Here is a 144,179-nt window from a genome sequence, read left to right as displayed (position 1 = left end):
TGGATCTTTTGGCTCATAGCATTCAGAAAAAGGGATTCTCTCCTCTCTTGGGAGCCCCTAATGGAGGCTTTTCTGGCCCCAAGAAGAAAAATGGAAGAAAAATAAAAATTAGGAAATACTTCTATACCCTTCTCTTCTTCCTGATCTCGCCTCCTCTTCCTTTTAATAATAATAACCAACCATTTATTAAGCAACTACTATGTTTCAGACATTTTTTTAGATTAATATTGTCTTATTAAGTTTTACAGTAACCCTCCAAGTTATCCCCATTTTAAAGATGAAGAAGCTGAGGTTCAGAGACATGTAAGTGATTTTTCCCCCAAAGATTTTATAGCTACTAGGTGATTGGACCAGGATTCAAACCAAGGCCCCATAACCTGCTATATACCTCCCCAGAGCTGGTTCGGGAAGCGCCGAAGATTTACTGGCAATGTAGATAGTGTCTAGGTGGAAGTGGGTCATAAGAGAGGTAGAAGAAAAATTGACCCAAAGGTTCCCACCAGTGTAATCATTGATAAAGAGCATCTAGATGATTGGCCGCAAACAGAAGTGTTACCTAGGACAAGACTGCTGTTTCTTGTTCAGGGATTGACATGGTCGACTACGTTCCAGTAGAACATTTTTAGGAAAAAGATCTCATTGGCAGCCCTGACCGGTTTGGCTCAGCGGTGGGAACATCCGCCCTCAGACTGAAGGGTCTTGGGTTCGATTCCCAGTCAAGAGCGTGTACCTGGGTTGCAGGTTCGACCCCTGATCCAAGTCTGGGTCTTGCAGAAGACAACCAATCGATGTGTCTCTCTCACATCCATGTTTCTCTCTTCCTCCCTCCCTCCCTCCCTCCCTCCCTCCCTCCCTCCCTCCCTCCCTCCCTCCCTTTCACTCTATCTGAAATCAGTGGGAAAATATCTTCGGGTGAGGATTAACAACAACAAAAAAGATCTCATTGTCATAGATTTTTTAATGCTATAGCTATAATTCTATTAATCAACTAAAAATACTTGTTGAGTGACTGCTGTATGCAAAGTCAGTGGACATCATTAAGAAGCACAAGACATCACCCAACCATCAAGAGTTTTCAGGGGAAGAGACAGTCATAAGGGTAATTGGTAGAGTAGGATAGTAACTGTTTGAACACACGAGTGTGCAGACTGAGGGAAGAAGAGAGGACGGGGTGATCAGGGCTTGAAACCAGGCCTTATGTAGAAGGGAGAGGCTTAGCTAGGGTGTGGGTAGAAGATTCGCCCCTCTGGCCCCAGGAAGACAGGGAAGGATGGAAGGGCAGGAGGTGCTAATGATGAGACATGATGTATGAGCAGAGGTGGTAAACTGAGTGTGAGAAGCGAGAGTGAGGTGGCGCTCCAGCGGGGAGGCTGTGGGGTCTGAGCGGCGCAGCCGCCATCTGTGACTGGCCGTCTGTCTGTGACCGGCCGTCTGTCTGTGACTGGCTGTTTGTCTGTGACCGTCTGTCTGTCTGTGATGGGCTGTGCCTCCAGGCTGTGCCCCAGCCCGTGACCTTTAGGGTGAGCCCAGACAAAGTGGAGAGAAAGGCTGTGTGTACCCAAATCAAGGAAATAGCATGTGTGATTATTGCAAAAGGAACCTTGACTTTGGAATTTCCTGATTTTTGAGAACTCTTGAGTTTAAGGATGGTGTGTTTTCAGCCTCCAAGAATTTTCCAACCACAAAGTGAACCACCAGAAGAGGAGTGTCAGACTGTATTTCAGATTTTCTGTCTTTTGCGCAGAGCTGGTCTGCATTATCCATAGACTGGTTGTTTTTCAAGCCATGACGGGGTGACCGGCTCTCCACCCCGGGCAGAGGCGGGCTGGTCTGTCCCGTGGGAGCTTGGACTGGTGAGACAGCACACAGGGCAAGGGCCTGTTCTGTTTGTCTGGGTAGCTATTGTTTCTTGTTTTTTTGCCTTTCAAATTTGTAATTAGTCAACATTTAGAAATCAGGTAACTTCCCATAAAAGTCCAGATCTCCAGATTCTTTTGAAAACGTGGAAGAGCTGTTATGTGGGGCCTGTACTTCCCCGCGGCAGCAGGTGCTGGAGCGGTCGAGGCTGCCCCTCCCGTGGACATGGGCCCTTGGAGTCTGCATGCCCTGTCGCTCCCGGCCGGTGAGGCAGAGGCCCCTGTGGGCGCCTCCAGGAGCGGGGCCGCGTCTGTCCACCTTTGCATCTCTCCACCTCGTACTGAGTGCTTGCTCAACAAACCGGTGGCCAGCCTCCTAAATACACACCCGAGAAAAATGAAAAATCTAAGTGCCCAGTGTCAGTCAGCTTTTAACGTCTTTAACTAAAAGCAACTGCTCTTGCCTAGCGAATGATCTTGTTTTTAATTTTATAAAAACAGTCTGTGGCAAGCCCAGTAATTTAAATATCCAGATTGAGAGTTATTCATCTTTTTTAAATTAATAGAGCTTCATGGTATGTATTGGTATGAATTCCCTCTTCCAAAATTCCAGCGAAGAGGATTGAATCCATACCCTGTCGAGTAGAACGAATTGTGGGTGCCTCCTCTTTGAGTGCTTCTTAGCCCAGGAGAGACCCTGTTGTCTTTGGAATGGTTTAGGTCCAAGGAGGGAGAGGAACAACCAAAGTACAGCCACTTTGTTGTCAGGATTCCGTGATCAGTTTCTAGCCTTGCCAGGCATTCACTGACCCTGCCATGATCATGGGTTTCCAATATGAGGATCACTTGAACTTGATCCCAGCACAACACACCTCACTAACACCAAGAGTCTTTAGAAAATGATCTTATAGCATCTTTGAGTAAAGAGGTCTTAAACCTTTAACTTCAGGGGTCTGCATAGAGACCGCCCAAGTCTGTTGATGGGAAGAATGAATTTAAGGGTGAAAAAGGAACTTTTCTCAACACACTGCAAAATGCATCACAGCATCTGAAACTTAGTTTTTCTATTAGATTTTAAAATGTGAAATTTCCTCTTTAAAATGCTAAGAAGGGGCCCAGCTGGTGTGGCTCAGTGGTTGAGCGTTGACCCAGGCACCAAGAGGTCTCAAGTTCGATTCCTGGTCAGGGCACATGCTCAGGTTGTGGGCCCGATCCCTAGTGTGGGGGATGCAGGAGGCGGCCAGTTGATGTTCTCTCTCATTGATGTTTCTCTCTCTCTCTCCTCTCCCTTCTTCTCTCTCTAAAATCAATAAAGAAAAAAAATTAAAATGCTAAGAAGGACCTTCTAAATAACTATTGTATATTATCTCTCAGCACCAAGTTATTCATCAGATTATGAACTGTCACTCAGCTAGTCCCCAGTGGGATGGTACATTATATTAGGCAGATATATTTTGGTGAGGAAGATAGTTTGAAATATACATGGGAGAAAGGGGAGCAAGTCTAAGAATTCCATTGTTGACGAAAGAACATCGAAGCCTAGAGCAAAGTTTCACAAGAGTTTACTTGAGCCAAATTCGAGGACATGCCCAGAAGCAAGATCTCCTCAGACGGAGAAAATGCTCCCGAGAATGGCAGCGTTCCAGTCCCGTTTATGCCTTAGAATCAAAGGAGGAAACGGAAGGAAGGTACGTGAAATCCATTGGTGGGAGGTTAAGGCGGCGGGAGAAAGCACAGTGGGAAAATTTCTAGGATTAGATGAAAGCAAAATGGAGTACCATACTTGTTTTACATTAGTGGGTGCAGGATGATTAATGTTAATTATGTTAATGTTAGTAATTAGCATTTATAGCACATAGAGGTGGTATATGGGGGAACAAGGTAACAGTGAGGGTTCTGTGGTGTCTCGCTCTGGTGCCTGCCATTATGCCTTTGAGGGGTCTGGACAAGAAAGTTACTCTGACATTTCAAAGGTATGTTATCTTAGATGCATGAGAACAGTGGACAGGGCTCACTTAAGGTCAAGATTGACCTTGGCTCCCTGGCTGGTTTGGCTCAGCGGTTAGAGCGTTGGCCTGCGGTCCAGAGAGACCCGGGTTCGGTTTCTGCTAAGGGCATGTACCTCAGTTGCAGTTTGTCCCCGGCCCTGGTTGGTCGTGTGGGAGGCAGCCACTCGATGTGTCCCTTTCACGTTGATGTTTCTCTGTCTCTTTTCCTGTCTCTCCCTTCCACTCTACCTGAACAAAAAGTGGAAAAATGTCCTGGGGTGAGGATTAAAAAAAAAAAAAGATGACCTTCACTAAGGAAGCTCCGGGCCTGGGATGTGCCTACCCACCATGGCCTTCCCAGTTAGGAATTTATGATGAGACCATCCTGTGTGGTGCCCTCTGGCCACTGAGCTTGTCGAGTTTACTACATAGCCCTTTTACGTTCACACATCGTTCATGAGTGCATGTTTATTGGATGCTACATTACGTGCTGGGCCTGCAGCTGGGAAAAGGATAGCGTCTCTGTCCTCCGTCTAGTGGGTTCAATTGGAATTCACTGGATAACCACAATAATAAATAAATGTAAAATTGAGATGGGGCCTTTGGCACCCGATGAGAGAAAAGAGAAGGACTGGAGAGACGCTGAAAATAACCGCCTGGAAGCGGAGTGAGTGATGAACATCTCTGGCTGGGTATGCGCTGCACTCCGATGTTTACGTTAGTTACACGAGGGTTGTTCATTTCAGGAATGATGGGGATTACGAGATTTGCAAACAGTTCTGCAAAGCTCTGGCTTAAATAGTTGTAATGCTATTAAGATTCCTGCACCCGTCAGCTTCTCCTGCTGTTTAGAAAACAACATCAAAGCTCACCTCCCTGGCTCTCTTAACAGTAAATTGAACCAAGGTTTGTTTTCAGTTCAGCATTCACTACGCTGCTTTGGTGTTTCAGAAAACAGCTGGGCCAAGGCATGAAATACAAGGTTATTCCACTCCAGCATGTTCCAAGGCTGGGCGAGGAAAAGTGGCCGAGAGCCTGTTCTTTTCCCTGCTGATTAAGGAGGATCAGTGGGAACTGTAGAAAGCAGGGAGCCCCCCGTTACATGTGCAGAAGTAAAACCCTCCCAAACCCAAAGCTCTGTGTGGCCCTTTCCTCGGGTCACGGTCACTGTGCCCTGGCCCAGGTGTGGAAGACCGCGGTGTATGGCGGGCACATCCTTTAAGAACTGCTGAAGGGAACAACACACCTGCTTGAAAGAAAAGTCAGGCCTTTAGAGGTGAGCCTCTGGACAAAAATAAACGGCTTCCCTTCACCACCGCCTCTTCATCCAGAGAAGAGGCAGTAGAACGAACGAATCCTCCAGCGCCTGGGCCCTGAACGAGGCCGGGGACAAGCACAAACGTGTCAGGTTTCAAAATATGGTCTTTTGGTACTTGGACCCCAGTTTCACACAGAAACAATCCTATAAACAATGACTGTAGATCTAAGGAGGTCGCCAGAAGTTTCTTTGGTTCATAGTGTAGACACCAGCTTCGCCTACAGTATTGTGAATTAAATGTGTATTTAAAGAGATTTTATTGACGTACTGTTGCTATAATATTTCTGTAGGAAAGAGAAAAGTACATGCGGGCCTGGCGCCGGGCACACGTCTCCTCATGCCCCAGACCTTTCCGTCCCAGTCCTTGGCCTGACGGGGCACATCCTCCCGGCCCCCTCCCCCGCGCCGAGCGCCTCTCTCTGCCCTCACCCGGAGTGTTAGTCTCCAAGGAGAGGAGATGGCGGTGGTTCAGGGCATTTTCCCACTCTCTGGGGTTGACAGTTGGGTGACGAAGGTGTAGAATTGTTCCCTGTTGCTCAGAAAGCAGAACTTGGACTCACAGAGGAGGTTGAAGAAGCAGCTGTTGGGTCAGTGTGAGGAAGGGCTCCTCCTGGAGGGAGGCGCCAGGGGCCTGGTGCTCCCACGGGTGAGAGGGCCGATGGGCTGGCATCCATGGCTCAGCCCTCGGCAGCGGGGCAGGCGTGCTTTGCCCAGTGGGATGTGCCCTACGGGAGGTCTTCGAGCAGAGGCGGGGAGGCCAGCTGTGAGGGCCAGTGAGGAAGGCACTGCTGCTCGGGGAGGGGACTGCATTGGAAATATTTGACTGCTTGTCCATTATGGCCAAGCAGGGGGTAGTTGCTGCAGGCACAGCCGTCCAAGCCTCGCAGACACTGTTAGACGTGCTCTCCGGTGGTACAGGAAACACTGAATGACGTGCGCGGGACTACACAGCCAATACATGCCTGAGCCCTTATTGGAACTGTTTATTGTTTTTCTAGTCTCGCACTTAGTCCTACACTAAAGCTGGTAAATGGTACAAGTTATGGCCTATGTCAGACTCACCCACATGGGGGGACATTTCTCACTGGGACGATAATGCGCACAGCCTATGTGTGTCATATACGCGGGACCCCAAACAGATGTTAGAACTGTAAAGGCGCCGAGCCAGGGGGCATGTGTGTTGTGCGCGGGTCTAAGGGAGGAACGGGTAGAATCGAAAGGGCTTTCGGCTCCCTGAACATGAGCATGTCGTCGTTGGGGGATCCCCTCCCCATCACAGTCCTTTCCTGGTCGCCCAGCCCAGTCCTCAGAAATACCTTTTGGGAAGGACAGGATTCAGACCGACACCAGACTGTCTACGGAGAAGTTGGAAATAGAAAATGCGCAGACCTTTGGACGTATTGCATTTTAGGCAGGTTGAAGTATTCAGCTCCTCGTCCTCGCACGGTCTTGGTTCCCCCGCAGCGGGTTCCTTGTCAAAGCCCTGACCGTGCTTCTGCTCTGGCGCGGAATCCATGATTCCCCACTAGTATGTTCATCTTAAACATTCCGTTGGTCTCAATGAAACAAAAGGATTCAGATACTGTCACCTTATGATTCTGTTAAGAATTATGGATACTTGGATGATTTCAACCCTCTACAAAAGGCAGCAGGCTGCCCTGTGGAAAGCCCTCCTCTGTGGCTTCCACCAGAGGGCATTAACCGAGGTCGCCGCCGCCTGGGCGGACACGCCGACACGCCACCTTCTTCCCCAGGGAAGGCACCAAAACCACCTCGCAGCCCGCTCCCTCCCACCACATAGCTGAGGTGTACTGTGGACGATCGGGGGGTCCCTGGGCCTGACCTGGAAGTGGGATGAGCGTCCCAGGGGCAGAACGAGGGGCACCCCTCACCCTGCTGTGTGTGGGCGGGCGCCAGGCAGCCTCCTGGCTCTCAGGAGCAGAACGCTGACCTCTTGACGCTTTTGCAGCCTCCTGCTCGGTGGACTTGGAGAGGCCTTGCTCGTCTTCTCAGAGCGGAAGGGCGCCTAAAGGTGACCACAGGAAAAGGAGACCCGCCGCTGCCCGCTGGAGAAGACAGCCCTCGGGCCGCAGAGGTCCTTGCTAAGTGTCAGAAAGAAGAAGCAAGGATGGTGAGACCACCGCTTCTCGCTGTGTCAAGAACGCTTTCCGGGGTGTCTGGGCTGCTGCAGAGATGGACTGTGATGTCTTCCTGTTTGAGAGGTTCACCTGGGTCGTGCCGGTCCCAGTGTGCAGACAGACACGGACGCAGGATGTCCTGTGTGGGGATGGCTCTGCTCGCCTCCACTGACGTGCAGCCTCCTTGTTAAACGCCCTCACCAGGCGCTGCTCTCGCTCTGGGGTAGCGGTCCCGAGGTATTTCGTTGCACTTTTGGTTTGGTTTTGTGTTTTTTACACCTTTGGAGCCTCCTGGGACGCCTTTTCCTCACTCTCCTGCTGGCTTGCCCAGGGCCCTCACTCACCCACTCAGAATTCCTTGCGAGGGCTTCCACTGGGCAGGGGGGTGCTCTGGGCCAGGCAAGAAGCCAGCAGGACACCTCTACTCTAGAGTGAGCGCTGAAGCCTCTCTGCGGTTGTGTTCGGTTGCATTGTGTTGTATTACGTTCTGCACACTTTTTCCCCTCACAATTCAGTGAACTTGATACTTCACGTTCACCAGAGGGAATGGGGCTTATAAGCACCGATGGATGTCCTCCCTGGGCAGGTGGAAAAAAGAAACAGACATTTAACATATGACACGCACACATTACATTCATACCCCTTAGAGCTTTTAATCCATTTAACTCCCAACATCTTAGAGTAGTTTTCAAATCACTGAACCCTGAAGTATATTTTTCAGGCCAGAGTAAAACTCTACCAGGGTAGGGAACCTTTTTTCTGCCAAGGGCCATTTGGATATTTATAACATTATTCTCGGGCCATACAGAATTATCAACTTAAAAATTAGCCTGCTAGCTCTGGCCGGTTTGGCTCAGCGGTCAGAGCATCGGCCTGTGGACCAGAGTCTCGAGTTTGGTTTCCGCTGCAGTGGTTCTCAACCTTCCTAATCCCGCGACCCTTTAATACAGTTCCTCATGTTGTGGTGACCCCCAACTTCATAACTATAATTTTGCTACTGTTATGTCTTAGGTGACCCCTGTGAAAGGGTCGTTTGACCCCCAAAAGGGTTGCAACCCACAGGTTGAGAACCACTGCCTAAGGGCACGTACCTTGGTTGCAGTTTGTCCCCAGCCCTGGTTGGGGTCGTGCGGGTGGCAACCAATCACATCGATATTTATCTCTCTCTTCTTCCCTCTCTCCCTCCCGATAAATGCAAAATGTCCTTGGGTGAGGAGTAAAAAAAAATTACCCTGCTATATTCGGTCAGGCTAATTTGGTGAAGCCTGTGATGTTAGCTGGTATTGATTTCTCGGGCTGTATATGGCCCGCAGGCTGGACATTCCCCACCCCTGCAACCTTGCCCCTGTGGGAGTCAAAAGAAATGAATTTGCATGAAATGGTTATTTGATTCTGAACCCACAGTGAAGGTTTAAGAAAATGTCTAGCCCTGGCTGGTGCTTCTCAGTGGTTAGAACATAGACCCTCTCACCAAAGCGTCTCAGGTTTGATTCCCAGTCAAGGGCATGTACCTGGGTTGCATGTTTGATACCCAACCCCAGCTGGGGCGCGTGCAGGAGGCAACCAATTGATATGTCTGACACATCTCTCTCTCTCTTTCTCCTCCTCCCTCCCTCCCTACCTCACAACTCTGCCAGGTGTCAGTTTTGGTCATTTTGAGATGTAGAAGGTAGTGAAGTACAGTGAGTCTTCTCCAGGCAGGGGGCCAGGCCCTAGAGAGTTGGACACTTGCCACCCAGGTCGTTGATGGTGAGCCCGCTCTGCACCCGGGAGGTGAACCCTGTCCATTCTCGGCCCCGTGAAAAATAGTGTCAGCTCTTTCTGCTGTGGCCATTCTTTCTGCATGTTTTCTCCAACATGTTGAGAAAAAAAAAGGAAACAAATAAGAGTGGATGTGTATATCGGGAATTTGAGTACCATAAGTTCATTTCCTGCTCTCTGCTTATCACTGAGGTGAAGATCTGCAGAGCAACCTTTATACACAGATAGTTTCAGTGTTCCTCACCTGGGATGCCAACCTTCCTTCAGACTGAGCATCAAGTAGAAAATCCGGGTTTAGAATGTTCCTCATTCTTATGCTCCCACAACACTCTCTCTGTATAACTGAGCCACTGAGGCCCGGTTCTTTTCCATTTGTGCAAAGTGGCATCTGTCCAAATGCCATTTATGCCTGTCTTTCCAAGTGGCATTCATGCAAATGGAGATTCCCAAGGCTGGAAAGAGCCCCGTCCCGGGTTCCAGCAGGACTGACCTCAGACGCTTTGCTGAAAAGCTGTAGACATTATTTTTCAAAAGACTCTCTAGCAAGGGTGTTTTTTGTTGTTGTCTTTGTTTGATTTTTTAAAATCATATTCCAGAGTCCCATTTCTTAAAAAAATCTCCAATTTCTTACTTTGACATCAGCAAGAGGCAGCAGATAAGGTGTTTCTTCAACATTTCATCCTGTTTCCTTCAACTTCTGTCTCTTCTTGGGCCTTTTTCAAGCTTCATCCACCACCTCTTATGCGCAAGTTCACACGCTCAGCTCTGAAGCAGGGTGAGCCCGGGGGCTGCAGGACCAGGGCTGGCCCAGGTCAGAGCAGCTCCCGGGCTCTCTTTCCTGCCGCTCTGGCCCAGGGCCCCAGGCGGGCCGTCTCCAGGTCGCCCAGCACTCCCTTCCCCCACGTTGATCCCGCTGGTCATGTCCTCACTGAGTCCTACTGCCTGGGTGAGGCCTTGTTGGCTCAAGTCAAAGCAGTTTTTTTATTTATACAAACAAAGAATATGCTTTCTGTTGAGAGAAGCAAGGTTCTGTATAACTGTGTATTACTAATCTGCTATGGACATAAGGGAAAATGAACCTTTTGGGGGGGTATTTGCCTTTCTCTTCTCTTCCACCCTAGCCGGAGAGTACTGCAGAAAAGGTGGTCCTCCTTGGGGAGGGAGTCCTTATCTCTTAAACGCAGGCCGATTTCTGCCGGTATCCAGGCCACTTACCTCTCAATAGGGAGGCCACCAGCTCCTCCCTCCAGACTGGCGCTGTCCGGTAGGGACACAGGTGGCCACTGAGTGCAGAAACGGAGGGGGGCAAATCCAGATGTGCTGTGAGCATAGGTACACACCAGTTTTGAAGACTTGGTTTTAAATAGGATGTAAAATATACTAATTTTTATACTGATTACATGTTGAAATAATATTTTTGATATATGGGGTTAAATAAAATATATCACCAAAATTAAGTTTTCCCGTTTCTTTGTACCGTGTTTAATGAGACTACCACAAACTTTTGATGTGCATCTTTGACTGTCATGGCGTTTCCACTGGCCAGAGCTCGTCCGGAGCAGCCTTCTACGCTGGGCCCAGGAGTGGCACGGCAGGGGTCGGAGGCAGCTGCTGGGGTTACCAGCCAACAATGATACCCAAGACACTCGTCACTGGGCACTTGTTATGTGCCACGCACTGTGCTAGGTACTTTGGATGCAGTTGTCGTTTATTTTTCCCAATAGTGGGGCAGACAACATTGTTTCCCATTTTACCAAGAAGACTCAGAGCTTTTCCAGGGTGACCCAGCTAGGACTCAAACCCAGCTCTTTCTGATTGAACCTATTCACTTTGGAGACGTCTGTTAAGAAGGAGAAGCGAATGCCCCCACATTTTACAGGGGGTGGTCAGTTCTCCAAGAAGTGCTTCCATGTGGAGTCCTAACATCTGTGAGGTCATTTGGGACTTTCTCCCGGAGGCCACCTTCCCTCCCTTTGCCCTGAGTCCCAGCTGCCTTCCCAGAGTGCCCCTGTCCCTCCCACCAGCCTCTTCCCTCAGGTTGAGTCTGAGATCCACCCTGCATGGGGTTGGAGCAACTAGACGCACTTGGGGAATGGCCCTGTTCTCGCCTGTTTCCAGAACAGTCGGCCACTGCCGAGCTCTCAGGCCCGGTTTCCCGGGCACGTTCAGATGGCTGAGGGCTTTGAAGGTTGAAGGAAGCTGGGCAGTGGTACCAGGAAGAGACCCTTCTCTCACTGCGTCTGCAGGTCTCAAAAAGGAAGTAGTCACAGATCTGGATGAAATAATAAGCGTGTAAGGATACAATATGTGATGAGTAATGCTTGGAACATGGTATCTTTCCTGAGCGTTTGCCTAGGACAAAGTATTGAAATAGAATATATATACACACACACATACATATGTGTGTGTGTATGTGTATTAAATATGTTTTTATTGATTATTTTAGAGAGAGAGAAAGGGAGAGGGGGAGAGAGATAGAAACATTGATGAGAGAGAAACATCGATCAGCTGCCTCCTGCACCCCCCCCACTGGGGATCAAGCCCCCAACCTGGGCCTGTGTCCTGACCCAGAATCGAACTGGCAACCTCTTGGTGCATGGGTCGACACTCAACCACTGAGCCACACCAGCTGGGCTGAAAATAGAATGTTAAATTAGCTGGAGGGTCAAGCGGTTGGAACTTTTTTGGGGGCAGTCAGTGGTGCTTTGATCCTTGTTGCAGGGAAAACCAGTCCAAGGTGTGAGGCTGTTGGGTTTCTCCCAGCACCGTCCAGCATCCTTGACTTGAGGCTGTGTCGCTCAGCCCAGCGCAGAGGGAGGCTGTGGTGGCTTGTCCTCACAGATGCTCCCACCCCACCCCAAGTGCAGCCACGCCCCTGTGTGGTTCCTGTCCCTTTCTCTCGAATCTGGGCTGGCTTTGTGACTTGCTGTGCCACTAGGGCACGGTAGAAGCGATGCTACGTGCCTTCCAAAGCCATTGAAAGCAGCCTTGCCATCGCGTCTGCCTTGGTTTTCTGGACCAGCCTCTGGGAACTCCAAGCTGCCTTGAGAAAGTCTGTCTACCCTGAGGCTGCCAGGCTGGAGAGACCAGCTTCAAGCACTCCAGTAGCCGTCCCTGCTGAGACCACCACACCTGTGAGGGAGGCGCTCCTGCACCCTCAGGGGCAGCCCGCCTGGCAGCTGAATGCCATCAAGTGAACGCAGTCAGGGCCACGTGGGACAGATCACCAGCCACGCAGTGCCTGCACGCATTCCTGTCCATAAAATCACGCACTGCAGTCAACTTGATTTAAGCCATTAGCTTTTGGGGCAATTGTCTCGCAGCAATAGATTAAATAGAGTAGAGGCCCTTGAATGTTGTTTCTCTCAGGCAGATCCAATGTGAATACTCTGAGCCCCTCTCCCGAAGAGCCCCTGGCTCCTGGAGGACCAGTCCGGCCTCTGCCCTGGAGCTCCCCAAGGAGGAGGGACCCAGCTGCCCATCCCGAGCTCACCCAGGCCCCAGTTACATGGCAGGGCCAGAGTACCCCCTTTATTTATTTAAGAGATACTGAGGAGGCCCAGCCGACGTGGCTCAGTGGATTGAGCATCCTCCCATGGACCGAGAGGTCCCGGTTCAATTCCCAGTCAGGGCACACGCCTGGGTTACAGACTCGATCCCCAGTGGGGAGCGTGCAGGAGGCAGCCGATCCATGTTTCGCTCTCACATCGACGTTTCTAGCTCTCTCTCCCTCTCTCTCTAAAAAATCAGTAAAATATATTTTTTAAAAAAGAGAGAGTTACTGAGGAACCCACTGTGGCCAGGCTCTGTTTGAGGCTCTGCGGATATAACCGTGAAGGAGACAGGTCCTCCTGAAGGTGACTTTCCAGTAGTGCAGACACTATGAAGGGCTTTTAAAATACAGCCAAGAAGGGAAACACAGGCTATTCTGAGCATCTGATGAAAGGTAAGCACTTCCTTTTCCAAAATGTAGAGTCACACACACACACACACACACACACACACACAATGTAGCATGTCATTGGGGGGATTTATTCTGCCTGAAGTCTGGTGGACCTCTAGGGGCATGGATTCCAGGTTAAGAACCTTTCTGGGGGACACGAGCTGAAGCCAGTGATCCCCACAGGTGGAATGTGCTCCCCTCTCTCCCCACGGATTCCGAGAGGAGGTCAGGTCAACCAGGTACCAAATCGGCCGTAGAAGTCTTGGCCCTGCCTGTGGGATGACCTTAGTCTGGTGCTGGAGACATGACGTGCAGACTTGAAAATGGGCCCCGGGGATCATTGCACGGGCGGGGCCCACGTGACGCCTCAGGGCCTGAGGAGGTGCCGCAGGGGGAGTTCCCCCAGCTGTGTGGCCGCACAGTCGTGCTGTGGGCTGTCAGTGCCCAGAGTGCTCCTGCATCCGGAGCGTCTCGGTCCTCACAGGGACCTCCTCATGGCGGAAGCGTTGGCCTTGTTCCAGGTGGGGAAGGCAGACAGAAGGTAATTTCTCTGAGGTCTGTGGCTAGAGGAGCAGGAGGGTTTGGAGGAGGCCATCTGACCACGCAGCTCACCCCTCAGCTCCCGTGGTGGTCTGCCCTGCCCAGGTGAGTGGACAGGGGACCCACGTGAGCAGAGCTGGAGGTGGAGAAACCTGGCCATGTTCAGGCCGTGACCACCGCAATGGCTAAGTCAAGGCTTGTGACAGGTAAGGTGGGCCAGCCGGGGCGTGATTTGAACACTGGGATGGGAAAGAACATTTGTGGGTGCCTATGACGCTCCAGACAGGGTGCAAGTGCCTCCCACACAGGACGTTGTCTACTCATCACACCCTGAATGGTCCGACTGATCGATGAGGCCTCTGTGACCCTGGCAGGACAGGAGATGTCCCAAGCTCACACTGCAAGGCCAAGATTGCAGTCGTCACAGCCGTCTGCCCTGGCCCTGCCCAGTGTGATGGGTTGTCTGTGGGCATTGCCTGCCCACCCACCCCCGCACCCTGGAGGAGCCAGGCTCCCCACGGCGGCCTCGCGCAGGGCCCAGGGCAGTGTGCTCACTGCGGGCTGCTGGCTGCCTGCGGGGCAGCTCCCGGCCTTCTGAAACGGGCAACAAGGCCCTGGGCCGGCTGAGTCCGTCTGGAGCTCGCACGAGGTCCCCTCCGTCCTGGAAGCATTTCAGAGACAGCAGACTCCCCGTGCTCCCGGCGAAGTGAGGTATTCTTTGCGCCTGCGGAGAGCTGATTTTCGGTGGTCTGACTGGCAGCAGCTTGCCCTTGATAAAACAAACGGTGGCCTGTAAGCCTTCGTCCAGTTCCATCCAGGAGCCACTGGGGAGGAGCCTGAAGGAACTGTCCTACTCCCACCCCCAGGTCCCCTCCCTGGCCGTGGAGGATGGAATCCCATTTAAATAATAGCCTGAGCCAAGAGGAACATTTGAGTCATTTTTCTCCCCTCTGCTGGGTGAAAAGGCCCTCAGGGCTGCCAAGGCCAGGCTGTCTTCACACCCGTCACTCTGAGTGCACCTCAGGGAGAGCCGTGGAGCCCTTGGAAATTTCAGGGACTTATCCGGACACCATTCCTGGGCCAGTGGATTTGCATGACAAATAGAAGGTAAGGGGAGCTGGTTAGTGAGAAGGGCGTTAAGTCAGTGATAGAACCCCAGGCTCTCTGCCCACTCTGGCAAGTGATGTCAATCATTCCTTCGTTTACCTCCTCGTTCCTGCAACCAGCACAGACACACTGAACGTCCACGGGGCTAGCCCTCATTTTCTCCAGCGGAGATAACCCGCCAATAACCCGCCCTCCTAAAGAAGCCAGCCGCTCTGTTCATGGAGGCTGGACTCCTCGACAGGTGCCTCTGCGCGGGCGCTGCGTCCCAGCGACAGGAGCTGAAGCTGTCCCCGGCAGAACCCCGCCTGCTCCGGCAGGAGCAGCGCTGGCTGGCGCTGGCGGCTTTCTCTGCGATTGTGGAGCTAAAGCAGGTACACATTCCTTGTTCTCAGGAGGGCCTGAGCCTGCAAGAAGATCCATGGATTGAAGATTTTAAAAAGAGTAACAGCTTTATTGAGATATAATTCATGTGCCTTAAAGCACACCCACTAAAAGTATACAATTTGGTGGGTTTTAGTATATCCACAGAATTCTGCAACCATCAACGTTACCTAATTTTAGAACATTTTCATCACGCCCCACCCCCACCCTCACCCCCATACCCACTGTCATTCCTCCCTCCCAGCTCCTGCTGACCAAGGCCATACACTGGCTATCTCTACAGATTCACCTGTTCTGGAGACTTCTAGGTATGGGATCATGAAATGCGTAGCCTTTTGTGTTAGACTCAGGTTTTTAAGTAGTTCATGCACTTCTAGCAAAGGCTGGCTTCCCTAGCAGACACATCTCTGCCTAGGGGTAGGGAGGGGTGGGAGTCCTGAACACAGGGCATGAAAAAACAGGGGGTGAGAATTAGGGACCCTGGCACCTGGAGGTAGGTGAGGGAGCTCTGGAGAGAGGCAGTGGGAGAAAACCTGAAAGTTGGAAGCCGTGGTCTAAGGATAGTGGAGCAGAAGCTGGGAGGAGCCTGGGTCTCTGATGAAACAGAGCCACCATGCCAGCCGTAGGCTACCGACCTCCAACCCTTTTAAATGAGAGAAAATAATCAAGTTCTCCTTGGTTAATGCTCGTCTCTGTTATTAGCCGCGAAAGAAAACCCTAAGAGAAACCACCAAGCAGGAGCCAGTGTGGTGCAGCGGGAAAAGCAGGTACTGATACTTTGGAGCAAGACAGACTGACGGAGTGCCCCTCCTCTGTTCTCCTTGTACACACTGTCCCAGAGCACAGAAACCACCTCCCTGCTTGGCTGCCCTCCCTCCTACATTCTAAGCTCCTCAAAGTCAGGGTCCATGTCTGATTACCGTTGTTTTCTTGGTGCCTTGCACAGAGCCTGTGCTTGAAAGATACTCAGTGAGTGTTGACCTAAATGGATTTTTTTTAAATTCTCACCCAAGGATATTTTTTCTGTTTATTTTCAGACCGAATAGGAGGGAAGGAGGCAGGGAGGGAGGGAGAGTCTTAGTGAGTGAGAAGGGTCTTCTCATGCAGGGAGTGAGGAGTCAGGTGCACAAAGTTCTCTGTGTTCCCCCCTTCCTGTTGCACAAGCCATTGGCAAGTGACGGAGCCATTTCCCCACTGCTTGGGTGGGGACCAGCCTTGCGACTTGTTTTGGCTAACAAAGGCTGTGCAAGTGATGCTAACAATTTTGGGGCCTTAAGATTTGTACACTTCTACTTCTCTGATCCCTCTTCTTCTTTTTTTTAATCCTCACCTGAGGATATATTTTTATTGATTTTTCTTTCTGAGAGAGAGAGAGAGAAAGAAAGAAAGAGAGAGAGAGATTGGTTTCCTCCCATAGGCGTTCTTACTGGGGATGGAACCCACAACCTAGGTATGTGCCCTGATAATAACCCCAATTGCAATAGTCTTGAATAAAGTTTTCTTTGCCTGTTTAACCCTGTCCAGTGCATGTTTGCTGTTGTTCTTGTTTTACAGCTCTTCCACCATAAGAACAAGCCTGAACAAGCCTGCTGGAGGATGAGAGACCGTGTGGAGCAGAGCTAAATCCTCCCTGCAAGGTCATTCTAGACCAGACTGCCCTCAGCGGACTGCAGACACATACGTAAGCCTGGTTGGGATCAGCTAAGCTCAGTTAGGTCAGCAGAACTGCATGGTTCAACCCTGAAGCTCATGAGAAATAATAAATGTCTGTTAGTTTGCTCCACTACAATTTGGGGCGATTTGATTTGCAGAAATATTATGTCAAAGGATAATGCGTACAGAGAAGGAAAGGTAAGAGAAGCAGACCAGAAAGACCTGTTGAAATACCTCATGTCTTGAGCTCCTTAAGTCCAGCAGGGTTTATATTTTATGGTTCCTGTAACATTAGTGAGGGACACACCTGTCTCTTTGGCTGCCACTCCTGGGAAGGGAGCAGCAGGGAAGGGAGCCACAGCTGATCATGTGGGTCCTGGATCCCGCAGCAACTGAAAGTCAAGGAGGGACGGTGCATTTGGCTGGTGTTGGGGTTGTGCCAACTGGGGAACAATGAAGTCCTATAGTCCAAGTCACTACGTGTGAATGCACCAGGACCAAGCATTAATAGCAGGCTGAAGAACTCCGAAATGTTAGTGCCATAGCACCCTGCACCCAGGAGTTCCTTCCTCCAATGTTCTCCCAGGCTGGGCCCCACCCTGCCCTGGGCCTAGTGTTCTCGCACACACGGTTTCTCTACCCTCCTCAACCCTTTTATTTATTGTTTGATTGTGGTCAAATAAATCTAACATAAAATTTACCCTCTTAGCCATTTTTAAATGTACAATTCAGTGGCATTAAGTACATTGACAGTGTTGTGTAACCATTATCACTATCTATTTCTGGAACTTTTGCATCATCCCAAATGGAAATTCAGCACTCATTAAGATAGCTCCCACTCCTTCCCCCCTCAGCCCCGATAACATCCATTCTGCTTTCTGTATCAGTGGATTTGCCTCTTCTAGGTCCCTCACGTAAGTAGAATCATGTATTTGTCTGTGTCTCTAAGCCCTCTATCCTCCCCAAAGTTTTGATTTTATATACCTGAAAAGCGCCCACCAGCGATATGAGGTGTACTTTCTTTAATACCCATCACCTCTACCTCACCCACTGCCACCAGAGTTGGGCTGCCTGACGTTGGCCTTGAGTATGGGTATCCCTGTCCCCATCAAATCTCCGAACCAAACAAATCATGCTTCCTGACCAAGCTCCTGGGCAGGGGCTGTGGACACCCCACTCCGCATTTTCCTTGCTGCCTTTGGGTCCAGCTGCTGTCACACAGGCTGCCCCACCAGCGTGCCCTCCCTCTGGTTCGGTGGGGAAGCCCTGGTGCCCTGAGGGCACTCTGGGCCTCAGGTTTCTCGCCAGCCCCAGAGGGCAGGGCTTCTGCAGTAGCCCCAAGGTGCCCTGCCCAGTTGTAAGTCAAAAGCTTGACAATTAAGCATGGCTTCTAGAGCAGGGGCCTTGGCTTGCGGGAAATTGAAACCAGGCCCAGAAGTGGGGCCAGAACAATGTAGTGGAGCCCGAGGTCTATAGGCAGCCTGTTTGCACGAGTTGATGAGGTAAAAGAAATGATGAGGAAAAGGCAAAATATTACTACATTTTCACCCTCTGCCACCTTCCCTGTACGCTACACACACACACCCACACACGCACGCACACGCACACACATGCACGCACGCATGCGCACACGCTCTCACACACCTGCCTCATGGTTTTAGGGCCTGAGGTGAGGGGCTGCTCCAGACAGGTCAAGGACGATGTCTTCGAGGACCCGGGGGATGTGAGCAATGGAATCTAAAGCGAACTGACAGGAGAGAGGGATTTTTCTCTCACTTCTTTGAGAGCACTGTGCTGCTCTGGCCCTTTGGCACACTGGAGACAGCACCCGGGGGCCAATGGGTGGGGCAGCGGTGGCCCTTGGGGTGGGGAGGTCACCTCAAGAGGCTTCAGAAGGAGAGGGGGAACCAGGTGGGGAGAAGGGAAGTGTCGGGGAGGGGGAAGAACTGTCAGGTGGCCTTTGATCAACTTGGGTAGTAAGTTTCACCTTGTTCTAGGACATGGAATTTACTTTTATTATGTGGCAAAGCTGATCCTTCATTAGCCTCTTCCCTCCACGGCCTTTCCCAGCTCCCTGCTCAAGTGGGCCCATGGCTGCCTCTGCCAAGGTCGCCAGAGCCTGGGCACATGGTTCTGGAGTGGAGGTAGGGATTTGCTGAGCCCCAGTTCTCCTGTATTTAAAATGGGAACAGATGGGAAAAGTTATATATGTGAACTGAATGTGTAGTATTGATGGGGTGCCCTTCACATCCCGACTTGTTGCCAGTGGAAGTGGAATTCTGGGGGTGTCATGGAGCAAAGAATTCCCTGAGGCCTCCACAGGAGGATGAGGTATTATGGAAAGCATTATTGTTGATGTGAGACTAAGGGGGTTCACCTCCAAGGCCCCGTCTCCCTCTGTCTCGCCGTGGAAAAGCCCAGCCGTGCCTTCAGCAGGGCTAAGATCAAAGCCACTGCCCAGAGCTTCTGCTCCATATCAAAGCTCAGTCCAGTCAGGCATCTGGCTCCCTTGGCTCGTGTTCCCAGCTGCAGTCATTGCATGTGGGGTCCACATGGCTGCTAAGGCTCGTGGTGGGCTAGCGCTCAGGGGAGTGTGGGTCACGGAGCGGTGCCAACAGAAGGGTGAGAGGACTCTTTGTCTGGAAATTATAACCAGGAGCTTGACCAATCAAGCCTTCAGGATTTCACGTGCTCTGCCCCTCCAGCCAATTATCTTTTTCCTGGGTTAGACTGACAGGCAAGCGTCCTCCCTAGGTCTCCTGACTTCACTGCGCATGCGCCCATCTCCCTCTGTGTTTGAGTCCTTCCCCCAGTGATCTGCAGGGAGTGGACGGCTGGTCCCATGCGGGGAGTGCAACCTGCGGCTTCAGACAAAGCTGCCCAGACGACTGTGCTTACAATGTCGGCCCCCCTTTGCTTTTTTCCTATTTTAATATTAGCTAGTTAATTACAACAATAACCTATGTGTGCACATGTGTATATGTATGTATACCATATATAGACTATGTATGTATGTACGGTACTCAGCACAGTACCCAGCACAGAAGAAGCCGTAAAAGTACTGTCGATGTCCTTACTGTCATTCAGGGTGGCTTTCCACACTGGCTGGCTTTCTGGGGCAGGAGGCATGCAGCGTGTGAGTAAACGGAATGTGGCAACATGGAAAGTGACTTTAAAATCGATCAGCATTGACATATCCAAGTGAGTGCAGACGACCCCACTCCTTCATTCAGGCTCACAGAGCAGGGCGGACCATCTCGAGTGGCTGGTTACTTTCCCCTTCCCCATAGCTGTTCCAAACACTTTCACTGTCTTCAAAGCCCTTTCTCCTTTTATGCCCTCCCCTGCCCTTTAGATGGGCCGTGCCTCTGACTTAAAAGGAAAATAGAAGCTGTGCTATGAGCACTTTCATTTCCCCTCAACCATACGAATTGCTCCCACTGGCACGACTCTCCCTTCTTTTTACAGCCGGGAGTACTTCCTCTCCACTGCACGTGTATCCCAACCTCTGCCCACTTGGATTCCAGCCCTCCTGCCTGCTCGGGACCCCACCACAGATCCTTTTTGGTTGCCTGACCTTTTCCTCTAGGTGGCAGCCCTGGCGAACTCCGAGGACACTGGAATCGGCCTGTGAGGTTCGGTGTGTGCTCAGGCGGTGTGGGGACAGCAGGAGAGGTGTGGGGAGCACAGGGCGGGGTGACACGCCAGCTCCTCTTTTCCCCCCTGTGGATGGTGGCAGAGTCGTACCAGTTAACATGTGGGGCCACATCTCCTCACAAGACTGCCGGGTTCCTCAGGGTGGACCTGGAGGGAGCCAGCAGGGTTTTGACATGGGCTCTGATGTGGCCACCTTACTGCTGGGTGGTGGTTCCGGCGCCTTTGACTTCCTCAGAGACTGATGTCAGGCCCTGTGCAGACACAGCTGTGGGGCCGAGTGTCGGGCTCTCACGCTCTAGGTCGGTTGTCAGAACGCTCTGCCCCAGAGTGGGGGGCCCAGGCAAGCAGGCCAGGCTCCCGACTCACCCTCCGCAACACTTCCTTACACTCCCTGTCCTGGGAAACCTGCGGAAGGGAGGAGAGTGGAGGGAGAGAAGCCAGCAGGCATCTCTGCCTGCAGGGCTCCACGCTGAGGGCTTCTGCAAGGGCCACCTCAAGGACAGCTGTCCAGGCAAGTTTGAGGGTAATTGGGTTGGGGCAGCAGCAAAGCATCCAAAGCCCATTGGCCACCTCTCCTGGCTCCTGGGTCCGAGCGGAGTGGGGACGAGCGCGGAGCAGCGCTTCCAGGGAACCGCAGCCACTCCCGGGGCTGGGCGCAGTGGGAGTAAGCGAGACTCCACGGGAACCAGGAGACTGCTGGCTGGAGCCTGAGGAATTGCCCGGGAGCAGGAACTAGAATCAGGGCACTTGGCGGTTTGCTGTGGAAAGATATGTCCTTGTCATCTCGCTCCAGATAGCAAAAGCTCCACATCTAGGGTTCCGCGCATGGCCGGCGCCGGGATCTCGGCCCTTCCCAGCCTCCCACCCCACGCTCTGCAGCCCGGGGCTGGTGCAGTCCATCCAGCTGGGGCCAGGCTGGGGGGCGAGGCCCGGAACTCCGCATGCAAGCGATTCAGAGACCGAGTGCAACCCCGACTGTACTTCGGGGGTTCGTTGACAGGATGGCCCTTCTCTTGGAAATGTGAAGACCGGCCATGGAAAGGCCGGCCATGGGACTCGGGTGTCTCAGCCCCGCTAAGCCACCAGTTGTTGTGTGAAGCTCAGTGGGTGAAGTGCTGGCTTCAGGCCCCTGTGACCTTGTGTTTCCCCAGCAGGTCAGCTTGCTTGAACGTAACGTTGTGAGGCAAAGAGGGACAGGAGCTGGGAGAGGGCTCTGGACATCAGTGTGAATGTGACTCCCGGGTGTTAAGTATGTGCCCCTCCAAAACCCTTACCTTGACCCCTTCCAAGAAGTGATCACCTGCCTGGCCTCCACCAGGTAGAGATGGGTGGAGAGCTGGGTCCCCACACCCTCGCTCCTCTCCTCACACCGCCCCTGCTCTGGCCTCTCCAGCTCCCTCTCCTCCCTGCAGCGGTGGCCTGGGCAGTTGCTGGACTGCAGCCCCTGACTGCCCCTACTTGTCCTGTACAACACCTTTTTACTTCTCAGGACTTTTAAGGAACCCTCAAACCCTCCACATCCCTGGCCATAGGTGACGTGGCCTACTAGTCCTCTGAAGGGTCTTCCCATGTAACCCTGCTGCACCCCAGGGCTCCAGCAGCCAGCAGCGCCATGAGACCGGGGACAGGGTGTGTGGCTCATCTCACAGGGCTCACAACGGGACCAGGTGGTCCCTCTACCTTTGCCCCTTGCCCCCTCACCCTGCCCCCAGCAACTCTGAAGGTTCACCTTTCTCCAGGCTTATGCCACAGCATGACTTTGTGAATGAAGTAGGGCTGAATTCCAGCCTGCCTCCCAGCACCCCCTAACTGGGCACCTGGCAGGGCAGGGCTGTACGGCTGTGCACTCCACCGGGACCCTAGGCCACCTAGACCCAGAGAATTCAAATGGGTCACTGTGTCTTCCCCCGTTGGCCATGTCTGTGCTCCAAGAGCATCCTCTATACAGCAAGGGGCTTTGTTGATGTATTTTCTGCTAACTCAGCCAAGTTCAGTGAGAGGTAATAAGAAGAATGGGTTCCATGTGTGGAGCTCCTTCAGGTGTTGCTGCAGCATCTCACGTGGTCCTCCAGACCCGTGGCGGCGGTGTCAGGATCTCCTTCACAGGCAAGCACATCCAGTGGCTGGCTGAGCTCTGTCTGTCGCTCTGCTGCCCTTCCTGCCCTTCTCTGCACTCTCCCGAGGTCACCGCCTCCGGCTCCCTCAGGGCCGCTGAACCCTGGCCCTTCCGCTCTGGCCCCTCCTGCGCTGGCTGCAGGCTCTTCCCAGAAAAACCTCTCGCCCTTGGGCTTTCCTCGAAAACTACTTTGCCACTCTCTCCAAGACACACAGGGAAGGGGAGGGGAGAGTAATCCATTCCATTTGTGTCTTGTTTTTATTTTGCAAAGAAAAATCAAAATCGGTTTCATGGGAGAAGGCAGTTGCCTTAGGAAAAACATATATCTGACTTAGAATCTCATAAAACAGTATGTAGGTTTCACCAGGGATTTCCAGATATACCTCAAAAGGCATCTGCTTCCTTTTTCTTAAGTCAGGGTTAAAAAAAAATTTATAGTGAGTGCTTTTGGCCAAAAATGCCATCAGCCTCCCTACTGGACCCACTGAGTTTTTCTTTTGGTCGTTTACAACCAGCTCCCATTCAGGAGGCCCTCAGAAAAGGACTCGGGAGAACACGAGAACTCGGAGGTTCTGGGGCAATGAATGGCCAGCTGGCGGGGAGGGGCCGGGATACTATCAGTGCCCTGAGGAGGGTTGGGTCAAGGTCAGGTTCATTGTAGCCAAATTGCCTTTCTTTAAAGGGGCGTGTGGTCTTCTTGACCTTTCCCATCAATTCTTGCCACTTTTGTGAGATGGTATATAGGCAAGTGCCATCCTCACCAGGCTTCGTTCAGTCGGCCCTGTGTTTACAGACTTCCCGGAATGTCTATCTGCAAGTCTGCATGGCCCTCCGTGGGCAGGGCTGTCTGGCCAGCACGCTCTGGCCAGCACTCCCGATCTGCGCTGGTCCCTTGGGCTGTAAGAGGAACTTCTACCATTTCATCGCCTATCATTTTCTTGCCTGACAGCCTTTCACCTCAGTCCTGCATTGCAGTTGCTCTTCTGGAAGCCTCCGTTTTTTTGTCGTTGTTGTTGCTTTTTTAAAAATCCTCACCCAAGGACATTTTTTCATTTTTTGTTGAGACAGAGTGGGAGGGATAGAGAGGAAGAGAGAGAGAGAGAAACATCGACGAGAAAGGGACACATCGAGCAGTTGCCACACGACCAACCAGGGCCGGGGACAAACTGCAACCGAGGAACGTGCCCCTAGTGGGAACTGAACCCGGTCTCTGTGGACCGCAGGCCGACAACACTCTAACCGCTGAGCCAAACTGGCCAGCGCCCTTTTTTTTTTTTTAAATCCTCACCCAAGGATATTTTTCTATTTTTCTTCAGAGTGGAAAGGAGAGAGGGAGAGAGAAAGATCAATGTGAGAGGAACACCAACTGGTTGCCTCCCACATGACCCCGACCAGGGCTGGGGACGAACCGCAACCGAGGTACATGCCCTTAACCGGAATTGAACCCAAGACTCACTGGTCCACGGGCAGACGCTCTAACCACTGAGCCAAACCAGCCAGGGCAGGAAGCCTCCTTTTAGGTTGGCTTAACGCTCTGTGGCTCCAGACTCATAGTCTTGATGTTTCCTCCCTTCTCTAGCCCTCAGCACGCTCCGAATCGGCCCTGCTGTGACCTGGCCCGCGCTGTCCTCAACCAAATGACCCCACAGCCCTTGGGACATGAACTTAGGCTGCCTCTGGGAGAGGTGGGTCCCTGGGATATACCCCCTCCCCAGAAAACCCCTTTCTTCTTCCACAGCCGGACAGATAATACAATTAACAGGTCACCAAACTTCCTGGCTCAAATTGGCTTCATTCTCCAGCTACCCTCTCCTCTGCCTTTGCAGGCTGCAAGGCAGGGGGTGGAGGCCTGGAGGCTTCAGGTCCTGAGTATGGAGACAGCCAGGGCTCGGGAGGAGAGGGCTGGACCGGAAATGTCAGCGAGAGGAAAAGTACTCAGCAGCAGGGGGGCAGTAAACAGCTTTATTTGCTGTTGGGGGGATGAAGGGCACAGGACGGAGTAATGGAAGGAGTGGAAAGGAACCCCCAACATCCCCTGTTCCCACATCAGCAAGGCATGGTCTATGGTATGGAGTGATTTATGTAGCTTAAGGGGTCACCCCAGAATGGCCCTGCTGGGAGAGGGTGACAGAAACTATGGTAGAGTAATTTTTGATCAAACCCACCCCCTCCCACCCCAGCTAGGAAAACAAACAGCTTTGGTGTGGGTTTCCTGCTCTAACAGTTTGACTAGGAGAAAAGAGGGAAAGTAGTGGCTATACTAAGTGTCACGGGGCTGGCCCCGGCCCAGGTCCCGTCCCCAAGGGCAGGCACTCGGGGGACAGGGACCAGACCCTTCCCGGGCAGGGCACAGAGGGCCCAGTGTTTCGGGACAGAGCAGCGGAAGCCCGCTGCCTCCCAAGGGCGGCTGCATCAGTCTGTGCTGGGTCTGTTCCCATCTCTTACCTGACTGAACTGTCAAGGCTGATTAGAAGAGGGGACCCCCAGGACAGTCTGGGGAAACCAAGTCAGGCAGCGCTGTCAGTGCCGTCCCCCGGAGCGTGTGGCTGGGCAGGGCCTCCCCAGAGCCATCTGTGCGGGGGGAGCTGGGAGGCTTCAGGGCAGGCCTGAGAGGGAGTGAGGCTTGCAAGGAGCTGTGGCGGGTGGCAGGGCAGGGCCGCAGGGTCTTCTAGAACAGGCCGAGGGCCCAGGGCTGGGGAAGGGTCCGAGATGCACCGCGTCACTGAGCGGCTCTGCCAGCGAGCACCCCCTGCCCAGCCCTCTCTCCCTTCGGAAAGCTCATGTTATGGACGAGCAAGAGGAAACCTCTTGACAAAAACCTTTCATCCCCAGCAGCCACAACTAAATGAAAACCGATAAAACTCGTCACTCAACAAATCCACAGGCCACAATAGAGTGTAAAATTTAAGGAGTCTTTCACAAAAAAAAAAAAAAAGGACCAACAACCTACGTCTACCAAGTAAAAGATAAAACCAGATAAAGAGCCCCATATTCAAGAATATTAGCTGGATGTGAAGACAGGAAGGACACAGGCTGTCCTCCCCACATCTGGACCGGTGGCCCATGTCATCCGTCGGACGTCCCCGAGCAGCTTTCCACCCCAGGCACTCGCCAGAGCCGGGCTAAGAACCCGGGACTCCTCGGAGAGCTGCAGGGACAGACACCAGGAGAGGACGGTCGAGGGCATGTTGGATTTCAGGGGATGGAGACGATCTGAATGCTGTGTGCTTCCTTCCTAAATGTACTTCATAAACAATTGCTGCCCTTAAATATTCGTTGACCTAGCCAAAGAGATCACATTCATCATACTCTCCAATGAAACCACTGTCTTAAACCAAATCCAGCTAAGGAAACTTGTTAACAAAATATTTAGGACTAAACTCAGCTAAATCTACGACTCTGGAGAAGTTCATCCCGTTGGCTCTCCCAGCAGCTTCCTGAATGTCTCTGTGGTGTGTGACTATCGGATTCTTCCCAGCTCTGCTAACTAAAGCTGCAGTCCCTCGGTCCCCCCCCCTGCCCTTTCTCCGGGTGACGTGAGAAGCTTCACGTCTATGTGTGAGATCAGGTGGGAATGGTGGCCGATGAATCAGTGATGCAGGGTGAGGGGTGACTAGTGAGGCATGTAAATATACACATACATGTATATAGAAACAATAAAATACTTTAATTCTCTTTTTACACAGCCACAGGCTTTCTCCAGTCAGGCGAACCCCAGTGGGCACTTCTCTCGTGCGGCTAGAAGGTGATGGCGTGGTGACATACAGGTGGTCCCAGCAAGTCTACAAGTCATGATTAAAATTCTGCAGTAACAGCCCTGTGTACGTGGTAATAAGAGTCACTGCCTCTTCAGTGGACACAACCTCAACTCAAGATACAGTTGGTCCCAGCTGTCAAAAGTCTCAAAATACTAATCATGTGTCTTACCCTTCTTCTGGATTTTTATAAAACACTTACATATATGTAGCACAACAAATGTGCTTATTGTGTACTCTAACATAGAGCACAGGAGCACGCACACACCACGGAGCGCAACCCCAGCCGTCTCCACGTGGGAAAGTGCGAAGGCTCCGTCCATGCACAGGGTGTGATGGAGACACGGGGAGCGCCCCGTCCAACACTGAGAACTTGTTTTGTCCCGTGGGTGGTAGAAGTAACAGAAACAACGTCATTTTCTAAGGGCAGAGGATGTCAGACAATCTGGTACGGAGAGAGGGATCCTTATCCAACGTTATCTAGCAATAGTTGCCGAAGGTCAGCCTGGCTCATGACCCCAGGCTGAGGTCTGCTCTGAGAGGGTGGGGCTGGCTTTGGGACACAGGGACACACTCACTCAGGCACACGCCCCGGGGAAAGTACACTTCAACAGCTGATACAAAAATAGATTGGCACACTCTTTTGACACAGTGAGGGTATCTTTTCAAAGCTTTCCCCCAACTTCTGCAGATTGTCTTCCCCTCCCCGCTCTGGAACTTCACACTCTGAGTTGGAGTGGGTCTGGGGAGAAGGTTCTGGACCACGCTTGCAAGGTTTGTGTGTGCCCGGGAGGAAGCCTGGGGTGGAGCAGGCTAAGAACACTCGCCAGTGGAGTCGGAAGGGCCTCTGTGTCAGGTCCCCCTTCCCTCGCCGAGTCGGGAACAGCTCACAGCTCACCTCGGCTGGCCAGACCAAAGCCTCCCTGAAAACTTCCCGGTACTGCTTCTACACAAAGACACGTCGAGAGGAACAAGCCTGGTATGTTGAGTTCTATTTTTGCATTTCCAGTAGTAGTGCAGCTCCACGAGCTCAGAGGAAGCATCCCTGGCCCTCGAGGGCCTGTGCTAGGAGCTCTGGACCAGGCGTCTGTAATGGGGCATGACTTCGTGCTCTGGCAAATGAAGGGCAAATTCCAAGGCCACTAACACGGGGAATTCAAAGGCAATCAGTTCTCGTCTATTCAGCCGGAACTTCTCTTCCAGTTTCTGCAACAGAATCAAAGAAAACCAAGAGGATTTTAGCTTTACAATAAAAATCCTGGGCTTTCTCCACAGGCAGTGGCTCGCCTCATCAGCCAGCGGGGGTTTACAGAGAGCTTGCTGACCGTGGGCAAGACGGTAGAGAAGGAAGGGAGGTCTCAGTTCTGGTGGAGGAGGAACAGAACCTTTCCAAGGCCCCTCGGTCTGCGGGTGTCTCACATACATCCCGTGACTTCATTTAATGTCTCCATAATCTTAGAAGGTTGACGTTACATTTATGTCCAATTACAGATGAGAAAACAGGCTCACGAGGTTAAGTAATTTGTCCACAATGACAGGGGCAGTAAATGACAATGCTGAGATTCAAACTTAACCGGGACTCAAACTCTACTATTACAACTAGGTTATTCAGGCTTAGGGGCAAGACTAACACCATAGCAAATCACCTGTAATAGTAATAACCCCCGGGAAAGTTCAGACTTGGGTGAGCTTATTACACGTAGTTTGGTCTTTCTGTTTTGTACACGAGGACCGTGAGGTCACCCCACTCTCTGAGTGTCACGTGGCTTGAGCGTATCTGCAGAGGCCGAGTGCCCAGTGTTGCGCGCTGTGCCCAGGGGCTCACTTCCCGCACTGCTTCCGCATCCACCCAGCTTAGGGGCAGCTGGAGTAGAAGGGGAGGAGAAGGAGCGGTAGGCAGAGAAGGCCTCACTTTCGCTATGGTACATTCTGCTTTGGCCTAATGATAAAAGAACAACCTCACAAGCAGAGTACTTGGTGACTGCATTCAGATTTTCACTGGGATGGGATCTTCGTTAGGTTAGCTGCTACTGCAAATAGCTTGTCAAACCATTACCATTATTTTCTGCATTAATACCATCAGCTTTTGCTGGGTGGTATATTATTCAACAATGATTAAATGCATAATATCACATAATTTTTATTAATATTTGTTACTTCTAAAGAGCCATTCGTTCAGCAAACATCCATGTAAACCTATGGATTCTACTGGTATCAAAAGATCATCTCCATGCTCCTAAAAATATTTACTGTACGAGCTCGATGATTTGGTCCCATTTCTTGAAATCAGTAAAGCACTGACCTAAGGAATACTATTTCTTCCACTGATGGATGAATGGATAGACAAAATGTGGTGTATACATACAGTGAAATATTATTCAGCCCCCAAAAAGGAAGCAAATTCTGACAGTGCTACCATGTGGATAAAACTTGAAGACATTATGCTAAGTGAAAGAAGCCAAACACAAAAAGGCAAATATTGTATGATTCGACTTACATGAGGTACGTAGAGTAGTCAAAAGTATAGAGACAGAAAGTGGAATGGTGGTTGCCAGGGACTCGAGGGAAAGGGAAGTGGGAGTCCCTGTTTAATGGGTACAGAGTTTCAGTTTTACAAGATCAAAGCGTTCTGGAGATGAACGGTGGTGATGGTTTAAGACATATGGATGTACTCAACGCCACTGACATGTACACTTAAAAATAATTAAAATGGTAAATTAAAAAAAAAAAAAAAGAATACTCTTTTTTATGTAGGGAGAAACATTATTAGCTCCCTTTCTGCTTCTTTGCTAGTGAAGACAGCTACAAAGCTAAACACAGGGGGCATTATAGTAACCATGAGTTATTTTCTGTATTCTGATGCTTGGACTTCTTGGGACCTTGGGACCTTGGGACCCACCCAGGGTCAGCCAACTCCTGAAGAAAGTGAACAACTCCCCTGTGAGTACACTTTTCAAATCTAGAAACTGACCAATCTAGAGCCCACACCGCAACCACCTACTTGACTGGCCCTCACTCTCTGGGTTATCCACCTGCTCGATCACCCAGAACCAGGTACCAGTAACTAGCACAGCCCTTATGCCCCAGAGCCCACTGAAATGATTCAACTAGCCAGTCCTAAGCCTGCTCACCCTGCCTTGCCCATTCTTTCCTGCAAAAACTGCAGTAAAGGCTCCTGCCCATGTTTCTCCCTCTTCCTCTGACCCCTGACCAACCCTGCTAACCCCCTGCATGACCCCCAAGACATGGTGTGGCCCCATGCTATAAACTGAATTATTGTGTCCCTCTAAATTCCTATGTTGACATGCTAACCTCCAATGTGATGCTATTAGGAAGTGGGGCCTTTGGGAGGTGACCAGGTTAGGAGGAGCTCATGAGGATGGAGTCCTTATGCTGTGTCTAGTACCCTTATATAAAGAGACCAAAAGTGTCCCCTCCCTTCCTTCTATGCGAGGACAGTGAGAAGGCAGCCATCTGCAAGCCCCTGAAGTAGATGACACTTGATCTTGGACTTTCAGCCTCCAGAACTGTAAGAAATAAATGTATGGCAGTGTGAGCTAAGACACTCCTCCTCTCGAGAACTGCAACAAACTGTCTTTTCAATGGCAACTGTCTCCTAATCTGTTGGCTTTCCCATGGCTCCAACTTTCTATGAATACACAGTATTTTGAAACAGGCATTCATATATTTGCCTAAGGAGATCAGCATTTCCTTAATTTCATGGGGCTCTCCTTTAATTAAAAAAAAATTTTTTTATCATCACCCGAGGATATTTTTGCATACATCTTCAGATAGAGAGGGAGGGAGAGAGGGAGGAAGAGAGAGAGAGAGAGAAACATTGATGTGAGAGAGACACATCAACTGGTTGCTACCCACATGACCCCAACAGGGGGCAGGGGACAAACTGCAACCGAGATACGTGCCCTTAGCAGGAACCGGGCACTAAACCTGGGACTCTCTGGTCCATGAGCCAAACCAGCCAGGGCGGGCTCTCCTTTAAAAGAAAAGAGAAACCACACCCTTCCCCAAAGAGGAGGCAACCAAGGCCCCAGGAAGCCAAGGTCTGCTGGGCCCAGTGTGTCTGATGGACGCTCTGCGGGTCACACCGCCCACAAGACCCCATGACAGTGGTTTCCATGGCCGTGAGAATGACACTGGACTGGAGCATGTGCAACCCCAGCCATAAGGACATGGACCACTTACATCAATCAGATGTTTGACTTCATGCTTTTTGAGGTCACTTCCGATTTTGGCTGCTAACAGCACACATGCTCCAGCACAAAGCTTCCGGTTCTGTTTGTTTAGCTTTCCCTTGAGGGCGAGCTTCTCAAAGTAGACAAAGGCCATGGCCACCGTGGGCTCCTCGAAGCCACAGTCCTCCTGAGCAAGCTTCCGCATTTCTCGCTTCAGACTGGAGAAAGACAGGAAGGAGGGAAGTCTTATTCAAACTTGGAGTAGCAGGGACCCCAAAGAAAAAGACTACTTAATCTAGAAAGCATTTCCTTCCTCATTCCCAGAAGGGTGATGGGGAATGAGATTAAATGCCTGTGAGTGAGAAAGTTATGTAACGTGTGAGGAATAGACTCAAGTCGCTGGGGCTTCAGACTCTTCTCGGTGAAACTGTAGAGACCGAGTCGCTGCGGGACACAAAGGACCACATGGAGCCTAGTGGCTGTCTGAGGGTCTCTCTGGAAGCCTGGAGAGCTGTCCAAATGAAAGAGGGAAACTCTAAGAGGAACGACTGTCATTCCAGAGAGACGGATACAGAAATAAGTTAGGTACTTGGTGTCAGCTCTGCTGAATAACTGTATGTTCATTACTTATGCCGAAGAAGGGTGAGCAAAGCTACCCAGCAAGAGGACAAAGTACGAACACTTAATTTTTCTTATCTCTTTGGCTTGTCAAACTAAACATGACTGAATCAAATCGGTATTAACATAAATGCTGGCACTTATGCTAACATTGTGTTGTTATATATAGTCTAGCCCCCACTACCCCCCGCCCCACGTGCTGTCCTGGTTCACAAGTACCATAAGTCTGTTTCTCTGCAGCCCAGCCAGGCCAGTCCTCTGGACTATCTGGCTGGCAGACATGAGTCACCGCAGAGTGGATCCAATCGGCTGCAGAGGAAATACAGGCCTGACTCTGCTTTGGCTGCTTTGCTGACTCCTTACAGATAGGACTTGGCTGTCACTTCTGGGCAGACGATTGTGGGTAAAGAGTTATCTCAGTCCCTACGATACTCTTTTCTCTTGTTTTGTCTACATTTGAGAAAGCAAGGAACCCAGTGTTTCCTATTCTCCCTGTGTTTTCCATAACATAAATCGTCCTGAACTGGTGAGCTTCAGACAGCATGAAATGACTCTTTCACTGAAGGCTCCTCCCCCAGGTCCTTGTCAGCTCATGTAAGAGACCTGCCTTCCGCCCGGCTTCCCTTGGCTCTCACAGACGCACCCAGCAGCCAGCATCTCACGAGCCGCTTTTTGCCGCACGTGCCCACGTTGCACGTGAATCATAGTCCAAAGTGTGAATTTCACGTGTGCTGGGAGAGGGGGCTGAAGGGCAAGTTCAAGCGGATGGCGATCCCCACATACCTCCTTATTTTGCTGAGCGTTAACTTAATGTGAGGAAACTTCTCCTTGAAGGTCTCATTCATGTCCTTCTTGAGGTCTGAGGGCTTCACGTAGTCGATCACTGTGGTCTGCAACAGATCAGGCAATAAGCTCACTCCTCACATTAAGGGTCCTGAGCAATACGTATATGCAATTTGTGGCCAGCAGACGACTTCCAACACCACCATGCAATGGGGAACCCAAGTGAGCTCCACAACAAGGCTTCTGCTGAATCCAGGAGCCGGAACAAGGCCCTGGCCACTGAAGAGAGGGGGAAACCAAGTCCTTGCTCTTAGCAGGACCCGGTCAGGGCACATACCCAGGTTGTGGGCCAAATCCCCAGTGGGGGGCATGCAGGAGGCAATCGATGTTCTCTCCAGTGACATTCAGAAACACTGGCCTCTTGACCTTCAGAGGTCAGTGCCTGGAAGCAAGGGAAGTCCCTCTTTCAGGTCCTGTGTTTCAACCTGTCACTCACACTGCAATCTGACTGGCACAGACCTGGGTGCAATCCGCACTTAATCATCACTAGCCGCCTGGCTGTGGGAGACGTATTTCACGACGCCAAACCTCAGGTTCCACAGCCGTAAAATAAAAGCAGTAGCGGTGCCTGGCCAGTGTGGCTCAGTGGTTGAGTGTTGACCCATGCACCAAGAGGTCGCTGGTTCGATTCCCGGTCAGGGCACATGCCCAGGTTGTGGGCCAAATCCCCAGTGGGGAGCATGCAGGAGGCAGTCAATCAATGTTCTCTCTCATCGATGTTTCTACCTCTCTCCCTCTCTCTCTAGTATCAATGAAAAAAAAATTTTTTTAAATAAAAATAAAAGCAGTAGCGGTGCCTCCTTTGCACAGTGATTTCGAGAACCACAGGAGAAGGAAAGTGCTCTGTGGGGCGCTTGGCACACGGCAAGTACTCAACAAACCTCAGCTACCCTTTTAAATGTGGGAAAACACATAACATAAAATTTACGGTTTCAACCATTTTCAAGTGTCTAGTTCAGTGATAATAAGTACATTCATATGGTTGTGCAACCATCACCACCATCCATCTCCAGAACTTTTATCATCTTGTAAAACTGAAACTCGATACCCATTAAACAACTCCTCATGCTCTTCTCCCGGCAACCACCATTCTACTTTCTGTCTCTATAATTTTGAGTATTCTAAGTATCTCATATAAATGGAATCATATAGTATTTGTCCCTTAGTGACTGGCTTGTTTCACTAGCATGATGTCCTCAAGGTTCACCCATGTCGTAGCATGTGTCAGAATGTCTTTCCTTTGAAAGACCGAACAACATTTCACTGTATGTATATAATGTTAGCTATTATTAATAGTTCCTTGAACCTTGAGTTCCTCCTCCTCTTCCCCTGTCCTGTTCTAATTCTATCATTCTTCATGACTGGCTTCTCCAGCCCTTTCTGAGTACTTGGGTCGTCCCTGCTCCTCTCTGCCCTTACCCTGTTAACTCTGAATTAAATACTGTCCCTGACTGGGCTGCACCATTCCTCCCCCTTAGGGGTACACTTTCAAAGGGCTGTGACAATCGGTGATGCCTCTTCTGGCTGGCGGCAGGCAATGATCTTCATTAGCAAAGACAAAGAAAGGAGAAACGCCAGGTTCTGAGAAGGGCCATTCCCACGGACGCCGTCACTGCCTGCCTCTCCACCGGCAAGTGGCGGCCTTGTCCAGAAGACACATCCGAGGTTGCCCCTCTGCTCGAACAGAAGGCGCCTTCTGGGAACTCTGCCTTCAACAGGCCCTTGGTTTGGCCTGATTTCAGAAGAGGCGCATGGAACGCCTCTGGCGTCAGGTAATAACCAAGAGCAGGCAGACAGTCTGCAGAGGGTCCGGATCCACACTGATCTGAACCGCACTTTCTTTACTTCCTTGTGAATAACGGCAAACAGCAATATTAACTCAGGTGATTCCACCAAAGCTGTTCAGAGCTTTCTCAAAGTCTTTGTGTAAGTGGACTGGCGGGTGGGATACCTCGACTTGTTCCTCCAGCTATGCTCCTTCCAGCCCAATCAGGAAGGTGCTCTCTGCACGGGCCCCGGATGTGCCCATTCTGGTACCTGCCATGTGCTGGAGGGGGGCAGGGGAGCCGCAACACAGCCGCGCGGCACCCCTGTGAGAACACGCGCACGCATGCGCATGAGTGCCGCTCTACCGGGAGCGGGGCGCTTGGCATTCTACCGAGGCCACGTACTGCCCAGGTCCAGAAGGGTGGATGCCTCCGCTGTCCTCCAGATGGGCTTCTCTCCCTACTTTTCAAAACTGCTCTATTTCATTTCAAGCAAATATCTCTCTGCTGGTTGTCAGGATGTAAGATTTTCCATGTAGGAAACAGGTAGCAGAATGGGGACCACATTGAACATATTTACTTCAAGGTGGCCCACTGGTCAATAAGCCAATTCTTCTGTTTCCTAAATACCCAGCGTCCCTCCCCCTCTCTCCCACCCCTCCCCACATCCAGGCACCCTGGACTCCCAGAGACAGCATCCCCCTGCTCTTCCTGTGCAGACGAGGTTTGCAATGATGAGAGAAGGCTAGAGCAAAGGGTCTTTGGCCTTTGTTGGGGGCTGAAGCCCTGTGAGCCACACACAAGGATGTCCTGGGGGGGGGGGGGTCGAGTGGGGGTGTCTGGATCCTTCCTGAGGCCACCACGGTGGCTCTGCTTTTATTCTGTCTGATTTATAGATACACAGAACACTTATCCTGAAAGAAGGCTCCCATTGCAATAATAATAAGAAGAATTTTGCAAATGAGTTCCAGCCACCTCACCTTACAGATGAGGAAACAGAGGGTCAGAGAGGTGAAGAGGCTTTCCCAGGACCTCAGCAGTGGGCTGAGGCAAGGCCAGTGCTGGGATTCAGGTCTCCCCTAGTACAGATCCATTGCCTTCCTGCTTTTCTGTTCTTAATCAGATTGAAATAAGCAGCGGAGAGTAGGGTCTGGATGGTGGTCGGAGGCTCCCACTTCAGCACATTGGTCAACTCTGAGAAAGTAGCGTAACTTCCCTGAGTGTCACCTTTTTCTTCTCTGCACAAGGTAAGAACACCTGACAGGGCTGTTTCATAGGTTTATCTTAAAGATCAAATAGAACAGAACATACCTAAAGGACACTGGAGAATTTTATCAAGAGCATCACAGGGGAAGAAGGCAGCAAACTGGGCTTGGCTCCAGTCCCACTGAGTCAGTGTCTGAGGTGGGGCCCTGCTATCTGCACCCTGATATTGCCCAGGTGATTTTTATGTAAATCAGATCCTCTCTGCCTGGCTAACAGCCATCCACTTCTGCAGGCCCATCTTCCCTAAACCCCTGGTGGTCAGGGTGCCCTCCAGTGTCTCCCCTTCATTATACACTATGGCTTGGATATCTGACCCCCTTCCAGGGTGCCTTCTGTACTTCCCGACTCCTTTGCAGCTAGGACTCCAAATTCAACTCCAGTTCTTCCTATCCAATGTACCAGTGTGAGAAGGCAGAACTGAAGCAGAGGCTGTGCTTCTGCTGCCACGAGGAATTGTGGCAGGAGTCCTGAAGCTCTGGGTGTCCATTTTGCAGGTGTGAACCACGGTCGGGGCAGCTTCCTGACCAGGTGGCAGCACTGCCTCCTCTGGAGCTGGGGACTGGTACAGCTCCCCTGGTGGCCTGGCTCCGGGCATGGCACTGGGATCATTCCTAACTTAGCCTCCCAGTGGTTCTATGAGCTATTTAGTACTCATAGTTAATGAATCCCTTTCTTCTTAAATTAGCTCCAGTGGATGCTGAACAGTGACTGATGCAACCAGACTAGTTTAGAAAAGGCTCAGTTTGGGGTGCAAGTTTCTGCAAACCTCCATCTTTTCTGTCAAGGCCCCCCATTTCCTGACCTCCAAGTGGCCAGCAGTCCTGGTCTCCTCACCTCCAGGGCACTGTGGCAAAGGGAGAAGCGCCATCAGAGAAGGGACAGGATAGCCACGGGCCAGCTGGGCTGAGCGTTCCCAGGGTGGGTGCTTTGGGAAATCCAAGGGCACCTGGGAAGAGACTGTGAATGCTGACTGCTTCCTGGAGGCTTGCTGTTGCCCGTACCTGAGGCAAGTGCCCCCAAATATATCCTAGTCTGTTTGCTAACATCTATTTTGGGAGTGAGGCTGATTGGCTATTGGGGCAATAAAATACCTCCAAGACTCAAGATGGCAGTAAGAGGCTGGAGGCACATCACGGATGTCAGCCTGAGCACCCTAGGCTGGCGAGGATGTGAAAGTGGATGTATTAGTTTCTGTGGCTGCTGTAACAAAGTACCACAGACTATGTGGCTGAAACAACAGAAATTATCTCACAGTGCCAGAGGCCAGAAGTCTGAGATCAAGGTGTCAGCAGAGCCATTCTCGCTCTGAAATCTAAGCAGACGGCTTCCTTGCTTTTTCCTAGCTTCTGGCGGTCCCAGGCATGCGTTGGCTTGGAGATGCGTCACTCCAACCTCTGCCGCTGTGGCGTTCTCCCTGTGTCTGTGTTCACATACCATCTTCTCTCTGTGTCTACTTATAAGTCCACCAATCATATTGAATTAGGGCCCACCCTACTTTAGTATGACCTCCTCTTAACTGATTGATATCTGCAGACACCTTATTTCCAAACAAGGTCACTTTCTGAGGTACTAGGGGTGAGGACCTCAACCTGTCTTTTCTGGGTGATACAATTCCACCCCTAGCAGTGGCGCCTGCTTGTAACGGTGCTGCTGTGTTGTCCTCTGACCAGCCCGGCTTTGCCCCAGGCAGCAGCATTTGCCCTGGCCTTGGCCTTGGTCTGAGGGCGCACTCTCCGCAGCTCTTCTTCCCCTGCCCGCCCTGCTTGCTGAGACATTCTCTCTTCAGTCTGGCTTTCGTTTCTACTTCTGTGAGCTGCCACTCAGTGGGAAAGGGCCCAGACTCTGGAGCCTGACCCCCCAGTTTAAACCCTGGCTCTGCCCTAAAATAGCTGGACAGCTTAATATAAACTGCTTAAGTTCCTTGTGCCTCAGTTTCGTCACCTGGCTTCTCCATCATCCGCTTTGTGATGATGACTACAGGGCTGCTGCAGGCCCTCCTCACACTCAGCTGCACGGGGACACAATCAGGACAGCCGAGTGGGCAGCCCCCAAAGTGACAGTCTGCTCCCAGACCCTTGCTCAGACAGGGTCTCGCGTACACCCGGAGCCCACCGCTGCACGCCAGCCCCGTACGGGCCAGACTCTGGGTACTGGAAGAATCACCCTGAGCCCAGGACCACACCTGCTTCAGGCAGATTCCGGAGGGGATGACGGGCCTTGCTGTCCTCAGCTCCAGTTCTAACACTTTCTGGAATATAGCAGCCACGATTCCTCTGCATGTTCCCATCTGCCTTGAGAGGGCCTTATGACACCCTTTAGAAGCTGGATCTCCCCACCATCCGAAGAGCCAGTCAAGGGATTACCACGGCCCCCCCGCCACTCCCTCATTCTGGCTTGAGAGAGAATGAATTACAAGTAAGGCCAATGCTTCTGTTCTAGGTCTCCTCTCAGTCTACCTGTACAGCTTATCAAGACTTGCCCAGGATTTGCCCGTGCATTTATATTACTATGAATCAAAGTGCTAATAAACGGGCTGTGTGGTTCCTTCCTGGTCTGGGACTGAGTGACCACTGTTTTCAATGCCACCTAATTCCAGGCGGTGAGGTTCACCAAGTCCAGGGCTTCCTGCAGCCCCAGCAGTGGCGGACACCTGGGCTGGGCTGCGTGAAGGATGAGCAGCTCCAGCCCAGCTCGCATTTTTGCAGAGGGAGCCCTTCTGTGCTTGGGTTGAGGGAGGTTTGAACGTGTTTTCTCGCAGCTGCCGGGAAGCTGTGTGTGCACAGCTGCATGGAGGGGCAGAGGGGCAGGGTGGCTGAGAGGGGACCACCAAAATGCAGACTGTCCAGAAAGGCCCAGCTCAGAAAGTAGCCCTGCCAGCCTGCCCCGCTGGAGGCGGAGTTAGGACAGGAAGGGACAGTGATGGGCTGACACCACGAATCCCTTCTGAGATAACAGGAAAAGATGCTAAGACCACAACTGCCTACCACATCTATTGCGGAGACACTGAGAAATCCTGTGCTTTAAAAAACAAACAAAGGCTTGACTCATCATGAGGGTAGGGAGGGGGCCTCCAGCAGGGAACTGAACTTGGGGCCCATCCTGGCCCATGGCAACCTTCTCGATGCCGAAAAGTGAATGTTTCTTGGGCTGAGGTGGGGCTGCAATGGGAGGTGGCGGGGGGGGGGGGGGGGAGGCAAAGAGGAGGGAACTAAGGCAGCAGGTGTGTGGGGCGTGGGAGGTGCACGGGCCCTAATAACAACACTAGAGAACAGTGTGGGGCTCAGAGCAGACGGGTTGCTGATCTGATTTGAAAAGGAACACCATAAAAGGTGGGGCCTCCTCAGGCTCTCCTCCTCCCTTCCCTCCTCTCCCGCCCTCCACATTTGCCTGGAATTCTTATGAGCAGCTCTGAACAGGTGTGAGCTGGCTGCAGACTCTGCTACTGTTTCCCTCGGTGTCAGAGGGGTTCCCGAGTTCCAGCCCCAGCCCCAGGAGCCAGCAGGGAGCCCGGGGGCAGGCAGGCAACCTCCCTAGCCTCCATTTCCTCACCCTGGAGGAAGAGGGGCGATCAAACGGTGATGTCTGTGGCTCCTTCCAGCACCAAAGCCACTGCACAGCTAATCTGCTCCTATCACACCTGTCAGACATCCATCGGCACTCTGAGCCCAGCTGGGCACCGGGAAAACAGACGTTAAGTGCTCGCTGAGGTAATTAAGCAGAGCAGCGACCCTCAACTAAATCTGTCTAACCACGAACAGCTGGGCATTTTGGCTGTTCTGTGCATTTAATCCTTTTCCCTAAGAGGCCAGTAAATCACAAGGAAACTATGGGAATGGGCGGTCGGCCTGTGCAGCCGGGCTGCATTTGTTGCTATTTCCACCCCTTGGATTCCAAATACAGAATCCTGGATTCACTCTCCCTTCCCTCTCCTTAGGGGAGCAGTTCTGCACTTTCCTTCACTGAAGTAAAACTGAGGAGAGAAACAGGAAAAACGGCCTCTGCTTCAGGTTCTTCCCTGACCATGTGGACCTAACAGGTGGCGCAAAAGCAGTTCAGTTGCAGAAGTTGGTCAGTTACCTGGTCAGTTACACTTCTGGAGGGTCTCTCCACCCCCGGGGGGCCACACACACCCAGACAGCATCTGGGTGCACTTTTATTTATTTATGCATTTAATCCTCACATGAGGACATTTTTCCATTTTTTTGTTCAGGTAGAGTGGGAAGGAGAGAGAGGGAGAGAGAGAAACATCAATGCGAGAGAGACACATCGATTGGTTGCCTCCCGAGTGACCCCGACCAGGGCCGGGGAAAAATCGCAACCGAGGTACATGCCCTTGACCGGAATTGAACCCACGACTCATCAGTCTGCAGGCTGATGCTCTACCCACTGAGCAAAACGGGCCAGGGCCTGGGTGCACTTTTAAATGTATGCTTCTTAAATGGGGGACTCAGAGTGTGAGCCAATGACTTATGGAGACAAATGGAGATCATTGTTAAAAATCACAAAAATGGTCCTGGCTGCTTTGGCTCAGTGGTTAGGGCGTCGGCCGGCGGTCCAGAGAGACCCGGGTTCGGTTCCCACTAAGGACACGTATCTCGGTTGCAGTTTGTCCCTGGCCCTGGTTGGGGTCATGTGGGTGGCAACCAGTTGATTTATCTCTCTCACATTGATGTTTCTCTCTCTCTCTCTGTCTCTCCCTCCCGCTCTATCTGAAGATAAACACAAAAATGTCCTCGGGTGAGGATAAAAAAAAATAATCACAAAAATGATTATCAAAAAATCCGAGACAAATGCATAGAAAGGGAGCAGATGCTGCAACATCTTGGATAAAAATGTAAAGCAGATACATCATTTTGTATTACTTTTACAAGGAAAAGAAAAGTTAAAAAAACAACCACCACAACATGGATGAACAGTATGCCATGAAGCCAGACACAAAGGACCACATCGTGTATGACTTCATTTTTATGAAATGTCAAGAACAGGCAAGACTATAGAGACAGAAAGTAGATTGGTGGTTCCCTAGGGCTTATGGGGTAGGGGGCTCAGGGGACAATGGTGATTTTTGTGGGGATAATAAAAATGTCCTGAAATCAACTGTCCCGAAATCACCTTTGTGAATATACTAAAATCTGCTGAACTGTATACTTTAAAAAGGTATGATATGTGAATTAATGGCCAATAAAGCTGTCACAACCCCCTAACCCCCCAACCACCCAGAAAAACCCACCACAATGCAGTAAGGCATTTATTTGAACTCTTACACCAAGGCTACAGGTCTCAGAGGCCCTGCTGCTCAGTCAGGCTCCTGTGCACCTTGGCCGCCGTTCCCTGGAGCTGCAGAAGCTCCAGGACCCTTCCGGCCTTGGGAGGCGCCTGCCCACTGTGGTTTTGTGAGGAGGCATGACTTTCTTAGACAGGGCCTCCTGAATGGAATAAGCCTCACAAACTTCAAAATCTAAGGGCCCTGGAAGGAACCTCGCCAGGGAGGCCCCAGGGGCTCAAGCTGCTTTAGCTTCTCAATAAACCTACCCTGCAGGCCGGTAAAGAAGTGCTTGCAGCGTTAAGACAGCTTTCAGAGAAAATGAAGTGTGTGGGGGAGAGCGGAGTCCGCACCCACCACAGAGAAGGCTGAGCTGTCATCTTTTATTGGGTCTATTTCCTACTGCTCCGCCTCTCACCCTGGACCGAGAAATCAGGACATATTTCCACAACACCAGGGAGATGCGGGATGGAAGGAAGGATTTTTCTATGAGTACTTAGATTGTAATATTAGGTAAATCAAAGAACAGGCACATTATCACGGAGATCAGTCCAAGAGATGACCTCCTAAGATTTATATACCTCTAGATAACATAAAGGCTGATAGTCGGGCTTCTTTCCATCAAAACAGTTCGAGAGGGATTTCTTCCTGAGAAAGGAAAAGAATCCAGAAATCCATTCAAATAGCGTTAATCTTGTTAGCAGTCTCTCAGCCTGCTCTTTCACTTGCTTTCTCTCCTGAACTGCTCTGCACGCCGTACAGGGCGGGGGTGGGCGGGGCGGAGAAGACCACTCCCACCCCAGCTGCTGGTCCTGATGCTGAGCCACCTCTCTCCAGTGAAGCTTCCAGGACAAGCCAGGCGGCACGCGGAGCAGCACCGTGGGGCTCTGACCCGCGGCCTCCCCCTCCTCCGCACTCAGAAACACCGTCATTAGCGAAGGCCCTACGAGAACCTGCCTGCAGCCAGGCGGCTCCACATCCTTTCGTGTTCTGTGTCACCTTCTAGAAACTCCAGGCCAAAACCACAAGGGCTGCAACAATCCGGTCGCCACACCTGCCCCAGGAATTTTGTTGTTCAAAACGTCACCTTTGCCCTTCCACAGGGGCTAACAGTGGCCCGCAAGGATCCACGTTAAACCCCTGGAACCATGACTGCAAGGCCCCTTTTAAAGGGGGGGCCAGTCCAACTGGGTCAATAACAGGCTTCTCTCTGAGCCTCAGGGGAATGCTCACCTCTGGAGCCCTCCCACTTTCAGACATGTCCCAACCATGGCAACCAGTGGCCTTTTTCCTCACATACTTAGAACAAACATGAATGGAAATATACATCCAAGGACATCCGGGCTGGTTAACGTCATCTACACTATGACTCAGAAAGCCTGCTCCTAGGTTTGCCTAAAAGAAATAGAAATATATGTCCACAAAGACTTACACAAGACTGTTTGTAGAAGCAACATTCATTGTATCCCTAAACTGGAAATAACCAGATTACCATCAATAGGACAATGGACAAATAAACTATGCTATATCCATACAAAGAAATCCTACTGCTTTGGCCGGTTTGCACAGTGGTTAGAGCGTCTGCCCGAGGACCAATGAGGCACGGGTTTGATTCCGGTCAAGGGCACGTACCATGGTTGCGATTTGTCCCCAGCCCTGGTCGGGGTCCTGCAGGAGGCAGCCACTCAATGTGTCCCTTTCGTGTTGATGTTTTTTTCTCTCTCTCTCTCTCTCCTCTCTCTCCTACTCTATTTGAACAAAAATGGACAATGTGCTCGGGTGAGAAAGAAATAAATAAAGCAAGCAAGCAAACAAAACCCTCAAACCCCACACTTTTACTCCTGCAAGTTCAGTGTAAAATGCACATGAAACAGCTCTGTTTCTAGAGAGGAAGTCTCCAGGAGCAGGTCCCAGGCTCTCTGTAACACAGGACATGCCCATCGACAACTCAGACAACAATGCTGAAAAGCGGGCGTTTCACATGTGATCACAGTGCCAATATCTGTGGCCAAAAGAGGAGGAGATGTCGGTTTCATGGAGCTGAACTGGCAAGTGCAGTTCGTGAGCAATTTCATTCTCTAGAAAATGGATGATTACAGGAAGCATGGGCTGTACATTCAATGTGGTGAAATGAAAAATGAGCTACTTGGGAACATAAAACAAGGAGGGCAGGGCATAGATGCTGACTTGGCAAGTCATCGAGCACCCTGTCCAAGGAGGAAAAATTATCTGTGTGCACAGGTGCACACACGAAGACTGTAGCCCAGAACCTTGAGGCTCACAATGAAATAATTTAAAGAAAAATAACCTGCTCTGGCACCAGCCCCACACCAGGCCTGTAAAAGGAGAGGCTAGTGTTATCACCAGACATAACATGTCTGTGAACGAGCTCCCCACCAAACCTCAATGTCAATAAAAAGCAGTGTGACCTCTTATTCTCTTGGGTACCTAGAAATTTATTAAACTGCTGACCCAATGAATCATTTTCTCATCCTCCCGCAGCCGGCAGTTCTGCCGCTGAGTGCTGAGGGGTGTGGGATTCAGGGGCAGAGTGAGCAGCTCCGGGCCAGGAGCCCGGCCTCCACACCCCACTTCCTGTCTGTCAACAGTGACAGCCTCACTCTGGCTCCCCGAGCCACCGTTTCCTGCCCAAGTCACTTGATAAATAAAGTGAACTTCGACAAATAAAGCAGTGAACATAAAGAACCCTTCTTACACAAGTCATGACCTTTCAGTCACTCCCTGAACATCAGGGCGATGATTCTGGCCATTTATTAAACACTTACTATGTGCTCGCTTACATAAATAAGCTCTGTTGTTGCTTTTTTAAAGAAGTAAATGATCTCACGGGTCACCGAGTGGAAAAAAATAACTATCCGTGGCTCTGGTTTTGCTTTCTGTGTTAGCAGTTGGGGAATAAGAGAGGAAGAGTGAGGAGTAGGGACAGTTTTAAACTAAATGCCTTTGGTAATTCATTGTGACTCAGTGTGGCATAGTAGAGTGATCTCTGAGCTATGTGCCAAATTACAGGAGGACATATGCTGAGAGTGACTGGCAAGGGCTGAGCTCTGCCGGGTGGTTCTCCCGTGTCAGCTGTTTGCCCGGTGTTCCATGAGAGAGGCCGGAGGGCGGGACCCCACGGCTCAGAGCTCTCGGCTCTGAGTGTTCAGGTGCCCTTTGAGCACGAAGGGCTGGGCCCCACTCGGGCTTCTGCACTCACAGAGGCTATCACCGAAGGAGGAGCCTCTGCTCACTGCGGGGCCACTGGGAGCAGCACAGGCTGGGGAGGAGCGAGGGAGCCAGAGCAAGACGTTTCAGCTGGGCCCGCCCCACCTAAGCCTGGCAGGGAGGTGGCGGGCATTCTGGGTCAGTGCTCTCCCACCCGAGGGCGTGTGTGCAGGCCTGGGGCCGCGGGTTTTTCTGTATCCCCCCTCTCCTCTCCTCCACAGCAGCCCGGCCTCGGCCCGCCTCCGAGTCAGGGCACGTCTGCCCCGAGAAAGCACACAGGACCCTGTCAGGCTCCACTGGTCTCTGGAGACACGGCAGCCCAGAGTGGTGGGAAATGGTGGTCAGTCCAAAGCAGAAACCAAAATTACACAAAGGGAAAAACAGGAAAAGCCCAAGAAATAAAATCAGCAAGGAACGGTTTTGCGTTTAACACCCACATTGTCCTACTTTCACTTTCCCAGGAGATAATTCTGTCATCCTGAGCCCGGTGCCAGACGTGTGCTCAGAGAGCATGCTCACAAGTCCAGCAGCCGACACGCACCCAGGAACTCCACACGGCACCGAGCCTGCACTCAGCGCTGCCGTGACGGGCCTGATCCTCTCCTCGTGGGGCTTATGAATGGATAAGCTCTGGTGAGCCCCTCAGAGGCGACGGTCCCTGCCCCTGAGCTGGCAGCCGACGTGATGCATGTAGGCCAGGTGACCAGCAGAATCCTGGACCAGCAACAGCCTGGTCTGTCCGTGTGCAGACCACACTGGAGAGTCCTAAGGGAGATCTCCAGGCAGAGCAGAGTGTGAACAAGCCGCCAGTCCCAGGCAGAGCAGCCATCTGCTCAGGCATGCATGCACCTCCAAGCTACTCCCTGGAGGCTGAGGGGCGAGCAAACCCATCTCCTGGCCATCGCTACTCACCATGTATGAAGGAAAAATCAGAACTCGTTTGTGCTTGCCACAAGGCCACTGGGGGTCATCCAGGAGATTTGGGTCGTAGTCCATAAATTCTCCCAGGTCGCTGCCTAAGGATCACATGCAAAGTGACAATTAGGAGCCCCGGACCTCGGAAGCAGAAGCAGCGGGGTGAATGCCAAGTACGGAGCTGAAGGAAGGCAGGCTGGTTCGGGGCAGTCAGCTCAGGCGGGTTGCTTGCTCCGACTTTCAGTAGGTGTCTCTGCGCCAGATTCTCCCCCAAAAGGGTTCAGCAAATTCTCAACATTATGACTTGTTTTTTCCATTTTAGAAAACTATGTGTTAATCCCCCCGACCCGGGAGAGCTCAAAACCCCACGGAGCATGAAAAATGCAGTGAGCACTCATAGATCACAAGATGTGGCGCCGAAAAGGCTCCTTTTCTAAACCTGCAGGTCAGCTTATAGCTGTGCCACGTGAGAAGCACGTTTTCGGTGTGACGCCTTCTGGGCAGACCACAGTGTCCATATAAACACAAGTCAAAGCGGGTACCAATGCAAACGGCTGTAAACAACCAGAGGTGGCTGGAACGTTAGGACAGTGTGTCCGAACTCAGCACCTGGACTGGCCTAGACACGTCACATGCCCTTGGCATTTCCCTGCCTCACAGCGAGCTTTCCCCGCACGGCCATCCTCCCAGAGGTGCGCACAGGCAGACCTGGAAGCATTCAAGGCTTCCTTCAGCGGAGAGTCGGCTCTCCCGCTATGAGAGTCACAGGGGAAGTTTGCACAGGGATCCTGGGTTTCTGGGCCAATTATTTCAAGAAAAGCCAGACTTGAGAACCATGGAAAATGTAGGCAAGAAGCAGGTAACTGGTGAGAGGAGGAGCAGAGTGGTGGCGGGAAGCCAGGGAAGTCCAGCCTCTCTGCAAGATGGCCTTGGCATCCTGTGGGAGCTCAGGGGTTTGGCACCTCATCAGAGAGGTCACCCTGTGGCCTGGTTGTGAGCCGCGTGGCCTGAAATCGGGCTTGCCCAGAAGTCACGTTGCCTGTGGGATAAGCTCAAGTTCCAGGGACCCCTATCCTCCAGGCTGCATACGGGGAGACCCAATCCACATTGTACACTGAGACACCTCCTGCCGTGAGCTACCGGACCCCGCCAGGACCCAGCTTACCTGTGTCAAGGCTCCCCTGGGTGCTGCTCGCCCGCCCTATGGAGAGGCTGCGGTGGCTCAGGTTACGGAACTGGGAGAAGGAGGAGGTGGAGTCGATGGTATTTCTCCGGGCTCCAAAGGCATTTGTGGGTAACAGAAATTGGGTATATGAAACAGTCTAAAAGGTGAAGACAAAAATGGCAAGTGATTCTTCCCAGGCAATGCTAGGCTTGCATTCTGACCAAGCTACACTGCTACTCAAGTTCAGGTCCATAGTCTCCTATCTGCAATTCTACAATTAATGAGATCTGGAAACTGAAATTTGTTCTGGCCAAATTTGTGCCAGAACTGGCTGTCTGAAGGTTTAACGTACCCCACTTGGTGAGAATACTTAGGTTATGGGGCAGAAATGTTAAGTGTGTTTGATAACAGTGTGTTATCTTAGAAGCTATTGAGATGTTATTGCTTTTTATAAACCAGCAAGTGCAGAATTCCAGGACACATCAGGCCCCAGGAGTCTCTGACGAGGGGCTGTGACTTTCGTATTCCTTCGTCAGATATTATCCATGATGCTCATCTCTGTTCTATCCTCCCTCATTCCTGTGTGAACACCCAGCCTCTAGGAATGAAAACAGAACAAGTATCTTTCTCTTCACCTGCCTGGGGAATCATGGCCCATGCACTGTGAGCTCAGGGCTGATGTCCTCTGGGCACAGTGGCAACCGGCTGTCCTTGGGGAGGGGTGGCAGGAAGGTCATTTGCTACCCCAGCAGCTTCACCTGCATGCAAACTATGCTAGGAGAGCTTCCCAAAGAACACGTGCATGGGCTCCCGCACGCGGCTTTGGGAGGGTTTATGAAAGACTGACTGCCTGGATCCAGCACAACAGGTCAAGTTCAAATTTCAACCTTCACTCCTCAAACATCTACCCAGCAGCTCAGTGCATTGTGGGTGAAAGAACATGGTAGCCCTACTGCTTGGTGGTCACTATCTAAGGCTGAGGAACTCAGCCTTTCAGGGCCACAAATACTTTCTAGTAGTGGGAAGGCTGCTTGCTGACACCATCAGTGAACACATGTTCAAACTACCCCTCATCACTCCATCCCGGAACATGCACACGAACACGTGTGTGCCCGAGATACTGGTCAGTATCTTGCAGTCCACTGTCCACAGTGCAGGCAGAGAAACTGACGTGCTGCTATGGATTCACTGCCTCCGTGGACTTCTGTCTGCACAGTGGGGGAGCAGGGAGGCTGCTGTCCTACGCCCAGGAACGTGACCCACACCGGGCTCTCCCACCACGAGCAAGGTTTGTGATCTGTCTTGCTGCTTCGTCCTGATCCTTGTGGTATCAGCACAGACTCGCTGACTGGAAGCTAGGCAGCCTTACCTTCCCGTCAGCTCCCAGCTCCACGCCTTCAAGGCCGATGACCTCTTTCAAGCTCACGGCACCTGCTGATTGTCTCCCTCCATCCAACTTCAAATCCCTGGGGAGGACAAGCCAAAGAAAAGATGCTGTTGTTTGCATCCAAAAGAGACACAACAATGCTCACTACACGAGACATCACAGGCATACGGACAGAAATGACCAAGCAGGCCCTGGCTGACGGGGGCTCCCTTGGACCCTCCTTTGGGGCTCGTCAGCAGCACCCTTTGGGCAGTTCCATCCACTCTGACATAAATGACATCCAACGGAACAGAAAGCCTGAAGATGAAAGTCAGGCTCAGAAGCTGATGGATCGCTGACCTCCTTCCCGCTCAGCAAGGTCCCTCCACTCTTAGATGGTCACTAACAGGAACTAGGGACCATTCCCCGGGCACAGTGGGACAATGGCTCTCCTGGGCTCTGGCTGCTGGCTTCTTGTCAAATCTGGGGGAGACCACTTCTCCTTGACTCCCCCTTCATTAGACAGAAGAAATTCCTGTCCCAAACAGTTGTCAGGTTTACTGATGGTAATGAAAGAATTAATGCCACAACAGTCACCTCAGCTACCTTGCTAGGCCACCTAGAAAATGAGTATATTTATATAAGAAAATAATCTCTAATATTAACAATAAGCACTTCCAGAACACTTCGCAATCGATGAACGCCTTCGTACATCATTGCTTTCACTCTTTAAGATGTCCTTATCTGACACATTTTATAGATGAGAAAAATGAGGCCCAGGATGCTGGCTTGCCAAGGTCACGGGGATAGTAGCTTCAGAGACTGGTTTTGCATCCAGTGATATCTCTAGTACATCAGGTTGCCTTGGAGTTGCAGGATGGGCTGGGTGAGGCTATGCTCAGACAGAACTGCTCACATTTATAAGGACAGTCCCGTCTGCCTTACAGTAGTTCTCAAACTTGGCTGCATGTTAGAATCATCTGGGGATTTTTATCAAACTGCTGCTGTCTGGTTCCCACCTCAGCCATTCTGATTCAGTTGTTATGGGGTGCAACCTGGGTGGCAGGGGTTTTAAATGCTCCTCAGGTGATTTTAAATTGCAGCCATATCCGGGAAGGACTGTCCTCCAGCTTGTCTCTGTGACACAGTGCTCATTAGTCAACGCTACTTTCAGGTTGGCAAATTGTTGTGTGGCCTGGAGAAACACCATATTCAGAGTGTCTTCTATATGTACTTAGGGGCTGTCTCTAAGCAAGAACAAAGAAAATATAAAAAGGTAAAGGAATCAATGAAAAAGATAGAGTGGAATGGAGCAAGGTGAACAGGAAGAAGAGAGACAAGAATTCCACCTCCTGCCCCCGTCCAATGTAGAAACAGAGGACTCTGATTTCTTGAGCAATCATCCTCGTCTGTGGGTATTTCATGAATGAACTAGCTCCCCAATCTCACAATGCAGAATGTGACTAATAACAGTTTTCAAAAGAAATACCCAAGATCTGCACCCAGCAGGGACAGCATTTTTAAGGTAGTCACCTCGGGAGGCCATGGTTCTGCCATGCTCAAAATGTCTCTGAAGCCCCTTTTGAAATTGACACCAAAGTCATGCAGAAAAAAAGTAAAAATTAGCCAACCCATTCGAGTCTTCAAACTTTATGTACATAATCAGTGTTCCCTCCATTGACCAGATTTGAGTGTAAATGACTTCAGGTAACTCCCGACATCAAACTCACCTCTTAAGGACAGTACAGAATAGGACAGTAACTCATAGAACTGTAAACACTTCATTAGAAGGTGTAGATCATCTCATCGAGAGCTCCGAAAATGTCCTGAGCCTGGAAGTGCTCTCAGGACGTGTCTGAGTTCTCCCGAGGGTGCCTGCCCTGCTGGGGACCACGCTCACAGAGGGCTATGAGGTCCAGCACAATTTAAATCTCATCACTGTATAAACATGCCGTGCCAACAGAAAGCCCTGCATTTTAGTTATTGACCTCAAATCTGCAGCTGGAAGGGCCAGGTGGGCTGGGGCAAAGCAGGGCTCAGCAAGGCCACCAGAACCTCAGGATCACGTATACCAGAGACCACCCGCCCTGCTGCCCCGCCTCCTACGTGAGCTGTCCGGGCGGCTCTCCAAAGGCTTCCTCTAGCAATAAAGGATGGAGATGATGAGTGCATCAGGGCACCGGCAAAGGGAAGTGCCTATGGAGCAAAATCCAGGCAGTGAGGCTAAAACAGCCATGTGGGTCAGGAGCAGGAGCCCCACAGGGAAAGACAGGAGGTGAGTGGATACAAAGACAGCAGCACCTGCGTTTCATTCAAAAACCTACAGCACGCTTCCATGGACATCCTGCTTGCCCAGAGCCAAACCCAGCATGCACGTCCCTCAAACTGCCAAACAACTGTCTCCCTGTCTCCATTTCACCAGACAGAGAATGTTACTTAGGGCTGATGGTAATATAAAAGCAACGAATGTATTTAAGGGATGAGAAGACCAAAATAAATAAGGAGTATTAAAAATATAAGAAATATTATAAAGAGGATTAAAAATAGGGGCCTCCCACTATTAAGAGTGCTCCTTATACCTGAAACTAATATAATAAAGTATGCCAACTATACTTTAGTAAAACAATTAAAAAAAAAAAAAGAGTGCTTCTGGATGGAGAGCTGGCTGCAGGCTGGAAGAGTCTCAGTCCTGTTTGTATCCTGCCTCCGCGGCATGTGATATGCAGAGATGCTTAAAGAAGTGTCTGCCACACCGAGGTCGCCTGGCTCGTTGCTGTCTCACGGGTGCTGGTTCATGAAGATCACATGGGATGCGGGTGTTTTCCACTGTGCCCCTTTTCATCTGTCTCAATCTGCTCACCAGCTCACTGTTTCTGCAGCCAGCCCGGCCACTGCCAGCTGGCCTCTGGCTGCTAAATGCACACACCGCAGTTCACAGAACCCACTGCGCTCACCCCAGCTCCCCTTCTTGATGCTTCCTCCAAAGCAAATGGAGCCATAACAAAGTACACTTTTGGGGCGCACATCAAATCCAAGCCTCCTCTCTGTGAGAGAAACCCCAAATCCTAGGGAAAGAAACAAGGATTGTCCAAGTGCCTCAGGGACACTTTGGACCACACTTCGCAACAGGTGAAGCTCCATCACCTGTAACCACGGAAACCACCTCCAAGAATGGCTGAGCTGGTCTGCTTCCCCACTGGCTCCTCACTTACATCCTTCTACTTTCTAAATAACCAAACCGAGGAAGAAAATCAGCTGGGAGGGTAGTGGGTCCACCCGTAACTGCTGCTAGAAAAACACATTGTTCCGGCCATCCACAGAACTCCCTGCGGGGATGAAAATCTCTGAGCTGTCAATACGGTAGCCACTAGCCATAGGTGAAGATTGAGGGTGTGAAGTGTGATGAGTTGGCTGAGGAACTGAATTTATTTTAGTTCTTAAATAGCCACAGATGGAGAGTGCTTACTGTACTGAACTAAGCCTCACTGCTTACTCATCAGGACTTTAGCGACCATTAATGTGTAAGATAGTCATAGAGGATACACTTAGTGACTTGGATTTCGTCACCCAGTTTTCTTCCTCGAAGTGGCCTGGCCATTTTCTGCCCATTGTCTCAGGACATGTTTATATCCCAAGGCCCCATGCTGCCCAAGAGACTATGCGAGGAGTCCCAGGGGGTGGGGCGAGGCAGCACCTGTCGATGGAGCCAGCACCGTGGGATTGCCTTCAGTGGGAAGGGAAACGATGACTGTGGGGTCCACAATCAAAGGGGATCCCTGCCCTGCACCCATCAGCACCCTGGAAACAGGGCTCCCCAGCTGTGATAAAAATTCACATCCTACAGGAGACAAAGGCAACATCTGCCCTGAAGAGCCATGAGGACGGGGTGTGGCGTTTGGGCAGAGCACACCAAGGAACAATGACCAGCGTGCGACCCCCAAAGCCAAGGCGTTCCTGGAGACTTTGGAGAAGAGATGGAGGGATGCCCGGTGATGATCACGTTTGAATTTCCCTCTGGCCTTGCAGAAGGGGGGTTAATAGATTTTTTTTTAAAAAATTAAAAGTGAGATATTTCTTGCACACCAAAGCTGATGTACTTATATCTGCTCCATTTGCACTTCAAACACTTCACTGACATGGTAATAACTGCTCTAGAAAAGTGACTGTTTCATGAGGACACATGCTCCCATTTTTTTCTGCCTCAGACTCAAGGAGAAGTTGTCACTTACTGCGTGGCCGCCACTTTGGTGAGTTTGAATTAAGAGCACACGCGTACACACATCCACTGACGGTCGCATGTCCATGGAAAATGAAACACATCTCATCTATTTCAAAATTGTTGGATTCTTTCAACAGCTTTTGAATTTGTGTATCTTAAGGCTCTTGGGAGCTGCAAAACATCTCTCTCACAAAGAAGCTGGAAAACTTCTCTAGGGTTGCCCTTAACTAAGTGTTGTCGTGTTGCTGAAACCTTGTATTAACAGAAACCATCTGAAATTGCCGTTATTTGCCTGTTTTGTCCTACCCGAACAGCGGTTTCACATCGTGCCACCTGTTCCCAGGTAAGGTAACTGCTCAGGCCTCACGTGTGAGTGCAAAGCAAGCAAGAGACCCATGGCCCTTGATGTCCCATGTTTTGGGACCTGAGAGTGTGGGAAGTCTGCAAAAATGAACTCTGACTCCTATCCATTGAGACGACATGGAGGGACCTGGAGAGTATTATCCTAAGTGAAATAAGCCAATCAAAGAAAGACGTATCATATGCTCTCACTTATTTGTGGAACATAACAAACAATACAAGCTAAAGAACAAAATAGACCAGAGACATAGAAGTAGGGTACAGACTGACTAACCTCAGAAGAGGGGGACAGGGATGAGGAGGGAAGAGATAAACCACAGAACTTACATGCATGTATGCGTAACTAATGGACACAGACAATGCTGGTGGGGGGGGATCAGGAGGAGGGTGTCAAGGGGGAAAAAGGAGACACAACTGTAACAAAAACAAATTTATAAAAATTGCATAAAGAAGTAAAAAAAAAAGAAAAAAAAGAACTCTGAATGGTGACGCTGGTTCACCCAGAGGAAATATTTAAAAAATCCAGTGAAAAAGAATTAAGCAGAAGTTCCAATGGAGTGATAAAATCTTGATGTTTTCTTTCTAAGACCATTAAACTCTCATTAAAATGGTGTATGAAAATAGAAGCATCTCTGGCCGGATGCCGGCACTGCCCCTCCAGTACCAGGACACAGAGCTGGACACCATGGAGCTGCAGCTGAAAGTAATTAACAGCACACTGAAGTTGGCCTTTCCAATTTCTTTGAAAACTTTAAAAGATTATTTTTTCCCAGATACATGTTGAGTTCAAATACTAATTTATTTATGTTTCACCTCCTTCTACAAATGGAAGGGAGGCACGTTCAACTACCACAGTGGATACTGTTCAACTACCACGGTGGACACTGTTCAACTACCATGGTGGATACTGTTCAACTACCACGGTGGACACTGTTCAACTACCACGGTGGATACTGTTCAACTACCATGGTGGACACTGTTGAACTACCACAATGGATACTGTTCAACTACCACGGTGGATACTGTTCAACTACCACAGTGGACACTGTTCAACTACCATGGTGGATACTGTTCAACTGCCACAGTGGACACTGTTCAACTACCACATGTGGATATTTCTCAAAACTGTGTGCATAAAGATTTGAATGCTATAGCTTGAATTTGGAGATGAACATGGTTAGTTGGATTATAGAAAAGAATCTTATTTGGGTAGATGCCCTGACAGGAGCACTGGTCTGATTCCTTCCTTCCACAGTCCCAAGAGACACTGTGGCCCACACATGTTTAGTTACAAGAGCTTATTTCTCATTCTAGTTAAGTTTCTTAACCTTTGCAAAGGCCATAAGCAACAAACACATTTTGAAAATCCAACACAAAACAACTTTTTTTTTTTAAACAAAGGTTGGCTAATGGGCGTGGGAGGGATAGGAGACAGTTTAAGGAGGGCCAGGGGAGGGTGTCACAGAAGATTGTGGGGAAGGGGATTAAAACAGAAGATGCAAATGCATTTGGGGAGAGAGCCAAGCAGCAGGCACACTTTTAAGTAAGAAGCGGAAATACAGGTTGGGTGTTGGAGGCTGTGAACCCATCCTTCATAGACGGCAGTGAATCACTTCTTGCACACCTCCTGGAAAGCCGGTCGTTTCACAGTTGGAAACCCCCTGGACCTCTGTCTTAGATTTGGCTCCCACAACATAAAGTGAACATACATGATTTCATAGTTGTGGAGTTACCTGGTCAGAGCAGATGGCCAATCTAGATATCCTGGTGCCCAAAGGGTTTACCTAAGTTGCTAGTAACCGCACAATGGCCAACTCCTGATTTTATCTTGTGTGACAGGCAAAATGATCTTTTTGTTTCCTTTTCGGAAAGCTCACTGAGCTGTAATGCATGGCACTGTTTAAAGAAGATTCACTATCAGACAACAAAGAGCTCAAGGTAAGGCCCATCCCTTAGGGTGCTTATGGTGCATGAACAATATTCCTCTTAATAAGAAAAATATGTAAGATTTCAATAATTAACACCTGAGAAGTAGATGAAGAAAGTGTGTGTGACCAATTAACCAGCTTTCAGGGCTTTCTGCTTCCCAGAGGGGGTGGCCTGACTTCCATTTGGAATCATTTCTCTAATGTTGCTCTCAACTCAAGGCACGGGAATGCCAGCCGGGAGCTCCGCTGGGCACCGGCTCTTTGCAGGACAATAGGCTGAACACTCTGATGTGTAAATAATTTAAAAGCTAATTAAATATTAACAGGATTTCCAGATCCTTTATAAAAGAGAGAGAGATTTGCTACACAGAAAGCAAAGCTTAAAAGGTGGGTCAGGAAAGGAAATGCCACTTGTGAGCTAATTTGAAGGACTCCACCTGTGCCGGAGCGGACAACACAGCACGACTAGCTTCGGAAGTCCTCCTCCTCACTCCTCTCTTCGGGTACAGGCGCCACCTGGGATCGGGCCGCCTGTACCACAGCAGAACGTTATCCCCATGTTCAGAATCAATAGAACAAGGCCAGGGGGACAGGAAAAGTGAAATCAGAGCAGCTTTGAGTCTTATAAGTCCTTCCCGTCTCACACTTAGCACTTTGTCGATAAGCCATCCCCCAGGGTAACTGGCAGACAATGAAGGGGCCTTAATCATGCGGCTTACACCAGCATCTTTGTCTGCAGGCAGCTCCTATAAACAGCCGGATAGTGGATAGCGGCATGATTCATCCATGAGATCATTCCAGAATCTATCCCTGCGTGGGAATAGGCTTGGTATGAGAAAGAAACACAATTTGTGAATGTATAATTTTCCACAACAAAAAGAGGTGTTTGGGGGAAACGTGAGTGGGAGGCAGGGAGGATGGACCGGGGCTGGGTGAGGAGCATGTAGGCTTGGAGGCCCTCTCTAAGAATAGAAGAAGCTGTTCTCTGTGTCACAAAATGATCGACACTCAGGAAATGGACCCAAGAGGATGACTTCATCTGCAATGCCCCAACGCCAAAAGCTGAGGACATAAACACCACATGGAAGCTGCTATTTTAAAACACATCCCCAGAGACACCTTGGGCTCCACTGGGAAGCCATATTCTTTATCACGTGGTCTCTGATACATTTGTAGTTAGCTAACCCTGTGACTACCAATCTATCCGGAATGGTTATCTCAATGGGTCTGTAACCCCCCCCCCTCCCCCCAACACACATCACAGAAGCTATTTTGTTGGGATCATTAGCTTGGTTATTTTATATCACAAGTTAACTGTATTCACTACTACTTCCTTCCAGTTGGATCTATTCAGCAAAAGTAGGCCTATAGTTGTGAGTAAGCAAAACGTGGAGTTTATTCTTGTATTATTATTTATTAATTATTGTATTATTTTCCATATGAACAACTGTAAACCTACTTTTGCCCCAACCTGTATATACAAATATGCCTACTGATGCGCAAAGGTTTTAGGAAAGAAACAGCATCTGGGCACCCATGTCAGTCCCCGTATGCACAGGGACAATCCCGGGAATGGCCTCGCCACAAGGCCTGCAGTCTCTCAACCACTGGTGGATTGTGTTCCAAAAGCTTTTGAGTGTGCCATCTGGAACTGGGAAGGCATGCTCCCACTGACACGATGTTGTTATAAATGGAGATTAGCCCCATACGACACCTTTTAACCTACAATGTAATTGCACTCGCCCAAGAGTCCAGACAGGTCTGGTCATAGGAGTAACAGGTCAGAGGGTAGCAGAGAGCAAAGAAACAGGAGAAATCAATCTTCCTTATGATTTCTTGGTCTGGGGCTGACCTTCAGCAACATTTTCAAGGAGGTCAAGTTTGCTTTATTTCCACCTCCCTCTCCAAACCTTTTCTTTTCAGGACTCCAGGATCCTTTTCCCTTAGCTCTTCCTGTTTTGTTTTTTGTTTTTTTTATCCTCACCTGAGGACATTTTTCCATTTTTTGTTCAGATAGAGTGGGAGGTAGGGAGGGAGAGAGAGAGAGAGAGAAAGAAACATCGATGTGGAAGGGACACATCGAGTGGCCGCCACCCGCACAAGTCAACCAGGGCCGGGGACAAACTGCAACCGAGGTACGCGCCTTAGCGGGAACCGAACCCGGGTCTCTCCCGACCGCAGGCCGATGTTCTCACCGCTGAGCCAGACCGGCCAGGGTGCTCTTCTTGTTTTTCATGATTTCTTCCCTCTGTCTGTTTCTGAATCCACAGATTCCTTTGCAGCTCCCAGGTTTTCCATGCGAGTCCCATGGCAGCCCACAGGACGGGCAGGGATTGGGAGCAGGAGGAGGTGCGGGGGTCTTAGCTAGAGGTGTGGACCGGTGTGGGGGCTGCCGACTTAGCAAAAGGGGAGAAACGTGTTTGCAACTCACTTTGCAAGCAGAGGGTGGCCAAGCCAGACCACAAATCCTCACCAGGAAAGCCAAGGCAGAGACTGATGTGGATAAAAGGCAAGACTCAAGATGGGCCTTGGCAACTGTCGGTGAAGAGAAGAGGAGCTGGTTTATGGCTGGGATTCTTCCCAGAAAATGGTATAATTTACGAGCTTAATCTGAGCAGAGTGTTTACAGCTATGGGAAGGTTTGATGTTACAGTTATAGTGGAAGAGACGAGCAACATCTGTTCCTCTGCTTTGTAACTGGCTTCTAATAGCTTGTTTTAAAAGGTGGGATTTGGCAGACTTCTTCCCACCAGCAAGAAAGATCAAAACAAAACAATCATCTCTTCATATTCAGACAAGTACTTGCACCAGGGGGAGAAAAAAAAGACTGGAAGGAAACAGACCAAAATGTTAATGATGGCTTTGTTTAGGTGAGGCTCAGTCATTTTTATCTTCCTTTTTATTTTTATGTACTTCCCAGGTTTTCATTAATCACCACGCACCTCTGTGGAAAACAATTTAAAGACCATATAAATGCAGAGCTACGGATGAATCCCTGGTGTCCGCAGAAAGGCACGGCCGGTGGGGCCACCATGAACCCATCTGGACACGCTGTGTTGGGGCAGATCTAGAAAGAGCACTGCAATAGCTGTGCCTGATCACAAAGGGGGCCAAAGCTGACGCTTAACGAGGACCTGCTATTGGTGGCCGGGCGCTTAGAGCTTCATACGTAAGGTTTCACTTCATGCTCTCCAAACCCCGAGGATGCCACGATGGCCAGTTTTACAGATGATTAAGTCTGGGACCAGCAAGGCTGGTTCGTGCCAGGACCACGGATTCTGCTGGCCTGTCAGCTCTCCCCCAGGCCCCCTGCTGCCCCCTGGCCTCGGATGTCCATCGCACCAATGGCGGGCATGGAGGACTGTTTTCCCCACTGGGGTCCTGAGGGATGGAGTAGAGATGAGTAGGCTTCTTGCTCCCACTCCCACTTTTCTGGAATAGCTCTGTGGGTAGCTGTTTTATTTACTGTTGTTCTGTGTAAACTTGTGTCTGAAGAATGGTTACTTCAGCTAAAAAAAAAAAAAAAAAAATGTCTGAAAACTATAGGACTAGACAGTCTCCAAGTTCCTTCTAGCTCTAAAAGTCTATCCTCGGAGCTGGAGAGTGCTCCCTATCAATGAACTCGTGTGAACTGGCATCACCTGGCCAACCTTGCACGGCAGGTACCTTTTAATGAGTTAGCTCCAGACTCCCCGAGGAGAAGTGGCAATGCCCCTAAGGGCAGGAAGGGCGTCCACGTCCTCAGACGCACTGTCTGCTCATGGAGCTCGGCCTGTAGGCCTGCTGTTATGAAATACAACCCGTCCCTGGTAATGATTAGTGGGACTCCAAGTGCTGTGCTGTTTGAAAGGACTGAGCACAGCCTGTAGCCAGTCTTCAAACCAAGCTGTCAATAAATCCCGACATCTTCCCAACATGTGCACCTGATTAGAAACGGCCATGCTGGCCCTGGCCGGTTTGGCTCTGCGGTTAGAGCATCAGCCCACGGACCAAAGAGTCGTGGGTTTGATTCCGGTCAAGGGCACATACCTCGGTTGTGTTTTGGTCCCCAGCCCTGGGTTGGGGTGGTGTGGGAGGCAGCCAGTCGATGTATCTCTCTCACATCAATGTTTCTCTCTCTCTCCCTCTCTCATTCTATCTGAAGATAAATGGAAAAATATCCTCGGGTGAGGATTAAAAAGAAATGGTCATGGTGGGCCATGGAAAATGGTGGGCAGCGAGGACCAGATTGTGTGTGTGTGTGTGTGTGTGTGTGTGTGTGTGTGAAGGAGGACCGAGGCAGGGGCTCCAATTCTCTCCAGACATGGAGAGGGACTCCAGGGACAGGACAAAGCTCCCCACTACTCCTACCCAGTACTGACCTGGGGAAACCACCCTCTTCTAACTCTATACTAGGTTCAATCCAAAGATGTCCCTTGCTTTAAGCAAAAACAGTATACATGAAAGCAACCTCGTGTGTTGATCTGTTCAAAATGGGGCTGTATGTTATTTACACTGATCACGAGATGCTCGGTTTTGGAGATGTTCTGGCAAACTGAGTTGATTGAGGGCTAGGTAAGCCAACTGCTGAAAGCCAGGGAACTCTGAGGGGCTTGGACAGAGACTGCAGAATCCGGGTGTGACCACAGCAAAGATCTTGTTGTCTGTGTGTACCCCACCCTGCACCCCACACCCCACACCCCATGCCCATCAAGATTTCCTAAGGTGAAAGAACAGGAAGAAAGGAAAGTTATTAGAAACACCTCATTTTATCTAACAGATGATTTCATGAGAAAAGCAAACTGTAAATCAAGCAATATTTTAAGAAAGAAAATAAGAAAGCTTATTAAGAAAGAAACTTCTTTATTTTAAACAGCCCTGTCAAAAAGCCTTTGGTAAAGTGAAGATATGTTTGGCGCTGTGAATGATAACCTCTAATGTAACTGTTCTGCACACTTTCTCAAAGAAGCATTTATCATGCATGTTGTAAAGACAGGGGGAAGACCCTTACCAGTCCCTAAATCAAGTCCCTGTGGTGCTATGGGTGACCTCGGTGTGGCTGGGAAGCAGCTTTTCAAGGTCACGGACCAGTGAAGCCCATGCACCAAGAACGTGACCATCTGCCTATTTTACAATTCTGTGATCCCTGCCTCTTATTTATAACGAACAAATACCCAGATGTGGCATTACACAGATATTTTTCATCCAAGACTCTACCCAAAGATGCCTGGGGTTTGCCCATGGAGGAGCCCAGGATTCAGTATAAACTGGCAACCTCCACAGCCATCAATGGCCACTGCCCAGCACCTTGGCCATTGGATCCCCAGGAGGCGACCCTCCCGTGGCACATGCACAAAGCTCTGTCATCCCCTAAATGCACACCCGTCAGCTGGTGCCACCTGCTTGTCTTTGGTCTCGAACCAGCCAGCGCAGCCCCCAAAGGGTGGGGTGAAATACACTGTGCACCAGGTGAGCATCAGGCCTTCAGGACCGTCTCAAAGCACAGAACACTGCACCTCACAGATCCTGCTGCCAGCCGGCCCCTACCTCGGCCACGGCTGCGCTGCCTCTCTCTGCTCCAGCCTCACATCTAGGAAATGGTCATTGGAGAACCTACTTTATGCGATGGTTCTGAAGATTAAATGAATGCATGTATATAAAGCACTTAGAACAGTGCCTGACATTCTGTATGCATTATGGTGGAGCCTCGGTTCCCGAACTTCCTTCGTTCCGGCAGCCTGTTCGAAAACTGAATCCTGTGTTCCGATTAGAAATCATGCACATTGAATTAATCAGTTCCAGACACCCAGATGATTCCTTGTTTTGACCTTTCTTATATACAGTACATGTCTAATGTACTGTTTAATCTATAAATAGACATTTTAAAAACAAAGAGGACATGAAATGTAAATGAAAATTTAACAAAAAGGAAATGTACAGTAAAAAATGAAAATTTAATAGTAAGAAGCAACAAAGGCAAAAAAAAGAGAGAAAAAAATTCACAGCACAATTTCCTGAGATGTCAACGTGAGGCTTAGCAGTAAACTCTCACACTCACGCATTCTCTCCTCTGTTTGTTGCCTGAGAGACGTGTAACTGATCACACAGGAATCAGCATGAAAAGTCTGTCGGTTTAAGAAGTGAATTACGGGAGATGGGAAACATTTGAGAACCAAGGTCTGACTTTGTGTTTCAGTTCCATTACCTATACGTGTCCTGTTCACACATAGGTTTGACTATGTGATCAGCTAACTTTAAGGAAATATGCTCTATCCTCAAGACCAGGACCTGGTCTTCCCGCGTAACTCACCCCCCCTTCCTGACTCCACCCGCCCCTCCTGAGGCCCGAACACCGCTGTCTGCCAGCAGGGGCATTCCAGCTGGGCTGCGGCTACTGAACTCTCAGCACGTCAGGCTTTATAGAGCTGTGCCCAGAAGTTCCCAAGGAGCCAGATCACCCCTCTTCTGACATCCTCAGAAGTCAAACATGAGGCTGGAATGTCCTTCACTTATCTAAGACCTCATACTTCTATCTCTAGCTGAAGAGCCCCCTTTTTCTGGGAGCGCCCCGGATTACTCCAGCTGAATTCACTGGACTCCTTCCTCAACGCTCCACCTGCACACGCTTGGGACTCACTGGACTGTTCACTCTTCTACTTGACGGTTCTTTGGTTTACTAGCTTGTTTCTGCCTCCTACCATCAGAGGGTAAGCTCCATGAAAAAAGAGGCATCTTCTTGTTCACCATCGTATCCCTGCTGCCAAGAACAGTGCTAGATGACAGTAGGTTCAACAAATTTTGTAGAAATTCTGCACTGGAATTCCTACATGGGAGGTAGGCAGTATCCTTAGAGGGGCGGGTGAGGATAATGAGACTTCACACAGCAAACACTTGGCTTTTACTGAGGAGTGTAGGTTATTTTATTTTTTTAGAGAGTGAAGGAGAGAGAGAGAGAGAGAAACATCGATGTGAGAGAAACGTTGATTGGCTGCCTCCTGCACACCCCCTACTGCCCTGACCAGGAATCAAACCAGGACCTCTCAGTCCACGGGACAATGCTCAATCCACTGAGTCACACTGGCTGAGCCTGAAAAGTGTAGATTTATTGTAAATGTGGGTAATGACAAAGATTTGGGGAGAGTTAAAGAATTCTGTGGCACTTCTTGGCACCTGCCCCCCAGTTGTCCTGGTCTGGCTATTGGCCTGTCTGGCTTTCTTGCTGGATGATAAGCTTCTGGAGAGCAGTTCTTACTCATCCCTGTACCCTCCCAGCATCCATCAGGACCTTGTGCTCACCAGGAACAGAAGAAATGACTGAATGACTAAATGCATGCATGCATGCATGCGTGAATGAATGGTGAAACCTCTCTTATGAATGGCCTATCTGCTTTGCTCAGCAGATGTCAGGAGCCAAAATAAGTTCAGTTCAGTTTAAAACCAAGAACAAAGCTTTGAGGTCAGGGAGGGAGGGGGGAGCCAAGATGTGAGAGTGGGACCCGAGAAGGGCAGCCTGAGAAGCCAGAAAGCACAACCGGAAAGAGATAAGGCCGTCCTGATAGATGCTTTCCATGTAAAGGAGGTTCAAGTACACCGTGGATGAACTTTTGAGTTTCCTGTTTTTAAAACTTTCTTGTGATGAAGTTGGAACTGCACAATGACCCGTCAGCAGGGTGGTTTTGCTTGTCTGGAATAATCAGACACATGTGGCCTGGTCCCTGTGCAGAGTACAACAGAAACATGGGAGCTGGAAACCACAGAGTCAGCAGGCCTGAGTAGCAGGGGCCCTGGGTTCTGGTGTTGCTGATTCGGCTGGGGGAGCTGGGGAGCGAGGGAGCTTCACCCCCATGTGCCCACGGGCTCAAGCTGGGAAGCAGGGAAGCCACACCATGTCATCTCCAGTGTCCTTTGCACCTCTGAAAGTCTATGACTTATGTCCCGGTCACAGAGAGAGCCTTAGCATAAAAGTGAATTTTCCACGGTGAAAACATATTAGTTAATATATATATGAACTAAGGTAATTTAATATATGTAGAAATTTACTGATACAAATATTTTTTATCACGTGAGCATAACTGTTCCCCAGTAATCAGTTTAAAAATCATAATGATGATAATGGCAGTTATTCATAAATAAGAAAAGCAGAACACTTCTAAACCCTACTGTTCAATTACAATATTCTGAATTGTGCTCATAGTTTCTTCCATGAGGACTTAAGTAGCATATGTTGTCAATGTGAACACGTTCCTTTCTCTGTTAGGTGTTCTAAAGGGTCTAAAGGGTCTGACTGTTCTGTTACAGAAAACTAACTTTTCTGCATCTTGGTTCCCTCATCTATAAAAGCTGAAAGAGTGGTGAGTCTGAGTTTATCCATGTCCAAGACGTAAAAGGTTATGTCCTGTGATCCCTCACAGTTATTCTGCTTCTTCATCTGGGGACAGCTGGCAGAACAGATGAATCTCCTCAGCATCCTAGTGACCCTTCCTGAAATACAGTAGTCCTCCCTTATCCACGGTTTTGCTTTCTGCAGTTTTAATTACCCATGGTCAACTGTGGCCCAAAAAATTAAATGGAAAATTGCAAAAACAAACAATTTATACGTTCTAAATTGCATGCCATTCTCAGCAGAATGATGAAACTCATGCTGCCCGGCTCCGTGCCGCCCCAGACACGAACCCTCCCTTTGTCCTGTGTCTCCACGTTGTGCATGCTCCCCGCCCGCTAGTCACTTAGCTGTCTCAGTTATCAGACCACAGAGCTGGTGTCCAAGTGACCCCTATTTTACTTAATAATGCCATATTTACATAACTCTTATTACAGTGTATTGTTGTAATTGTTCTATATTATTACTAGTTATTGCTATTAATCTCTGACATGTCTAGTTTATACATTAAATTTTATCATAGGTATGTACATATATGAAAAAACACAGTATATACAGGGTTGGGTACTATCTGCAGTTCCAGGTACCCACTGGGGGTATTAAAATGTATCCCCGCTGTGGATATGGGGGGCTACTGTATATGGTGAATCGGCAACGGGGGCCACACTGCCCTCCCAGGGGGTCATGGCCATGTGTGGATGTGTGTGGCTGTCATGACAGCCAGAGGCAACCCCAGCACTAGTGTGCAGAAGCCAGCGCTAACACCCACACTGCCCTCAGCATCCTGCCCCAGGCACCAGCAGGTGCAGGGAACGGGTGAAGGGCAGGGCAAGAGCGGGACTCAGAGGAGGGGATGCGCACAGAGAGGGGGGGTGGGGGATGAGCGGGGCGGCGTTGCAAGGTCAGAGCCTCACTTACCTACCTTTTTCAGAGCAAAAGGAGGGGCTTGTTGGTCTAGAAAGGTGACTGTTCCTCTGGACCGTTGTAAATCACATGAGTCTGTTTCTGGTACCACTCTGCTTTGATATTTGCTCCGGCTTGCTGGTCAGTTTCCAGCCCCAAGCCCAAGATACAAGGAGGCAGGATGGCCACATGGTGTGTGTAATTCCTTCCCTGACCTACCTTTCTCCAAAGAGTTACAAGGCCCTGTAGAATGGGGTGGGCCCTGTATTGTCCTTGCTTTACAGGATTGGAAAAGATACCAAAATGCACATTTTGAAACAGCAGGCAATATGGGAGAACACATGTGTGCATGCATACACACACACACACACACACACACTAGCAGGGAAGCTTTCTGGCTGAAAAGAAGGTAAAACTTTTTTCTTCTTTAAAATTTACAAAAACCAAATTTGCCATGTCAAAGCGGGGCAAGTTCTTTGAAATGGAAAGGGTAGCACATAGACACACGGTACCACAACTTTTCACCCAGAGAACTACAAAGCAAGCATGCATATACATACCCGACGTGGGCACTGTCGCGGTACGGCAGCACTGAAAATATACTACAGAAGGATCTTCTGCCACTGATAAGGACTATTCTAAAAAATAAAAATAAAAAAGAACAAACAACAGACAAACTAAATGCAAAGACTCTTAAATGAAAAAAAAACTAAAAAAACAAAATCTCTAGCAATTAAGCACTCATGGAATTCACAGCGGTATTTGCACTCCCACCCCCTCCTCTGACAGATGGTGTTCTGCGCGCCTCGCAAAACACCACCTCAGCACAGCAGCACGCGCGGTCTCTCTGATCCAAACGTTAACATGCGAGACACGGGTGAGGGTCTCTAATGAGCGTCCATGAATCCCTTGTCTGGTGAGATTTGCTGGCTGTGGGCTGAGCATGCAAGATGGAGAGACACAGCTGTGAGTGTGGGGTGCCCAGTACTGAGTCAACAGCCATGCCACATGTAAACCCCTGATTTCTACTCTGCAGTATACAATGCAAGAGCAATGGTGCAGCCACGAGCAGGAAAGACACTCAGATGCCATTATGATCATTAGGTTTTTTTTAATATGCTGGCAGCACGTTAGGTTCTGAGAATAATTTAGGGGAACAATTACATAATCAGTCTTAGCCTCCATTCCTGCTATAAAGATACTACTGGAAACAGTTCTACATGATGCTCTTATGCAATCAAAGGCCACTTAAAAAGACATTTAAAAAAACTCTCAAAAGTACTCTCTTCCTGGCATCTGAGAATAACATTCGCGAAAGAGAATCACTGATGAAAAAAAAAATGGAGAAACGAGTGGAAATTAAAAAACAACATTCTTCCGTGTAATGGCAATACACATTGAAGCTTATTGACCCTTGTCACCTTTCCTTTCAATAACTGTAATAATAAAGCCAGGGGAAAACAGTACTACTATTGCATCAAGGTTTGGGATTTTGACTTTGTTTTAAAACTATGATTGATATTAAATTGCTTACACACTCAGAAAATTCAGGTTTCCTGGCATGGCGAATGGGCCCTCTGTCTGCTGACTCTTTTAGTCTCTCTGGTCTTCACACACAGTATTCCCTCCTGTGCCCATCACTCATCATGCTAAAGGACTTGCATACCCCCACTTTCAAGTCCCCTGCTGTTTCATGCCTGTCCTTTGCATGCTATTTCTTCTTTCTGTTGTGCCTACACGGTACGCCCAGTGAACTATTTATTCTTCGACACCTAGCTCAGAAATCACCTCCCCAGGGAGCATTCCCCGCCTTCACTGAGTTACTCATTCCCTTTTGGGTGCTGCTAACCATTCGCTGCTCCCCTCTCCTAGCAGTGAGCACAGGGTTCAGCACACGGCAGCCTCTCCACAAACGCAGTCTGGGTGGCGCTGTTTCAGAGCAGGGCTGCGTACCTGTCCCTGGGGGACAGAACTGTGGATGTCTGTTCATTCCACAGCCATTCATGTCTGCCGTGGCTGACAGGACCAAAGCAACATTCCCTGCTTCAAATACCAGTGTGGTCACCTTTGTATGACTTCAGGCAGCTTACTAACTCTTCTGAGCCTCAGTTCCCTCATCTAAAAAATAAGATAAAATTAGTCACTACCTTACTGGAATGTTTCCAAGAGCAAACGAGAATCTAGCAGGGCCCTCAGAGCGCTGCGTATAATATGCACTCAATAAATATAAACCACTTTTACTGGGACTGCCTTCTTGGGTCGAGGTAAGTTTTACCAGCAGAGTACTTAGACTGAGACCCTCTTCAGACCTCTGTGCTAAAAAACCCAGGCCTGCTCAGACACAGCAAACCATGCTCTGAGGACAGCTGGAGATGACATGCGTGGCCTGTCTATAAAAATGTACACGCACACAGAGTTCTCCTCTCTCAAGGGAGATACTTCTCGTCAGCAACCATAGACTCAAGCTCTGGTCATTTCTGCAAAGACATGGCGTCATATCCAGAGCAGGCTGCTAAGGACCGAAGGCCAAGGGTTAAACACATCATGAGCACACTACCCTGGCAAGCACCAACCTGGCTCCCTGATCTCACTCATGGAGACCAGCAAAGACCTGACATTGCGGTGCCCAAGTCAGCTTCCTTAAGCAGACATAATAATAGCTAATACTCATTGTCTATCAGACGCCAGATTCTAAATATTTTAATTAAGGAGGCACAAGGAGGTGAAATGCTGAAGGTGATGCACTAGCAGGTGTGCCGTGACCAGGGATTGTATTACCACTGTGTGCCTTGGTGCTACGCTCTGCTCTAAGACTCATGAAAGAGTCTGCTCCTGTGCCTTGGACTGGGTTCCCATGGACATCTTGGACACCAAGAAGTCTGCTTTCACTCAGGGTTTTGAGGGTGGCTTTCCAGCCCGGCCTGCAGGTCACCAGGTTGAGCATGGGGTGGGGACAAAGGGTGACTGATCATGACAGCAGCCATGGCATCAAAGCTGCTGGAGCCCCGGGTGGCTCTGTCCTCCCGCTCTGCTCAGCCTGAGCCCCTTTCCAGATGGTAGGAGACAGGTTCTCCACACCCACCACCACCACCACCACCAACCCCTGCTATCCACCAAGGAGAAAAGGCTGGAACTATTCCCTCTTCCCCGCATCACTCAACATCCACGTCTTCTGCAACACAGAGGAAAGAATGTGTTGAACAAACTCATCCGACTTGGTGTACTGAATTTTCGTTCCTTAGTGCTAATGGGTCCTTCCTTCCCACACACCAAACTTGTTTGGACATTTTTAATAGAACAAGAAAATAAGAGAATATAAATGCCTGTGAAATACAAGCATTCTTTCCAAAGCTTCAACCACAGTGTGCCCATCAGTAAATGAGCTGCATTGTTCTGCGAAATGAGTGCTCACACTGTGTGGTCCTCACCATTTTGGTCTAGGAGAGGCTGACAACATGAATCTCATTCAGAAAAACATGTTATTCTAATGCCTAGGTTAAGTTTAGCAACTATGAACATGGAATGCTTGCCAATAATTTGAGTGAGGTTGGTCCTTCTTCGGATGGCCATTCTCAAGCAGCTGGAGCAGGGAGGAGATAAGCAAGGACCACCGCATCGTTGGGCACACTCCTTCCATTTCTGGCCCACCATCTTGTAGCCTCTCACTTTTTGCAGGGACCAGAGGAGGAAACCTGAGCAGAGACCCGCACAGCAGCCCCACAGCGAGTTTGCTGCAGTTTACACCCCAAGGAACTGGAAATAACCATCAGAGCTGCCGAGAACACATCCTACATGTTTCCTGAAGTAGCTCTGGAATCTGGGAGGGACGGCAGGCCTGAGCCAGACAGGCAAATATCAACACGCAGCAAGCTCGAGTCTTCTGATTCCTACACCGGCAACTCCGAGCGGTGTGAATCTAAAGGCCAACTGCGGTGTCCAAAACCCAGAGGGCTCATGTGAATATGCAGCTTTGCTCTTGAGAAGCATCAGGGAACGACCATCATACTGCACATGCCCAAGAAAAGCAGACGCGTTGGCCTCCTTCAAGTGCTTGTGCATTTGCAAAAGAAGTAGATCAGGCGCTGGTGAAGAATGTGACAGCCAAACTCCATTTCCAGTGGGCCACGGAGACTGACCACCTCCCCATATCCTTCTTCTTTCATGCATAAATGGCATGCAGAAGCCCACATCGTTTCCCCATCTGTGACACTAACGGTTCACTTGGAGTCAAGATGACCAGAAAGCATTACACAGAAGATTAGGATTTCAAAAAAGGAATTAACTCCAGAGAAATGGGTCTTTAAGGAATTAAAGATCACATTTCCATACACAAGAATCTGTCAGTGAGGGAAAAAAAACAAAAATGTAAAATAAAAGGCTCCCAGTGCTGCAGCCCACATGGGAAGACTCCTTCTGGATCCACGATGTTTTCCAAACCCTTTCTGGAAGCACTGAGCGTGTACTGCAGCTGGAACGCCGTTTAACCTTCTTCATGGAGCTCATTTCTGTGCGTAGGAAAGTGTTTCTGGTAAGAGGGAACTTGCAGCTTCAGGTCACAAAGCTCGCACGCCACCAGTGAGATCCCGGAGGGCTCAGGACGGCCAGGAAAGGCTCGAGGGTCCCCACAGTTGACAGAGCACCATGGACCACTTTCACTGAATCTGCTTTCAACCCCTCGGCCTGGTACTGACAGTGTCTGAGCAGACAGCACCCAGTGCCAACCAGGACTCAAGCGTTCCGTCGTAGGCCAAAAACTGGCTTCTTGTTCCATTCCCAGAACCCTGGGGAGTCTCTCTGGGCTGTGAGAAGGTCTGAGCTCTTCCAGGTGGAATATTCCATTAGAGCAGAAATATTCTCTTAAGGACATAAAAACAAGCAGCCGACTTCAAAAGTTAGAGCAAAGAAAATCACATTCACAACAATGGAAGCTAAGTATAGTGATGCATGAACACATCCCAGAGGTGCCCATGGGCCAGGGGTCCACATTAGGTACTAGGCACACAGGCAGAAACACACTCTCAATTTCTGGAGTTCATCCCCACATGCCCAGGAAGCAAGAAAGAATATACTTTAAAATACTAGTGTCCTGGATTGAAGTGTGTTCCCCAAAAAGACAATTTGAAGTCCTAATCCCTCCAATACCTGTGAATACGACCTTATTTGAAAACAGGGATTTTGCAGATGGAACCAAGTTAAAACGAGGTGATACTGGATTCGGGTGGGCCTTTGATCCAATGACTAGATTTAACAAGGAGAGAGATTTGGAGCACCCAGACACACACAGAGCGGGAAGGCCCTGTGATGACGGAGGTAGAGGTTAGAGTGATGTGGACAGAAGGCAAGGACGCCAAGGACTCCCGGCAGCCACCAGAAGCTGGAAGAGGCCAGGAAGGCTCCCTCCTTAGAGTGTTCAGAGGGTGTGTGGCCCTGCAGACGCTGTGATTTCTGACTCCTGGCTCCAGAACTGTGACAGGGCTCATTGTGTTGTTTTAAGCCACCCAGTCTGTGGTACTCTGTGGGACAGCCACAGGCAGTGAACAAGGCCGCAGGCAGTCCCTTGCTTTCAGACTTCGGTCGGTTCCACACGTCACCTGCTCAGCAGGTGCTCTGTGCACTCCTGCTACACTGCTGGTGCACAGAGGCAATGATATTCCAGTTCATGGAGCTGGGAGGAGGGAAGAAGCCTATGGAGAAGAGGGACCTAGAAGCCTGAGCACGTGGTGGGGCTGGGGCCTGGGATCCGGGTCAGTTCCTGGAGGAGGAGTGGGATTCCAACAGGTGAGAACAGGGAAGGGAGAGCACAGGATAACGGGAAACACGACCCACACAGTGATGAGTGAGGCTGCAAAGGGGGTTGGGGGCCTGGAGCTGGCACAAATCAGGTGGGAAAATGCACCTGCAGATCTATGCTAAGCTGGTGGTATTATCGTCAGTGGAGGTGTTAGTCTTCATATCATGACTGCTCATACCACCACCATCTCCACAGCTGCCAATATTACTACTAATCACCACTAATATTGCTACTACAACAGCATAGGCCTTCTCTGCCTGCTGAGGTGTACCTTACCCTACGATGCAGGGAGTAGTGAAAGATTTCTGAGAAACAAATTATATGATCTTCCTCTCCTCCTCCCTCCCTTCCACAGACATTTTCTGAGCACTTACTTTATGGAAAACACTGTGTTGGTGCTGAGATCTGATAATGAATGGGCCCAGCAAGGGCTCCAGCCTTACAAAGCTTACTTTGGGTGGGAAATATTTACACAGGAAATGATTGGCCTGGAGCAGCAGAGGGCACTACAGAGCACATCAGAGGGACCACTGACCTGGCCTGAGGACAACAAGGTGGGCTTCTTGGAGGAAGTGGCAGCTAGACTAAGGCAGGAGGGATACACAGCAATCAGGCTACAAGGAAAAGATACACTGGAAGAGGAAATGGCATGAGTCAAGGCTGGGGGGAGAAAGAGCATAAGACCTATTCAAGAACCTGAGCATGCAATAAAACTCCCTTCCCTGACCTCCACTTGCCAGGCCCACCAGACTCTCCCCTCCCCTCTGTAAATCACTGGGACCAACACCCCCGGCATTCCAGCTCAGGCTGGGAGGCTGTTTTCTAGAATACCCACACTGAGTTGTGCCCTTACTGAGAGTCAGTTATGTACGTCTCCGAACCGTTTATACCACCTGTACTTGTCACTTATACTTGTCCTTGTTCATGAGAGACTGCACACACAAATGAAAGTGGGGGAAAAGGGAACAATGCTTCCATTTTTTAAAATGCTGAATGCTTTAAAAAATAATCAAACAAGACAAGTCGCCAAAAATGTTTTTGCATTTGAGGTATGGGCAAGACATCTATAGAAGATAAGAAAAAATTATAAAAATCCAAAAGAACGTTGCAATTAGATTCATAGGTCATTTTTTAAAAGTCCAATCTGGACATGGCAGCAGTGGGTGGGTATAAAGATATGTGAGGTTGCCCTGGCTGGTTTGGCTCAGCCGTTAGAGCGTCGCCCGCAGGCCAGTGAGTTTTGGTCCGATTCCAGACAAGGGCACGTACCTCGGTTGTGATTCATCCCGGCCCTGGTTGGGGTCGTGCAGGAGGCAGCCACTAGATGTGTTCCTCTCACATTGATGTTTCTCTCTCTCTCCCTCTCTCTCTCTCCCTCCCTCCCTCCCACTCTAACTGATGATAAATAGAAAAATATCCTCGGGTGAGGATTAAAAAACATATGTGAAGTTGACAGCACAAGACAGACCCCAGTCCCTGGGCCTACATGAAAAAAAAAGGCCTGACATCAAAAGACTGTTGAATGAATGATCAACAATATGCCTTAAATTATAGCACAATGTTTCAACTAATGCAATTTTTGCGGGTATTTTTTTCCAATGTTTACTAACCTCTCCCCTTAACCGAGCAATTACTGCACACATAATTCCGCATCGCGGGGGGTGGAGCTGCGTAGCAACTGGTGAGGCTGGCAGGCAGCTCCCGAGAAGCCACCTGAGCCTGTGAGGGAGTCCGTCTTCGGGCTCCGAGGCCTAGGGCTGGTGAAGACGGTGACAGTTGAGGCCAGGGTGTGGATGGGCTTCCCAGGCGACAGGGAGAGAAGGAGCAGGGAGGAGGGACTAGGAGAGCAGAGCTCATGACTGCGGTGAGAGAACAGAGGGTGTGTGAGCTCCACAGCGGCGGGCCCAGCCAGGTGGCTCACACGTGGGAATGGACCGTCTCGCAGTTCTGGAGACCAGAAGCCCGAGCGCAAGGTGACAGGGCCCTGTGATGGGGGCGCCTGGGCAGGATCTGCTCCAGGCCTCCCTCCCAGCGACTGGTAGCTTCTCGCTTGTGACAACTAACACCAACCTTCACACGGACACTTGGCATTCTGTGTGTATGTGGCGGGGGAGGGGAGTGTCTCCAAATGTCCCCCTTTCTTAAGGACACTAGTCATATGAAATTAGGGGCCACCCTTGCTCCAGGACAAGCTCATCTTCAGTAAATACATCTGCAGTGACTCTGTTTCCAAATAAGGTCACAGCCTGAGGTCAGCATAAGAATTGGGGGGTGGAGGGGACATAATCCAAGCGGTGGCAAGCTGAGCGTGCTGTCACAGAAGTTAGGAGGTCCCCTCTGGAGCCCTCCCCTATCGCTCTTCCAGGGAGCACCGGTAGGTGTCGTGCAGGGTGGCCCGGCCCCAGCCATGGGCTAGGTGATTACCGTTCTCTTCTCAGGCCACTGCACGCCACTGGCGGGGACCAAGGGCGGGTCCCCTCCAGGCTCCCAGGCCTCTCACCCAGCAGAGAACTGAAACAGAACCATCAAGGGAAGACTCTGTCCAACCCCTGGACCTTTCCTCCGTGACTCATTTGACTTCCTGCACGTCAAGCTGGTTGAAAAGAAGCAACCAGCACAGCGGTCCACAGCTTTTCAGCAGCGCCGATCGCACGGACAGAGCCGCATCAGTTCTCCGCCCCGCAGCTCCCGCGGCACCGTCCGCGGCACCCTCCCGCGGCACCCCCCCCCCCCTCGCGGCACCATCCGCGGCACCCTCCCGCGGCACCGTCCGCGGCACCCCCCCCTTCGCGGCACCGTCCGCGGCACCGTCCGCGGCACCCCTCCCCTCGCGGCACCTCCCGCGGCGCCACCCGCGGCACCATCCGCGGCACCCTCCCGCGGCACCATCCGAGGCACCCGCCCCCCTCCCTCCCCCTCCCCCCGCGGCGCTCCCCGCGCACCTCCCGCGGCACCTCCTCCGGCACCCCCCAGCGGCGCTCACCTCACTCACTGTAGAGCGGACATCTCCGCATCCACCCTCCCGGGGCTCGGGCTCCTCTCCTCCTCCTCTTTCCACCCCAGCCGCACTTCCGCTCTGGCTTCCCCGTAGTCCCTTAGGCACACCCCACACTTTCTGGCCTCAGGGACTCCACAATCGCTGTCCCATCGCCCGGACGTAATCCCCTGCACAGGGCGGGCCCTCACGGCTTCAGACCTCTGCTCAAGAGACTCCCTGGCACCCCCGGCGGCCTCCACCCCCGGCGGCCTCGGTCTCCTCCGCAGCAGACCTACCCCCTATCTCAGCGTCCCAACCAGCCCGAACTCCGAGAAGCAGGACCTCTGCTGGCTTTAGTCCCCGACGCGCCCTTCCCCGCCCACAGTCGCAGCGCGCAGGCGTCAGCACCCGCTGGAGGCGCCGGGCTCGCTGCGTCCTCCAGGCTCGGACCGGCTTCCTGGGTGCCTGCTGTCTGCCCGCACGTGTTTCCTTCCCGAAAACGGCTGTTTGCATACAGGTGATCCAGTGACATGAGACAGGATCTGTCTGCTCCCGTTTGTCACCTGTCACCCCTTCTGCCTTCCACAAGCAAGGGGCTCAGGAAACCCGAGTCTGCCGCCACAGGGCCATCCCGATACAAATCCGATGCCTCAAAACCTGACCCTCATGCCGACGGACACAGGACAGATGGAACTGACCCTGGCTGGGGACGCGGGCGATCCATTTCCGTGCCATATCCTTCCATTAGGACAAGCTAAGTTAGCTCACTTTGCAGCTACATCTCACTGGTAGCCTCCGCGGAACACACGGTTAATCTCAATTTCAAGGTATTTTTTCACATGAACTTCTGCAAAGTCTCTATCCTGTCCTGTAAATCATTTACCCTTGCTAAATGGTGTCCCGGTGCTCTGGGCCTTGCATTTCCAGCTGGTGAAGCAACTGAGTCTTGGTTCTTCCGTGTCACACATTCTCTTTCTCTCCCTCGGCTCGGGGTCCTCTACAGGCCCGCAACCAGGCTGGCTGGCCGGCCTTCATCGCAAGAGGAGATAATGCCCAAGGGATGCCGTGTGCTATTTTTCTTCAACTGCCCCGCAGGCGGCCGGTCCCCCAGCCCCGCCATCACTTCGCCCCCGTTCACCATGCTGTCCACTGAGATATGCTAAAATGAGGAGCAGTCTAACTCCTGCTGAAATCAAACGTGGTCTACAGCAGTCCCCTGATGTACTAACCTAGTTATTCCATCAAAAGAAGTTAACACGAGTCTTTCTCAGGGAAGTCATATTGATTGTTGGCAACTGCCATCCTTTTCTGAAAGCACCCAAACCTTCTGTCTAATCATCCATTCCAGAACTCCACCAGCGATCAGCTCGGGGCTTGCTTGTCCAGCATTGTTAGAACTTACCCTCTGCTACTACTTTGGTCTCTTTTTGACTTTTTTAAGGCAACATTTATCTAGTATTCCACTTAGAACTTCTTTTATTCTCTATGGTGTTTTAATTATCATTTGTATTTCTAAATCCTTTCCCTTCCCTGGGATCTAGTCCTGAAGACTGAAACCCATTTAAACCGCTTCTTCACTCATTTATTCCATAAACACTTACTGAGTGCCTACTGTGTGCCCATTACATTGCTTTGTGTAGAGTCTACATATCATAGTTCCACTTGTTAAAGAAGCTAAAACTAGGCAACAGTTGACATCCACTCTGTCCTTATATTATCAACCATCCCTTCCCTCCCTCCTCTGAGTGTGGTTTTAAAAGCCCATGGCTATCACTTGCATTTTATTTATTTTATTGTGATAAAATACATATAACATAAGATATGCCATTTACCCATTTTTAGTGTACAATTCAGTATCAGTAAGTACTTTCACAATGTTACCTATTTCCAAAACTTTTCCATTGCCCCAAGCAGAAACTCTGTTCCCATTAAGCAATAACTCCCTTGTACCCAGGCCCTGGTAACCTCTACTCCACTTTCTGTCTCTATGGATTTACCTATTCTGGATATTTTGTGTAAATGGAACCATGCAAGCCCTGGCCAGTTTGGCTCAGCGGTTAGAGACCGGAGAGTCCTGGGTTCAGTTTTTGCTAGGGGCACATATCTCGGTTGCAGTTTGTCCCCGGCCCCGGTTAGGCTCGTGTGGGTGGCAACCACTTGATGTCACATCGATGTTTCTCTCTCTCCCTCCTGCTCTGAAGATAAATCAAAAATGTCCTCGGGTGAGGATAAAAAAATAAATGGAACCATGCAATATGTGACCTTTTGTATCTGGCTTATTTCAGTCAGCATAATGTTCTCAAGGTTCATACACACTGTAGCATATATCAGCACTTCTTCCTTTTTTATGGCTAGTATTCCTTTGTACATATACACCAATTTTATTTATCCGTTCACCTGTTGCTGGATATTTGGGTTGTTTTCACCTTTTTCTTTTTGAATGCTGCTGCTATGAACATTGCTACAAGTATCGGTTTGAATTCCTCTTCAATTACTTTAGGTATGGAACCTGGAGTGGAACTGCTGGGTCATATGGTAACTTCATGTTTAACTCCCTGAAGAACCCCAGAACTGTTCTCCACAGTGGCTGCACCATTTTACATTCCCACCAGCAACGTAGACAAGTTCCAGTTTTCTTTTCTTTCTATCAATCTTTAGTTCATCTGGGCTTGAGTCTTCCTCACAGTATTCTTATACATTTGCCACTCTTTTTATCAGTCCTTGGTGTTTAGCTGATGACTTTTAAAAATCAAATTCAATAGAGAGTTTTCTCAAAATCCACTACAACATGCTGTCTGGCAGTGCATGGATTTTTATCTCCCACACTCCCCCCCTTCACTTGTGAGAAGGAGCTTTGGAATCTGATGGCTGGATATAGGTTCCACCCCCCACTTTCTAGCTAAGTGTTCCAGTTTCCTCCTTTGCATATTGGGATGAGGAGTCTATTAGTCTCCTGTGGCTGCTGTAACAAATTACCACAAAATTAGTGACAAAATAACGCAAACTTTAAAAAAAAATTTTTTTTTTATCCTCACCTGAGGACATTTTTGCATTTATCTTCAGATAGAGCCGGAGGGAGAGAGGGAGGAAGAGAGAGAGAGAGAAAAACATCAATGTGAGAGAGACGCATCAAGTGGTTGCCACCCACAGGACCCCAACCGGGGCCAGGGATAAACTGCAACCGAGGTACGTGCCCTTAGCGGGAACCGAACCTGGGACTCTCTGGTCCACGGGCCGACGCTCTAACCACTTAGCCAAACCGGCCAGGGCAAAATAACACAAATTTATTATCTTACCATTCTGGAGGTCAGAGCTCTGAAATGCGTCTCACAGGGTTAGCTAAAGTCAAGGCGTCAGTACAGCTGGTCCCCACTAGAGGCCCTAGGGGTTGCTGCATTCCTTGGCCCGTGGCCTCTTTCTCCATCTTCAAAGCTGGCAATGGACAACTGAGTCTTTCTCACATTGTATCCCCTTAACTCTGACTCTCCTGTCTCCCTCTTCCATTTTTCAGGACCCTTATGATTACATTGAGCCCACCCAGATAATCCAGGATAATCCTGCTATTTTAAGGGCAGCTGATCATCAAACTAAACTGCATCTGTTACTTTAATTCCCCATGACCATAATCTAATGTTTACAGATCATGGGGATACAACATGGACATCTTTGTGGGGGGGGAGCATTATTCTGCCTAACACAATAGTAACAGCTTCCTCATAAAGTTGTCTCAAAGGGTTATGTGTATTTCTAAATTATTTCCATTTCTCAAGATGTGGCCCTGAACACTGAAACTCATTTAAAAGGTCTTTCCACTCATTTACTCGATAAATACCCATTGACTTGAGTTAATGAAACAAGGCCTATCAAGTACTGAGAGTCTGGCACCCTGTAAGCACTCAACAAATACACCCATTATCACCTTATGATCATAATTTTATAATCCCTTTCAGCAATATGGTCACAGCCACAAGAATCCACTTCTTAATCTGAACTTCCTGAGATCTGTCTTCCCAACACCTAGCCACGCATTACTTTCTTTCCAACTCTCAAGTCCGACATGACTCCCCCATCACCCACCTGTCTGTGTTAAGGCAGAAAAAGAACTGAGTGCAGTAGCTCCACTGGTGCTTCCCCACCTGCTAGGAGATGCATGCAGTGCCCAGCAGGGCCAACAAAGAACTCTCACAGTCCTGGCCAGGTTGCTCAGTTGATTGGAGCATCATCCCATACACTGAAAGGTCACTGGTTCGATTCCCAGTCAGGGCACATAGCCAGGTTGAAGTCAGCTCCCCAATCAGGGTGCATATGGGAGGCAACCGACTAATGTTTCTCTCTCACATGGGTTCTTCTCTCTCTCCCTCTCCCTTCCTCTCTCTCTCTCACCGTCTGCCTCTAGCAGCAGAGCTGAAGCTTCCACTGCTGGGTGTGTCATCTGTGTCCAGGCTCCATCCTTAGTTCCACCTGGCCCAAAGGTCTCCCAAATACTTTCAAACACTCTCAGCTTGGTTCTCGGCAGGACAGCCACACACAAAGCCTTCTGGCAGGTCCCCAGTCCAGACTCACAGAATTCACTGATTCCAGACTGATGAAGACCGTCTGACTTAAAGTCGACTCCATCCTCCATCAGAACCAAGACGTCCACTGAAGGGCTCACTTCTGCTTCTCATGCCAGCTGGGACTTGTTTAATGTCGCAGAGAGGACTGGGTGAAGGTGGAGATGGCCGAGGTCCCAAGGTTTATTTCCAAGCAGCTACCCTGATATTATTGATCATGAAGTTGACTTAGGTTTTTATTTGTTTTTCCAATAACACAAGGACTGGCTTTTATCATATTTGGTTTTCAGTTTCTATTCTCCTTTCCCCTTTCTACCTTAAATTGTGCTTAACACTCACAGTCAGGTCGGGCATCATGTCTCAAGACAGCTGCTCCCTTCCCATCCTGTGAGCTGCCCTCGGGTCCCTGCGGAGCCAGGCACTGGTGCCTCTGTCACATGGTCGGCAGGCCTGGGAACAGAGGAGCCTCAACACCAGGGCCTTCGGAGCCAGAACAGCAAGCGGGCCCCCAGCTTCAGCCTGTGGTCTGCGAGGCTGGTCCGCACTGGTCCGAGGTCACAAGGAGGCTTGGGAGCTGGGCACGCTGTTTGCTGGGCGGAAGTCGGGGCTGGAGCAGGCTCCTTTGCAGTCCCTCTTCCCCGGGTGCAAGGAGAGGTGAGCATAGCAGTACTCATCCTGCTTTCAGTACGACCTTCTAGATCTTTAACGAACACCTCCAGCCTCCTCCCTAAAGCCTCATTTCTCCCTGAGGGCCGGCAAACCTGAGTCGAGGCAAACCAACTCTCCTGCAAGTGTGTCCCTCTCCTGTGGTGTGAACGTGCCTCCTTGGGGCGGAGTGGGGGAATCGGAGACACCCCCCCACACACAAGCCATGGCACCTGTAGGGACTTCTGGATGCTCCGCCAGGATCCCTCCTCCCCACCACTGTGGGACGGAGCTCATCCATGTGTCCCCAGCCACCCTCCATCAGGACAGCCTGCTGCTCTCGGCAACGCTCCTTCTCTTTCTCCAAAGGTTGGGTCACATCCTCCCATTCATCAGCTCTTGACCACAATTCCTTCTGTCACCTCAGAAATCGTATTTTCTTCCTGGCGTCCTCCTGGGTTCTTTCTCTCACCCAAGAACAACCCATCCTTGCTCACAAACCAGACAGGGGAGGGGGGCTCCAACAGCGCCCTTCCTGAGGCACAGGAAAAGGACTTCTCACCTGGGCGGTTACACCGGCCACAGCCTCCAGCCTGTGGCTCCCATAACAGCTGCGAGAGCTTGCTTTCCTGTCCTAAATTCCAGTCCTCAGATCTTCAGATAAGCTAAGAGTCTCTCCTGGCTCCCTCAGAAAATTCCCCAACAAAACTGCCAGCAACTGCATGCTTTCCGGACTGTTTATATTGTTCCTGGGTCAAGGGTTTGCTGGGGAAGGCGACTCTGTAATGTCCCCTGGCAGGCCCATTAGTCCAAATATTTTATTAGCTACATCCTCTCACTACCAAACCATGCCAAGTGGTTATCTGCCCTGTATCCTTGACCACATCCAGAGGTGGGGAATACTATTAATGTAGCCCACTCCTTTGGCTTTGCCATTGACGTTATTTAGGAATGAAAGGCTTTCATGCTTGCTTTACGGTTAAAGAGATTATGGATAAAAACACAAATGTAAATAAAGGATGAATAGTTATACTAAACATGGCATAAGCAAGGTTTAGATTCAGTAATTAAGAGCTACAAAAGGTAAGACAAACATGGTAGTTAAATGTATAAGGCATAACAACTCTAACAGAGAGAGTAAGGGGGAGAGAGTCAGAACAGTCTACTTAACAAATGACAGGTGGGTATTTAACTAAAAGCTCTGTACTTAAAATAATAATATATACTGACTATGTAAAAATTATTTGACAAAAGAGCTCAATTTTGCTATTCTTAAATCACTGAATAGGCATACAATTATGTTCTCTACTCATCTAAGGTTTAAAAAGTAGGTGTAAACATAAAAAAACAAGTCTTTATAAACTGTAATCATTATTGTTCACGTTGTACAACGTGTTTTACACCAAATCACAGTGGTGCCCTATCATTCTATGAGTCTAACACCTTTTAGCCATTTTTGTTTGCTACAGAGTAGATTATCAGTGGTCTGCAGCAAATCAGGAGATCCAAAAAAATGGTTTTTGCACAGGACCTCTGTTCTGGGATGGTGTCTCTAACGCTCCCATTCAAGAGAAGCCACTATCCAGGTCACAGGTTAGTAGAGAGAAGCTGTCCCTAAGGGGTATACTGGGGTACCGAGCACCAGGGGACCCTGAACAGTCTTGAGCTCTGTTCCTTGGGCTGCCATGAATGGACTTAGCCATTCAATCACAGACATGCCAGCAATAATGATTCTGATCTATTTGTCACCAGGAGAGTTTGAATATCTAGGTCGTATAAACTTCAACCACGATAATAATCATTTAACAGCTCTTTCCGAAAGAGTAAGCGAAGAGCTGAAGAAGCAGGTGCTCCAGATGTTGGCAGCCCGGGAGTCCGAGCCAGCGCCTGGGAGCACCTCCTGGCAAAGCCCTGATTCTGCTCTCCGGCAGCTTCAAAGCCAGCGCCTAGACCGAGTCCAGGCACGGATCTGGCGGGGCATTCACTGACCAAGGCACACGGCCCTGGTGAAAACAGAAAACAAACCCAGTAAAGCAGAAAAAGAGGGAAAAACAAAACACAAAAACTCAACTGCTTTTCTCTCCAAAGTTTTATATAAAAATACATTTGAGCCCTGGCCGGTTTGGTTCAGCGGTTAGAGCGTCGGCCTGCGGTCCTGAGAGACCCGGGTTCGGTTCCTGCTAGGGGCGTGTACCTCGGTTGCAGTTTGTCCCCAGCCCTGGTCGGTTGTGTGAGTGGCAGCCACTCGATGTGTTTCTTTCACATCGATGTTTCTCTCTCTCTCTCTGTTCCTCTCTCTCCCTCCCACTCTACCTGAACAAAAAATGGAAAAATGTCCTCGGGTGTGGATAGAAAAAAAAAAAAAAATACATTTGAGTACTATTAAAAATTTGATTTGTGGTTAATCTCAACATCTTACCAAGCCTCTGGTCAGTGTTAGGAAGCATTATTTTCTATAGACTTCTTTGGATGATTCCGGTGGGAGGGGAATGGAAAGTCTACTTGGCAAGGTTACGGGAGGTCCTGTTCATCATGACAGCCTGGGCTTCACACTCGACTGGGGTCTGGCCATTCAAACGGTCGCCCTCTCGTCCCCACTGGGCCCTCCCCTCCTGCAACTGAGAGGCTGACGGGCAGCTTGTTAGAGTGGTACCTGCCGTTCCTCGTATCGTGTTGCCGCATGTTCTTGATAAAATGAATCTTCTTAAAGTTCTTTGGTCTGGGCGAACCTGAGAGAGTTCGACATCTGAAAAATAAAGTCATTTCAAAAATACAGTCAGTTGCCCGCTGGACAGCTGAGACATCTCCACACAAAGACAGGAAGGAAAGACCAGACAAACGGTTTGAGTCACCCCAAGGATAATGAGGACAATATGGCTGGAAGCAAGGAAGCTTAAAAAAACCCCAGCGACAGACAACTTCCTTGATAATACTGATAATAATTTATATGGGTCCCTGAAAAGCCAGCTAATGAAAACTATTGTCCTCAGTTATAATAACATTACCTACCCGGATTCCAAAGACATTAGTCTTTCTTGTCATCTTAAAAAAAACCCTCCTGTATCAACACAGGTAATGGGAACAGAAAACTATAAATTTAAAGATTTAGAGGGGAAACAACACTGGAAAATTCAGTTTAAAAACAACCCTGACTCATTTTTCTTTTGTAGCTGGACTCTGGCCTAAACTGCCTTCAGTTCCCAGACTCCTATGCCTAGAAGTCACAGCTTTGCTCTGCCTGGGACTCACAGGCCAGCGAGTGGCTGTTTCTTTTCTTTTTTGTTTTTAAGATAAATTTTAAATAAATGCCGAACAAAATGAATTGAATTCAATGATTTTTTTTCCCTGGAATATGCGACGTGCTCACCCTGCAGGATAACAGAACAGCCCACAGGCTGGAAAGATCGCATTTGTGTACTTTTTTTTCCAGAGTTACCTGGCAAAGTCTAAGTCACACAGCTGCAATAACAAGAAAAAAAAAAAAAAAAAGGCAAAACACCCAACAAACAAGAGTCTGAAGTTTAGTGTTTTCTTGAAAAAGGAAACTGAGCCTTTTCTGTTTTGGATTTTGCTACCAAATTTTGTTGTTTACTTCGACCTTTCTGACCACGGGCCCCAAGGGCTGATTCTGCCACTGGAAGTGGGGACCCGAGAACTTACGCCTCAGCGAGGAAGATCTGGAGAGCTGTGCCCAGCTGCCCAAAGCCACTGCGAGGTCTGGGCTGGGGCCACCCCCAAGTTCAGTCAGTTCTGACTTTGAGGCTTCAGGTACAAGAATAACAAGGTGACCCAACAAGAAGGTGCCGTTGCGGGCAGGTGGGGCGTGGGGCAGGGCAGGCACAGGGCCAGGGAATGGGCAGCATCACAGACCCGCAGAGCAACTCCAATCTCTAAAATTCCCCAATGGCCGAGCTCAGGGGAAATTAGGTGATGCCCCTGGTCCAGACCTCAGGGTGTACATCCCCCCAAACCCCTTCATCCACTCTCTAGGAAGGGCAGTCTTTCTGGAAGTCTTTTCCCAGAGGGCATGGAATATCTTTTTCATCAGAAATAGCAACTTAAGATGTGATTTAACTTGCAGACAATCCTAGTGAATAAGTGCCAACCGAAGCAAAGACATGACATCAGGTATTTGGTGACTTCCATCAGGAAAAGGGGGTTCCCCTGGCCTTGGGTCTAGGAGAGGGAAAGTCCATTTCTTGTCATGTCCACTACCTCAGAGCAGTGTCCACAGCCTGTGTGGCCCTGTGCGATGCATCAGCAGAAACCACGGTCCTCCCAGCCCTCACCCTAAACTCACTTCAGACCCTGACCGATCACCAGTAATGTTCCTTCCCTGGCATTGCTGTGAAGAGTCAATGCAATGATGTGTACAGGAGCTTCATAAACTGTCAAGTGACATGGCCAAATACAAATATGCACGTTCATGCATTTGTACATACACGTAAATATTCATCTACACATTTTAGGTGTCTTGATTATCAAAACCTTTGGCTACAAAAGGTGAATATTTTGTTACTACCTGCCACCTACATTGTTAAAACTGTAGTCCTTATTAAGGATCATGAATTCTTGGTTTTAAATAAATTATTTTAAGACTTGCAGTCAGTCCAGCCGGTGTGGCTCAGTGGTTGAGCATCGACCCATGCACCAAGAGGTCACCGGTTCGATTCCCCGTCAGGGCACATGCCCAGGTTGTAGGCCCGATCCCCAGTGGGGAGCATGCAGGAGGTGGCCAATTGATGTTCTCTCTCATTGATGTTTCTATCTCTCTCTCCCTCTTACTTCCTCTCTATCTAAAATCAATAAAGGAAAAATTAAATAAAATAATAAATAAAAAAATAAAGATTTGCAGACTTGCAGAGCCCTGCCTGAGGGCATTTAGTAGATGCTTCCTGCAGACTTCAGGAAGGGGGTGAACAGCAGATAGCACCCACCAATCCCACTCCCCACTCCAGGCTGCTAAACCCAAAATCAGTCTTCTTTGGGCTCAAGGGGATAGAGCCTCATTCTGCCTTCTTGGAGCAGCTCTCTGGAGCAGACCCAGGACCCCAAACTGCCCCAGTTCTACCTCCAGAAATGAATGCTTGAGTCTGCAAGTCACTCAAGGTCCCCAACTGTCTCTCTCACACACAGAAGATTCCAGAAACACGCAGTGTAAAGGTGTGCTTCCATTAATCTCTGGACAAGGAGAGCTTGCTGAGCCAGCCAGTTTGAGGACAGCAGGCACAGAGCAAGACTGTGAAAGGTGCCTTCCCGGTCCTGCCCCCGTGGGGAGAAGCTGGCCAATCCCAGCCCCGAGGAGGGAGGCTCCCCGCCTCCTGTGCCTGTGGAAAGAGCTGCTGTTGCCCTTGAGGTTTGAGAACAAAATCCCCAAGGCTCCTGCAGAAACTGGAAGTCAGCAAAAGAGCCATAAGTGACTGTCAGCACCAGCAGGGGAAGGAAGAGTAGAGTAATCACTTCATAGAGCACCAACCAGCACCCACCAACCCAGACAGACTAGAAAACTGGGGCAGGTGGTGATGGCCGCCACATGTGCCACAGATGAACTGAGGTTTTTTCTGGACACAAGTAGGGAGTCCTAGGTCCTTATTTCTAGGATACTAAGTAACCACCAGGCAAGTGGAAACACTTCAATCTATGAACCCTCTCCTTGTAAATGCTCAGGTCTTGGAGTTGTAGGTAGAACCCAGGAAACTTACTAACAAACTGTGATGCACAAGAGAAAAGCAAGCAAAAGGAGAACCTAACAAAGGTGCTTTATGTTGATATCAGCATCCAATTCTAGAGGCATGGGCTCCTCTTTCAAGGAGCTGTTTGTTGTCTTGGGTTTTTTTAAGCATTCAACTAACCCACCAGGGAACCTAAGAAATGCTTTAAGAGAATTGTGGCATTAGCAACAATTGCCAAGGAAACAGGAAGACTGAGCACTCAGGTTGTGGCAGGTTAAGCAAAGACCGAATTAATTTCGAAACCTTCTGAATTACCGTGTAAATATCCATTTACAAACATACACTTTAAGTGATGCAAAATTAAATTAGGATAGAATTAAGTGAAGAACTAATTTAATGAAAGATTAGCTCTTTCTTGTTAGCACTGATTACAGGATACACTTAATTATGCAAAAGGTTTTTAATAGATGCCTCGGAGCCATTTGGTCAATGTGCTGAGTGTAAAGGCAAGTTGAGCTAATAGGCTTCTGCCCCCAGTTCCCCAAGTGCTTCAGTGTCATTAATGGTTTATTCATTTCACAGAATCGGGGAGCTAGAAAGGACCTCAGTGATCAGCCAATCTGCCCCTCCCATTTTATAGACGGGAAAACTGAGGCCCCAGAGAAGCTAAGTGAATTTCCAAGGCCACATAACCAGTTAGCAGGAGAATCAGGCCAAGAATTCAACTCCCCTGACTCCTAAACTAAGGTCCCTTCCTACTATGCCATGCTAATTTTATTTCCTAGGGACAAGTAATTTCCTAAGAAATTATTTTTTAATTAAAAAAGAAGTCCATTAGGGAAAATAAAGACTTTTTAACTGCCTATATTCCCTTGATTTCTGTCTTATTTTTAAATGTATTTATACAAGATTTGTTGGAAATTCGGTAGAGCATTCTGTAAGAGTTGGATGAAGTTACAGTTGAGGGAGATAAGCCGGTTTTACTCTGCTTGTTTGTGCTATCAGAGGCACAAGGGTAGAAGCAGAGACCAGCCTGGACAGATTCTGAGAGGAGGGCACAGGGGTGGCGGGACACGTGACCAGGAACACAGTGCCCACCCCCTCCTCGGCCCCTTAACCACCTGGAATCCCCGAAGAGGGAGTAACATTTTTAACCCGGTTTCCCTGGCTCACAGCTACAACACTGCGCTCACAGCTCTGGCTTCTGGAGCCTTCAGGAACACCAGGGGCTGTTCAGCTCTATTCATTGATTTTTCCATTTGTGGTACCTGCTCAAATGCCAAAGCCACTTGGTGCCACCTGAGAACGTTTCTCTTCCATGCGCGCTGATTACTTTGAAGCAGCGCCAGCTCCCTCGTTTGATTTTTAATGCAGCGTTTTGTAGGACGCCAAGGAAACAGCCCTTCTCCCATCATTTAAAACAGTGCCGGATGGAAGAATACTTGCACCCAAACGCTACATGCCACTCACCTAGGATGGACCCAGAGGTCACAACCGTTCCCATAAAGACTTCAAAAGTGAAAATCAAACTGTCTGGCCCTGGCTTTCTCTTTGGAATAATGTCTGTGATGAGATTCAGGGTCACCTGACACTTTTGGCCAGACCCAGGCCTGTCTATGCTCCCTCCTCCATCCAGGTGGTCTGTGGACAACACCCAGGACCTAGGAGTGGAGCTCGAGGCAGGGAAGGAGCCGGCTGCAGGGTGCAATGCCTCCCTCCACATCAGCACCCTCCCGGGCTCAAAGGGAGAAGCCGGGACTCCCACATCCAGAGGAGCTGGTGCGAGTTGAGGGGAGCACGTCCTCCCACAGGCCTCCCCTCCACCCCTGCCACGCATGCCCTGTAGAGCCAGCATCCCATCTTGCAGCAGCTCCCTCTGCAGGGCGGAGCCCCCCATGCTGGCCACAGGGGGGGGCTGCAGTGAGGACTAGGAAAGATGCAGCGTGTGAGTACTGTCTCCTCCACCAAGGAGGGCCGGCGGGACTGCGGTGCAGATGGGCCTGTGGAAAGGTGCCGGATCAGAGGAGGGAAAGCTGCCAGTCAGAGGCACACAGCTCAGCAACTGCCGTCACCCAAAAAAAGATGTCTCAAAAGCGCTTCTGTAATCTCCAGGGAGAAATGGACCACTTTCAGCCCCCAGGGAACACTCACAGTTCTCCTAATAGAGTCTCTTCGGCAACTGGCTACACGGTGACATTGTGGGCACCTCCTAATGAAGCCCAGGACTGTGACACTGTACCGGGAAAAGTTGGGCCATGATGGGCTCTTCTTGGTCAGGCGGCAGCTTTCAAGATGAAAGGAAAACAGCACCCGAATCCCCGTGCAAACTGGGCTACTCTAATATGTAAATTCCTAATTGTTTTCTATTTCTAAAGGTCCTCAGGGTGGGGGTTTCCAAACTATGAGTCTGGGGATCAGAAGGTCATTTAAAAAATTTAATTCTGTAGATCAAGAACTTAAACAAATTTTTTAAAGCAAACTTTGGCTGTGATCTTGTATAGCAAGCGGTTTATATAGAGAGAATGCAGCACCAGAAACCTACCTCCGTAGAGGGGCATTCTCTTCAATGTCTTCCAGGGTCTCCAAGGACGATCTCTGGGAGATGAGGCGGCGTCTGCAGAGAGAGGGAGAAACCTGGGAGTTAAAACTGCATTGTGAAATGGATCAGGCATTTCTGTAAATTTAAAACTGTTCTAAGAAACAAAATTCATTAAAAATAAAAAGATCAGACAAAAATTGTCTGTAAGAGGCTGCTGTGTTCCGAGCCTGCACCCTGAATGCCAGGCCCATCCTGCCTTTTCCCAGTTATAGGGCTGCGTTTTGGTAATTAGGGAAGTGACTGATCCTTTTTATGCTGCAATTTCCCCCAAAAGACAAAAACAGACAAGGTGCCTCTTATACAACTTGGGTACCGCGCAGTTTTTCTCAAGCATTACATAATACTGTTAAGTATTCAAATATTAGTAATCTGTACCCAGTTAGCTGATAAATATTAAAATTTAAAACCATATTAAATAAAATCTCAATTAGGGTACAATAAAATCATTAGGATGCAATAAAAAAGTTATGGTCTCTGGATGACCATGATTTCAAAAGCAGTTAGAAACAGGGAAGACATTATTCCTTTGGGAGTTTCCCAGAGACCAGCAAGAATACATATGCGGCACGTTTCGACAAGACAGTTATCTTGTCCGCTGCTGAAGAACTGCCAAGCACCTCAACCTCATTTCTTTTGCTGGACTGGGATAAGAACAGGTGCCAGTTAACCGAGGGGGTCAGGGTGGGGTGGCAGTATCTTTTCAGTAAATTCATTGGAACAACGACCATCATTTCATAGTGGTGATTTGACTGAGGGTGTAGACAGAAAAAATCTGACTGGGTCTTCCTTATTTATTTATTTTAAATTTATCTTTATTGTTGAAAGTACTGAATGAGTCTTTCATTACTTTGGGGGAAAAGGGACTAAAATTAGAGGGATAAGTCTATTTTGTATTTCAGTTGACAAATTAAGAACATGCATTTAGTCCTGGCCGGTTTGGCTCAGTGGTTAGAGAGTCAGCCCATGGACCAAAAAGTCATGGGTTCAATTCCAGTTAAGGGCATGTGCTTCAGTTGCGGTATGTCCCAGGCCCTGGTCAGGGTCATGCAGGAGGCTACCAATTGATGTGTCTCTATCACATCTATGTTTCTCTCTCTCTCTCTCTCTCTCTCTCTCTCTCTCTCTCTCTCTCTCTTCCTCCCTCCCTCCCTCCCTCCCTCCCTCCCACTCTATCTGAAAATAAATGGAAAAATATCCTCAGGTGAGGATTTTTTTTAAAAAAAGTAAGAACATGCATTTATAACTATGTTCTAATTTGTTCTAAAGAACAAAAAAATATAAAATGAGACAATCAGAAAGATCATTTCTGCAAACTACACAAGGGCTTCATCAATTTTCTAAAAGCCTTCTCTAATCTTTGATATTCCAATGCTTTCTAAAATACTCATCACACGCCCTCCTCCATCTGGCCTAATTCTCTCAGACCCTCATTCGTCAGCATGTGAGAACCAAGAGTTCCCCAGCATCACCTTCCATGTCTTCATGACACACGGACCTCTGGCAAGACCTGAAGTTTAGCTCTACAATGAACTCACATTAAACTTCCATTTCTGTGTACTGCCATATTCCCAACAGTCAACTAGACCGAAGGCAATGGCTACAGGGAGACACCGATCTTACCTGCAAAGGTGCAGAGGGGCCTGAGGGGATGGGGAACTAATTTTACAGGTGGCCAATTCCTTCCTTAATCATCAGGGCTTATCTGTGCAGCCCTGAGACTCCAGGGACTCGGGAGTCTCCAGGACCCCCTGTGGCAACAACTGCAGCTGTGACTTTGAAGCTTCTAAGCCACCAGCTGAGGTTTGGCCACTCCAGGTCCTAAGGTCTGGCTGGCATGAAGTGCCAGCGGGACAGGCAGATGCCCAGTTAGTCACACCACTGCCCATCACAGTTCTCAGGGACAGGCCCTGCTCCTCATTCCAAGGTCAGTGCAATTCCACAAAGAGGCATGCATGCCGGTCAAAGTTGCATTTCGATCCTGGGGGTTGGAGACTTTGGAGCCTTAGAAAACTCCTTAATCCTTGAGCCTCAGTTTCCTCACCTATGAAATGGGAAAATGAGAGTAACTAAGAAACATAGAGACACAAAGTCTTGGCACAGGGCAATCACTGCCATTGTAGCTATTGGGTTTTTTATTGCCACTCCAGTGTCCTCCTCTGGGGCTGTACCCTGACCTGCCCTTCCCCTCAAATGACTAGGATCAGGTTGGCTGTGCTAGCTCTGCCCCCACCCCCAATACCAGTCTATGGCAGGGTCGCCCCAAGATGCCTTGTGCCTCCGCCTACCTGGGACACTGGTCCTTCTACACCTACACCCCTCTAGGCATAACTCACTCATGCGTCACCTTTGCTGATGCATTGGCCACCTAAAAGATTAGTCCCCCCAGGACTCTGTGCACTGTTCTTTGGGAGTATCTCCCCCACAGCCAAAAGGTAGTGATTAAAATGATTTTTACTCTGTTTATCTCTGGATAATGTTCTGAGTATTTCAAAAGTGAAATACTGATTTAAGTATGCATACCTACATTGTCATTAGAGGTCACTTCTATCCACAGGCAGACATAAACGTATAGGTTTCAGATCCTGGAAATCTGAACAAATTCTGTCAAACTTTTAGTTTTCCTCAAGTAGCATTTTAGATAGAATAGAATAGCATAGCATTTTCAAGTGACCAGTAAAACAGACATTTTGCTCAACAGATGCAAGTAGAAGAGCTGTTTTGCTCAATCTGCAGCCAGGGTGACTCAAGCCATTGTACAACTCCAAGGACCCCCCTCGTAGAAGTCCACTGGGAAGCCCTGTGGTCAGCTCCTTGGGCAGTAAAGGTGCAACCAAAGGCCCCAGCAAGGCCAGCAGGTGCATCCTCGTGACTCGTCCTCCACCCACCCATTCGGCTATGCCAACGGCAAACCTGGCCTGGTGGGAACACGAGGCTGACCCAAGCGTGACTCCTGTCCTGAAGGAGCTCACCATCAAGGGGGATCCGAGGGATGACCACCAAGGAATTCCATGAACAATCTTTCAAGTTCCTCCAGTCTCTGGGACTGCCCCCAGTCCCCAACCACCCCAGGAGCAGCACGGGAGCACTCCACTGAAAAGGCCAAGCAAATCCAATCCCATGGTGAACACGTGCGGCCCCTGCGGGGCAGCCTGGGACCCCACAGGCTCTCGGCCAACATTCAGACCAGGGTGTTCATCTGGAAAAATAGGTCCATCACAAAAGCACACAATCTAACAATTCTCCGATTACAAACCTGCATGCAGCTCTTTCTATGCTGGAAAAGAGAGGTGCTTATTTAGAAAATAACCAAACTAGAATATATCTTCCTATACATGTATAAGATTTTGCTTTTTAAAAGCTAGTACATTTGATAATCTCTTCATGAGTGGACCAGGCGTCTCTCTCTCTGTCTCTCTCTCTCTCTCACACACACATACACACAAACACAGTCTGGATTCCTTAAAGAGAAAAAAACAGAAACAAAACCCAAATGCCCACCTGTTCCTTGAAATATGGTGGATGTGATTCCCCTTTTCATGAGTGGAATTAAGCATATTGTCTGAGATGGAGGTCCAGAGCTTGGAAGGAGCTACCGCCGGTCATTATGAAGAAACCGACACAGGGCACCGTGAAAACAGAGGTGCAGCCCTTCCTACATAAAATCAGGACTTGTTCGCTGCACGAGGGCATGCCCCGTGGTGGTAACACAGGTCGTACTCATCTCTGCCTCCCGCCGCCCTTCTAGATCCTTCCAAGTTACGTAACAACCTCTCCCCCTTGCCTTCCATCCTCAGAAAGCCCGCCTGAAGGAAGGCTAGAAGAGAAGGCTGAGGATCGGGGGCCACCTTCACCAGGTACTTTTCACCCCGTTTGCCTCATAAACTGAGCCCATCCCCATGCAAACTCCTTATCATCAGGCATAGTTAACAAGCAAGGTCTGCATATTTTAATGACAAGACTACTTAGCCTTGGACCAAAATAGCATGCCCCCTTATTAACCAAGCAGACACCCAGTAAGAGACCGACAGACCTCAAATCAACAGCGTTATGGGCCGACATCATCACATGGAACAGTCTGTGTCTGGTCCTCAGACTGCGTCCTCGGTTCCCTGTTGTCTGACAATTACACCCCGGGCCCTTCCACACTGGCCACAAGCACTCATGAGGCCAGTGTGACTCATACTCAACACTCGCCTTTCAGGATACACCTTTCCAGTGTTCAGCTCTGCCTGAGCAAGAATCGTAACCCATGGCAAACTGTGCCTGGATGTACATACTTGGACCAAATGAATCCACCTAGCATCAGGACCAACGGTTCACCCGTGAGTGCTAGTCAGTGTGTCTTCTGGCACCCGGGGCTGGTCACAGCGGCAGTTACAATAAACCCACTTACACGGAGAACTTAAGGGGAAAGTAACTGGGAGAAAAAAAAATCAACAGAAAAGCACGTGACTGGAGTGAGAGAGGACGAGACGAGGCAGGACTCGGGCCCAGTATTTCTAGAGTATCCATTTTCAGGACAGGAACAGAGATCAACCACCCACACTGACTGACTAGGAGCAGACGGGCCCTGCAGCTGGGCCATGCTGACAGCTGGCCAAAGCTCTGCCATGTTCCCAGCCGACAGCATTCTGGGGACCCCAGGAGAGTGAGGGCGAGGTGGGAGCTGTGCTCAGGGCACCTTCACGAGCACTTCTGGAAGGAGGACCTCTCTCCTTAGCCTGGGGAGCAACGCACCTGGGAGAGAGGGCTAAAGTGGGCAGGGAGGGCGGCAAATGTCAGAACCTCACCAAAACTGGACTCCGGGCACGCTGCTGTCTCTGCTGGCCAGTGAGGCCCGGGTAGGGTCGCAGCACCAATTGGTCATGGCTGATCCCCTTATGGGATAACCTGGGCCAGCAGTTTAGCCCAAAGGCCCATGTCAGTTTGTGGGGACCACAGGGAACAACTCTAGGCTGACAGTTAGTACCATCATGCAATGAGGAAGGTGACCCCCTGGCCTCGGTAGCAGGTGAGCAAGTTAGATGGGATTGATGCTCTCCACCCTGGCTGCACACTGGCACCCCAAGGTCACATTAAAGACCTCTGGGAGCAAAACACAAACTCTGAGGGCAATAAGGGACCCCTGGCCATCTGGGCAAACCTCTGCTACCACCCCTACCCCCGCGAAAAGGCAACTTCCTACGTGGCTCTAGTTCTCTCCATGCAAGGAGTCCCCTTCCTGGCTGTGGGATGGGCCACTGGTCGGCACGGTTACCTCTTCGCAGGTTTGAAGGAAGTAAGGGCTTCATGGATACCTCAATTACACAGGTGACGGGTGAGGTGAGGTCATGATTACCTTGGATCTGTTCAGACAGTTGTTATGACCAAAAAAATACACCCTCAAAAAAAACCCCATAAAAATAGCCTATTAATGTAGTCACGTGACACCCCACACTTGTAATTTATTTGCTTTGTTGCTGTGCCTTTCTCCCACTGACCATCTCCCTCCCCCAGACAGACTGAACCACACTAGACAGGGAGGTGCTCAGGGAGGGACACCTTCCTCACCTGTGTAACCCTAGACATGGAGCATACTTAGCAGACAGTAGGAGCTCAATCAAGGCTAGCTGAATAAACTAATGAACTCCCTCACTGGGTGTCTGCATTTTCCCAGAGAGCTCTTAACCTCCCACCTGATGCATTTTCTACGCAGTTACTAGTGGGCCCTCTCTATTCGATATACAAGTTCGCAGGCTGGTCACCAGAAGCCCACAAATCCTCCTCAGAAAGCTTCCCAATACCTCATACAACAAGAAGTACAGGGAAGCAGAAAGGCCTCATGTCGTGGAGGGTGGGTGGGGAGGGACAGTCCCCTCCAAGCGCTGCTGAGCAGTTTACAGGCACGATGTGTGAGCTGTTGAAAATGGGTTTCTTCTGTTTAAGCTCATTAAACATTCATTTTTCAAATGCAATTGTTATGTTTCACTGTAAAAAAAAACAAAAACAAAAACAAAATAACCAAGAAGTGCAGAGTAGAAGCTGAGGAAATGGTCTGCCATGCCCAGAGAGCACCTGTATGAGTTTGCTGTGTGCCCTTTCAGTGATTAAAACTGACAAGGAAAAGCAGGGTCTCTCTAAAACAAGGGCAGTCGGGAGGAACCTCACCACCGGACGAAGCTGGGAGCTGGCTCCACTGTTGGCCATGCGGGTCTCAGTAAGACAGAGAATGAGATCTCAGGGCGACACAGCCAAGAGGTAATCCTGCCTCCCTGGGGAGGAAGCATTCCCCAGGGCTGGGTACCCTATTCTCTCTGTCTTTTTTGGCTACAGATGAGCAAGCAGGAAAAGCAGTCGCCATAAAGGGCCCATGCTTGATTGCTCACACCGGTTAGGGCAGGGGGATGGAGGACCGCCAGTGGGATCAGGGTTCCAACCTCACCCTCGAGGCCTGGTGCTGACGCTGCAGGTCCCACAGCCTTCACACGGAGCCGCAGGGCCTGAGACCATTCTAGGGGTGGAGAACTATCAGGACGCAGACCACCACCCGGCAGAGTGGGTGGGACCAGGCCACAGCAAGGCGTCTGGGGGCAGGACAGCGAGCAGGCCCACCTCAACCCAGACACGGGGGGACTTCATCTCTTAGTCTCCCTTCTGACTCAGTTGCAAAGCTTTCACCAAGGGCCCCAATCAGGGCCCAGCAAGAAAGGGCTTGGGGGTCACCAGCCAGAAAGTGGCGCTGGCCTTTCTGGCAGGTGGAAAAATCCCCTGGTAAAATGTCGCAAGATCCCACCCCCTGGATCTTATACCCCCACATCACAGACGCATTCTTGTGTTCTGGAAAGTGTTCAGCTCAGGTGGACATGGTGATCCTAAAATGGAGGGTATAAATCTGTAACCTGTAGTCTGATCTATTGTGGGAGCCGACTACTGAAGGGAGACCTAAAGAGGAGAACCTCTACATAACCGAGAATTATACTCTCGTTGAGATATATATATATATATATATATACACATATACACACACGTACATCTATCTATCTATCTATCTATAGACACACATATTTTTTATTCCTCACCTGAGGATATCTTTCCATCTATCATCAGATAGAGTAGGAGGGAGGGAGGCAGAGAAACATCGACGTGATAGAGCCACATGGACAGGTTGCCAGGTTGCCTCCCACACGACCTGACCAGGGCCAGGGATGAACCGCGACTGAGGTACATGCTCTTGACCAGAATCGAACCCAAGACTCATTGGTCCGTGGGCCAACGCTCTAACCACTGAGCAAAACCAGCCAGGGCTCACTGATATATCTTTGGTGAAAATGCTAGTTTTCAAATACCAGGCCCTCTTGAGGCCGAATGCACCTCTAACATGCCATGGTTATAGCCTTCGTTTCTCTAACAGCTTTACGTTGTTGAGGCTGCAGCACCATGAGCTTGCACTCCAGCTTTAGCAGCTAAATTGTGATAACTTTGTTCATGATTTGGCAAATCTTACAGCCAAGACTCCAGATGCTCTTTTTGCAGAAGTCAAATCAGACTGTGTTCACTGAAGAAGCAAACTGTTTTGCAGCAATACATATGTGTTCACAGATGAAAAAAGAAAAGTCAGCTGTCCCCTCTTAATAGACACCACAGAGTCTCAAAGCGAAAATGCCCTTGGCTTCAGCCTGAAGATACATTCATCAGATACATGCTTAGTTCTGCTTCCCATGGATCTAAAGCTCTGAGTGGCCCTTACTTGCTCACCTGGCAACAGACGCTTGTGAGACCGCGGAGGAAACCCCAGCGGAGGGCCGTGGGGCTGACAACGCGCTGACAGACTGGCCAGGTCACCAGGCTGCGGCAACCAGCAGAGCACCCTGTCTGGACCCATCAACCCCTGCAATGCCTCTGAGCAAAGGACACAGCTGGCTGGCTTGTGCAAGGAAAAACCTCCTCCCTCCATGGCCCCTCCGGCACCTAACGCCTGATCCATACCCAGGACAATGACAGAAGTCCTCAAACTCCCCAGTGGGTCACAAGACTCTTCTTTGCAAGGGAAGAAAAACAGGGTTGTCTTTAAGGAAAAAAAGAGATGTACAGATCAAGAAACAGAAAATGCTAGGAAACATTTTGAATCTGACTGTTTTAAAGCCTCCAGCTGATGAATCAGGCAAAAGTCAAGTTAAAATCAATACATCAAGAATTGCCCATCAGCTGTTCAAATAAGATCTGTTTCTACATTTTTATATGCAGGTCATGAAAGCAACCCTAAATGTTTACAGAGAATGCAAAGGCCTGGGCTTGCCTGTGTTTACTTTCATTTTAAGGTCCTCATCAGACTCATCAAATTCTGGAAAACCAAGGTGTGAGGTCACCTCAGTGCATAGAGCTTCATTAGCAGAATTTTAAAACTGGCCCGGAATTCACTCCTCAGACCTCCCAGTACCCCCTGCCGCCCTACTGATCTTACAAAACACCCCTTACACAGTATGACTTCCCTATTTGAAGGTCCACAGGGATTCCTCTGGGAACAAGTTCAAACTCTTCTGACAAAGGGACTCGAGGAGAAGTCGGAAGACAGCAGCAGATACAGCAGCCTGGCCATCCCAAAGGCACCTGTCCAGTCTCCCGGCTCGTCCCTGGGGTACCAGGAAATAAAGGGGCTGGCCCAGGGCCACGCACGGCCCAGCGACACAGCTGCATTATGACTCCCACTCAGCCTCATCCCCGGGGCCAGGGCCGTGCCCTGCAGCTGGATAGAGAAGTTGAGTAAATGTGCAGAAGAGCAGAAACCAAGACCAGTTGTACTAGCTGGGGGGAAAAAATCAGGATCCAGAAAAGTTTGGGGTTTTGTGTGGCTGATGAGGTAAACAACACTGTCCTTGCTACACAGCATGTTGGGGTACCCACTGTGTGTGTGTGTGTGAGGGGTGTTGACAAGTGAGGGCCAAGCCAGGATAGGGTGAGGGTGGGAAGGATACACAAGCAATGGAAAACTACTCAAAAGGGCCAGCTTCATCCCGGAGGTAAAAAAGAGCCCTGTGGATCTGATATAACCGGTCCAAGGAGTTTGGAGCCAACTCATATATGTTCAAGGAATCGAATCCTAGGTCTCTGTGAAAGGGATTCCCTGAGTCAGGTGGGGAGGGTGCCTGGAAATCCAGCACGTGGACCCAGAGTTTAAGGCCAGGACAGACCAGGTGTGGAGTGTGTGGGAGGCAGAGGAGGGCACAAGCGAGCTCAAAGAAGAGCCTGGTTTACCTGGAAGAGGCAAGGGGAGCTCCCCTGGAGAGAAGGATTGACCAGACCGGTGTGAACGGGTCAAGGAGCAAACCCAGGAAGGACTTCTTACATACATGCTCAACAGGATGAGGATGAAACACCTAGTTTGTGCAAGGCACAGAGGAATTCCCTTAAGCAACATCAGGGAAGGGGCCAATAGGAGCCAGAAGACAGCCAGGCCCCCACTCAGATGGCTAGGGTCAGTTCTAGGAGGAGCTGGAGAGACCCCAAGGGCCAAATAAACACACAGATGAGTAGTGGTGGGGGCTGGCACAAACTCGAGCACTGCATAAATGTGTGTGTGTGCGCACGTGTGTGTGCGTATGTATGTGTGTGTGTACATGCTCATGCAGTGTTTCCTTCTGAGACCAGTAGAACAAGGAGGTGCCAGAACACCTGCAGGGCACACATGGGGACTGAGGGTGCAGACACAGCAGGCTGGAGTTGCTTCCTTAGACAGAGGCTGATTGCAACCTGTTCCCGAGCCTTCTGAAGGCACACCCATACCTGAGTGCTGTCTGATGCACCCATGGCCTCCACTCATCCCCAGCCTTTTCAGGAAGGGTGTTTCGTCCCGGACCCTCTCCTCTGTACTCAGGATGGGCCGTCTTAAACACCCATCCTGGCAATGGACCAAGAACATTAGTGGCCTCGCCTTTGATTCTCAATTATTGGGACTTACCGGTGCTTTCCAGGAATGCCTTGGACGCTGAAGACTTTCAAAGCCAGACAGATACACATTTATTTTCCATTATTAAGCAAAATGAGGGCTCACTGTGCTCTGCTCTATGAGGTTTGCAGTCGAGAGTCTGGAGATGGGCAGAAGAAACCAAACTCCTCTCCCGGCTCCCAGTCCCGAGGAGCTGAGACGTCAAAGGGAGGTTATTAGAACCAGCAGGGAGTCAGGCCGGGCTGTTACTTCAGGTGGTAGTTAATGGGGCCTTCAGGAGGCTGCCGACCAACATAATCGCTACCCTGAGTTTCTCCCTTGGTTTCCAGCATAACCTTTCTCCGCTCCAAAGGGCCTTCCGTAGGAACAGACTTTGACAGCTCGGAAACAGCACGCAATAATTTATAGCAAGTTTGAAACTGATGGGATTTCATCCATCTTTAGTCTGTAGTTTTTCAGACTCACTGTGGCCCAAGATCAACAGAAGCTTGTGGAAGTAAAAATGGATGCTTCCTTATCTGTCCATCCAGCTTCAACCAACAGCATCCCTTTTCCCACCAAGAGTTCCAAATGATCTCATTCCTTCCTGGAAGCCTTTTAAAAAACCGCCTTGTTTCTCCTTGGCCACCGATGTTTATTCCCATTACTGTAAACTGAACGGGCACGGCTGAATCGCAGGCCCCACAAGCCCCAAGGGTGACCAAATCTTACTTTGAAAGAAAACTCAGAATCTGCTTCATCCACCCAGATCTTAGCATCCTCTTCAGGCGCCGTGGGGAGGATGCAAAGCTGTCCCTGACATTTTCTGAATTCCTACATTTGAAAATATTCAATCTAGATACTTGCAGAATGGTTGGTTTTATTCTTATCTTACACCCTGCGTCTGCAACCGAACCTGGAAGGCAGATTACTATGTCTTCCCTCCTATAAATCCCCTTCAGTGCCAGCACAGTGCCTTGTCATAGTTGGTACTCAATGAATCCTGAAGGACAACATGGACAACTAACTACAGCTAGCCCATGAGGGGCAAGAATGGATCATAACTACTCCAGGGAGTCCAGTGAACCTTTTTCTGACAAACTCTTCCGTGAGCCTCAGTAGCAGCAGAACGCACCCCACACGAGGAATGCAGTCCAAAGCTCAAGCCAGGACCTCAGAGAACGTCAGATCACTGATGTGCCGTCGTTTCTTGAGCAGCAGAACTTTTTTTTTTTTCAAACTAAGACTCATCTTAAATCCCCAAACATAAAACAGATCAGAATAATTATAAATTTCATAAATCTGGATGTACAGAATTTACTTATAATTCACTATTACAGTCAAGCTAGTTTGATGAATGAATACATCTGAAACCAGGAGTTATGACTGACATTTCTAGTCTAAGATTAATCTCAGCATCTAATTTATTTATTTTGGTCTTGATTTTACAGTATAGAGATAATCCCAAATGACATAGATAAGTAGGTGCCCATGGCAACCATTTTAACATCTCAGGATCCAATTCAATTAAATAGATGTGGCAGGTAAAGCTTAGTTGCACAAAATCAAATCACTCTAGTGGCGTAAATTAATTAATGCATAATTAACAGATAGATGGTAACCAGTGTGATAGGGAGGGTTTGCTATAGAACACTGAGTCTGTATTTTACTGCAATTTTAAAAAATGTATATGTAAACTATGTATGGATATACATATATAATATGTACACATATAAATTATACCTCAAAATGTTAAACATAGAATTACCCCATATGTCCTGCAATTCCATTCCTAAATATAATTTGAGAGAAATGAAAGCATACTCACACAAAAATCTGTACACAGATTTTCATAGCAGCATTATCTACAATAGCCAGGATGTGAAAACAACACAAGTGCCCATCAACTGATAAGTGGATGAACACAATGCAATATTATTCAGCCATAAAAAGGACAGAAGTACTGACATATGATACACATGTATGAACCTTGCAAACATTATGCTAAATGAAAGGAGCCAGTCACAGAAGACCACATAGTGCATGATTCCAATTATGTGAACTGCCCAGAAGAGGCAAATCCAGAGAGACAGAAGCAGATTAGTGGTTGCCCAGGGCTGGGCATGGGGAATGGGAGGAATGGGGAGTGACGGCTCATAGCCAGGGGGTTTCTTTTCTGGGTGATGAAAATGTTCTAAAATTAGATAGTGGTGATGGTTGCACAACTTGGTTAATATTCTCAAAACCACTAAATAGTATACTTTAAATGAATGGCATATGAATTACATCTTATCAAGCCATTAAAATATCTACATGATATATAAAATTTATATACGTAAGAAAAATATGTTTTGGAAAAAATACATGGTAACAATGAATCAACCATTTGTGGAACTCCTAATGCCCTGGCTGAGACCCGGAGAGCTATAATTTTGAATTAGATAATATGATTTTGAAAACAATGGATCTGGTTCCATTTCCTTTGATAGAGCTATGGAGACGACAGCTTGACTGATGCCCAGGCTAGAAGGGAGCAGAGCAAGGATAAGGCCCAGAAGACCTCGTGGCAGAGCCAGTCCCTGTCCTTCCTAAGGTGGGTTAGGGCTGTTCTCGCAGCAGGCACCAGGTGAGAACGGACGGCCAGGCTGGCTCATCACTTTCACCTAGGATGAACCTGAAGCACTGCATCACCCAGCACCTGCTGGCAGCCCACCTGTCCATCCCCTTTCTTCCTGCATCCCCACAGGGCAAAAAGGACACCTCCTTTCTACACCCAGCAAAGTGTTGTTTGTTTGGAGCTCTGAGACATCAATTTCCTTAACCTCAACACGCATGCAAATTACTCTGTTTTTATAAAGGCTGTTCCTGTTTTCTAGGAGAAAACCAGGGAGCATCTTTGGGCATCCAAGAAGGAAGAAGAAAGACAATACACCCTCCTGGAGCTTCTGTCAGGGTCTGGGGAGGTAGTTAAATTTTTAACAGCATGTTCAGAGCTCTTTGAAAATATATTATTAGTGCATCTGCCTCACCGTATACATAATTAGCAACCACAGTTCAGACTGTTCAGGAAGGGTTTCCAAAGCGAATTTGCAGCCTGAGCGCTGTGCCTAAAACCGCATGAATATTCATTTAGATGTAATGCGGATTCAACTGCTGACTTGGGTTCTTTGGCAAAAGCCTATCCAAACGGTTTGAATGGTCCCTTTATGTCAGGGCTTGGGTGTGATAGCACATGGTTATTGTTGAAAATAATATATTCTTAATAACCTGAAAGGTGGGGATATACTGTTTTCAACAGATGTTTGCAGAAAGCAATGGACTAAAATAACTGCAATCAGCTGCCATTTTATTTTCCTAAGGATGTTCAATCATTATTCTTTTTTTTTACATCCTCACCTCATTTGTTTATTTGTTTGTTATATATAGAGAGAAAAACATCGATGTGAAAAATAAATATTGATTAGGGATCAGACCCACAACCTAGGTATGTGCCCAGATTGGGAATCAAACCTACAACTTTTTGGTATACGGGATGACGTTCCAACCAACTAAGCCACCCGGCCAGGGCTCAGTGTTGTCATTCTTTAGGGTAGGATCCATGAACTGCAGTCCCTGGACCACCAAGGGGTCGGTGCACCTGCTAAAATCAGGTGCAAAGCATGTGTGTGTGTACCTATGTCCATTTTCCCCTTTTCTAAAAGTCTATATGAGCCCAAGAAAAGATCAGAAACCACTGTTATCAGGAAAAAGATGGTGTTAAGAGGGGTAGCAGAACAGGGTTCCAAATCCAATTCTGTCTCTACTATGTGACTTGAAGCAAGTTGTCACTGTCATCGTTATCACCACATATATACAAGTATTCATGGTTATTCTGGGTATTAGGAATACAAAGAAGAGTAAAAGAATGTAAGACTTGGTCCCTGTCCTGGGTGGCTCATGACCTAGTATGGAGACAGCAAACATAGCTCTAAAAACTTTAAGACTTTGATTAAATACAGGCCAGAGTTTGGAGCATAACCAAGCTTGAGCTGTGCCCCGGGATGCAAGGCTGATGCAATGTGGAGAACCAGAGACCCAGTGAGGGTACCCAGAGAGGATGTGTGGAGCCCTTGGCTCTGCTCTGTGGAGGCCAGGAGACTAGGGTTTCAGTGGGTGGCAGGAATTTGAAAAAGCTGAGGGGTGAGAATCAAAGCAAGAGCAGAGTAGACAGGAGGGCTCTCTCTGACAATTGGGTAGATTCCTAAAGATGGCAGGAGAAATAATAACACTTTGATCTGCAAAAGGAAAATAAAGAATAGCAAAACAGAAAGACTGTAAAACTTTGCCAATAAATGCAGGCATGAATAAAGATATGCAGGGCTGATGAGAAGAGCTGTACCATGGGATATAGCACGTGAGTGTTCTCCTCCACCAGCTGGGACAGAGCTCACCAGAATTATAAACCACCATTCATTTGTGCATACAGTCATCCCTCCATTATCTGTTAAGCACCCATGACAAGGTGCTGGGGAATCAGGGATGCGTAGAGCATGGTCCCTGCCCTTAAGAAAATTCTGGTGGGGAGACACGTTAAGAGAGAATTATGAAAATGAAGGGTGCACTGATAGATGTGTCTGAGGTGTTGTGGGAGTAAGAAGGAAGGGCCCCAGGCCTCAGGGCAGGGCCACGGAGGAGCAAATCAGGGAAGGCTGCTTGGGCGTCAGTGCCGCAATGGACTTGGGAGACCACTAAGCCAGGTAAGAACACACAGGGCCCAGCTGTGCAGATCGTGTGTTAGCAAAGCCCACGAGCCCCCAATACTTTACCCACACATCTCTAAAAGGAAAAGCAAACCCTCACCTTCTCCACAACCAACACACATGGGGAAAGGCCCCTCAAATTGATCCTTGTTCCCTGCTCAGTCAAAGAAATTTCCGTTCCAGGCTTTTGAAATGTGTCCTTTGAAACTGAAGCTTGTCGAGTGTCAAGACGTGCGAGGCTCACTCTGACGCTGGATTGTGCCTATTAAACTGGCTCCACAATTTAATGCCTCATAATCATCAAGAGCCCATTTTCCCAGGTCTATAAAAACCCAGCAATCTGGCTTCTGCTTTTAACCTAATAAAAAGCATACGGGGCATAAACAGACCCAAGGCCCATCGACATGGTGCTGAGAAGCCTTGGGTGTGTGGTCTTGGAACCCAGAAATACCGAGTGTAAAGCCTGGAAGCTGCCCTGCTGCCCAGCCCTCTGGAGGTCAGAGCGAAGACGTGAAAGAAAGGGGACCTTCATCCTATGCATGCTTGACATTCCTTCAAATAGCACTAAGACTCTCAGGTTGGTTCGGACCAGATCAAGAAGCCCTCAGGCCCTAGTTGCAAGTTTATATTTCATTTTGCAAACAGTACATACCAAGCACCTTGCTAAGGTTTTTACAGACAACTTTGCATTTAGTTCTTACCTGGGTAAGGCTGGTACTATTCTGACTCCCATTGTACAGGTGGAGAAACTGAGGTTCCAACATGGAATGTAATTTGCCCAAGAACATAAAGCCAGGAGGTAGTAGACACGGAACAAGGCAACGTCTATACATACAGTCTGACGTGGCACTTGGATAAGGGGATTCATTTTTGTGAGGGGAAGCAGACTGTGCCACCCCAGAATGTGTCTTTTTTAAAAAAAAATACTATTTTAAGATGGTTATTTTTTTTAAATATGATAGACTCAGGAAAAACTTTTGACCTTCCTTCTCCCTAACTGTTCAAAGAATTTAGATAGATGGCCTGCTCTTGGGGGGAAGCTATCATCACAGGTAACTGCTCTAGTGCAATAGCACCACGGGGAGGAACCTAGCAAGGCCGATTTGGCCCCAGTCCTCTCTGTCCCATTGTTAAAGGTGGCCCAGCAAACATTTACCCACCGACATTTGCTTTCCCATCTCCCTGTGAACTGACTTCCTGCCCTTTGAATTCCCAAACCGCACCCTCTTCTCCTTAGTTCAAGGTGGCAGATAAGCCTTCACACCTCGGTCTCATATTTTTGTGAAACCCCCGTATGTACCTATGATAAACCCAGTCATTTTCTCCTGTCAATGTCCATTTGAGTGTTAAACCAGCTGACAGAACTTAGAAAGGCCCTGGCCGGTTTGGCTCAGCGGTTAGAGCATCAGCCTGCGGTCCCGAGAGACCCGGGTTCGGTTCCGCTAAGGGCATGTACCTCGGTTGCAGTTTGTCCCCGGCCCTGATTGGTCGTGCGGGTGGCAGTCACTCGATGTGTCCCTTTCACATCGATGTTTCTCTCTCTCTCTCTCTCTCTCTCTCTCTCTCTTCCTCTCTCTCCCTCCCACTCTCCCTGAACAAAAAAATGGAAAAATGTCCTCGGGTGAGAATAAAAATAAATAAATAAATAAATAAATAAATAAATAAATAAATAAAAATAAAAAGAACTTAGAAAGGTAGAATACAAATTATGTTCCTTCCCCACACTTGCATCTGGCCTCTTGCAGAACGAGCACTAACATCTGTCTCCTAAGGAGGAAGGAAGGCGGCTCAGTGATCCCTCCTTCCCACGGGGCTGGCTACCCGACTCGGGCCACCACCACGCCCAGGCGGGAGCCTCCTGCCCCGTGGCTGCCCATGACCCCACGTGGCGGCTGGCTCCAATTAGGGGAACAACCAACAGGATTTCAAAGGCGCCTCAAGAGAGCCTCTGCAGGTCACACACCACTTCAAACCTGCTCACGTACTTATCTGAGCAACAGGACATCTGTCCCACAGTCCTTTCAAATTCTGATGCGTTCTCCAGGAGTTTGTTTCAAAAGAAGTGAAGCTCTTTCTGTTTCTGCTGTGTTCGAAAGAAAGCTGGTTTAGCTTCAAACGACTTCAAAGTTTATTTTCAAATGAAAAGTTATTTTGCCAAAGAAATAAGTAAGTTTTATCCAAGTAGGGAGGGATGACGGGTCTAAAAATAAAGTTAACGTTGGAAGCTTGGATTGGGCCAGGGGAAGCGTCACCCTTGGAACTCGAAGGCCCCATTGACATTAGAAATAACTATGTTTTCCTGGCAGACCAGGCAGCTGCTTTGTGAAATATCTGAACTTACAAGTTTAACGTGTTTAATTGTTAGGTCAGGTCTTCAGGTGACTGGAACCTACTGCAGGTCATATATCAGGGGTACCTGTGGGGAGGAACCCTCTGCTCTTCTCCCGGTGAGGGAGGGCCTCAGCAGAGGGCATGTGGAGAAGGGACTTGTGATGGGAGGAAGCGGAGTGGCTGGGAGCTCTGACTCCAGGTTCCAGAGCCGGCCCTAGCCTGGGGCCCAGCTTTGCTCAATGCCATGGTGGGGTTTTTTTTATACGTTTTTTAATTGATTTTTAGAGAGAAAGGGAGAGAGAGAAACATTGATACAAGAGATAAACAACGATTGGCTGTCTCCTGCACGCCCCCTACTGGGGATCAAGCCCACAACCTGGGCCCGTGCCCTGATCAGGAATTGAACCGAGACCTCTCAGTCCATGGGACGATGCTCAGTCCACTGAGCCATACGGGCCAGGTGATAGTGGTTTTTGTTCCATTAAAAATTATTTTTTTTAATTGTGGTAAAATACACACATAACATAAAATTTACCATTTTTAACTATTTTTGAGTGTACAATTTAGTGGCATTAAAATACATTTACAATGTTGTGTAATTATCACTCCCATCCATGTCCAGAAATTCATCATCATCCCAAACTGAAACTGCATTTTTCTGAAATGCTCACTCTCTAATACCCCGTTCCCCCATGGCAACCACATTCTACTTTCCGTCTCTATAAACTTGACTACTTAGTCTCTCTTATAAGTGGAATCACACTGTATTGTCCTTTTGTGGCTGGTTTATTTTACTGAGCATAAAGTCCTCAAGGTTCCTCCATTCTGTGCATGTGTTAGAATTTCTTTCCTTTTTAAGGCAGAAGAGTAGTATGTACTACACTTCATTTAAACATTCATCCACTGAGGGACACTTGGGTTGCTTCCACCTTTTGGCTATTGTTGAGTAATGCTGCAATGAACACAGGTAGGCAAATATCTAAGTCCACCCCAGTTGTTTTTCTTTAAACTCTGAAAAGGAAAACTGACATCAGTTTCATCAGATGCCCCAAGAGTTGCCCATGGGTGGCCCCGAGGGGCCTCAGCATGAAAGGAGGCAGTCCCCCCACAGCCACGTGTGTCCTCCAAAGAACTGCCAGCTCGGCTGTGCCGTTTCATGGGAAACTGCCTGTTGCTTTAAGTGTGGGAATGGAGGAAAGGGCACAAGCCCTCGCATGCCTGCTCCTTCCCGCCCCAGACACACCCTTCCCTCCAATGAGGCAAAGCTACCTGCTGAGCTCCCCCAGGGCACAGCTTGGGCTGCAGCCGCTGGGCTGTGGGATGACCCCTTCCCTCCTCCCTCTCACCCCCCTCTGCAGGCAGGGTCCCTCCTTGCTCCCATGGCACCCTGGGCTTAGCTCTGCCACCATGGCTCTGCACTGCCCTGGCGGATGTCTGGCTCTCCTAAGTAACTCAGGGCTCGCTCCCTACATCCAGGGCTGTAACTCATATTATGTGCACAATATATCCCTGTTGAATGACTGAACAAACCAAAATAACCAGCACCTCAAAACCTCCAGACAATTAACAATTATAACTGACAGGATCTAACCAATATGATTTCCATAAGGATGACACCTTGTTAAATTTTAAAGCATATTTTGAACAAGCTAATAGAACTGCCAAAAAGGAGGCATCTGGTAAATAAAACAGACCCTGCATTTCCAAGCAGCCTTTGAAAACTTTGGCCTACAGCTGGACCCTTGGAAGCCTGATGATTCTCCCTGGGGCAGTAAAGATGGCCCGAGGGGTGGGCCCTGGGCCCTGTGGGCTTTGTGGCCACAAAGGTTTCCAGTCCTGGGAGAGGAAAGATTCAGGAAGTCTCCCAAAGAATCCTGGACAGTTTTCTTTCTTTCTTTTTTGAGTGAAAAAAAAAAAAAAGAGACATAGAATTGAAATAACCATTAAGCAAACATAAAATTATTAAAGCACACTCCCAGGAGATTAGGGAAAATAATTTCCGCTGATAGCGATCTTGAGATTAGTTTTATCAAGTGAACTGAGCACCAGGCAGTGGGAGCGATCTGGTTTCCATTTGCAGCTTCCCCCATCCTGGCTCAGTCAGTCAGGGCTAACTGCTACTCCCCGCTTCCTCTCTACTGCCTGAGGAGGGAAATGCACCACTCCTCCTCCACAAGACATTCGGCAGAGAAATGATACACGACACAGAACCTGCAGGGCACCTGACTTGCGACGCAACGCCGAGAGAATTCAGTATGCTGCTAGGAATGCAGCGCTGCCCAGCCACCGACAGTCACATGCGGGATGCGGTTTAATGACATAATGCATTATTTAATGAAAAAAGGAAACTTACAAAACGGTACATGCAGTTTGGTCTCTGGAATTAAAAGCGAGAGAATCTATACATACACATAGCAAGTGACAACTGATACTACCTAACCCTCCCACATGTACAAGTCCTACACCAGACGTTACCTAGTCATCTGGGTGGTAGGAGTGTGAGTGATTTGAATTTCTGATTTTTCTACATGTTTCACACAATTATTCCTTTTTATTTCAAGAAGAAAAAATGGAGTTTTAAAAAAGTGATGACTTCATATTATGTAGAGAGACATAAATATGTATATGTGCATATATAGTAGGTTTACAATTATTCATAATAAATAATAATTAATTAATAAATAATAATACAAGAATAAATTCTGTCTTGCATACTTACAACTGTAAAGCTACTTTTGCCCACCCCTGTATGTATTGTTATGATATTCTAGGTAGTATTTAAGAATTAATTGGCACCATTACTAAAGAAAATAGGTAGGAAGCCAAAAAAAACCAGAATGAAAGGTTGCTAAGACAGCCCATTATGATTAAGAAATTTCTGTTGCTTACACACATTCCAAAATATCCCTAGAATTGTTTCTTTCCAAAAGACAGGAAACCATTCATTTCCCTGAAATGTGAATTTTCAAGCACCAATTCTGATGAAGAATCACTGCATTAAAACCAACCTTCCCTTTCTTTTTGTAAATCACCCCTGCACAAGACTGCTTCTAGATAGATGGGAAAAAAGAGCAAAAGTTAGTGCAATGCACACCCATGTTCACAGCAGCATTCACAGTAGCCAAAAGGTGGAAACAACCCAAATGTTCATCGACAGGTAAATAGATAAATAAAGTGTGGTATATACAAGCAATGGAGTATTACTTAGCCTTAAAATGGAAGGAAATTCTGACACATGCTATAACATGGAGAGACCTTCAGAACTTTATGCTAAGTGAAAGGAACCGGTTATAAAAGGACAACAACTGGGATTCCACGTATGTGGAGCACCTAGAAGAGTCAAATTCACAGAAACAGGAACTAAAATGTTAGTGTCCAGGGGCTAAGGAGGGGGGGAATGAGTTGTTGTTGTTTGATGGGTATAGAGTGTCAGTTCTGAAAAATGAAGAATTCTGGGGATCAACTGTCAAACAACATGAAAGTGAATGTACTTCACACTGCTGAACCGTGCATGTGAAAATGGCTAAAATGGTAAACTTGATGTTATGTAAAAGCTTAAGTGTGGTGGTTTGCCCTCTACACACAGTTCGGTTTACGAATGCATGGAGCAATTTCTAGCATCCATAACTCCGCTTTTCCCGACAACATGCCTACCTTTCAGTGGAGCTTGGCCTGTATTTAAGCCTAACGGGAGAAAAGAATATCACTCCCACTTCTGCAATTGGCCACTCGGGCCCAGAGGCTTTAAAAAGTCCAACAGGGCCCTGGCAGGGTAGTTCGATGGGTTAGAGCATCCTCCCGATACACCAAGGTTGCGGGTTTAATCCCTGGTCAGGACATACAAACATCAACCAATGAATCATGAATAAGTGGAACAACAAACTGATGCTTCTCTCTCTCTCTCTCTCTCTCTCTCTCTCTCTCTCTCTCTCTCTCTCAAATCATCAATAAGAAAAACAAACAAAAAACTGTGCAGCCCCCACAAAAGACTAAAGTCTTTTAGGAGAAAGCATGAAGGTGAGACATGACAGATAAAGTAATGGTGTTTTTCCAAAGCAAGCTTTTTATCCCAGTCCACAGGTCAGTTTGTATTTAGAAGGGACCTTCACAGGCAAGGGAGTCTCAGGATGAAGACCAGACAGGACATATGGCCACTACAAAGTACATCTGGGAACCGTCTGGGAGGAATGCCCATGACCACCTTCCCCCAACACCAGGTCTTCTGCTATACGACTTCAGACAACAGATGTGCCTGAGGCCCCTCCAGGAAGGGCCCGCTGGGGGCCACCAGGCAGCGTAGACGGCACACGGACAGACGCCTCGTGCTGTGCCCACCACGTGCTTGGCACTGTACCCGGGCAGAGGGGCTCACAAAAGAAAAGCAGAGGGTGACTTGGCCTGTGTCTTCTCCCATTTCCCAGTTCAAGACTCGAGTAACCATCCTCTATCCAAATAGTTACTTAAAAATCAGCACATCTTTTTAAATGTCCTTGCTGGGGGGAATTTTATCTTATTCAGGTAATTTCAGAGTAGCCATAGACAAGAATTACCTTGCAATTCTCCAGAGACGCGAAAGGGCCCTTGCACCAGGGGAGGGTATTTTAACTGAATAACTTGACAATGAGTTAAAAATAATTCAAACCTTTATCATTTTATCTGCCTAAATTTTTATCTTTAGATGAAATTTTTTAAATCACAAAATCTTTTACAAAAAGTATAAAGAGCCTCTGTAACAGCAGACTAATTCTGATCAGGCTGGGAGCAACAACCTTTTGTCTGTGCATGTGCTTTAATTATTTATTTTTAAGCTTAAACAGATGTCTTTTATAAGCCCACACAGCCAAGATCATCTGACTGGAATCTACGTAGCAGCAAATCTCGCACCGTCGCCTCAGGCTGAATAAACACAGACGCAGAAGAAAGAATCACTTGTTCACTGATAAAAAGTGTATACCGTCGAAAAAACTGTCTAGGGTAAATGGTCTACTTAAAAACGTGTCACCAAATACTAGCGTATAGGAAAAGCCCCTTTCCTCTTAAGGAAACAGAAGTTTCCTGACAAGAAAATCCCATCAAGCTTAGATTTATGAATGCAACCAGGTTAAGCAAAGCAAAGCTTAATATTAGAACAAATACAAATTTAGGTCTGCAATATTTTGTTAGTCAATAACAGTCACCACACACACACACACCCAAGGGCTGGAAAGTTTAGGTCTGCAATATTTTGTAAGCCAATAATAGTCCGCCCCCCCCCACACACACACACCCAAGGATTGGAAAGTTCCAAACTCCGTTTCTAGAAAGCAAACAGGAATTTCCTACATTGTCTGCTACCTTAAGTCCTTGTTCCTACCTGAAGCATCCTACTAAAAGATGAACTTTGTGCCACGTAACTGTGAGACCCAGGTCCGCGGAGGGAAGAAATGCAGAAAGCAACCTGACTGCCCAAGAATGGGACTTCCAGAGAGAAGATAAAGAATTGCCTTTCCAAATTACCACCACATTGTAATTATGTAGAAATAAGTCTACATCCTTTGTAATGATCTCCTGCTGGTTACATGAAAGGCATTACCAAGGAGATGGATTAGCTACCTCAAGTCTGTTTAGAAAGGCACAAGTCTGAGGGGGCTGGGGATGACTTCAGTTTGGGGACCCTCCACTCGAGGTGTTCTCCCCACCCTGTGGGGCACGCAACTTCTTTCTAATAACATCTCTACCGGATGCTGAGCAGAAGGAAAATTCTGGCAGTTTTAAATACACTTTAGTAGCTTTTATGATAGAGGTTTGGGTGTGACACACAAATTTGCTGTTTACATGCCTTAATTACACTCTACTTTGTGAAATCGACATCTCAGATTCTTGTCTTCCATGACTTGAATATTCACAGGCAGGGACTATTAAAACCCAGCAGGTTGTGCTGGCCAGTTTGGCTCAGCAGTTATAGCATCAGCCTGCGGTCCAGAGAGACCCAGGTTCGGTTCCCGCTAAGGGCGTGTACCTTGGTTGCAGATTGTCCCCCCCTGGTTGGGTCATGTGGTGGCAGCCACTCAATGTGTCCCTTTCATGTCGATGTTTCTCTCTCTCTCTTCCTCTCTCCCCCTTCCACTCTATCTGAACAAAATAATGGAAAAATGTCCTCAGGTGAGGATAAAAAAACAACAACAAAAACAAACCCAGCAGGTTGCCTGGCACCCAGCAGGTGCCCACTAATATTTGCTCATCTGATTAGCTGTCCACTCATCCAAAATGACACAGACTTCACAAAGTCTGTTTATCTGCTGACTGCTGACCGTCAAACTGCATGAATAAAGCTCTAAAACAGATTTTCCAGGTCTAAACTAAGTAACCCAAATGGATCAAAAGGACTGGAAAATTGCAAAATCTCCTCTTGGCTCGGAGCTGTGCAATTACAACCATACTTTACCACTTCCCTTATTTTCGGAGTCAGAATTGATTGACTTGAGCGCTTCCTGAGCATCTATCACACTCAATGGCAAGCGAGGCTAACGATACAGTGCACCAGGCACAGGTCTAAGCGCTAAATATGAATTAATTCACGTAATTCTCACATTAACCCCACACACTGGGTGTTAAAACCATCTTTATTTTTACATATAAGTAAGCCAAGAGTCAGAAAGGTTTTATTTATAAAGTGCCCAAAGTCACACTGGTAGGGAGTAGCCAAGTCAGGATTCAAACCTGTCTGGCTCCGGCACAATGCTACGCTGCCTTTACGTAAGTCACTCAAATAAGTGATCATCACGATAACTTTTAACACAGTATTAAAATATGATGTCAGCATTCAAATTCTATGGTTTAAATTCTTACTTTGTAACTATGCCTGCACAGCTCAGTGGGGAGAAAATGGTGATCAGAGGCAGAAAGTCGTCCTTACTTTCTGCTGGGACCCTGAGCCACATTGGTGCTCTGGTTCTCGGTTTCCTCATCAATAAAGCCAGCCCTTCCCCCCTCAAGGGTGCTATCAGGAATATATGTGGAATGAATGGGGCAGGCCTTTGTAAAGCAGAAAACAGACTCCTTCTGAGACATCCCAGGCTTGGGAAGCCTCCAGCACACAGCATATATAGAAACACCTGCACGAAGTACAGCCGTCCTCCCTGGTCCACAGGGGACACATTCCAAGACTCCCAGCGGATGCCTGAAGACTCGGGTAGCACCAAACCCTCCATATACTATGCTTTTTCCTATACATACTTATCGTTTCAGTTCATGGAAACACTACAGCTTCTCTACTCTTGTGCTTTGAAGACATTATCAAGGAAAAGAAGGGTCACTGGAATACAAGCACCGTGACACTGCCCCCGTCGGTCTGACAACCAAGGTGGTGGCTACTGACTGAGTAACAGTTGGGAACGTCTCTGGTGTGGATGTGCTGGACAAAGGGATGACTCACACCCCTCGAGGGATGGAGTGGGATGCTGCGAGATTTCATCATGCTCCTCAGCATGGCACGCAATGTAATACTTATGAATTGTTTATTTCTGGAATTTCCCATTTAATATTTTAGGACTGCAGTGGACTGTGGGTAATAAAACCGTGGAAGGGAAAACCATGGCTGAAGGGGGACCACTATATATCGGATTCTCATTATTTGCCGATTTCGTGGCTACGGATTCTCCGACTTGCTAAAATTTATTTGCGACTCCAAAATCAGTGTTTATGATGCTCTCCCGTCACTCATGGACACGTGCGCGTGCAGAGAGAGGAAAGGTTTAATGGCTGAGGTGACAAGACCAGGGTCTGCTTCTTGTTTCAGTCCTCATACTGCAAACACGTGTTCTTTTGGAGATAATTTCAGTGGCATGCTTTTTGCATTTTTGTTGGTAACTCTGCTGTTTAAAGTGGCCCTCAGGCAAAGCGCTGAGGTGCTGTCTAGTGCTGCCAAGTGCAAGAAGGGGGCAACATGGCCAACAGAGAAAACACACGTGTGAGAGGAGCTTCCTGCAGGCACGAGTTACAGTTGGCTGTGAGTTCAATGTCAAGTGAATTAACAACACATATTAAATAAAGTCTCTGTAAACGAAACACACATAAAACAGGTTAATTGATTGGATGATGAAACTGTGACCAGAGGCTCACGGACGGAACCCAGAAATTCCCTGAGGAGCAACAGTTTAGTATTCAGTGTCTGCAGCTAAGTCAGCTTTCACAGCAACTTTATAGAACATGACTACTGCGAGTAATTAGAATCGACTGTATAAGCTAACCGTTTTATAATACAAATTCACTCCCTGACAGTAAAGGCAGCTAACAGGAGGAAAAAGTTCAGACACTGAGCTCTAAAGAGGAAATGTAGAAGCACGTGGAACACACAGTCTTGGCGCTCTCTGCATTTCCATCCAAAGCTGAAAAGCCTTCGGCCAATACCCCCAGTGTGCTGGGGCGAGGGCTCCCATCCGCTCATTCCAACATGCACGGAGCTCAGGAGGGCATGGCAGCCTCACCTCCCGGAGCCTGGCTGAGGTCCCTTCTCATCCATCTGAAAGTCTAGGACAGGTCTGGGGATGGTGGAGCCCTCACTCCACTCCTCTCCCGGGATCCTCCAACCATCCGGCTCTGATACTCCTCTTTTCCAGTTGAGCCTCAGAGAATGATTCTCACCAAAGTCTGACAGAATGAGTGTCAGTTCTCAACTTATTGAGAACTCCAAGATGCAAAGCCACAATTCAGACTCAACTCTCCCGGTTATCTGGGCGATGCTCCAACAACTCAAACGGGAAAATCAGTTTATAATCTTACACAGCAACACCTATTAGAAAGTATTCAAGGAACACAGCAGAGGTGTCAGGCTATTCAAAACTTACTTTATGAGCCATTCAAATGCCCGTAAAAAAAAGTGGCCTATCGGATAAGGGAACATTGTTGGGACCAAACCTAAGACGCAGAACTAAAAGCCACTTTTTTAAACCATAGGGGAAAATGTGCAAGCCACCCATGAGCCTGGGGTCCTGCCACATGGAGACCACGTGAGGCCAGCTGCCCCAGACAGAGTGCTCTGTGTTTCTCCTCTAACCTGCGGCTGAAGGAAACTGGAAATGAAGCTACTAGCTCTGGACACAGCTACACAAGGCTGAACGAGCTCCCAGTGCGAGTGGGAGATGCCAATGCTAACAAAATGTCACCTCAATTACTCTTGCCAGGGTTATAAAAAGAAACTGGAGACTTCCTCCCTTGGGCATCTTCTGTTAATTGCCATTTATAAAAGTTCTGTTTGCTAGGCCTGTAATATGCATCATTTTCCCCTTGAAACCAAAAAGAAACTTCTAAAATATAAATCAGTATTCCAAATGGCAAAGTGATTTGTTTTCCAACTCACACTCTCAGATCAGCTCGGGAGTCTGTCTGAAATGCAGGCATCTGGCATTAATTTGTGACAATATAAAATCAAAGTTCAACTCCCATGTACATACATATATATTTTTAAATCCAGATTTCACTAGCCTGCACATACCTTATATCCCAGTCTTGACTTTTATTTTCCTGGCTCCGAAAGAATTAAAGTTACACATAACAAATATTGCACCTCCTAATAAGCCCTATAGGTTAAATTCTTTCCAGCTCTGTGAAATTCAGATTGGATTGAAATATATCATCCCCATCTCTTCCAAACTGCACAGCCTCAATTATTCACTTGCGTTTGGAGCGAACAGGGTCAAATAAAAACTCTCAATACACACAGCAGCTCCCACAGACACACCCACAGTTACACATGGGCTGGACAGGTAAATGGTACAAACACTAGCATGTATTCTTAGATAGTGGAAGTTCCAGGCAGTGCCAGTGTCAAGAAATACCACCTGGATTCTGAAACAGAACTCGTTTTTCTCAGGAAGGTCACCAAACTTGTTTGGGTAAAACGTGTCCGCGTCAATGGCAATAAAGCACAGTGGCAGGCGTGTGACCTTAGGGTGAGACAGGATCCCAGAAGCTCTCCTGAGCTCTAGGAGACCCGGTGGGAAAAGTTAACTCCCGAGAGTCCAAGTCCCTCACTTCTGTGGTGACATCAGCCCTACAAAACACGCAGAGCATCTGGGATACAGTTGTCACATCGAGTATTTACTGAGAGCTATGTGCCTGGCACTGTGCTAAGGGCTACACAGAAACCCTGATATAATCCTGACAGTCACACTCTGAGGCATCTGATTATTAAATACGACTGCCTTCCCTTTACAGAGAACTGAGGCTCAGGCAGATTACAGAATCTGCCTGAGGTCACGGGAAATGGCGCATCTGGGGTATGTGAGAAGCAATTTCCATAGGGCTCCACAGCTCATAATGTCAGTGTTCAGTAAGCGTGACATTGTAGAAGCCCCCCCTTCTCCACGGTTTCGCTTTCCATGCTTTCGGTTACCCATGGTCAACAAGTGTCCTGAAATATTAATAAGAAAATTCCAGAAATAAACAACTCATAAGTTTTAAAGTGCATGCCATTTGGGGTAGCGTGATAAAGCTCTTGCTCACTCTGTCCCACCCAGGACATGAATCCTCCCTTTGTCTTCGCCGTATGGACACTTTCCACCCATCAGACAGTGAGTAGCGGCCCTCTGGGTTATCAGGTGGACTGTCACCGTATCGTGGGGCTTTTGTTCAAGTAACTTTTATTTTACTTAATAAAGGCCCAAGGTGCAAAAGCGGTGACACTGGCGACTCCTCTACACCAGTGGAGGCCATAAAGTGCTTCCTTTTAGCGAAAAGGTGAAATTTCTTGACTTAAGAAAAAAAGCATATGCTGAGATTGCTCAGACCTACAAGAACGCATCTTCTCTCCGTGAAATTGGGAAGAACAACAACCCCGTGCTAGGTTGCTGCCGCACATCAAACTGCAGAAGTTACAGCCACAGCCTGTGATAGGTCAGTGCTTAGTTAGCACAGAACAGGCACTAAGTCTGCGCGTGGAAGACGAAAGCATGTCTGACCCACAGCAACGTGCCGAGCCAGAGAGCCCTGGGCCGACGGGAAGCCCTCAGCAAGGACCCCCTGAAGCGAGTGACCACATTCACATAACTTTTTACTTGTTATTGTTGTTAATCTCTTACTGTGCTTACTTTATAAATTAAATTTTATCACAGGAATTTACGTGTAGGGAAATGCATAGTGACAACAGAACTCAGTGCTCTTCGGGTTCCAGGCATCCACTGGGGGGTCTGAGAACATATCCCGCGGGCGAGGGGAGTGGGGACCGTATGAAAAAAAAAACACAATAAAATGAGAAAAAGATGCAATTACTGCTGGACTATGAAGACTGCATCCCGGCCTTACTGTGAAATATGAAATCATGCGGACAGTGGGTACTTATTGAGTTACTGTGGCAGACCAGAATGCTGTTCTGCAAAGGCTCTTTTTTTTTTTTTTTTTTTCTCTCTTGAAGAACAAATCTTTATTCTCCACTTTCAAAATCACTCAGATTTCAGCACCTGGTAATTAGTTGCAAATATGTACAAGCTGAACTAGGGATCGTTTGAAAAATCTCATGATCTCATTCAAGGATTGTTTTTCTTTAATAGAAGAAATTATATGTCTTTAACTAAAATTAAAAAAATAAATTCTAATTTGGGTTATTTATTTGAAATTGATAGGCTCACCATTTACCTTAAAAGGTATTATTAGAATTTTTAGGCCAAAAAGTTTGCAAAAAAGCATAACACTTGAACTAATCTTGCTTTAAGCATAAACATCAGTCTCCACTTTGAAAGAAAAAGGAAAGTGTCCAGATGCACAACCTCACTCAGATGTTATTTAGAACCTGTCGAGATGTCACCTGGAGTTATTTTGAGAGTAAAGACACAGGTTGGGAAAAAATAAAAATAAAGACAATAAAAAGAAATAGGGCCACTTTCAGTTCTACGATTTTTCTTCTAGGCAGTATTTTTTTAAACTCATAGCCTCAACTTGTGCTACACTCCCCGACTTGTGAGGGATGGCCTGCCATCCAATCCATCCACGCACTAAAGGCATCTTCCTTGATGCCCTCTCTCCCCATCCTCCATAGCCAATCCATCTCCAAGTCCTTTCCATTGCCTCCCAAATCTCTTGGAATCCGCCCACTTCTTCCCATCCCCATCACCCACTCTAGTCCAGGTGACCACCCTCTCCTGCCTGGACCATTGCAGTAGACTCTCTGGTTTCCTCCCCTCTGCAGCTGTCCTCGTGTAACTGTTTGTCCACACCTCAGTGGTGCACACCTTTCAAAACAAGTCTTACTCTGGTTCTACCTGGCTGATCACTCCTTGATGGCTCCCACCACTCTCAGACGTGGATCAAAATGCTCACCATGGTCCTTGCTTCCCCTTCTCCCCTCTTCGCTCTCTGCTACAGACACGCTGCCCTTCATCTCCTTTCCCCAGGGCTCCCTTCTCTTTCCCACTAGGAAATCTACCCAGACCAGTGCTCCCAGCTTGTTCATCCTTTACGTCTTAGTTCAGTAGTCACCTCCAGAAACCAGCCTTCCCCACCACAACCAGGTCTAAGCTACTGGGGTGCTTATTACAGACCCCAACAGGACCAAGGACCTACCCTCTGGAACATGCAGCACAGCTGCCTTCTTCACACATGCTGGGCGATTATTCAAGAGTCTCTCTCTAAGTAGAAATAAGCACCATTGTGTCAGGGACCACCCAAGTTACCAACAAGTTCTGTCAATTCTATCTCCAAAACGCATCTTGAGTCCATCAGCCCCTGGCCATCTTCACCCTAGTCCAGGCCACTGTGTCTCTCAGCAGGACACTACCTGGAATAAGGCTCCCAAAGGTCTCCCGACATCCATGCCTGTCCTCCTTCAGTCCATTCGCCACACAGCCATCAGCAGGACTTTAAAAGGTAAGCCAAAGCACACCACTCCCCACCACAGCCCTGTTCTAGGGTTTCCAAGTGCAGTTACAACACAGCGAGACGTCTCCACCGTGTTCTACAAGGCTTGGTGTGCTGCAGCCCCTGCCCAACTCTGGGGCCTCAGCTCCCCCAGCTTAGTTCACCATGCTCCAACTACCCTGGTCCTCCTTTCCTTTTGTAAACATAGCAAGCCTGTCTCCATCTCAGGGTCCTAGAACATACGGTTCCCAAAGGCTAACACTCATGACCCGTCTTCGGTGGCTAACCGCGTTCTCATCTTCTTCAGAAAGGCCTCCTGGGCCACCGCGGCCGGAGCACGTTCACAGACCTCAACACCTCCTTCCATGGCGTTGCTCAGAACTTACTGTGCGTCTCATTTTTTTCAGCTGCCTTTTCTTCCCTCCGTTTCTCACACTAGACACTAAGACCTGTGATGGTAGGAGCCTCATCTCTCGGGTGTCCCACCACATTGCCAGTCCTTGGCACATGGCAGAAGCTTTCGGTGTATCTGTTTGAATACTTGAAGAAAACTGCTAAGACTTTAAAACAGAGATAAATAGAAAAAACTTTAGGACGCAATTGAGAGCAAAGATACACCAGACAGAAAGAGGCAGGGAAAGCTAATATGAAAGAAATTCATTGAAGCTGCGTCTAGAAAAAGTTTACCAAATCAACAGTGTGGCCATGGGGGGTGGGGAGGGACAGAAGAGGAATGAGGAGCCTACCTAATGGCATGTAGAACTTCAAACCTGGGTGATCGGCAGAGCCCTGCATCAGGAGATGATTTTCCACGGATTCGTGCTAGAATAAATGTCTTAAAGCAAAATACAAATATTTCATGTAACACCAGACACTATTTACATCTTTCAGGAGGTATAATAAAGCCTGTGACACAGGAGGCTTTGTCTACAGCAGCTGCTCTGGAACTTGAATGAGCCCTAAAGTACTTCGGGGCCTGCAGAGTCAGACTGCTGGGCCCCACCTCCCGAGCTGTAATTCAGGTCTGGGGAGGAGCCCGGTAAAATGCACACTTAACAAACTTCCAGGTGCTGCTGGGGCTGCTGGTCCAGGGACCACAATCAGTGAAGAACTGATCTACAGCCATGCCAAAGAACTGAACCAAAGAGAATTGTTCAACAGAGTTTAGAATTCCCTCCCAAAATTCTATGCCGCCTAGCTTCTTCCCAATGCCGGTGCTTGCTGGAAGTCCTTGATATTCCTTGACCTGCAAATGCATCAATCCAATCTCCATTTCCATCTTCACCTGGTGTTCTCTCTGCCTCTGTGTGTCTTTTAAAGACACTAGCCTTTGGCTTTAGGGCCCACCCTAGTCCAGTATGACTTCATCCTAACTAATTACATCTGCAAAGACCCTATTTCCAAATAAGGTCACATTCAGAGGTTCCAAGTGGACGTGAATTTTGGAGGACACTAGTCAACCCGGTACACACAAGAGCTGCAGGAAAGTGCTACCCAGAGACTTCAGGGACAACAAGCAGTGATGGTGCTGAGGGATGTGCTCAGAATCAGTGTAGTTACTGAGCACCACAGTGACAAGTGGTGGCCAGCGCCCTCCGTGCTGCCTCTGCATTGAGGCCCCACCCTTCTCTGGGACTCCCACACCAGCTCCCTTGCTGATCTCCCTCCCTCAGGGAGAAATTACCAGGTGTCCATGAACCCCTTGAAACTCTTTCTAAAATTCTATGTGTAAGAATAGATCAACAGCCTGGCTGGTGTGGCTCACTGATTGAGCATCAGCCCATGCACTAAGAGGTTGCTGGTGCGATTCCCAGTCAGTGCACATGCCCAGGGTTATGGGCCTGATCCCCAGGGGGGGCATGCAGGAGGCGGCAATCAATGTTCTCTCTGACTGATGCTTCCTCTCTCTCTAAAATCAATAAAGAAAGAAATATATATATATTCTTTTAAAGTAGATGAACAGAAAATGTCCAGAGCAGAAAATTTGGGATGTGCACAAGTTCATCTTTCAGAAGCAACAACTAGGATGCCAAAAAGCTCTGTTCTCCCTCTTGAATCCAACCTGCCTCCAGCTTTCAAAAACCCAACTCTGCTCACACCTGACCCTGCTCAAAACCCTCCGGCCCCTCTGAAATAAACTCACCTCCACGACCTAGTAGTCAGTGTGCTGCACCATCGTGCCCACCTGCAGGCCCAGCTCAAGGGCCGGATCCAGGATGGCCAACCACTCCCACTGTAGGCACAGGGTCCTGACCGTTCCGCTGCCGAGGAGCCTGGGAGCCTGGTTGCCTTGGGCTCTAATTCTCCTTCTCTTCTGGAAGTTGGGCGCTGGCCCCAATGATCTCTGAACAAGTAAGCCACTTGATTGTGGCACAGAGGTGTGTAAACAACCGGGCACACAGAAGGGTGTGGGTTGCCACTGACCCGATGCCAGGCAGGCTCCACTGGGAGCCCTGGATAAAGTCCAACTCTGTCCACCCAGGGTTCAAAGAGGGGAGGTGGGGGTCAGATGCAGAAGAACCTGTGAACAGAAGGGGAAGTAGGGGAAAGGTGAAGCCTAGTCACCGGAGTGACTCGATGGCCACATGGACCCCAGGGGTCCCCCAGGAGCCCTCACACTCTGGGATATTCTGCTTAAAAAAGGAGGCTAAGCAGACAGCACAGAGACCCCAGAACGAGGGCCATGGCTCCCGCGAAGGGAGCAAGACAAGGCACATCTTCCCGAATTGTCCTTGGAGGTACAGTCCCCCCGTGTGTGGCCTGTCAGGGCTTCAGAGATCCTCCAGCAGGCAGCATCCTCTGTGTGCCCACGTGTGGGCCAGACCTGCTGTCACTCAACCTCACGCTCAGCTGCTCAGGGTACAACGCTGAACGTGTGAATTCACCTCTTCCTGCTTCCCTGTCCCTGTACTTAGGCAACGGTAACTGTCAAGACTCCATGTAACTAGGGGCAGAATGCATTACCTAACGGAGGGGTATTGTTTTCTTTTGCTGCCCTGATTTCACTTCACTACTAATGAAAATTAAAACAATGCAGCGAAGTAACTGTTCGGCGTACCACCGCATTAGCTCCGCCACCGCATTAGCTCCGCCACAGCGAACAGTTCCACCTCAATGACCTCCGCTGACCTTGTCAAGCTTCTCAACTGCTTCTTTTTTTAATAGTATATACTTTTCTTTCTTTTTTCTTTTTTAGACAGAAAGGAAGGAAGGGAGAGAGAGAGAAAAAAATATATATCATCAATTGGATGCCCTGACTGGGATCGAACCCGCAACCTAGGTGTGTGTCCTGACTGGGAATTGAACTTGCAAGCTTTCAGTGTACAGGACGATGCTCCAACCTAGCTTCCCAGCCAGGGTTCAGTTTCTTGATGGACAGTGTAGGGCACAAGGCAACTGTGAACAGAATTAGCAGCTACAATTTTACTAATTAACCACCAGGGACCAAATCTCTGCTGGAACTGCATGTTCTATTCTTATTTTAATGCTTGAAACACCCTGCAAAAGACAGGAAGTATTATTCCCATTTTACAGATGAGGATGCTGAGGCTCAGAAAGATTACATGAGTTGCCCAAAAGGTACCACTAAGTGGCAGAAGCTGACCCCAAAGCTGGTCCTTCTACTCTTGAATCTGTTCACTCAACTTTCCGAGAAGGCCAAGCAGCAGGGTGCAGGAAAGGAAGACCTGACACCAAAACTATTATTTGGAGAGAGCTATCATTATTGGGAAAATTTTCCACATCTCGGGCCCCAAACCAGAATTGTGTTGGCCTGCCCCAGAGGTTATCACATGAAAATCAGCATCCTGGCTTGATGAGAAGGCGCTGGCTAGCCAAAACTATAGCACAATATTTCTTTGTATCTTAACATACTGACCTTGATTGACTCCAGCCCATAGTCTGAAATGGATGAGGCACCAGAATTTTTGTTCTCTTGAGGTTAACTAATGTACAAGTGGAAGATTTGGGGCAGGAGGAGAATAAAATTGTATAGCACCTAACAGTTCTTTTTTTCTTAAGGATACAGCTACAATCGAGTTTTTTGTTTGTTATCAAACTCTTGAGTTAAAGTAATAAATGAACTAATCAAACAAAATAAAAACAAATTCATAGATACAGGTAACAGAATGGTGGTTACCAGAGGGTAAAAGGGGTAGGGGGAGGACGAAATAGGTAAAGGGGGTCAAAATTAAGGTAATGGATGGAAACTAGATGCTTGAGTGGTGAGCATGCAACAGAGTATACAGATATCAAATTATAAAGTTCTATACCTGAAATTTATATAATGTTATTAACTGGTGTTACCTCAACAACAAAAAATTAATTACAAACAAAACAAAACAAAAAAACAACACCTCAACTTAGAATTAGAAAATGTAGGTTTCAAAATTCCAGCTCTGCTTCATGGAGTATTAACCATGGAGCAGTCACTGAATTCTCCATGGTCTTGGCTCTCTAGTCTATAAAAGAACTACCATGTTGCCTTTTTGAAATGACTTAATGAAATAATATATATGCAAGCACTTTGTAAATTTTTGTAAAGCCCCAAACAAGTATATAGAACTCAAATGATCAGATGTTTGTTTTGTGATGGATAAAATGAACCCCTCAATTACCCACACAATTACCTTGGACATCTGCAATCTCGTCTTCCTTCTTTACTGTTCCCTCTCCAAAAGCAAACTTTATTCAACTCAAAAAAACATAATTCTTCATCAAGACTACCTTTCAACATCAGATCAACCATTTATCCTCTTACATGTCAATTTCTGATATTAAGCAAAAAACTATAGACTTTGCCTCTCCTCCAATCTCTCACATTTCCCCTCCTCCTTCCCTTCCTAAGATGATCAAAGTAGACAGCTTGCTTTATAAATCATTGGGTCAATGAGTAAAGTGATTTAAAATAAAACTCAGTGTGCTAGTCACATAGAAATCTTGGGCATTCTTGAATATTTGATTAGTCTCGTCTATTTATCATGAAATTTAACTTAGAAGTACACCTGGTCTCTAAATCTGGGACAAGATGGGGCCCTTTTACACACACACACACACACACACACACACACACACACACACACGTTATTATAATATTCCAAGTCCTAAATTTCCAGCACTTGCATGTTCTGTTTTATCAGCTTCTGTCTTTATGACTAAATGTGTAGCAATAAACCCCAGACCACATTAATGACAACCCTGTTAAAAGTAGTATGCAGTTATCCAAAATGCTCACACAAACAAGGGGCGACCATAAGAAATACTGACTGACTGCATGTTCTCGGAGGCTTTTAAAAACCAAACAAAAATAAAAACACATTACATGTGTTTGTAGAGAGGAGTAAGAGCTTATGATTTTATGACTCCTATGTGTAATACTAAGCATTACATGTCTTTTTGAACCCCACAGTGTCTGCAAAAAGTTTGGTTTTAAAATTACATGTAGGATAAAACCTGAGTGGATCAAATATTTTTTGAGATGGAACGTGGGTAATGGGGAAATTCACAAAATTCTATGAAGTAACAGATTCTTATAAAAACGCCTGGTTTCAACACTCTTCCTCTGATGATGACATACTGCACAGCCCCCCAAGGGGAGAATGGAACAAAAAGATGCGTGATGTAGGCCCTGGTGCATGTGCTGGTAAACCAGCTTTTTGGAAGGAAAGAAAAAACCATGGCTTGAACTTGGCTGATTCTTGTGGTGTAAATACTCCCACCATAACAGGTTTCAGATGCCCAACCAGCTCACAGATTCCTCAGTCCAGAGGAGCCAGTGAGACATACTACCAAGTCTAGACAAAACCCAGCTTAGATGCCACAGAAACAGGTTCAAATTCTAGCTCTAAGGTTCCAGCTATGAGGTCTTGGGTAAGATCTGTTAACAACCCTCAGTCTCCATAACTCTAAAATGGGTATAATCCCCAAGGGAGCAGGGAGGTTGCTGTGGTGGCCAAGGGGTGGCCACAGCTGCCTCCCATGAAATACAAGGAATTTAAAACTGATAGGACCGGCCCTGGCCAGTTGCTCAGTAGTTAGAGCACCGGCCCACAGACCAATGAGTCACAGGTTCAATTCCGGTCAAAGGCACACTCTATCACATAGGTGTTTCTCTCTGTCTCTCTTTCTGTCTCTCCTTCCCATTCTGTCTGATAATAAGTAGAAAAATATCCCCGGTGAGGAATAAAAAAAACAAACACACTGACAGGACCAGATGTGGGTTTCAGCTGGGGGAGAAGGCCTTGGTGGGTCCAGACAGAAGCCAGGAGCTTCCAGGAGGCAAGGAGGTGAGAGTGGGCCGGAAGGGTCCAGTGCATGCCTAGGGGTACAGGGCACTGGACTAGGACAAGGGTCACACACTTTTTTTGGAAGGAGCTGGAGAATGACTAGTATAAGCTTTCGGGCCATGTGGTCTCTACCGCAACTACTCAATTCTGTCCTTGGAGCACAAGGGCAGCCAAAGACAATACAGAAAGGAACGGGCAGCCATTTCCCAGAAAGTTTTATTTATAAACAGCCAGTGGCCACACTGGGCCCCCGGGTGGGCTGCAGTCTGCCGCCCCCTGGGCTACAGGGGAAAGGGTGAAGCTGAGAAGATATGGAGGGCCCAAACAAAGGACACTCACCCAGGAAGGAGGTAGTATGATTCCCATTTCGTAGATGAGAACCTGGTCACAAAGTAAGTGACAGACCCAGAGCCACCAACACAATTCCTGTGGGTGCCAGGCTCATGCTCCTGTTCCACCAGGATCTAAACAGAGGAAGGCTCAGACGCATCAGGTACATAAGACAGGCAACACGGGTGCCAGGACATGAGGTGTGGCTGGGAAGAGGGGAAGCTGGCCAGGCACTGGGCAGCAATGAGTTCTTCTTTTTTTTTTATCCTCATCCGAGGACATTTTTTTTCGATATTTTGTTCAGATAGAGTGAGAGGGAGAGAGAGAGAGAGAGAGAGAGAGAGAGAGAAACATCGACGTGAAAGTGACACATCGAGTGGTTGCCACCCACACGACCCAACCAGGGCCGGGGACAAACTGCAACCAAGGTACATGCCCTTAGCGGGAACCGAACCCGGGTCTCTCTGGACGCCAGTCCGACGCTCTAACCGCTGAGCCAAACCAGCCAGGGTGAGTTCTTCTTTTTTTTTTTTTTTTCGCATTTATCTTCAGATAGAGCGGGAGGGAGAGAGGGAGGAAGAGAGAGAGAGAAACATCAATGTGAGAGAGACACATCAAGTGGTTGCCTCCCGCACGACCCAACCAGGGCCGGGGACAAACCGTAACCTAGGTATGTGCCCTTAGCAGAAATCGAACCCGGGACTTCCCAGTCCACGGGTCGATGCTCTAACCGCTGAACCAAACCGGCCAGGGCAGCACTGAGTTCCGTAGTCACTGAGGACTCTGTCTATCCTGTCCTCTGGGCCCTCACACACAGAAGTCCTTCCGGAATGACAGAGAGACAGAAACCAAAATAAGAAAACCACAGGGTGAGGAGTGCCCTTAGGGTCATTTAGGCCACCTACTGCCCAGTTCAGCCGAAGCCAGTTTGACAAGTATTTATGAGTCTGACTCACAAAGCACAGCACAGGGAGTGAAGTAGGTAAGGAAGGGCACAGACTCCTGTGCTAGAATGCCAGGGTTTGAACCCAGCTCCCACGTATGGGCTGAGGGATCCTGGGCAAGTTACTTAACCTCTCTGTGCTTAAGAGTGGGGGTGATGAAGTTGTGCTGTCTGAAGGTTGTTATATATATGAACTCACTTAATCCCCATAAAGTGCTTAGAATAATGCCTGAGACGTGTTTATTGGGTAAAACTACTGTGGCAAGGCACAGAGCAGGTCCCACAGGGAGGGCATGAAGTGTCCCTGCCCTGATGGGGGCTCAGATAAGGAGCTCACCTCTACCAAGCACTCCGCACTGGAATAAATGGCCTGTTTACGTACATCTCCCAACACAGGCAGGGACCACGTGTCGTGTCTGTATGACTAGCACAGTGGCACCTCATAACTGATAGTCACTGTGTTTGTTGAATAAATGACACAAGGCGTTAAGTTCCAATACTAGAATTTCCTCCACAACATACCTGACAGATAACAAAGCACCTAGGTCACTCTCTCCCCACTCTGTGACCTGGGGTTCCTGCCCTCCATGGTGTTAGGGGCTGAAATCAATGTCTGCAAAAGTACTTTGTAAACTTGAAGACCCTTCAGCAGCAAAGGCGAATCCTGCAGATCTCTCCTGAGATGCAGGTGGCGGCGGCTGGGGACAGACCACCTCACAGGGCAGTGGCTTCCAGCTTGGATGGACTCCTAAAGTTCAGTCCAGTTGTGACACCTCTGCTGCCAGACGGAGCATGGCTGGGGGTGTTTTTTAAAGGTCTCCTTACACCGAGGGAGACCCATTCATTCACTCACTAGCGCATGTCCTGCCAACCGAAGCTACATGGAACAAACTCAACACTGTGTCTGCATCTGATTCTAAGGTTAGGTTATCCAAACACCTGCAAGCTAAATATTGCCCAGCCTCTGCAGCGGGACGAAGACGCTCAAGCACTAGGCCTGGAAGAGCAGCAGTGTTCATCTGTCCCAACCCTTTTCTTCCACAAGGTAGCGGAGGACGGGCAGGGCGTGGGACGGCCTGTCCAGGGTGACCAGCCACCGCAGGCTCAGGCGCAGAATCCAGGGTTGCCAAGAACTGGTCTGGCATTCCTGATCCCCACCTCGCCACCTGGCCTCACCTATCTTTTCCTCCCAATGCGTTCTAAAGGCCTCCTGCCCTTGGCCCTCTCCGTCCCTAACAACTCTCCTTCAGATGGGAAAAAGTCCAGGCAGGCAGAGCTTCCCGGGACAGCTTTGGGGACATAACACAGAGCCCTGCTGCAGCTTTCCCCACCCTTCCTGGGGGGCAAAAGGTCACATGTGAACTTGCTGCCCTCTCTGGGCACTTGCCAGCAGTAAGCAGGCTTCCCCTTCTGAGCTCACCCACACCATTACGGACTTGGTGACGGCGGGAGGAGGGCAGTGGGTGAGCCTCAGGCCACTCGCCTCAGTCCTGGCAGGGCACAGCCTCCCCAGAGCCTGGGGTGAGCATCCTGACCAGAGCCCGGCCGGCCTAGGACAGCAGCTTTGGCTTCCATAATTCATGTTGCTGAAAAAAAATGGCTCAACAGTAATTTGGGTTTGTTTACTGCTGAGGAGTTCAAAGTCCTCTGCAGACTTCTGAAATCCAGATGGGTCAGGTGGCTCACAGCTGGAGCACAGAAAGTGGTGACTTGCCTGAAGCCATTAAGCAAGGTGGTGACAAAGTCAGGGGGAAAAAATGTCCAATTCCCTTCTTATTCTGGTTGTTGATCTCCTAGTCAGCTCATGTTTTTCTTTTCAGTCAAGACCGAGACAGCAGTTACAACACTAGCCCAGGTTTCATCCCAAGAGGGGCAATGCAGAGGGAGGGGTCGCCAGAAGCTCCAAGCCTGCAAAGCAGTGAGCCTGAGCTCTGTCCCAGTGCGGCATGACCTTGAGCAGGTAACTTAACATCTCTGAGCCCAGGTTTCCTAGGCCTTACAAAGTACAAAGAAAGCCTGCTTTCTCTAAGTGCAGCTCATCTGCATACCAGGGAACTAGATAGAAATGCAGACCTGCAGGATCAGAATCTGCCTTGCATGGAGATCCCCTTGTGATTCTAAACACATTTACATTTGAGAAGCCCAGCTTTGTATAAAGCATGTATTATTACAGCCCCACATATCGTCAGCTCTCAATAATAAATGTTAAGTGCAATTAGCCCTTGAAAGAGCCTAAGACACAGGCCAAGGCTCCCATGAGGAAACAGACTCAGAAAAGCTGATTAACTTGCCCCAGGTCACACAGTGGTATCAGGATTCAAACCCAAGACTTGTGGCTCTTCTGTACCACAAGGCTTCCTTCCATTTAAGACCTGACTCTCCACAAGGCACAATGCTAACTCAGATGTTCTAAGAATCAAAACCTTCATGTTATTTTAAAATAATATCCTAGTCACTATGCACCCCTCCTGTCAGTGGCTTAAACCCTATGGAAGCGGTTCTCAATCTGTGGGTCACGATCACTTTGGGGGTCGAACGACCCTTTCACAGGGGTCGCCTAAGACATAACAGAAGCAAAATTACAGTTATGAAGTAGCAACAAAAATAATTTTATGGTTGGGGGTCACCACTACATGAGGAATTGTATTAAAGGGCCGTGGCCTTAGGAAGGTTGAGAACCACTGCCCTATGGGCTTCTGGGTGGCTGTCTGCTGCCAGCTGCTGCCTTAGATGAAATTTTTAAGGTGAAAGGAAACCTTAAAACACACCTTACAAATTTACACTCACTTTCACCCATTAACACCTTCCTTATGTGCAGCCCAAGCAGAGAAACATGACAGGGCGTCAAGCTAGGAGGCATCTTTTTGACTCCCCACCTCTGACATCTAGCCTAAAAGCAAACCCCAGTGTGCTGGCTTCCCACGGTGGCAATCCCACATTAGGCCCATGGTCCGGGGTTCCCTAGAAATTACAATGGAAAGGCCAAGTAGCAGAGAAAATGGGGGACCCAAACAAAGAGGCTAAACTGGGTCTGTGAAAGAATCTACACATGGGACGGCTGCAAGGATTAAATGTGATAAATGTCAAACATCCAGCCCAGAGCACAGAGATTGTGTCATCATTCCATGGACACATCTGTGCCAGGCTGGGCATACAAAATTTCCTCTGTGTCGTATTTCAAAGTTTGGAAGTCCAAGCAGTAATTGTGATTGGTTTTACAAGGGTCCAGGTGGAAGTAACAAAAAACAAAGGGTTTCAAGATTTCAGATTGGGTAATTCTGATTGTATATACGCATAAAAACCCTATACATGAAATCTCAAGTTCATAAAGAAAGACGGATTTCAGATATACTACGGCAATGAGTTCCAAATTTCCATTTGTATATGAATCATCTAGGGATCTTGTTAAAATGCAGATTTAGATTTAAGTAATCTAGACTGGAATCCGAGTTTGCATTTCTAAGAGCTCCCATGAAGGTCAAAGAACCCACACTTTTGAGCAGCAAGGTTTAAACAGCAAGAAACAAATCCAAGGCGAGCATAATTTAATTTAAGAAAGACATGCCAGGAGAACAGCCATGAAGGAGTGTATGGAACCAGTCAGGCTAGCAGGGTTTCTAAAGGGAGGCACACCAGGAAAGCAAATGGCATTCTTTAAGCTGGCCCTGGGCCTTTTTCAAATGAGTCTGTAATCTAGATCACTTTGTCTAGGCAGGTTAAAGTACTCTTTAGTGATCATAAAAGCAACATGCTTCTGACAAGAATTCTATTTTTTTTTTTTTGGTACGTGCCCCTAGGAAGAACCGAACAGGGGACTCTGGTCCGCAGGCCAACGCTTCAACCGCTGAGCCAAACCGGCCAGGGGACAAAATTCTTAAAAGCAGCACAGTATAGGGAACAAAACATCCTAGGATGTTTCCACTCCAACAGCTAGTGGCCAAGCTCGCTCTTCAAGGACTTGCTTAAATCAAGTTGTACCAATTTACCTCTTGTCTGTACATTAAATGTGATGTTGTTTCTGTGGACAGCTGCAATTTTTTAATGCTTATCAAGTTGTCAGTTACAGAAAATTCCAAAGTACTAAGATGAATATGATTGTCAGGTAAGGAAGTACCTTATACTGAGTAACCCACTTTAATATGTCTGTTGTGGGGAAAGATTAAACGTACAAGGGCTTCATATCGATAGGATCAGAGATTAAATTCAAACTATTCTTTGGATCAGAAGTACTAACATACAAGAGCCTCCATAACCTCTTAAAGGAGATTCGTGAAGACAAAGTGTGAGGTAATCTGATCTCCAGCTGCTCTTCACATGAGAACACATCTGTCTACCAGGAGACACAGGCCAGCCTTGCACACTGGCTTGGAATAACATGTATGTTGATTACAATTCCTGTCATGACCTCTGGACTAGCTGAGTTTGTGCTCAAACTATAGACATTATGAACCAGTGAGTGATGTCAGACGGTAATACAGAGCTGCCCAGAAACTGCTGAGTGCGCACCACTCACCCAGAACGGAAGGGATCTCCCTCCAGTGCACTCACCCGCTAATGGGGAGATGGGTGTGCTGACAAGAAATGCCAGGGCCAGACTGTCAACTGTGCCCAGCCTGGATAATTCATCCACACAGGCAGGAGGCGGCTTCTCCTGCTCCTCACCTCTGCCTGCAGCCATGTGCACTCATGCTGCTATGCTACATACTGAGCAGGGTCATGACTTCACCCACTTGGGAAGAAGGAAACTCAGCAAACTTCTGGATGAGTCCAGCGTGTTCTTCCCCTTTTGTCGCTTGGGGGAGGAAGTTAAGTTTTCCAATAGGCTACCTTGTTACTTAGGCGAGAGCATGCCTGAGCTTTCAGATGAGCATTACAGGAGAGAGGGTGGAAGAGAAAATGTTCTCTCTTCTCATTTGAGGCCTGCAAAATATTAGTAAGGTCCCATCCCAGAAGAGGAAACTGAGGCCTCGGGAACTTAAACTGAGCTAAGGTGAAGTCAGTGCTATAACCAACTACATAGGAGGCCTTATTAACTCATAAGGGAGGGTGGATACTTTCTCCCAGGGATCAGGCAAGCATTCCCCACCCCCCTACTCTGGTCCTCTTCCAATCTCCAGTCCCACTGCCTGACACAGATCTAACTCCCAACTGTCCCTTGAACATATGGTGACAAGCTTCAGCTATTTCCTGAACAATAAGCAAATGTCCACCATTTCGTGTTTTTGCTAAGATGCTTATTACCTGCAGATAACAGGTTAGCAAGTATAACATGCTTTTAACTAACTAGCAAATTCATCCTGGAATGGAAAAATAGAAACCTCGAGCGCTATCCCTCCCAGCCCTCCTCCTTCTCTCTACTGCCTAGATCAAGGGAACATAAGAAGGAGTTTACATTATTTGAGAAAAGTAAAGGAAACGCCAAGTTTTCCTGCGACACAGAAATATTTGAGTGCAGGCAGGAATTCCTTAGGAGGGATTCACCCGTGTCTGCGACAAGGTCGGGCTCACATGCGCCGCTGAGCCACCGGCGGGACCCACTGCTAGACTCTGTGCCCCGCCAAGTCGCGCCTGGCATGGGGAGAGCGCATCTACGGGTCTGGACGCTTTCTGGAAGTTAGTTCGAAGTCTGCGCCTTGCGATAGGAGGGTTTGGCGCCGCTTTTTAATGGGCTCCTGCAATTTCTAACTCTGGACCCAATGCATGACCATGGTGCTTCCGCTCTGAGAGTGCTGGGCTTGTGCACACACGTGTGAACAAACTCCCTGGGGACTCTCCCACTTTCGCGTGCCCTAGTGGTTTGGAATTCGGGCAAGAAACCCAGGGATCCGGCAGGGCTCTCGGGAGGGTGGGAACGACCCGTGCCCCTCAGCAAAAGGCCGACTGGGAGGGACGCAGGGTTCGGCGCGAGTCTCGTCCTGGATACTCACCGGGACCTCTGCAGCTGCTCCAAGGCCGGCTCCAGGGGACAGTTCTGAGAGGTCGGCCTGGGGAAGGCGATAGGCAGGATTCCCTGAGTGAACGAGTTGAGGCGGCCCCGACTGCCAATCCCACTCCCGGGGGTCCCGGAGCCCAGGAAGGTGGCTGCCGGCACCTGCACGCTGGTAAAGGCATCGTCCTCCTCCAACTCCTCTTGCCCGTCGGGCAGCTGCAGCTGAGCGCAGGCGGCGAGAGGCGCTGGCCGGAGCGGCTGCAACTGTTCCCCCGACGCCCGGCCCGCGCCCAGGGGGCTCGCAAGTCCCCGGGCCGCCCCGAGGCCAGGCACTGCCGCGTGGCCGCCCGGTGCCAAGGGCTGCAGCGGTGAGGGCTGAGGGAGGTAGGGACCCGATCCAGCTGCCAACGCCGCCGTGCCCGCCGCGGCGAGCGCGTTGCAGCCGCCCCGCTCGGCAGCCGCGAGCAGGCTGAGCCGAGTCCTCGCGCCGCAGGCGCTGCCCGCTCCGGGCTTGGCCGCGCCGCTCTCCTCGCCGCTGCCCCACTCCTCGTCCTGAAGCTGGGGCCGACCGTCCAGCGAGATGTTGGTGAGGAAAGAGAGAGCAGCCTGGCGGCGCCGCGGGTCCATGCGCGGCTTCCTGGGGGGCTCCGGCGGCGGCGGCTGGGCCGGCGCGGCGGCTGCGGGCTGGGGCTGCTGCGGTGGCTGCTGCAATCCGCTGGTGCCCGCGGCGTCGGTGCCGCCACCGCTGCTGCTGCTGCTGCTGCAGGCGGCCGTGCAGGGGGTGGCGGCAGCAGCCGCCATTGTGTCCGTCTGCGGCGATATTTCCGCGATGCCCGGACAAGCGAGCGGCGCACGAGTGTTAAGCCGCGGGCGCGAGCGCCGGTGACCCGGGCTGGGCAGGGCGCGGGACGCGGGCGGCGTGCTCGGCGGACCGGCCCCCCCGCAGGCGGGCCATGCTCGCCCCTCGGTGATCGGGCGGGGGACGCCGCCGCCCCGGCCCACGCGCGCGGCTCACTCGCTCGCTCGCTGGCTGGCTGGCCGGCCGCCTGGTCCTCGGGTCCCCGGCGTTCCCTGCCCCCGCGGTCTCCGGCTGCTGGCCCGGGTGTCCGTATTTATAGGTGCGCGCGCCCCACGCTCGCGCTCCGGAGCGCTCTTCGCAATAACACAGTATCACGTGTGGGGAATGAAACCTGGGAGCAAAACAAAGCCGCAGGCGGCGGCCGCAGAGACTGGCGGCGGGAGGCGAAGGGCCGGAGGAGGAGGAAGAGAAAGTCGAGCGGATGGCGGGTGGCGGGTGTGGGGTGGCAGGCGGGGGACCCGCCAGGCGGTCTTGATTGTTCGAGCTTTCTGGGGAGAACTGGTGTTTCCCGGGGCTCATCGGAGCCAGGGACGGGAGGCGAGCACGTTTTCTGGGCGCGCTCACACTGGGAGATGGGGGTGCGAGTAGAACCCCCTGAGCCATGGCACGGCGTGAGGATGTGGTCCCGGGAGAGTAGTGGGAGAGTTGTGGGTCTACAGGACAGTTATTTGGAGCAACGCCTAGATTTGGCCCTTGAGCTTTTTAACTGGATTCTGCGCTGCCGTTGGGCCCCAAGAATGACTTTATTAACAGTTACATGGGTAGGTCAACAGCCCTTTACACTAAGTATCCAACCTTAAACCCGTCGCTAACCATTGAGGTGTGTCTCATTCATTCTCAGGCGGAGGATGCAGCCCCTGAGATAAATACATGCCCCGAGGTGCTTAAGAGTCCAGGTGTGTGGACATCTTTAGTGTGGCTAATGTACACATCTCCATTTGATGGGGCTGTCACTTTTCATCTCTTTCTTAGCAAAGGCCAACATGTATTTTTACTTTGGCCCTGAAATGTGCTTGGTTTTCTGTGAAGACAGAGGTAGACTAAGATGGCCTCTCATCCCTTTCCCCTTGTTACAATGCAAATTTTTGTGGATTATTATCTCTTTTCCTCTTATATAAATTGGGACCAATATATACTTTCTGTCATTCATTTGATAACATTCTTTTGGCACTTCTGTCTTCTGTAAGTATGGATTTCTGCCCAGAGCTGCTGCTCTGAATCTGGGAAGAATCGCTGAATGCAATACCCCAGCCCCACCCCAAACAAGTGCCTGCCCCTGCCCTGGATGGGGGTTAGGGGGGCTACCTGAAAACGTGTGCCGATTTCCCTATGCGGTTTGGGTGACTTCCCAAATGCAATAAGGAACCATTATCACACTGAGTTAAGCTCTGCGACATCTAAGAAACCTCTCTACACGTTTCTGAGGGAGAAGCAGTGTGTTTAAGATCAACGGATTAATTTAATTAAAGGTTTAAATTTAGCCCTGAGGCTAATGGATAAGTCTACATTGAAATTCCACTCCATTTCAAGTTCAGGAGAGTAAATTGAGTAATGGAGAGCAAATACACCCTGTCCAGAGATGCAGCCAACCTGGAGGATGAGATATGGGGAAGTTTCTGGTTACATTTGCTCAGGACAAACATGGCACATGGCCCTTTCCATGAACAATTGTTCATATTTTATTTTATGCCATTTTTAGGCTTTTTGAAAAAGTGAAGCCTGGTGTCTATTTATAGTAGCCTTACAGCAGCTAAGTTAAAGCTTAATGACCAGCTCTGTGAAATTTCATTAGGATTTTAATTATTTTGTTTAACTACTTAGAAACTCCCAAGCTGCCTTATTACAATTAACTTATTTTCCATGACCACTGACCTGGTTGTGCTGGCAAGCAGTGTTCAGTGAAAGACACCAACTTGGCACATGTAAAAGAAAACACTATTTTTTTTTTTATTATGAAAGTGATAAATGTTAATTGCGGAATATTTAGAGAATAAGATAAGCAAAGAGAAGTAGAAGAAAAGCATCACCAACAATCTCCTGTCCTATGGAAACTGTTAAAATTTTTTATTTTTGTCCTTTTTTTTTAACAAAAGCAAAAGCAAGCTTTTTGTGTCTTGTGATTTTTTGCTTGCTGTGTTGTGATCATCTTTCTATTTAGAATATTCTTCTATAGCATAATTTGAATGACTGCATGCTGTTCTCTTTGTCAGAGAGACAATAGTTATTAAACCTGTACCACATGTTAAAAATTTAGGTTGTTTCCACTTTTGCTGTTATAGAGAATGGTGATGACATCCTTTGTTTTTGTTTTTCTTAATCTTGCTACCATTCAATATTACTTTTTTAGGTTCAACAGATTCTGGGGCAAACGGCACATCATGTTTTTAAGGCTTTCCTTCTAGAAAAGTTCCAATCTGATTTCTCACCCTCTTGCCAGCATTGGGTATTAAAATTTTTTCAGAAATATTTATTTGATACAACTCTTTGCCTATTTTAAATACCAAATGTGCAAACTAATTTAAAATATTTATTAAAGTATCAAACAAGAATCAATATCTACTTTACCTCCAAATTGCTCATGTGATCCTTTTATGGGGATATGACAGATGAGTTACTGTTCACCTACTGTATGCCAGCCACAGAACATTTTTAATCCTATACCCACCCTAGGGATGGGGTGCATTACCATCAATATTTTACAGATGAGACTCAGAAAAATTAAATAATTTTCCCAAGGTAACCTAGCTCTTAAATCAGGTCAGTATGCAAACTTATTCCAAAACCCATACATGTTCTAACGCCCTCTGCTGGTGAGGATGTTTTATAGGAGGAGGCCAACTCCATATTTAATCTTATATTTGTATTTCAGTGTCAACTATAATGGAAAGAATAGAAACTTTGCAGCAAGAGGATCTGGGTGTCCTGAGCAAGTCTCCCAACCTCTCCACACCAGTTTCCTCTGTGGGTTATTCCGAGGTACAAATGAGACTGAACAAAAAGCATTTTATACATCTTAAAATACTTTTTAAAAATGTCTGTTGTTATTTAGACCATCCTAATCTACTTCCTGAATTATTCCAAATTTACTTATTTTTCACCTATTTATTTACTGATCGAATATTGAGCAACTTCAATAGGCACAGTGCCACCTTGCTACAAAAGGGATAAAAAGAAGTGCGGCCTTTAGCCTTTGTGCCCTTGACAGTGAAAATAGTGGAAAACAAGCTCAGGTCAGTTAAACCACGATGTAAGGCAGACCTGGCCGGTTTGGCTCAGCGGCAGAGCATAAGCCCGTGGACCAATGAGTCGTGGGTTCGATTTCAGTCAAGGGCATGTACCTTGGTTGTGGTTTGTCCCCAGCCCTGATCGGGTCGTGCAGGGAGGCAGCTAGTCGAAGTGTCCCTCTCACATGGATGTTTCTCTCTCTCCCTTTCTCTTCCTCTCTTTTCCTCCCACTCTATCTGAAGATAAATAGAAAAATATCCTCGAGTGAGGATTAAGAAAAAAAAAATAAGGCAGACTCGGATTAAGTGAGCAGTCTACTTGAGACTATAAATGAAATCAAGTGAAAAAAGGGAGCTCTTTATTTGAGTTAAGGCCTGAGGGGAAGGCCTTAGGCAAGAGCCAGATATAAGCTGACCTGGGAGATAAAGAAGAGAAGGAGGGGACCACTTCAGGAGAGGACATTCTGCAAACAAATAGAGGACTAGAACTTAAAAGTAATTCCTCTTGATCAGCCAAGGTTTTGTCTTTTCCATTTACTTTCATATTTCCCCTTCTAAGCACCCATTCTGAAAACTTTTTTTGCATGCATGACTGTATTGATTGACACATACAAGGGTTAATTTTAAAAAGAAAGAAAGAAAAAGAACCTGTAAATAATGGCTGACCCTTAAAATAAAAAAAAAAAAATAGCAGACCATGAAGACAATTAGCTTAGGTATGACAGTGGATACTACTCATAACAGAAACCATCTGAAATAGCGGAAAACCAGAGGTTCTGATGCCAGCTTAGATTCTTACAAGGTTGTGAGCTCTGAGGGCTCCAGGTTGGCCCCCGCTGCGCACACAGACTTCCAGATGAAAGTTCCACTAGGCTCTGCACAAATGGGCCTAGACGGCTCTGTTTCTCCAGTATAAAAAGCATTATTTTATAGTGTTTTCATTTGTTCAGGTCATTCTCACTTCAGAATGGATGGATGTAGCCACATTCTGGGGTCACATCACCACTTTGCCTGCCACTGGGAAGTTCAGATGGACTAGTGGGTGGTCCGTGGTAGCCTTCACTGATGCATGAAGAGACAGCTCACAGAAAGGGAAATGCAAGTGCCTAGCAATTGCTTGAAAGAAGGAGAAATAAGAGGGATGGACATTCTTATACTGCTGAAGGAGCATAGATTGAAACAACCTTTCTGGAAAGTCATTTGGCAATAGTATCAAGAACCTTAAAATTCACCATTGAGAGCATGAGCTTTGGAGTCAGCCTGGCCAGGTTACATTTTGGCCTCACTATCATGGCTTTGAGTGCATTGAGCATGTTACTGTACTTATTTGTGCTTCAGTTTTGTCATCTGTGAAATAGGAGTAAAAATGTCTACCTTATAGCATTGCTATGAGAATTCAGTGCAGTAACAGTGCAGTAAATGCTTAATACATGGTAAGCACTCAAGAATATAATTACTGTAATAGTCCTAAAGGGCTATTGAGGAACATCGCCAAAGATTTATGCACAAAAATATTCATTGCAGCATTGTTTAAAATAAAGAAAATTTGAGCCTGACCAGTGTGGCTCAGGTGGTTGAGCATCGTCCCATGCACCAAGAGGTCTTGGTTTGATTCTGGATCAGGGCACATGCCCAGGTTTTGGGCTTAATCCCCAGTAGGGGGCGTGCAGGAGGCAGCTGATCAATGTTTCTCTCTAATCGATGTTTCTTTTTCTCTCTCCCTCTCCCTTCCTCTCTCTCTAAAATCAATGAAAACATTTCTTTTTAATGAAAATTTGAAGAAAAGAAATCCTTCCCGGCCAGTGTGGCTCAGTGTTGAGTGTTGACTCATGCACCAGGAGGTCACTGGTTCCATTCCCAGATGGGGCACATGCCTGAGTTGTGGGCCAAATCCCCAGTGGGGGTCGGGTGGGAGGTGTCTGGTCAATGTCTTCTCTCATCAATGTTTCCATCTCTCTCTCCCTCTCCCTCTCTCTCAAAAATCAATAAAAAAAAAAAAAATTAAAAAGAAATCCTAAATGTGGGACAATAGAAAACTAAATGAACTGTGGCTTATTCAGTTGGATATTGTGCTTCCATTTTTAAAAAATTATTTTTACCAACCTATCTTAATGACATGAAAAATGTTTTTTGAAACAATGCTTAACCGAATAAAGCAGAACAGAAACTAGATCAATCACAATAGACCGGAAGGTTAAATCACTAGCTAGTAGGATTACGGTGATTTCTACTTGCTTTTTGCTTATCTAAGTAGAAATAAGTGCATGGTCATTTTAAAATTGCTTCCCAATCAACAGTTTAAAAATATTTTTAAATGCATGAAAACAAATCTTGGAAGAAACTATGTCCAAAAATGGTGGAATTATTGGGGACTTTTTTCAGTTTCTTTAGAAATACTATGAGGCAACTAGCTTTCTCTGCCACAGATGGGCAGGACGTGGTTAGGTGGAAAAGAAAAATGCCTGTTGGTAAAGGGACCAAGTATGAATGAAGGTGCAAAGACAGTGATAAGAAAATAACAGACTTTAGGGAAGTGGCTGGCAATGAATAAACTTCCAGAACAGCTAGATTAAAAGGACTGTAGCAGTGAATAATTAAGATAAAGTTGAAAACAATATGTAACCCCAGAGCATGAGGGCCTAGAATCTAAAACAAGGAATTTGAACCTGCAGCAATATAGAGCCATAGATCATTTTTTAAACAAGAAGTGATGTGTGTGGGAAGCCAAACTGCAGGAGCATTAACTTTGCAAATGTGAGTATGCATAAGGGATTGGAAAGAGTCTAAAGGAAAGGTGAGGGTTTTTATTTATCTTCCATTCTCGTATTAATTCATTCAGCACTCATTGAGCTCCTGATTTATGCCATACTCTCTGCTAGGCACTTAGGCAAGGTCTCAGGCTGCAGCCTGCTGAGAAAACTGGAAAAAGAGAGCAAAGGGAACAGAGGTGGAAGCCTTTTATTTGGAAGCCCCGAAATGATCATTTCTACCTCCCTACTACTTTGAATCCTCATCACAGTCTTCTTTTTTTTCTTTTTAATCCTAACCCAAGGATATTTTTACATTTATCTTTAGAGTGTGTGTGGGAAAGAGAGAGAGAGAGAGAGAGAGAGAGAGAGAGAGAGAGAGAGAGAGAGAGAGAGAGAGAGAGAGAAACAGTGATGTGAGAGAGACATATAGATTGGTTGCCGCCCGCACGGCCCCAGTTCTGGCTGGGGACTAACTACAACCGAGGTTCGTGCCCTTGGCTGGAATCAAACCCACGACTCATTGGCTGACAATCTATCGCAGAGCCAAACCGGCCAGGGCTCTCACCACAGTCTTGCTGTCTATCGTATCTAAAGAGACAGAGGCTTAACAAAGTTAAGCATGGTGATGTACCTCCAATCAAGCACCTTATCCCTGGATAGTTCCTCTGTGACATCTGAAGGTGGAGGTTTGTGTCAGCAGGGAACAGACTAACCCTAGGGGTCAGGGAGGCCCCACAGAGAAGGTGATATTTGACTTTGGACTCTAGTTCACAAGTGAGATCGGGCATCTCAGGCCATGCAAAGGCACAGGGGCAATAACGTTAGGACTCTGTTACAACAATTAGGCCTGAGGCAATAAAACTCAGCAATGAGAATGGAAAAAAAGGGTCAAGTGTGAGAGACATTGAGGAGAAACTGGTTTCCAGATTTCCAACCTGGGGTGAGCATGGGGGCAGATGTAAATTTCCGAAAGAACCAACAGTACCCTAGGGAGGAGAAAACGGGTAATGCTGAGTTCCTGTTCTACACCATCAGACAGTGGCCCAATGAAAAGGCTAAGATCTCATTTTTCTAATCGCAGCTTTATCAGATTGAAAGAGAAGTCGGCTTTGAGTCTGTAGTGGCACAATCCTCCAACGTGGTTACAGATGGTCTCACATGGTGAATGTCTGCAACGGCTGAGCATGCGGGGCCTCTGGGGCACCCTAAGCTGGCCGAAATCACACACTCCATTTGCCCTTGAGACACAATTCAGAGGTGAAACAGCATTCTGGCCCACTCTTGTGATATACCGAAAGCAAGCTTTGGAAACAAACCATTCCAGGGTCAGGCCCGTTACAATCATCCAAGGACCTCTTTGATTGCAAGGGACAGAAATCCAAGTCAAAGCAGCTTAAGGAGAGCTTATTCTAAGGGTACAGGAGTGTCTCAAGAAACACAGAATCGGGAACACAGCTGAAACCCGGCAGGTACCCAGAGAAGCGTGGACCTGAACGCTTGGGTACTCCCATTTCCTGTCCACTAACCTCCAGGGCCTGAGTCGCGCTCCAACATCTCCCCCTGCAGGTTAGATTCCTCTGCTTCTCTGGTACATGAGGCAAGAAATGTGCCTCAGATTCCCACCTTTATAAAATACAGAGACTGGTCCCCCTATGTGTCTATTTCAAATTACCAGAGAAAGACTGTGATTGGCAAAGCTTTTGTGGAGCAGGTCCCAGACCAGTCAGCTTGGCCGGGTCTCAGCATTCAGGCATTCACTCCTGGAAGCAGACAGGTGGGGTGTGTGGGGTTCCCCAAAAGAAGGGAAGCATGGGGCAGATAAAACAAGAGAGGGTCTCTCCTAGTGGGGCACCTTCTTAACTTCTCTAGGCCTATTTTTCTTACTTGGAAAATGGAAATATACCAGCTACCTTGGAATGTATCGTTGTGAAGGTTAAAGAGGATTCAGAGATGTGATACCCAGTCTTCCCAAATGTTCCTAAAGATGGGAGAGAGCAGACTAACAGCTTGAGGGGTCTGTTGATGAAGTTTGAGACAGGACATTTCTTTGAGGTAGGTCTTCTTTTTAGCTTAAAAATGAATTATCTGTGGCCCCAGCTGGGTGGCTTAGTTGGTTGGAGCATTGTTCTGTATACCAAAAGGGTGTGGGTTAGGTTTTGGGTTCGATCTCTGGTTGGGGTACCCATGGGAGGCAAAAATCATGTTTCTCTCACATCAATGTTTCTCTCGCTCTCTTGCTCACTCTCGCTCCTTTCTCTCTAAAAATCATTAAAAACATATCCTCAGGTGAGGATTAAAAAACGTTTTTTAAATGTATGATCTATGGGAATTGAGCATATGATAAAATTGACATCTCAAGTCAGTAAGGAAAAGGAACATTATTCAGTCAATAATGTTAAGGCAACTGGGTTGCCAGTTTGGGGGTAGGGGGTGGGAATAGTCCCTCACAGTTCACACCAAATTAAATTCCTGATGGAAGAAAGATTTAGTGTAAAAAGTGAAACCATGAACGTACTTAGGAAAGTGCTAAAGACCGTTGCGAGAGAACTCAGACATCAGACGTGGGCTCATGGCTGGTTCGCTCAGCGCTGCAGCTCCGGCAGCTCCGGCAGTGCCTGGCACAGAGCTGGAGCTGAGTACATTTTCAGTGAAATGAATTCATAAAATAATATTTTTTAATCACTTCCGATAGGGGAGGGTTCCAAGTATGGCATAAAACCCAGATGCTTTAAAAGCAAAGGTAAATTTAGCTACCAAAAAAAATTACTAATGACTGTATGGCGAGAGGGAGGAACTAAATCAAAAGACAAACATATTGGAGGGCAGTATTTGCCATTCATATTACAAAAGGTACCTTTCTTTAATATTAAATATTAAGGGAAAAGCCAACCATCCAATAGGGAAACAGGCAAATGATATGAAGAAATAATTCCCAGAATAAGAAACACAAAAGGGTCTTGAACATTAAAAACCAAAAAACCAACTGTACTCAACTTCCTTCATATTTAAGAAAAACAAATAAAAACTCTAAAGAGATACAAGTTTTTACTCATCACATTGGCCAAGGTCAGAAGTTTGAAAACACATTGCTGTCTATTGTGTACTGACTAAGGGGAACATACTCTGATATAATGACTGAGAGATTGGACCATATGGTATACCCTGTGACCCACTTCTAGGAATTTGCACTACAGATATACTACCACGTATACAAATGAAGAAAATTTAGGGTTATAGTTATTGTAGTGTGGTTTGTGATAGGAAAATAATGGAAATAACAATCATGGGGCTGGTTAACAAATCCTGGCGCACACATATGGTGAAACATTGTGCAGTTGTTAAAAGAATGAAACAATTCTATGTATGTGTTATGAAAAGACCTCCAAGATGTACTGTTTATCTGAAAAAAAGCAATCTGCAAAGTGGTGTGTATTTTATGCTATCATTTTTACTTTAAAAAAAAAAAGCAGCTCACATACATAGCTATTTACTTGTACTATGTATAGATTATCTCTTGGATGATTCCTAAGAGTCTGGGAATAGTAGTTGCCTCCTGGGAGTGAAGCCGGTAGTTGGAGAAAAGAGATGTCAATTTTTATTTTTAACTCTTTTATACCTTTTGAATATTTTTTCAGGAACATGTATTACCTCTTCAAATAATAAATTAAGAAAAATGTGTGTTAATTTAGCATTCTGTTCCATAATGTATCCACGATTGATTTAATGTAAAAATAATGTTTTAAATCACTTACCTTACACTAACTTTCCATCCCAAATCTAGAGTGAAATTAACATTCTAGAAAGACAGACACATTCATCCTGGGCCTTTGTCTTTTGGGCACAGCAAGTATCCCCTTTCTGAAGAGAACGGAACGTGGAGTGTTTGGCACATCAAGTAGCTGCCCTACAAATATGAGTTCCTGCCCCTGTGGGAACGGAACTGTTCCTGGGAGCAGACTGGAGGGAACCACCTCCCCCTCGGCAAGACCAGAAGGCTGATGAGTGTCTTACGCCCTAAGCAGGGTTTGGGAGGCATTAGCTCATGGAATCCATGTTCTTTAGTCTGGACCAGTGCCTGGCAAATAGTAGGCACTCAAAAAAAAAATGTATTTCTGGAATGAACATACCAAGAGTTTCGGATCTCACCTAAGAGAGAGACAAATGCTGTTCAGGCGGTTGTTTTTGTTTTTGTTTTTTTTTAATCATTATTTTTTTAAGATATGTTTTTATTGATTTTTTTTTAGAGAAAGAAGAAGGGAGGGAGAGAGAGAGAGAAACATGGATATGAGAAAAATCAATCAGCTGCCCCCTGCACGCCCCCTACTGGGGATCAAGCCTGCAACCGGGGCATGTGCCCTGACTTGGAATCAAACCGGGATCTCTCAGGCCATGTGGTAATGCTCAATCCACTGAGCCACACCATGCGGGGTGTATACAGAAGTTTTGAGGAAGTCCCATAAATAGGTGACATTTAACCTGCAGCTTAAAGAAGGAATTCTTCAAGTAGAGGACAAGGAGGATAAGAGCCAGCATTTCAAATGAAGAGACCTTATTCGGGGGCATGAGAGTCACGGGAGAGGGGCCTGGGAAGGTCCGGGGCACCAGCTCACAGAGGTACTACCTGCCCTGCTTGGAGCAGCAGTCACATGCGGCCAGTTACCTCGGGGCACCTGGTGTGTTCGAGTTTCCTGACGTGAGTTAATTTGTGAAGGTCCAGGAATTGCCATGCAGGAAAGAGAATAACCAGGGCATATTCACTTGAACATAGAGGAGGCTTTGGGGAGGGAGAACCTCAGGGACCGGGAGGGGCAGCAGGGACAGACTGACTTTGAGATGGTGGGCAGAGCTGTGCTCTCAGCCTATCAGATGCAGTGCCCACTTCTTATAACGGCCCCAAATCGTTGCCAAGTGAGAGCCATAGATAATAGAGGGCCACAGTCCCTATCCAGAATCCAGAAAGTTTTGATAATCCAAATTTTTGTGTGTGTTTGTTTTTGAAGTTTAGGAGCAACATCCATTTGCCAGCAAAACCTGCCCTGAGCAGACCTGGAGCTGCAAAGAGACTCTTTGTCCACTCTATATGTCTGTGTATATGTTTTGCTGGAGAAATATTAGTGTGCTTGAAGATAGGACCCCACTGAGGTGTCATATAATATATTGTGTGTGCACCATGCTACTTTTACACAATCTGGAAAACTCTGAATTCTGAAACACAATTGGTCCCCAAGATATTTGAAGATGAGTTGTGGTCTAATGTAATTGACCAACATACATAATGTTTAAAAATAAAAATAATAGCCTTGGTTGGTTTGGCTCAGCGGTTGGAGCCTCCACCCACAGACCAAAGGGTCACGGGTTCCATTCCAGTCAGGGACACATACCTCAGTTGCGGTTCGGCCCCGGCCCTGGTTGGGGTCGTGCGGGAGGCAGCCAGTCTATGTGTCTCTCTCACATCAATGTTTCTCTCTTAGTCCCTCTCCCTCTCACTTTATCTGAACAAAAATGGAAAAAAAATATTCTCAAGTGAGCTTAAAAAAAATGAAAATAATACAATGCCCTGAGTGTAAAATAATGAAGATATAAAAGAATAGACATTTATAATAAAATAATGTATATTTCAATATGTAAATGCTGGGGCAGGACTACACAGATCTAAGAAATGAATTGGATGCTTGCCCCTAAACGTAGACTCTCATGAATGTGGCAATTCAAATACAACTGATAAAGTTGTATATAGTTTTTTGCAACTCAAACACTAGGAGTTGCTGTGATTTTTACAAAATAATGAACAACTCTAGTAAGTTTCCGAATATTAAAAAATACAGTCTCGCCCTGGCTGGTTTGGTTCAGCGGTTAGAGTGTTGGCCTGCGGACCAGAAAGTCCCGGGTTCGGTTCTCACTAAAGGCACGGACCTCGGTTGTGGTTCATCCCTGGCCCTGGTTGGGGTCGTGTGGGTGGCAACCACTCAATGTGTCTCTCTCACATCGATGTTTCTCTCTCTCCCTCCGGCTCTATCTGAAGATAAATACAAAAAATGTCCTCAGGTGAGGAAAAAAAAAAAAAAAATACAGTCTCTCTCAGTATACTCAATAGTTGCATACCTGGAAAATCTGGTACATATAAAAACCATGCAAAATTACTTGTATGCATTTGTAAAACTTAATTAGGTTTTAGGCTCAGATAATTACAATGAGGCTTTTTGCTTCCAAGATACATTTTAATGAGATGTTTGAAAGTGATTCAGGATGCAGGACAATTCTTTGTTGTGGGTGACTGCCTCACACATGGCAGGGGGCCTCATGTCCCTGGCCCCACATGTTAAATATCAGCAGTATCCCCAACCAGATCATTATGGCAACCAGAAATGCCCCTTACATTTCCACAAAGCCCCTAGGGTGGTAACTTCAAGAGGGGAAGGCAACTCATCCCCAGCCCCGCTGGGAACCATCACTGGGGTGGGAGAAGCTGAATGAGCCCGTGGAGTCCCAGAGTGGGCTCCAGTCTAGCTGGTGAGTCAAGCCCAGACTGAGCTGTTTGGATTTGAAGGACCTTGTTTTCCCTGGAACCTAAGCCTCAGGGAAACAGACTGGAATTACACACCTAAATTTCTCATCAGGTGTGCCAGAGCGGATCTGTGGCACTCCCATTGGCCCACCTACAGGAGGTTTTGGCCTCAAGAACCTGTCTTCCCTGCCAGCAAGGTGGAGCCTTCTTGAATGGGCTGAGGGGCCACGTGGTACTCGGCTGATCAGGAGTTTGGGGTGTGTCAAGCAGCCTGTGGGCTGTGTGTCCTTTGAGTCACTCCTCTAAGTTTCAATGTATTTTAGTAGTAAAGAGATAAACACAGCAGTATTATTCACAATAGGCAAAAGGTAAAGGCAACCCAAGTGTCTGTCCATTCATGGGTGAGTGGACAATCAAAATGTAGTATATACATACAATGGAATGTTATTCAGTCTTATAAGGGAAAATTGTGACTCATGTTACAACATGGATGAATCTTGAGGACATTATGGTAAGTGAAATAAGCCAGTCCCCAAAGGACAAATACTATATGATTCCACTAACTAGAGTAGTCAAATCTGGGGCTGTCTGGGGGGAAGAGGGAATGGGAGTTGTTGCATAATGGATACAGTTTCACTCTTGCAAGATGGAAAGAATTCTAGAGATGGATGGTGGTGATGGTTGCATAACAACGTGAATGTACTTAATGCCACTGAATTGCACACTTTAAAGTGGTTAAAATGATAAATTTTATGCTATATATATTCCACCACAAATAAAATTTAGAAAATAAATAAAAAGCTAAGACTCTGATAGAAATGTTACCAAGCAAGGGCTCACTGTCTGATGTCCATAGAAGCCAATACTATGGTACTAGCTTTTGAGACAAGAAAAAAAGCTTTTATTGTGAGGTCAACTGGCAAGGAGACAGGAAGCAAGGCTCAAATCTGCCTCCCAGATCCAGGGTTGGGGGCAAGATTTAAGAGGTTTCAGCACCGGATCATTCTGGACAACGGCCCCTTCCCTTTGAAAGGGTTGTGGCTTCAGGTTCTGGGGAGGTCCCAGTCCTTTGGTTTCCTGGAGGGGAGCAGTTACCAGTTCAAAAGTGTTACATGTGAGGGGTGTGTCCAAAATTTAAACATTTTTTTTTAAATCCTCACCCAAGGATATTTTTCTATTTATCCTCAGATAGAGTGGGAGGGAGGGAGAGGGAGAAAAAGGGGGGGGGGGGAGGTAGAGAGAGAGAGAGAGAGAAAGAGAGAGAGAGAGAGAATCATCTATGTGGGAGACATATCAACTGCTTGCCTCCCCCATGACCCTGACCAAAGCTGGGGACTAACCGGAACCCAAGACTCATTGGTCCGCGGGCGGACACTCTACCACTGAGCCAAAGTGGCCAGCGCCAAGGTCTAAACTTTGCTTCCAGGTTTGTTAGAAACAGGATAGGACCAGTTTGAGCTGGTTCTGCAGTTACAGAAGCCAGTAATCAAGGTCTGGCTCTGCTCTTTACCAGGAAGTGGTGGGTCTTGGCCAAGTGAACCTCTCCGAGTCTCAGTGTCCCCATCTGTGAAGCAGAGACAATGATTGCACTCTGCAGGGGAGCTGTGGGCTTCACTGGAGATCGCGGTGTAAACCACGGGCACGGCGCCTGCCTGGCACAGTGCTGCGGAAGCATAGTTATTATGGCTCATGCAGGTTTCCCTTAGCCACTGCTCATGGGAGCAGCCTCTTCTCCTCCACCCTCCCACAGAAGCATGTGGAGCATTTGGCTTAACAGCACACCTAGGAGAACACTGGCAAAGAAGAAAGACTGGGGAGCCAGGGCGGCGCATGTGTGACCTTCCCGGATCTTCTTGTGGATCCGCCTCCTCCGCACTCACAGCGGAGTCCTCAGGGGTTCCTGGGGAGGACTGTTTCTGGCCCCGGTACTCCAAGCAACTCACGGGTATTCCAAGCAACGTTGCTGTAGCTAGAGAAAGCCCTTCTTAACTGACCCCCAGAGGGACACTTCTTAAATGTAAAATCTCCACTATTTCCATTTAGACTCATAGGGAACATTGATAATTGTTGACAGCAATAAGAGTTCATTTTCTTTGTTTTGATTAAACAATAATTTGATTGGAAAAGGCTTCCTGGAGCAGTAATTAATGACCAGCTGCAGTTGCTAACACTGGAGGAAAAGCCAAAGGTGCTTAACCCAGCTAGTCATTAGCTACAAAGAAATGTTAGCCCTAGAGGGTATTCACTGCTGGTACAAACTCTGGAATTGGTAGAAAGAAAAAGAATGGGGGGGTGGGGGGGAAGAAACCCAAGCAATTTCTTTTTATGCAAGGAAAGGTTTAAAAACGGGGTGTAGTATTGCTGTGGACACCATTTCTGGCTCTGGGCCAGGTCTGCCATGACTGCATCCAGCTGTGCAGCAATTAGAAGAGATTTTCAGCCGGGCAGCTGTGCCTCCAAGTACCTGTAATGAATATCTGCAGCTCCAGGCTCCCTCGGAAGTCCTCAAGCCTTCACTTGTCACCGTGATTTCTTTGGGAAGTGTTTCTAATTACACATTTCTTGCTGCCCGCTCCAGGTCAGGTCCTCTTGCATACAATTTGCGAAATGCATAAAACCACAAAACAGCGAGGTGACCCTGGAGTGGTCTAAATTGCTATGTAGTTGTTTTTAACTTAGTAGTTAAGCATTACTGGGTATAACAGGGCATCGTT

At 48.3% G+C, this 144,179-nt stretch overlaps 2 protein-coding genes across 2 annotated transcripts in view; one reads left to right on the top strand and one right to left on the bottom strand.

Moving 5' to 3' along the window:
- Positions 1-8,061, top strand: part of TMEM241 (transmembrane protein 241) — a 119,873-nt gene extending 111,812 nt beyond the window's left edge. The window contains exon 15 of the mRNA XM_036244939.1: positions 7,132-8,061. Within this exon, the coding sequence (XP_036100832.1) occupies positions 7,132-7,192 (61 nt within the window). The 3' untranslated portion in view covers positions 7,193-8,061. The remainder of the gene's footprint in view (positions 1-7,131) is intronic.
- Positions 8,062-26,138: 18,077 nt separating this feature from the next.
- CABLES1 (Cdk5 and Abl enzyme substrate 1) lies at positions 26,139-128,928 on the bottom strand. Its single transcript, XM_036244956.1, has 10 exons — positions 128,126-128,928; positions 84,786-84,857; positions 79,225-79,317; positions 63,166-63,243; positions 46,840-46,936; positions 45,471-45,627; positions 44,303-44,406; positions 31,808-31,914; positions 30,417-30,624; positions 26,139-27,419 (listed from the first exon to the last, which is right to left on the bottom strand). The coding sequence occupies exons 1-10, from the start codon at positions 128,926-128,928 to the stop codon at positions 27,279-27,281; spliced, it is 1,860 nt and encodes a 619-aa protein (XP_036100849.1). The 3' UTR covers positions 26,139-27,278.
- Positions 128,929-144,179: the final 15,251 nt, after the last annotated feature.

Source organism: Molossus molossus, unplaced genomic scaffold (assembly GCF_014108415.1).
Source record: "Molossus molossus isolate mMolMol1 unplaced genomic scaffold, mMolMol1.p scaffold_m16_p_6, whole genome shotgun sequence".
Taxonomy (NCBI): Eukaryota; Metazoa; Chordata; class Mammalia; order Chiroptera; family Molossidae; genus Molossus; species Molossus molossus.
Note: the sequence above shows the minus strand (reverse complement) of the source record. Positions and strands in the feature narration are given on the sequence as shown.

Excerpts from the sequence above, each read along its gene's own strand:
- CABLES1 (XM_036244956.1), bottom strand. The coding sequence starts at position 128,928 with ATGGCGGCTGCTGCCGCCACCCCCTGCACGGCCGCCTGCAGCAGCAGC. Across the intron at positions 79,318-84,785 it reads GAGAATGCCCCTCTACGGAG|ATGTCGAACTCTCTCAGGTT; the intron begins GTAGGTTTCTGG and ends TTTATTTTTCAG. Across the intron at positions 30,625-31,807 it reads ACGCTCAGCAAAATAAGGAG|TCTGAAGCGAGAAATGCGGA; the intron begins GTATGTGGGGAT and ends GTCTTTCTCCAG.